The following is a 132,537-nucleotide window of genomic DNA, read 5'->3' as shown; positions in this document are numbered from 1 at the left end:
TGCGGGCGTACCACGTGACTGCTTCAGGAAGTGGTTCAGATTTTGCCGCGAGTATTGACGGATATAAACAGATATAAAATTGTATATGATATCAGGGTTTATATCATATATCAGTCTCCATTCACAATGTGTCAGTTCAGGTTTTGGATAGAGTTGTGATAGTTTGGATACTAAAACAAAATAGTAAAACATTTAAAGAACAATATAAACACTATCAACAATTAACAATATAGAATATAGAATGTATATACATACGTATATATACAGTGTATACATTGCACATTTTACACCATTGAACATTTGAGGATGGAGGATGGAGCCAGCTCGGAAGAGGAGGATTTCCTACTAAGGTAAACTAAATCTAACATATTTCAGATGCATTAGGTTTGCTTGTCAAGAACCGTAGTTTTCACTGTTTCTTAATTTATTCCTAGGTGAGGTGTTTATGTTTATGTTGGGGTACAAGAAAAAACACCACCTCATCCATGCTAAGGTATTACCGTGCCTTGCATGAGAATAAGGGGGAAGCTGGAGCTTCACCCAGCCAAGGTTAGTCATTACCATATTACACTATCACAATTTTTCCATGTTGACTTTTGTTCATGCTGCCTTCAGTACTTTGTGTTTTCAAGGGTGTTTTCAAAGGCCGGACAGGTGGTGTCAAAAAAAAAGAATCAATTAATTGTCGAAAAAACTGTTATTTCTGAATAAAAATGAATAAAATCTCTCCTGTTTTGTATATCCTTGTCCAAGTTACACGAGCATATCCCTTTCCCTTTTACAAGTTCTTTTTTTTTTAAATGTAATGTTTGTTTATTCAGTCACACAGGAAAGTGACTGAAAAAGCACAGGCTGAAGAATAATGCTTATATTTAAGCCTGTCCTACTTAACAAAATTAAGCTGCCCATCAATATGTTTTTCAAGTACAAAAGTAGAAAAAAATAAATAATAGTTAAAAAAAAAGAAAAAAGAATTGTATCCAGTAAAATGACTGTCAAAATAGAAGAATAATGAAGCAAAATCATCAATAAACACAAAATCCTTCACAAATTATGAATACTTCTAGCCCTCAAAAATGGCTTTAGAAGCCATCAATTTGAAAACCAAAAATGTACTACAATTTCTTAAATTTATATTACCATCATTCCATAATGAAACCACAACAGCAGTTATGCATCGCCTTTTAATTTATTTTTTGGCCTTTGGTACAGTAAATTTGCATAATATGTCTTTTAAATTATACTTTGTTTCTTGAAATGAGAAAAACCTTTGTATGCTGACTGGGAGTAACTTTGGTTCAGCTCTATACATTATTTGGAATATTTTGTAAGATATCAGATCGCCGAATTTCATGAGATGTGATTTCATAAACAGTGAGGGAGTGTGTGCATAGTAATTAACCGTATTAATAATCTGTATGACTCATTTTTGTAGGAGAACTATTGCGTTAACAGTTGTTTTATATGTCGAGCCCAGACTTCCACACAATATGTGTAAGGAAGTATAAGTGAGTAGTAAATAATATTTAAGGCCTTATAATTTAATATGTTTCTTGATTCCACAAGCACTTCCACTCTCCTCTGCCTGCTTAAGCCCATGCCATTTTACTAAAGTGACAGAAAAACATACAAAACCTGCCATATCATATGGCACTACCTTTCTGGGAGAATTTATACACAGAATACATTAAAAAAATATGTCATTATATACGTATGTGATCATTTATGTAGAGAAATGATTTGGTCTTACATTTTTGGTAATTTATAGTCATTTCCAAGAGCCCCAAAAGACAAAAATTCAATGCATCACAAATTATACAGCTGGCTGTGATTATACACTTGGCCAGTAGGTGGGTTCATGTGCACATGAAGCTTCGAGAAATTAACCCTTTGTCGAACCAATTGGCTCAAGTGGTTATGAAACACAGAAAGTCAGCCTAATTGCCACTAGTGAAGTGATACAATATGCCAAAAGCTGGTTGCTCCTGCAGCTCCTTAAGACAGCGTGTCTTGCTGAGGACAAATGAGTAACAGATGTGAAGGCAGGAGCAACCCAAACTCCGTCCCGGACTCCCCTTGAAACTCGCTCAGCCTCACCAACACAACACAGCTAAGGAACCACAACACAACACAGCACAGCTAAGCATGATCGTGACAGAATAAGGAAATGAATTACGGAAGTTTTATCTCTCCCTCTCTCCCTTCTCTTTGTCCCTCACACTCAAGCCTTAGCACGTGAAGCGAAAGTTCAGCACAACTGAGGAGATTCAGATGTGAGTTTGATCTACTTTGCTGTTTTTACTTTTCCTATTTCATAAGCTGAAAATATACATTATGCAACATATGCGTGTGTGATATTTTTAGTTGTGTATTGTGCAACACCTATCTCTCACGGGAGTTATGAACATCTGCATGTTTTCATACAGGTTTATAAGCTCTAACAGTTCCATGTCAACAGTTTTTCTTATTTTGTCCTCTGTTCGGTTAGAGTACCTTCTGAACGTTTGTTGCTCAAATCTAATGTCATTCTAAGAACATTCCTAATTCTCAGGATAAACTTATCTGTCTGTGCCTTAAGATTTAAGATCAGTAGTTCTAATACAGATGCATGTATTTCACTTACAGTGTGCAGAGTAAAGGCATGAGGACGAGCACATCTGTATAATGATTACAGCACATGTCTCTTGTTCACTCTGTAGGTCTCGCTCCGTGCACAGCTGTGAATAAAACTCTTACAGCAAATGTCATGAGGTTGGGACACATGCCACAAGGAAGTGTTTCACTGCTGCTTTGACGTCAGCTCCTCGCAGACTGGATACTCTAGTTTTGCACAAGCATATCTGGTAAAACTGTTCATTGACAAAAGACGTTATCAAAACATGCTTGAGACTTAGAGATTTTGTTTTAATTTCATGAGCACATGAGTCTATTGCTTTTTTAAGCTAGTGTTACTGAGGGGAACATATTTTATTGAATCAAATCTTTTGCAGAACTGTGAGACATTTGGTCAATGAGAAAATGGGTTCAGTTTTTATGTACTTAAATGCACTCTTTATTTTTTCAGTCCCCTTAACCGAGATAAAACTGAGCTGAGTAAAGTCATTTCTGCATAGGAAGACAGGTGTCAAACACACAAAGTATGCAGTCAAATAGTGCTTTAATTTCCTGAGAAAGGCTCTGTGTTCTACATTCACATGAGAGCTTACAGAGGGAACTCCCCCATGCAAATAAAGGGAAGATTCAGTGGAACAATGTAGTACTGTGTTTCAGGCTCACTGATCTTCCACATTTGTGTTCAGATTTCCAGGGATACTATAACAACAGCTAGCTGATTTTTGTGTTTTTTGTTCTGTCCCTGTTTCAGACTTCACTATTTCAGGATTTGAGGATGTTTTTGTCATCCGCTTCCATCGTCTCACTTTTGTCTGTCATTGTTCCAACTGCCCTCTGTGGGAAAGTTTTGGTTTTTCCAAATGATGGAAGCCACTGGGTGAACATGAGGGTGCTCATTGAGGAGCTGCATCTGAAGGGACACTCTGTGACTGTCATCCGCACCGTAGACAGTTGGTACATCAGTGAAATGTCTCCACACTACAATGTCATCACGGTGGATGTAGCTGTAGGTGGAAATGAGGATTTGTTCCGTCGCTTTGTCTCTGAGGTTATTAAAATCAAACAAAACAAGGGGTCTGTGTGGGCTCGTCTTGCTTTAGACATGGAGTTAAAAGACAAGTTCTTTGAGTTTCACAAAAAGATCTGTGAAGTGATCATGTACATTTTTGAAAATAAAGAGTTAATAAAGTCTCTCCAAGAAGCCAAATACGATGCAGTTTTGACGGACCCTGTCAATGGTGGCGGTGTATTCCTGGCTCACTACCTTGGCTTGCCATTGGTGTTCAATGCTCGTTGGACTGTTCATGGAGAGGCACATTTTGCTATTGCACCCTCTCCTCTTTCCTATGTGCCACTTCCACCCTCAGAGTTAACAGATCAAATGACTTTCCTTGACAGAGTAAGCAATGTGTGTTTTTACATCATGAGGATGCATCTGTACAAGCGTATTGTTGGACCACATTATTCCGCATTGACCAACCGCTACTTTGGCTCAGATGTGGACTACTTCTCTCTGTTTCAAGCTGCAGACCTATGGCTCATGAGAGTGGATTTTGTGTTTGAGTTCCCTCGTCCCACCATGCCTAATGTTGTCTACATGGGAGGGTTCCAGTGTAAGCCTGCAAAACCTTTGCCTCAGCACCTTGAGGAGTTTTTGCAGAGTTCTGGAGAGCACGGAGTTGTCATCATGTCTCTGGGGACTTTGATTGCAGAGCTTCCTAGAGACCTAGCAGAAGAAGCTGCTGCTGCTTTAGCAAATTTACCCCAGAAAGTCATCTGGAGGTATAAAGGAGACAGACCTGCCTCCCTCGGCAACAACACTTTACTGGTTGACTGGATGCCACAGAATGACCTTTTAGGTCATCCAAATATCAAACTCTTTGTAAGTCATGGTGGAACTAATGGGATTTATGAGGCTATATATCATGGGGTTCCAATTGTAGGCATTCCCTTTGTGTTCGATCAAGCTGACAACCTTTCCAGACTGAGAGCAAAAGGAGTTGCAAGGGTCCTGGATGTTTCTGATTTGGAAAGGAAAATATTTCAGACAGCCATGGAGGAAGTCATGAATGAGCCGTCCTACAGGATGAACATGCAGAGACTCTCCAGGCTGCACAGGGATCAGCCTATGAGGCCAATGGATACCGCCCTCTTCTGGATAGAGTTTGTCATGAGACACAAAGGTGCGGCTCACCTGAGAACGGAATCCTACAGACTGCCCTGGTATTCGTACTACTGTGTAGATGTCATAATATTTTTACTAGCAATTGCAGGACTTCTGATGTTTTTTTTCTCTTGGTTAGTGTGGTTATGCTTCAGACTGTGTTTTAAGAGAAAAGAGAAATCTGACTAAAAGGGACACATGGATAGGTCATTTTCACATTTGTCATTGTAGTATATAAATGTCGGTTACTAGTAATGCTGAAACAAGATATTTTGAATATGTTAACTTTTGGAGTTTTTTTGCAAATTTTCTATGTTAACATAAGAATAAGAGGAAAATAAAAAAAATACTTTTTTTATTCATTATTAGAGAGAATGTTACTGCCACATTTGACTGCCAGTTAAATAAGAAAAGATGCTCATTTTCATGCTTTTGTATTCTATTTTACTGTGTGCTACATTATGAAATGTGCTGCATCACATCACAGGTGCTTTTATCTGGCTTGCCCTCTCTGACACAATGCAATTAGTGTGTTCAATAAAGTTCAAAATTCAATACTATCATATGCTTCACTGTTTTACCTGCATACAGATCTGATTTACTGCATGACTACACCGTTTCAGCTCATTGTATCAATTAACCTGCTAACTGAGTGGAAAAACAGATCTAAACGGTAGGCTGATATCTTTACCAGCCAGTAATTATGGTGTTTGTGCATTCACAGTCATTTCCAGGGCTGTTCAATTGATGGGTATGGTTTTTGATAGATACTCCAGACCTTACACCCGAGAACTATAGGCCTCAGTGCCTGTTAGTCATACCATAAAGGTGTCTAGCTTGCTTTTTTTTAGCATGATACTACATGAGAGAATAGCAAACAAAACAATATTTTGTAATATTTTTTTTAACAACAATTTATTACAGTTATGTAACTACACATCTGTAAGACAGAACATCCATGCAGTTTTAATACATCCTTGTTTTCAAGCAAAAGAAATCTGTTACTTATCTTTATGACAGAGAGTGCTTTCGGTCAACTTTGCACTGCCTTATCACTTGTGAACTTAAGAGCATATAATTGCAGTGGCAGAGTCTAGCTCAAGTTTGAACCTGGTAGAACCAGCAGGTGTTGTGCTCCCTGGAAAAGAAGAATCTTTGCTAAAAGAAACTGCCCTGGCTGCCAAAAAAAAGGTAATATTAGCAATATTTAATCTTGTCTACATAAAACTCATTGATGGCTACCTTGGGTATTTCCATAATTTTAAGCGATCTGCATCTCTCTTTTCTGACAGTGCTTTAGTCATTTACAGTACAGGCTATAGTTTGCATGATAATGGTTTATAAACAAATGCACTTAGCATCTTACAGCAACAGTAAGATAAAATAAAATGTTTATTACCCTTTAATATCCTGCTCTACCAGTTGCTAGATCACATTTATCACTGGCTACATTCTGTATCTGTCTTATTGAAGGTGAACCCACCTAAACCAGTTCAACTTGGTTTAGGTATGTAAAGCTAAAAGAAAGTATGTGTTATGACGTTACTTTTTTTTTAAAAATGTCATACTTTTACCTTAAAGTGTCATCCCACCCATTGAAAAGCATAGATTCTGATTATTTCTTCAAGTAAATGAAAAAATGCAAAGGGACTTTACAGGGTTAACGATACAAACATAAAGAGTAAATAAACGATTTCCATGAACAAATAAGTTATCTATTGGAAATGTCTATTTATTACTATGCTTCTATTAGTGTGCTTTGATAAACACTTTTCTTACTTTTAGAATAAAAATGCTCTGGACCTGGACCTGGATTAGTTTCTGCTGGCTGTGTCCAACTGTGGCTTATGCTGGGAAAGTCCTTGTTTTCCCTGTTGATGGGAGCCACTGGGTGAACATGAAGGTCATTATTGAGGCGCTACATTCAAGGGGCCACCAGGTTTCTGTTGTGCGACAGACAAACAGCTGGTACATCAAGGAAACTTCTCCATTCTATACTTCAATTACAGTCGATGTTGAGTCTGCATTTGATGAAGACTTTATAGTTTCATTTGTGACCCAGCTGCTGGAAATCCAGCGAGAAGGGAATTCTGCCTGGACACGTTTTAAACTGGAAATGGAACAAACACAAAAGATCTCTGAGTTCCACATGAAATCATGCAAAATTATTGAGACGATTTTGGCGTCCAAAGAGCTGCTACAATCAATCCAAGAAGCCCAATATGACCTTGTTCTGACAGATCCTGCGATGTCAGAGGGTGTCATTATTGCCCACTATCTCAGGTTGCCTCTTGTTTTTAATGTCAGATGGACCAGTCATGGTGAGGGCCATTTTTCAATCGCACCTTCTCCTCTTTCCTATGTTCCATTGACAGGAACGGAGCTTTCTGATAAGATGAACTTCCTTGAGAGAGTCCTTAATGTAATCTTATTTATCTTCAACGAATACCAAATTGTCCAGTATATCTTGCCACATTACGCAGGCTTACTTGAAAAATATTTTGGTCCAGATGCAGACTACAGGTCCATGTTTCAAGCTGCAGACCTATGGCTCATGAGAGTAGACTTTGTGTTTGAGTTCCCTCGTCCCACCATGCCTAATGTTGTGTACATGGGAGGGTTCCAGTGTAAACCTGCAAAACCACTTCCTGAACACTTGGAGGAGTTTGTGCAGAGTTCTGGAGAGCATGGAGTCATCATCATGTCTCTGGGGACTTTGATCGGAGATCTTCCCCATGATTTAGCAGATGAGATCGCTGCAGCTTTTGCAAAACTACCTCAGAAAGTCATCTGGAGATATAAAGGTGTCAGACCAAGTACTCTGGGTAACAACACTTTACTGGTTGACTGGATGCCACAGAATGACCTTTTAGGGAATCCTAAAATAAAACTATTTGTGGCTCATGGAGGAACAAATGGAGTCCAAGAGGCCATTTATCACGGAGTTCCTATATTAGGACTTCCATTGATTTTTGACCAGCGTGATAATCTATTTAGAATTGAGGTAAGAGGAGCAGGGAAGAATATTGATATCTTTACTATGAATGAAGACATATTCTTGCAGGGTATTCAGGAAGTCCTAAATGAGCCCTCCTACAGGATGAAAATGCAGAGACTCTCCAGGCTGCACAGGGATCAGCCAATAAAGCCACTAGATAACGCCCTCTTCTGGATAGAGTTTGTCATGAGACACAAAGGTGCAGCTCATTTAAGAACGGAGTCCTACAGCCTGCCCTGGTATTCTTACCACTCTGTCGATGTGATGTTCTTCTTAGTTGGAATTGTTCTGGTTATTCTGGTTGCTTGTGCTGTCATAATGAAATGCCTTTGCTCTGCATGTTTCAGGAAAAAGAGGAAATGTGACTAAAAATGGCTGTAATTCAAATTACTGTTATTCTCAGTGTTGGCATATTCGGTCCATACACCGCAGGTTTCTGGCCGGTTGCTATCTGTATCCTCTAATCAAAGTCAACCGATTTAACATTAAACTCTAAGTGAAAGGGATACAAAAACAATACTGTCATTTTGCTACTATAAAAATGATCAAACTAAAATCGATAATCAAAACTGATTGTACAGATCGGGAATTTGTCATCCCTTGTGTGTTGTTGGTCTTCCACCTTGGTGCTGCCACTCTTCAGGACTTATAAAGTATACTCATATACTTCAGCATAAGATACTAAGGTTTTATATTTCTAAATGACTACCAGTGTCACACACAAAGATAACAGCAACGAGCCAGATCTTACATTAGGACCTATAGCTTGCTTTTTAAGCTTTAATATGTGTTCCTGTGCTTTGGGTTGTTTGTTTGGCAGTTTATTTTTATACAACACATTCATTGTAATATTGGGGAGTATCTGTTCTGATATTAGTCCAGTCATCTATATGGGCAATTTTATCTTGATGAGAAAATGTTCAGATTTTGATTTTTATCATAATACATTTATGTTAAGATGGTGTTTATGAATCATCACAAATCATGTTGTAATTTCCACCGGCTGTCTGGGAAAGGCATAGATACATTGCTCCTACCGAAAGAATAATCACATATGATCAGAGTTATTTAAGAGAATAAATAGCCTGTAGTCTATTACTTGATCAGTCTGATATAGAAACTGCTTGTGATGCATCTTTAACATATACTATTTAAGAAAGTAATTCATTTCATAAGAACATTCTTTTTTCATGCACTTTTACATTTGAGTATTCTTTGCATGCTGTTTGTGATGCACATTTTGGACCTGGAGCCTCTCTGAAATCACACATACATCTAGCTGGCCACAACATTTGCTAGTTTACCCCTGAAAATCACTAAGGTGACAGTTCAGACACTCTGGGGAAGAACAAAAGATTGCCAATAATAAAACAGTGATCAAAATAGTTAAGCATTCGGGTGAATTGCAGTGTTGGGTCTACATTGATTTGCTAATGACTGAGACACCCTGAAGGTGAGCAGACCAGACCAAAAACAAACAAAAAAACAACCCCCTCAGGACCAAACAGGAAGTCTTGACTAAGCTCTGCCAGAGGAGGAACATGCGGAAGCCTGCACCAGTTTCAACACTGAATGGGTTTAAGCTGAACTTGGTTTATCTTGCAAATACCAATAAATACAAGTGAAAGCTAAACAAATGCTTTGGAAATGCAACGGAAGATCTTTGCTTTGGTGGCCAATAGAAGCTCCCTTCATGGCTTGCCTGCCTTGGTGTTGTACTGTAGATATAATGCCATGTGTAGCATGCAGTAGACCAATTATACAACTGAATTTTGGAGGAAGATACTGTGATAGAAAATTGATACTATAACTGTATATAAAGTTCTCAATGAATGACATTTCATTTCAGTTCACTAATGATATTTCATTGTTTCCATTTTCATAATCAATTCCATCATTACTTGTAATTCAGATTACTGTTGTGCGTTGATATTTTTCCTGCTGAAAAGATGCAAAATTTGGCTTTACAACAAAGCTGATCACTCTTTAAGGGAAATTTAGATGCCCAAAAATGAAGTTTTTTTTCGCAATATTGTGTAACTAATATGTTTGACTGTATAAAACTCCTGAGGATTTTACACAAATAAATAAATGATTTTATTACAAAACTATTGTTTTTTAAAAATCACATACTGCAAATGCTGTTTAATGTTGTTGTAATACAAATGATCATAGTTATACATCTCTTCCTGTCAAACATGTAAAATGATTTTAAATCCATCCGGTCTAAATTAGAACTGTTTGTTGGGATTTGGGGAGGGTCTCATCATAATGCTATAATTTATAAGACATTAGAGACCCAGGAGGGAGATCAGAAAATTCATTCTGTTGGAACATTTTCAAACTTTGGCATGCACATATTAAACGGCAAAACATGTCAACTGATATTAGTCAAGTCAATATTAGCTGCCTGGTGGATTCCAGTTTAGTAAATACAACTAACACAGAAGGCACAAAAAATTACAGGAAAAAAATATAAGAAAAAGAACATGAAATAACTTTGTCACAGTTAACAAAAAAAGCAGAGCCACTCGCTGACACTTCAGAGAAGTGACATATCAAATTATCACGTTAAAGAAACAGTCTGACATTTTGGAATAATGGCTTATTTGCTTTCTTGCTGAAACTTAGATGAGAAAATTCCATTTTCATATCTGTAAAGTAAAGATGAAACCGGGGTCAGCAGGTAGTTCTCTTAACTTGTGACAAAGACTGTAAAGTAGAGGAAAACACATAAATTGTGGTTAAAAGTGAGTTGTGTGCTTAGTTGTACCCTGCAGTAACTCCCTGGACTTTTCACATTTTGAAGTTCCTAGTCAAGAAATAGTCTGCTAAAACAGGAAAATGGTCATCTGTAGATGTGCTGGCCGGCAGATATTTGCTAATTTCAGACCAAGTTGATTATTTCCCACAGTTTTCAATCTTTAGGTTTAACTAAATGTTGTTTGTAGTTTTTACTAGACAGACATTAATGTGGGCTTCTAAAAACATTTTCTGAAATAACAGTAAAAAGAAACTAAACAAACAGAATGAGCCAAATTCCCAAAATCTCAAGCCACACATTTAATAACTACTAAGTTACCGTATCAGATGAAAATAGGCACAATGCTGGATAGTCACAGGCTAATATCAATAACATCCATTTTCACTGTAGCTTCACATAGCAGCTTTCGTGACCATTGAAGAGGCACTGTATATCCAAATTTCTCAAGGGGGGGAACTTTCAAATGTCACAACAGTTACAAAAAGTCACAGTCGAGTCTGTTCATGTTATTTACAAAGTGTCCATGCCAGCAGGGCAGGTATGATGGGCGGTGTAGGTCCTCTCATGATGTCCTGGTCCGTAGAGAGCTCATCCTGAGCACCGTGAGCTCAGCTACATCTGCATCTTGCATCTCCACTTCTTGATGGCAGCTTTCTCTAATTACATATACTACGAGACCCATACAGATGAAAATAAGAAGGACTATGCCAATAACCTGGGTAAAAAAGAGTTAAAGTTTGTTCATAGCAACATAAAAGAGATATTTTTAACAATATATAAATATATAGATATTTTATTAACAGTATATATTGGCAGAGTTTTAAGAAGAGCCTTTAACAAGTAATGAGGGAGGTGTTTTCACACGACTCATCCTACACAATCTTCTGCAAACTAGCACATTTTCAACTCACCTGAGAAAACACAAACAGCCTCTGTGAGCGGAGCATTAGTTCTTGCGGTGTGACAGCCCCCTCACTAATTGGCTCACACCACTTCTGTGGAGCCGCCTTGTCAACTAGCACAAATCTGCCCTCCCAGTCTGTCATAGCACAAGCAAAGTATTGGCCATCGAGGAACAACAAAATGAGCCACACGATAGCAGGAACAAAACTGGAGAGGGAAACACTTTTCCTGCACCATTCATCACATCTGCATCCTTGAATGATCAGCATTAAGGTGAAAGCCATGACGGCAGGGATGATGAAGAAGGCTGATGAAAATATTCCGTTCCATGTAGGGTTGCAAGGACACTCAAACTCCAGCTCCACAAGCTTCTCTAGTCCCATCAGGATAAAGCCAAAAGCCACATTTGATACCAGAGGACTGTTGCTAAGTTCATTTTTCAGCCTGGTAAGCCATTGTTGTCTACTATCCATACTAGATTGACTAAAGACTGAAGACAATCGTTGTAAAAAGCCCAAAAGAGGGTCCACCGTTTTGTGAACACATTGGCAACAGCTAAGTGATGCGTAATGAGCGCATCCAGGGGTAAGTTTTCGCCTCAGGCAAAATGCCACACTTCCACTCTGATTGGTTTTGAACAAAGGAGGGTGTGCTGTCTGCTCTGACATTTCTCTAGCTGATTGGTCTGTGTGAGGTTTCAGGTGGGGTTACATTTTAAATGTGGACTTCCATGGACAAACTGGAGGGAGGGCTGTAAAGTGGAGGGAAGTTTGTTCTGCAGTTGAGCACAGACAGGCCCTTTGCACCAGCCCTGCAAAAAAACATGCATGGAAGTGCAGGCATATGTTAAAGGCAGGCCTTTACACAGAAGAATCAAATAACAGTCCCACATAGAGACTAATACTGAAAAAAGGCCAATACTACAATTAAATCTAGGTACAGAAAGAATTGTCTCAATACTACAAATATTTTTTATGAATAGGAGCGGTTTGGCTTATTCGTTGCAATTGCCTGCCATTATAAGAAAGAAACACTTTTTGGTTCAGTCAAACTGGCCACATGAGGTCGCCCGTGCAGCAGCACAGATTGAGGATGGAGGAGGATTACAGGAGGCCATGTTGAACTTTGAAGGGGATGTGGCATACACAGCATGAGAGCACCCAGGCCACTGATGTGATGACATAATTCATAAATGACCTCAGTGAGCTCAAGAGCATCATCACAATTTCCTCATAAAAACCCAACAAGTGAAACCGTGAAGACAGAGTGAAACCGAGCAGGAAAGACTCGACTCGTGACTGGTTGCTTTCAGGAGATCTGAGTAACCTTTGCATATATTTTTTGAAATGCAGCTACTAAAATTGTGCTTTCAAGTAGACTCTGGATAGATTGTGACAAATCTGATTTTGATACTGGGGAAAACTGGTATGACAATGGCAGCACACATGATGCCACAGGAAATCACATTGCAGCTGAAACAGTGTTTGAGCAGGACCCACATCCAAAATAAAATGGCAGATTATAAAAACAAAAAGTGCACCTGTCATCTCATGTGACACAAGTAGCAGTAGTTACAAATAAAAATGGACCAAGGGACATAACCTCCGGAGTTCACAAACATCATCTACACAATATTCTTGTATCTGCGCGTGTGTAAATTCATCCACGCTCATGAGCGCACTGGGCACGCGCGGCTTGTCGTTGCTGCCGTTGGTGTCCTACCAGCATCTGTTTCTCCTTTGCTATTAAAAATAGACCGGTGCTGATAACCGACTTATGTTCCGTCTCCATCACTCGCCGTCGGGAGACATTTGTGCGCTACTTTCATTTTAATCAAGGAACCGTGACCGTGTGAGCGCAAATGCGCATCAGTCTGCGCATCTTTGAATCTTTGGAATCTCACTCTGGACAATCTCCCTGACATCCAAAGACCTCTCCTCCGCAATCCGACGAGGCTTCTTCGCCGCCTATGGCCGTAAATCGGCTTCCCTGAGCCGCTGGCCTCGTCCCGGACCTTTCACCTACTGCTGTCCACAAAAAGGTCTTTGAATCTGGAAGACAGTTCTACAGGCTGTATATATATATATATATATATATATAAAATCATCCTCGGCTGACTGTTTTTAAACAACCCGGTGCTATGCTGGGCCCGTCTCTCTAGATCTTGTGATCAATAGCCGACACGATCTCTCCTCCCACATTCGTCCGACCGAGACCCCGGTACTCTTATCGAGCCCCGACGATGCATCCTTACGCAGTGATGCTGGCGGTGGTCCTTCTGGGGAACTTGATGCTGCCTTTCATCTCGGCTCAAAACGGTAAGCAGACAGAAGTGACCTCGGCATAAATGACTAAATTGCACTGAGGGAAAGTGACTTGACTTGTGTGAGGACGAGAAGAGGATTTTGAGAAGGACTGCGTTAAGCCTCCACTTTAATTTCACGGGTCTCGACAACAAGGCCAGAGCTACCAAATTCGATCTCAGCTCTGACAACAAACTGTAACAATGAAGAAAAGAAAAGAAAAACGAACGGTGTAGTCAAATTTGTATTAATTGGTTATTAATTGCTCGAGTTGTGTAGGCGTGTCTGCAAGATAATTTAACTGTCACTTTCTGGCAAGTTGGATATGCAGAGATACAGAGGTTGGTGCTGGGAGCTACTGTCAAGTTTCGTACCTTTATATGTTTAGTTGTAATATTTACATAGTTACCTTTAACACATGAAGCAGTAGCCTATTGGTAGCATATAGGGCTACTAGTGTTGTGTTTAGTCAAAAGCAAGAGCATATCAAGTTGGACCAAACAGCTCTGGATGAAATAAGCAAACAGAGGTTAAAGACTCACCCAGCCACATTGCTTTTTTGGCCAGCTTTCAGTGCCCCCCCCTCCAGTTGGTTTTGTCTGCAGCTATTTCCACACTACATTTACACACAGATATTATCTTTATTGTCTTACCTAAAAACACTAGATATTCCTTCTTCCCCAATGATCAGAAAATAAAATGAAGTGAAATGAAATGCTTGGTTGCCTGAGATTCAGAGTTGTAAACAATGTGCATTTGTGAATGTCAAAAGTTCACTGTGTAATGAAAACTGGCAGGTTTTGGTTTAAGAAAATGTCAGCAACATGCTGCTGGGTGTTCCAGGCTGTCCTCCAGCATGTCCTGCCATCAAATTGTGTTTAATCACATCAGCCGCCGGGCCACACAAATCAGCAGGCGTTCATCAAATGAAAGCGGAATCTTTGGAATTTTTGTGTTGTCAGTTTTTAAAGAATCTCATGAGTTAGTACTTTGTTGTGCTTCTGGAGTTTGAGCATTGGAGGTTTTTGCAACAGTTAATGATTGCCTTTCTTTAAAGGAGCTGCTGTGCCCACATGTCAAGGCCCACATTTTGACAAAATAGTGTCACTGACTCGGTCTAATCCCCTTTCACAGAAAAACAAGACAGAGAATTAACTGCACATACTTAATCATGTCAGTGCTTAATGCCCACATAGTTATTCTAAGGGGGGTAAATGGAAACCCACTATGCAAGACTTAATAAGATATGTATTTTGAAGACAGGTCGAAAAGGTTGTGGAAAATCACACTCCAGCACCTTGTGAGGATTTAGTTTTTCTCGCACCATTTCAGTCTAATGCCACTGCAACGTTGTACTGTTTTGATCTGCATCTGGTAGAACATGATATGCAGTAATGAAAGAGGCACAATAAGTAAAATCCAGATCATTTCCCAAAGAAAACTGAAGCAACCTTCATCTTCAGCTGATGAGGAGACAAACAAACTGAAATTCCACAGCTGTTACGTAACAACACATTGTCACTTGAAGTTCTTTCTGCCTCCGTTGTTAATTTCTTTGAAGTGCTTGAAGTGTGTGCATGCATAGTGAGGCGCTCTCTCATCTTGCTATCTGGAAAATTGAATACTCAATAAGCCCTCTTTTGTTTGACAAAGCTCAAGCAAAGGCATTCCAAACACTTCCTGTGGTCTTTGCCCAGAGTTGGTGCCCACTCACAGAGGCCCAGTTCACATAATCGGAACACACACACACACACGCGCACACACACACACATACACACACAAAGATATTGAGTGATCAGTGAGAGGCAGTCTGGTGCCCACCAAGTAAAAAAAAAATCTGTCAGTGTTTAATCTGTTATGGAGAGATGCATTTTATTCAGTAAATACACGCTTCATTTATTGCTTGTTTGATAAGAGGAGTAATAAGCTACAGTTAGTGTTTAGTGTCAAAGGAAATTTTCTGATATTTGTTCACATTGCATGCCAAAGCCATTTCATTTCTCTCTCACAGTTCAGATTAAGGGTAATCGGTGCATGGCTTCTTATGCAATGCTAGATTTTCCTGTGATACGACAGTGTTCAGGCAGTGATGTGGGGACAATAATAATTATAAGTGCATGAGATTTAATCACTGTGTCTGGGAAGCAGAGGGAAATCGTGTCATTACTTCATGGTGTCGAGGAAAAGTAGGTCTTCTGTAGGTGGCCAGGTTGTGCGACAGATATTTGGAAGACTGTGAATTGCATCCATCCGTTCTGCAGCGTTTCTATTTTTACCCCCGAGACGGAGCAGAGAACTGTGGCTTTAAGGTCCTTTTGTGAAAGTGAATCCATTAACTCTTAATGGACGGCCTCCTTGTGCACAGCTGCATGGCCCTCTGAAGACTCATTGGAACTGTTTAAGAGGAGATATGGTGCAATCTTTTTGCAAAGAAAAAAAACAGGCTGTTGGGAAAGTGGCTGTGGCTGACCAGAAGAAGTACCTCTGGGTCTTGCATAATTTCCCCCAACGAAGCATGGAACCAACTCCTGCTAGCTTTTGTGTTATCACTGCCTGTGAAACTAAACATTCAGGTCTTGCTAAAGGATTTTTTTCTCAGCCTGGGCCATGGTTCCCTTTGTATTTGGGTTTTTGTAATTTTGCAGTTGTATTCACATTGATCAAAAAAGCCATGACTGACTGCTGCAATACAATATTATGATGTAATTAAACTTGGCAAAGAAAAAAAAGCGTTTATTTTTTCAACTGAATAACTTACTGCTTGGCATTACTTTAGCAAAGATTTAAAGTATAAAGAGTGCTTGTGCTTTTCCAGGCTCTATTGTGGTTGGCATTTTTGGATTAAACCAGTAGACTTTTTTTGGCAGCTAATCAGGATATGGTGGGTAGCTACTGTGCATGCAGTGACATGGCACAACACTGAGGTTACTCTATTGAGTAAATAGTAACACAGTAAAAACAATTCTACATTAAATATATAGCGTTCTCTAAAACAACGTGAATTTTTTGAGGTTTGACTTGTTTTATGTGATGATAATCAGCTCTTCTGCTAGGTTAGCCACCTTTTCCTCCCTGATTCAAACTCTGACTGCTGTCTTTTGTAAATTAGACACTGACTGCTCATTAGTACTTAAATACAACCCCAGCAACAACACCAATTCACAACAAAATTCCATCTCAAGGCCTTTATCCATTCTAAGCAGACAGGATCATTTATGATAAGCCGACATAGTCTCTGATGTAGAAGAAATCTTAGCTTGTTTGTCAGACATATATTACTGTTCTGATGCAAATAGAAGCTTTTTTACTTTGCCATGGTCAAATGCCCTGTTAGATTACATTGCATCTAAAGTTTTGTGCATATTTTACTCCCAAAATACAAGGGAGATTGAGTGGAGATTTAAGTGGTTATAGAACCAAAAGATGCTTAAGATTAAGCATCTAGAAGACAACAGAAATGGTTTATTTTTGAGGTTTCACAATAGAAGTACAGAAGAATAGTTTAAAGACAATGTCTAAGTGTTCTGGCACTTATGTATTAGCATCTACAGAGGCCAACATTACAATGTAAGACAAGCATTTTACAGCCATGTACCATCCAATCAATAGACCTATACACTGCAGCAAAGTGTCCATTATCATGTTTCATGCAGGCTCTGGACAAAGGTTCATCTGTGAGTCTGGAAAATAAACTGTAGAACTCGAGCCAAATTCTTACACTGAGTCACGCTTGCCCACTGTGAAATCTGATATGGCCTGCACTGATTAGGAGAAGCATCATACTGCATAAAACTCACTGCAGGGAAGTTGTTTACTGAAACAAAACTGAACAATGATCTTTTTTTTTTAATAGTGATTTGTTTTTGGGAAGGTATTATTGTCTTTTGTTTTTTTTCAGCACCAAGCCTTTTCATATTTATAGAATTAAACACATTCATAGCCATAGCCATGCATTACTGAAGGTCCTGTAGAAACAACTTAGGCTAAGTGATCTGCACCAAGACTCAGGCTTGGAGAAAGAATTAAAGAGTCTACTTTTCACTTTTGTATTGCCATTTTTTTCATGGGGCCAGGTATTTAAGTATTTTAGAGGTATTGGGGCCACTTCCTAAAAGAAGATGCTATTCTTAAATCTGTAAATATATCTCTTCTAATTATAAGTGACATTGCAGATAATGGAATGCCTTGTTAACCTACGAGCTGATTTAAGCTGAACGTCATCTGACAAGGGCTTCGAGTCATTTAATTTGACCAGAAGATTTATGAAAAATGTTTGTCCCCCCTGGAGTAAGCTTGGCAAAACTGTCTTAGAGATGTGATTCTGCTAATTTTCTAAATATTGCACGATTGTGAATCCTATGGGATGGATGGGAATGAGTGTTCCATGACACAGCCATCTCATCTCTTTTGTTTATTTTTTTAGTAAATCGTGTTGAATTCCCTTGCTTTTACCTATGAAGGAGTAATAGGAAGTGTTTGCTGATTGTGATAAAATGGTAGAATTAGACACTTTCCCTACTGCACAAGGGGTTTGGGGGGCTTAAATCTCATTAAACTGTTGCTTCTCCTCTGTGATCTGAATGACATGCAAAAAATTATAGAAATTTTATATATGTAGGCTGTTTTACATATATTTCAGCTTACATGAATTTGGAATTTCCAACTCAAGATTGCTGTCATTGGGCAAGAGGCAGGGTACAACCTGGACAGGTCACCAGTCCATCACGGGGCCACATAGAGACAAACGACCATCCATGCTCACACTCTGAAGGACAAGTTAGAGTCAACAATTAACCTAACATGCATTTATTTGGGCAGTGGGAGGAAGCTGGAGCACCCGGAGGGAACCCACGCATACACAGGGAGAACATGCAAAGTCCACACAGAAATGCCTCAGCTGGGATTCTAACTAGGAACCCTCTTGCTGTGAGGCGGCAGCGCTAACCACGACACCACCGTGCAACCCCGTGCAATGACATGCATAACCATCACCATGACCCGTTTAAAATTCAACGATCTTTAACTTTTTGTTACACCATAGAGGAGAAAATGTGCATTCCCATTGAGGTAAAAAAAAAAAACTAGTTCTATCTCTGAGATAATAAGAATATAAAAAAATAAAGAGCCTTTGTTAGTTACAGTAGGTGACGCATCGTCTCTACACTCATATCAGCAGTCTGAAAGCTGGTTATCATTCACCGCCTTATTTTCTTTGCCACACAAAAATAGTAAATCTGTACGGATGTGCCCGCTGCGCCACACCCCAGCGGAGTTGAGGGAGGGGGAACAGGAGTGGATGCATGTGCTGTTTTAGTGGGTGTGGGTGTGTGTTTGTGTGTGATCTGATTCATGTCGTGACTGGGCCTGGGTCTGGGACTTGTTGTCCTCTGGCCTGCTTGTACTGTTCTCGATGGAGGGGGGGGGGGGGGGGGGGGGAGGCGTTGCCTCTCCCCGCTGCTGGGGCATGTGTTGGCCCACTGTGCTTGACTGTGTCTCGGGCACCTGGCCCTCTCAGGTATTGGGTGGGGGCTCTGGTAGTGGGTGGCCTGGCGGGGTCAGTGGGCTGTTGCCCCTGGTTCCCGGGGGGCCTCTGCCCTATGCTTTTGGGGGCTCTGTCCGGGGGTTTCCTCTGCAGTCTTCTGGGATGCGTGGTTGTCCCTGCGGTGGGCTTCCTGGGTTCTGTGCTCCATGGGGGCTGCTGGTGGCCTGGGTCCTGTGGCCTTCTCTGCCTGCTTCACCTGCTTGTGGCCCTATACACTTACACACTCATAACTAAGCACGGTTATCATGTGGGACGTGCCATGTGTATCGCAGGTTCATGCGCACACACACACACACATTCATTAGCCCAGTAGCATGCTCGCTAAGCAGTTATTGTGTCATCCTGTGGTTTCAGGTCATCCATATCCACAGTTGTGTTGTATGTGATTGCCGCTACTTGTGCTTTTTTTTCGTTTGTTTGTGTGTTTGTTTGTTTTTTCTCTGCTTGTCTGCTTTCAGGTGCTCCTGGTGGCTCTAAGACTGGATTCCCCACAGAGGCTGTGGATTGTCTTCTGTTTTGTTTTTACAGGTGTAGCAGCTGGTTGTCTGGTTTTTCATTGCTTGTATCTTTCTATTTCTGTTCCGTTTCTTTTCTCTTCTTCTTTCCCTGTCCCCCGGTCCGGTTCAGCACTATTTCATGTTAAATATTGTAACAAAAATAAATAAATAAGCAGATGATGGGCATCAAGGGGACCTTTACATTCAGATGGCTTCCCTTGGCAAAGCAAATCTGTTTGGCATAAACGGTATTCAGATTACAATTCTGCTGCCATAATGCTGGACCGGACATGGGAAAAAAAAAAAAAGGTAAATCTGTTTAAAATGCGTAGGTGTGTGTTGGTCAACGGTTCTCTGATAATACTGCTGGAGTTTGGTGCTCAGTTAATGTTAATAGGTAATGATGTATGTAGGACATACTTTATTTTTATTTCTAAATGTTAATTGGTAAGTCAGTAATTTCTGATAATGATTCTAGTGTGTGCTATCACTGCTGCACTCTCAACAAAGTCAGCATATCCTAATCAACAAGACGTTGTTTTATGAATGATCAAAATCTTCTTTTTTTTTTTAAACACATCCCTGTTGGACATCACTAAAGGAGTTTTTATTTTTATTAAAGTTATTTTCCTTACTTAATTGTTTTTTCCTCACCTGAGAGGTGGGCAGTCTCGCCGAGAGACTGTGGGAATCTTCCAGATGGGATATTTTAGGTCTTAACCTGTCACGAGTAGTAAAATACTAACTGGTTAATTAATAAATAAAAGCCCATTGACAGTGTTGGGAAAAGTCGTGAAAAAATGAGCTCGTCTGTGTTGTCAGATTACATTTCTTTAAAATGCACAATATAATGTGCAAGTCTTTAAAAACAGTTCCTTTGTTACTACATTTTCCCGCTTGCCACAAAAAGAAAACAAAAAAAAATTAAATTTGAAATACTGGTGGAAGGTAACCCCTCCTCCTTTGTGTTAGTGTGAATGCTTACTTTGTTAGTGAGTAAGCAGGGAGAACGGTCCTGTGTTGTGGAAATATTTGCATTTGTTTGGATGAGAACAAAGTCAGTGAAATGGAAATTATGGCTTTTTCATGATAAATGTGCACCGACTATGGAGACCTCCATACTTCAGATGTGAGGAGGCACAGACTAGCTTAGGTCCTCTATACAGCTAGCTGCTAGCCTTAACAAGCTTGTTTCTGGTTACATGGTGGTGAAAAAAGATGCGTTCAAAGATACTTGTACTGTTGGCTACTTCTGGAGAATGCAACCAAATTAATTCTAATTTTCTAGTTATTTATTTCAGTTTGTAATGCTGTAACCAACACCCTATCATTCCCAACTTGTCATATTAAGGGAATGGATGTATCATTGTGCACAGAGAAGGTCACTAATACATGATCCAACACAAAACCAACTGCCAACGTCGCCAGTTTTGGACGATGAGACGGATCATTGTCAATGTGTAGAGAACACAAATGTCTTGACGAAGCTGTTTTCACTCAGAAAGCTGTAATACTTGCTATATCTTTTTTTTTGGCTTTCAACTGGTAAACACTGCTGGCCAAAGTAATAATGTTAATGAAATTTCAACTGTCAAGCGTAGCCAGACAACGTCGACCCAGAATGCCAGAACACAGTGATATCTTATCTGTCAGAGCTCGTTTTCATATTTTGAGCATGTACCACCACACCAGAAATTAGGTCACCACAACAGGAATCAAGAATAGTTTAAAGAAAATGAAAAGATATTCTTCAAATTGGTTTGTTGGATTTTCCTTCGGGTGATTACTTTATATTCCAGGAAGCAGTTAATGATCTCTCTCCTTATATGGCAATTAGGAAGAGGGCAAAATCTAAGACAGTAAAGAGGATCAACTGGGCTCAACTTGATGTCGTACGTATAAATAGTTCAATTTTAGTAGGCATAAAAGGGGGGTATCTAAGTCATTGGTAGACACTATACCCTGTGTTGCAGTCATAGAATGGCAGATTTTGTGAAACAACACATTTTTAATCGGTCATCTAATCTCGTTATTATGGAGTAAACCTGCTTTTGAGTTGGTTTAACCCTTTGGACTTTCAGTGTAACAATCGGACGGCTGTTTAGAAAAGCCAAGAAACCCAGAGCCTCATCAAAACTGTCAAGAATTTAATCCAGATAAAACAATAAACCTATTTATGGAGAACAAGTCTAAGGTGGAGGAGGAAAATTTTGACAGCAATGTTAATGATTCATTGAATGACACAACAAGAGTTATAGAGATTGTGTCAGATGGAAAACTTGACTGGTGATTTATTAGAAAATGGAAACCAAAAACACGGCTGAGGAAAACAAAGCTAAACACACAAAAACTAAGCATAAGGTTATAAAAAGGCAAACAAGAATAGACTACTGGGTATTATTAGAAGGTTGTAATGGGAAGGATCTGACAAAGCCTGAGCTGTACAACGCAGTATATATACTTTGGGGTGGGGGATGAATGAAGTGGCTACAGCTGAGGTTGATTAAGTTGGAGACAGGTGTGGCAGTGGAACTGATAAGCAAAACAGGGAAACTGAGGATAACTAGGAGTCATGACCAGAACAAGAATCTAAAACACAATACAAAGTGTAAGCTCAAACAAAATACCAACTTCTGCAGAACATATAGTAGAGAGCAACCAAATGATTAAAATAAACAACTAACTAGAAGAGTAAAACAAAGAACTAAGAAATAATTCAACCATAGAAAAGACCAAAAACTCAAAAATCCACAGAGTAACTGTCAACAAAAAGACAATCAAGACTTGACTAATACAAACAGAATAAATCGTAATTTAAACAAATGACTCAAAACACCAAGAATCCAAACAAGAAAACAGAATGGAAACAGACAGACAAGAAAAAAACAAATCCAAAGTCCCAAAAATCCACAAACCCTAACAAAACCAAGCTAAGCAATATATGGCTTTTAAACAAAACTATATGTATATAAATATATTTAAAAAAATGTAAACAAAGCCTATTGCTTGAAATGAAAAAAAGAAAAAAAAAGTCAAGTATACAAACATTACTATACCTTAGAATTTTGCCTTCAGCTGTTTTAGTTAAATGGATATTTCAGGTTTTTTCAAAGTGGGTTTGTGTGAAATATTTATGAACAGTCAATCAGTACGGTTACTTGCACACTAGAATTAAGCTATGGTTACAGCTCGGCTGGGCTATTTAACCCGACCAATGTTCTTATAACAGTTTAAATTCACTGGAGCAGAATCGAGTTACTGACTTTAGTCTGGTGCCATGACACAGTGTGAGAAAATGTTCCAGATGTTCAAGTACTTCTATCATTGTAGATTTAAGCGTAGTCAAGTTAATTGCAAGTTAATCTGTGGCAATTTCATCAGATGACATGCATATAAAATCAAAATCTTGTTAGAGAGGAGCAATACTTTAAGCCTCCACAAGTTTACACATAGGCTTAATGGGCTGTATTTTCAGTCCAGAATTTCTGACTCTTTTAGCTGTCTGACAAAATGAACTGTTTTTACAAAAAGATGCAAAACGACGGAACTCTGAAGCATATACAGAGCGCTTAGACCCATTAGAGTTTAGATGAGTGTATACATGCATGAGTGATTTGAACCCAAACCGCATTATCTGGGGGTGCTAGTCCAGTTTAGCGAGGCACGATTTTGTAAGCTTTCACCTGGACTAACATGATTACATGTATTTCAAAAGTGCAAATTCTCTTGGACTAACACAATATTGTTTTCCTTTTTCTGGTATCATGTGCATGTGTGTGAGTGTCCCTATCACCGCGCCATGCAGGTATAGTAAAAATTGCACCTATGTCCACAACACACAGATGCACGTTTTCAGCACATAACCAGTTCATTGACCCTAGGGGGTTTCCTACCCTCTGCTTTCTCTGTCTGTGTTGGGGGAGTGCGGATGGGGATCTAGGTTGCACGCAGGCAGCACACTCACTTTATGGCTGCATGGTGATGGTGTGTGGCTTGTTGTCAGTCCTCTGGGGGGTTTCCTGTCTACCTGCATGAGTGGAATATGTAGTCTATAATGACTGTGCCTTTCATAAAGCTTCAGAGCGAGCTTATCACCAAAAACACTAGTGGTTATTTTTGTGTTAATATTGCAAATGTCAGATAAGGGTGCAGTGAGAGTATTAATTTGGACTTGGCATTATTCGAGAGACCTAATACTTTCATGTTATAAAAGTTAAACCTTTCATCTACAACTTTCTTGGTCAAATTAAATCATTCCATAATTGCAGCTCCACAGTGCACATCAAAGATTTGATGTTAGACTAATTGTGACTTAAAACCAAGAGAAGCATGTCTCTTTGTGCAGTGAAGTTCTCATTTGTTTCATTGGGTGAGGTTTAATGAAAAAGGAAACATGGGGGGTTGCTCTGTTACCATTAGCAATAAGCCACCTGTGACAACAAAGCAAAATGCAAGGAAAAATGAAATGAAAATGCATTTCTTGTCATGTAATAAACCGTCAGACAGCAAGTAGAAGTACAGTTGAGTGCTGATTTCTGCAGAGCCTGCATAGTCTCCAAGTCACTGAATGCCTTCAGTACCTGATGAACCACTTATGAGCACCATCTCCGCTAGCTTCCATGACACCCCCATATAGACAAATTGACCTATTTAGACTTTTAACCCACAATAGTCTTTTAACTTGTGTTTTTGTTGATCAGGTATATGTACATGGAATGTATTCCATTAACAGAAGAGACTTTCTGATGTGTTGCAAGTCACTTGCAGTTACCCTTGCTTTTAGTTGGAAGTTCCAACAAATCACCTCATGCATGTCTTCTCAAGAAGTTGGAGAAAGCATAATCAGTTCCAAATCATATCTTTTTCATTTGTTTAGAACAAACCAAGCATAACTTCAGTCCATACATCTGTTCCCAGTTTCTCCGTGACGGAGGAGCTCATTTCTCTTCTGTCACTAAGTTACTGAGATCTGTCCAAATGCTCCATTCCACTATTTTCTGTCATTTCTCATTTCCCAAAACGACTTTGAAATGAGTGAGTACCGGCTGGCTACTTTGAGTTTTGTTTTCTCTGTCTGCGTAAAGCTCCTTATTTAAACAAAACAGAAACTGGTCTGCTTATTGGCCTGTCGAGTGTCTGTAGTTTGCTCAGTGCCTATTTCTCCAGAGTCTCCCTGAACCCAAATGCGAATTAAGTCATCTGTTCATTTTCCTGATCTAATTTGCTTTCATCTTGGGGGACATTTCTGACCTCTTTCAAGTAGCTTCTGTACTGTGATTATGAGCCCTTTTGCATAGATGACACTAGCTTTATGTGTTAAGTGCCACTCCAGTTTTTAGTTGTAATCATAGTAGAGAGTACTATAGTAAATGCTCCATCATATTAGAATATGTCTCAACAGTGTAGGCAGGTAGGCTTGGATTCACCCTCAGGGATTGTGTGGTGGGCTTGGTAGGCCCAGATGTTCCCAGAGAAAAGAAACAAACGCTAATTACTCAGCATAGCTCCAGGCATCGCACATAGAAACACAAGTCATAAGCTTCTAATATCCTCTCAGATGTGTACCCTTGCAGGAAGACTGCTTTTTTTTTTTTAAAAAACGCCCTTCACATTTTTTTTCCTATTGCTGTGAGTCACAATGGGAGTCTCAATTTATTATAATTCCACTAACATCTGTAATTCCCGCATAGGCAAAATGATTTACCTTTATTATTTTAATTTCAGAATATCGCCAAGCATTGCAGACAGTGCATTACCGTTATGGGAAAGAACTCTTTAAATTTTCAACATGGCAATTAAACTTTGAATAAAATAATTTGAATGAAATAAACCTTTAAACATTACTGGCTTAATTTTTTTGATGAACTTAACACTAAAGCAGCACTCCTTGCTCACAAGTCTACAAGCTCATCTGTTTGTGTGCTTAATGCTTATGATACATTACTTTGAGTAGAGCTGACAGATCTAGGAGGGCCTGTAAGCTGTTGTATTTAGACTCAGCACACAGCCCAGCTCTCGGGAGACCACAGGCTCTTTGTTTCCATTTCCTCTACAACAATTCAGGGCACAGTTAGGGTGGTGCACTTTTCTGATTTACTTAAGCACGTGTGGTTAGAGCTGAGAGGCTGCAGAGCTGGCAGAGAACGGTGTCTGTGGTCCAGGTGATTTGTCATTAGATGAGGTTCATTTAGGCTGGCAGTGGACTGCTGGGCAAACTACTGATGTGGAACAGGGTCATGAATCAGGCACAGACACAGCATGGTTGTGGTAATAATGGTAATAATGCTTATGGATGCTATGGATGGGTTATGGATTTTATTATTAAACTCACAGCATTTCAGAATCAGTCCTCTTTTCTTATTTCAAAGAAGGTGAGTCAGACAATTAGATGGGAGATTAAGTGCCATTGATGTGAGTTGCATTGGGTACATTTTCAAGTTTTACGTGATGTTCATTAAATTAATTTTATAACAGAGTTAGAAGACAAACATGGTCATTTAGTGTTTATGTGGAACCTGGTTGAACTTATTTTACACCGCCGTGACCATATGTGAGTTTTTGAAAACCCACTCTTAAAGACCAGCTTATCCAAAATGTAAGCTGGTTGACCTAATTTCTGGTGTTACCAGCACAAGCTGATATGGATAAAAAGAGATTACAGTGCACACATACCGTTACATTTATCTGTGAATGGCTTTCAATAAACAAGCACTGAAAAAAATTGATTAGTCTTTAAAGATTTGTTTAACTATTCGTGTGTATTGACAACATAAAATGTAGACTTTTAAATGGTGTATTTTAGGGAGAAGAAAAAAAAAACAAGGTCATGTCACCTGGAAGAATCTTGTGCTACAGATATTAGGTAAACAGTGTTACAAGAAGGCCACGGGTATGAATTTCAGTGTGAAGGCAGTTTCTTTCAGCAACTCCAGTTTTCATCCACAGTCCAATGACATGCATGTTATGTGAATCGGTAACTCTCAACTGCCTGTAGGTGTGAATGGGGGTGTGAATGTGTTTGTACGTCTGTATGTATTAGCTCTGTGACAGACTGGCAACATGTCCAAACTGCACCTCACCTCTCACCCAGCATGTTTTGGGATAGACTCCAGCAACGCATGTTCCTGACCAACATGAGTGAGTGAATACAATCGGTTGATGATAATAGAAGACCAGCGTTGCACATGAAAAAAATGAAAGAAAAAAACATACAAGCTTGGATAAATGATCAAATTGACAGCATTTAGTAGAAATTTGGTTCAATTGTTATTTTATTAATTTGATATTAATGAAATGCTATTTTTACAAGTTAATGAAGTTCAACTTTTATTATATTATTGCTGAGATATTTCTGTAAGTTTACAAACTTATTTTTATTTGAGGTCATAACTTGATATAACTAGTATATTAAAAAGTAGGGCTATCAATTGATTAAAATATTCACACATTTTTATATATGTTCTAAATTAACCTTAAAGGGCTATTTATTGTTATCTGTTATCTGGCAGGGTTTTGAAGATGAACTTGCCATTCAAAAGACCATTTTCCATCCATCCATTCATTTTCTATACCCGCTTAATCCAACTGTTGGGTCATGGGGGGCTGGAGCCTATCCTAGCGGTCATCAGGCAAGAGGCAGGGGTACTCCCTGGACAGGTTGCCAGTCCATCACAGGGCCACACAGAGACAAACAACCACACACAGTCCTATGGACAATTTTAGAGACACCAATTAACTTAACAAGGCAAGTTTATTTGTAGAGCACAATTTGTACACAAGGCAATAACATGCATGTTTTTGGACAGTGGGAGGAAGCTGGAGTAGCCGGAGAGAACATGGGTAGATACATGGCCCCGGGTGGGGATTGAACCTGGAATCCTCTTGCTGTGAGGCGACAGTCAGTACGGTTACATGCAGGCAATCGGATCGGATTGATGGCTAAATTACAATAAGATTGAGTTATTCAGCTCATGTAGACAGCTTAATCTGACAAGAAATCGAATCGGATCGGGTTACTTGCGATCGAATTAAGACCCCAGGATAACTCGATCCGATTGCCCACTAAACATGCATCTTGCTCTTCATCTTCAGCTTGCTCTTCGTTTGCCATCTTTCTCGAATGCCTTAGTTTTGCTGTTGTTGGTGGTGAAGACGTCAACCGGAAGTGGCTCTATTAGCGATAGTTGAAATGGGTACAGCACCACCTATCGTACTGCGGTATTGCATGCTTTGTGCCAGTGGTTCAATTCATTCACCGCCATATAACAAAGGATAATTACCCTTGCTCTGATAAGGAGCATAACCCAACTATAGCTATAATCGAGTTAATCTCATCATGTAAACCCACTGAGTGCTAAGCACCATGCCACCGTGCAGCCCCCAAAAGACCATTTTCTTAAACTAATTTTAGCTTGCCTTCCACAAGATTTGACTACATCCCTCTTTGCTTTCCGGAACTACAGAGCAGACCAAAGTGTCACATTCATAGAATGTGCCTATGGTAATAAAAAATCAGTGGCACTGAGCAGAATCTTTGTGAATTTGTTAACTTCTTAATTTTGACAGCCCTAATGAAAAGGTATATGATTTATTCTTGTTTTGTTTTTAATTCAAAGTGGGGTTGTGTGAAGTACTGATGAGTTGCCAGTGTCTGATCTTCAGTATAATGTAGTCTGTGTTCTAAGTTTGCAGAATCTGTTGGTTACTTAATGCGTGGACCAGGAAAAAAGCTACTCTAAAACAATCCAAACCTAAAGAACTTCCTCCTAGTTTGAATGAGAGCTACAATATGGATTTTTACAACCTCTGTATATATCAGTCAAAGACTGAACATAGATCTCTGTATGCTCTGTTCGTGCCTCATAAGTGCATGTGACAGGTGTTTTGCTTCCACTTCCAGTCTCATAAATATGCGCAATAATTTCACCTGTGGCCTACTCTTAGTTGTATTAGTCCTGTTGTTATTTCTTTGACGTTGCTCTACTGCTGAGAAGAAAAAAAAGGAAAAGAAGACAAAGATCTGTTCTGTGATGGAGTAAAACTAAGTGTTACACTATGAACATTGTCCAGTGCAGCTGTTGTCTGAGCTTTTAAACTGTTTTAAACTGCTATTTATGGTTCCTTGCACTTCATCCTCTTTTTTTGTGAAACTGGTTGTTTTCAGTTCCTTCTAGGTCTGGCTGGTTTGAGCTAACTTTCAATCAATTAGTATAGTTTTGACACCCCGTGTCATCACAGAAACCTATGCCTTATTCTTTCGGAGGACTGAGCATCAGTCTGAGATTTCAAACACCCTTACAAGGACTCACAGTGTTGAAAACTGAACTGTGTTTCAACAGGCCACAGACATGCTGCTGTTGAGACAATTTAGCGACAAGGCAAACACAAATGTCTGACATTGAAGTGACATGTTCTGATCTGCCATATTTTCAGCTTTAGATGTAAAAACAATCTCTTCTCATCTCCCCCCATCAGAATTTGTTTGTGATTCTCCAAACTGAGGGAGCTGACTCGATGCTTACAATACTTACAAATCTACATTATGTGTCTCTGTTAATGTTAGCATTATTATTCTTTTATTTCAGTTAAATTAATTCCTCAGACCAGGCGGTGTCAGAGGAATTACTTCTAAACCACTGACTTTAACAGCTCAAATGATTGAATCGAGTGCTCTCATTCTGCACACGTGTACATAAGAAGGCAAGTGATGCCTTAATCAAGTGGTGCCAGAGGCTGATGCGACATAGTAAGTGTAGAAAATTGTTGGGTGATTGTTCAGCCACTTGATTAAGTGAATCATTTAGAAACAGTCTGAAAAAAAAGCAGTGAGAATGGTGAAATGCTGTTGTTTCCCCTCAGTGTGTAATGTGTTTACCTGCAGATATTTCATTTAGTGTTTCTGTTTGCTTAAGCAATAGTGAATGACAGATTTATTTTAAAATCTTATTGAACTCATCTTTCTAAGGTAATATGGGAGATACAAGGAAACAAGAAAAAAAGAATTACAAACACTAAAGCAGCACTACTTGCTGCTTTGGATTTGGGACTGGATGACTTCAAGTTTGTCTGACAGGTCGCTTTAAGCGGGCCAGGGAACCCTGACGTCAAATGGACTGGACTTGGACAGATAATAACCTTTTCTTTTTCCACCTATCAATGATTTTGAGCCTTGCTTCTTTTTGATTTGCCTTTAATCATCCTCTCTTTTGTTTGTATGTACTCTGACCCAATTTTTTTTCTTCTCTATCCCTTGGCCTTTCCATGCCTTCCTGCTGCTCTAACCCTCTTCAACCCTTTCCTTCCCTGCCATACAATTTTCCTTTCCAGCTGGGTTTGTGAAGTCGCCACTGTCTGAGACTAAGCTTACGGGGGACACCTTTGAGCTGTACTGCGAGGTGGTCGGTAACCCTGTTCCAGAGATCCAGTGGTGGTATGCTGAGATCAATCGAGCCGACTCCTTCAAGCAGCTGTGGGACGGAGCCCGCAAGCGCCGGGTATCCATCAACACGGCCTATGGCACCAATGGGGTCAGTGTGCTTGGCATCACGCGCCTTACATTGGAGGACTCTGGGACCTATGAGTGCCGGGCAAGCAACGACCCCAGGCGCAATGACCTCCGACAAAACCCTGCCATCACCTGGATCCGCGCCCAGGCCACCATTTCAGTGCTACAGAGTGAGTGGTCTATGTGCTGTAGTGCCTAGATGGTGAACAAACCTGTCCTTCAAGAGCCCACCAACACCACAGGGATCACTGGCCAGGCAAAAGAAAAAAAACAAAAAGAAAGCAAAACAAATTTATACATGATAACTTTGTAAAGTTTCCTTTTATAACTTAAGGAATTACACATTCAAATTGTCTAAATCCATTATGCCAGTGGATGCCTTTTGTGTTATTTATTTAATTTTTACATTCTCTCTAGTGAATTCAGAGAATTCCCTGTCTCTCCCAAAATCCCTGAGTAACATATTGTAAATGACCACAAAACCAGGAACTTTACCCAGTCTCTCTGTACATTTCCGTTCGCCCTCTCACACCAAACCTTTGCTCTTACTCTGTTGTGTGTCATTTTACAATATTCTCATCAATATCTTTTTATCTTTATCCTAATTTCATCCCATTGCCTATTCCAAGATTTATTTGTGATACTTATTCTTTCACTAACATGTTGTGTCTCTTGCATTTCATTGGTTGTTTTATTTACTTCAAAGCCCTGCCCGCCAGCTAAATGCAGTGGAAACCTAGTGGTGCTTTGAAGTAATGGTGCTTTTGATTTGACTTTCTCACTGTGGGCACAGTGTAAATGGGACTGTAAGAAGACACAAGGAGGAATCCTTTCAGGTGTAAAACCTGCTGTAAACTCCTTCCTGATAAAAGCAAACATTTGCTACTTTCAAATTTATGTGTGGTAATCCAATAAAGGATGAGACCACATGGGGGCCCAGAGTGTCTCATTTCTTGTTTAGATGAGATTTTCACTTCTACCCAACAGTCTCTCTGGACCTATCTGTGCAACTTTTTTACCTTGTGCCTTCTAACCCTCAACCATTAAGTGTGTGACTGTGAATCAGTAATGACATTATATCCTTTAACCCGCAACTCTGTGCACACAAACATTCAAACAAACTGAATTTCAACAGGACTCTTCTAATTTGTACATGCTTCAGTGATCTGCCCACTGGAGCACAGGGAGATGTGGAATGTTGTTAGTCATAGTGAAGCTTTGAGAAGTTTAAGGGAGTCTGGTCTTTGCTGACTCTTTTGATTGGACAGCAGTTCTTCACTTGTCTCATTTACATGTTATCTACTCTCCTTCTTTTGATAAATAATTTCAAACTATCTCAAACTATATTCTGTCATTACTGAGAAATAAATGTTTCTTCAATATACATGCAATATGCAAATTATTCCATGTATATTACAGGCTATACATAATAGCCCTTTGATACAGATGTAAAGTTTGAAGCTTAACAAACATGCTTAGAAGAAAGCCTGATTGTCTTGTTTTGGCCCTCTTGTTTCACTCAATTTAGTTTGTGAATGTTGAGCTCTCTATATAAAAAGTCAGTATGTGAATACAAACACAGTATTTTACTTTTAACATAAATATTTTTTCATGTTGGGCCTTTTGATTTTCAAGTAATTGCATTTTTAATGTTGAATATAAAAAATGCATGCATGGTTCAAATATATTGGAAATAAATATTTTCCATATGTATTTAAATACGTGCTTACAGAGATGTGGTGCCCATATATATGAAACTCAAAAAAAATGTGTAGATTTCAAGGTTTAGTTAGACATTTTGGGAAACACTGATACCACTCTCAGGCAAATGTTACAGCTAGCAGCCAGCTAGCTTAGCTTTTGCATTGAGACAGACAAAAGCAGAAACTGCTAGCAAGTTTCTGTCACGCTTCTGTTCTATTAAAAAACTCTGGTCCTCAAGGGCTGCTGTCCTGCAGGTTTTAGATATTTCTCTGCTCCAACACGCCTGATTCAGATCGATGCCTCATTAGCTGGTTTGTGCAGAATTTAATAATCTTTTAAAGAGATCCATTTAATCTGAATCAGATGTGTGGAAGTAGGGAAACATCTAAAATCTGCAGAACAGCAACCCTCCAGGATCGGACTTTGACATTCCTGCTCTAAAGCATCCTCAAATACCATGGCTGTTAAATCCATAAAAAGAAATGGAGAAAATGTGTATAATTGTGGTATAATGTGCGAGAAAACTAATTATTTGCCTGTAGCTGCAAGTGTAGGGTGTTCTACTATGGTATTTTGTCTTTTGATTCTCAACAAGAAATCAAATGAAAGTCTTTCCCAAAATGTTCCTCTATTTCTTCAACAAAGAATTGCAGCTGTGGTCAAGTTAAATCGTGGCATTTACAAGTGACTCAGATGTAGGTAAGTTTTCATGCTGAAAAAAAACAACCTAGAGAGACCACTCCTGCATTATTGCATGATTGTTACACCGTACTAAAGAAAAAAAAGCTTCAGTATATTTCTCACTCTGCCTGAACCTAAACACAAATGGCATGTACATGAAAGATAATTGTGATGCAGGAGTGGTTTTTGAGATATTTGTGGATATTTCCCTAATGTGCACATTAATTATGGCAGAACACAGCTTTTTTCTGTACAAAAAAAATTTACTATAGTCACTTGTCTAGTGATGAGTGTTATATTCTTAAATACATGCCCATGTATTTTGTGTTGTATGCCACTTAGAGGGATCTAAAAGCAAAGAAGCCCCAGTTACACAGATGGTATTGCAAAATCACACAAGTTTTTCTAAGATATTTTATAACCTGGAATTGGAAATAACTTACCCCTCGCAAAACTGTGAGGCTTTTAGATCAAATAGTTCAATCACATGCTCAGAAGGGCCTCTATTACCTAAATGCAAGGATAGTTACAAACTTTCAAGGTTGTTGGTATGATGCTTTTATTTATTTGAATAGATTTCATACAAACAAGTCTAACAGAATATGCGACAATCAAAAAATTGTCAATTCTTTGTCAGTTCACTGGATACAACATCCCTATCAGTGTAGCACTGCGGGAGTGCAAAACTAGAGGACACACAAGGTCAGGTTTTATAACATCTTGACTCATGTAGAGTAACATTTTACCTTCAACTACATTTTGATACGGTGATACACCTGCATCAGACACAACACATTTTAAGTGTGACAAGATGTCCGACAAACAACCTTCTGGTTAAATTGCCATTGCACTATTCTGCCGTTTTTGCTAAATGTTAATTTATGCATCCCATGTTGTGTGTGTGTACGCATGTCTCGAAGATACTATTAATAGTACGTGTGGCTCTGCTTTGTCAGGGAAAGAATTGTAAGAGGGGGAGGGGAGAGATATCCCCATAGCTATTCAGTATTCAGATCTACAGGAAGAAGGTGCTGTAAATGCTAAAAGAAGTCCCCTCCCAGTCTTAATATCCCCTCTTTCCCTATTGTTCCCCTCTGCCTTACTAGTGGCTCTGCAGCAGTAGCCAGCAGTAGGATTATGATGCTTCTCGTCTGTGCTCCTCCCCCCGGGGCTCTGTTGTTGCCATGGTTGGCCCGCCCTAAAGCAGGGGGAGGGGCAGTGAGGAGGAGGCTTCCTGCTCACTACTCAAGGCAGAGCAAAGGGCACCTTGCTTTCAGATGACATGCTGCTTCCGTGATCGTCCTTAGGAAATCGACCCTGATATTGTTTCATAACCACTGTGGTTAGTAATGTAGATGCTTAGACCATAGACATTTTTCATTACAAGTGTCTGTTAGTGTCTTACCAACATTTAGTCAAAGGGCCTTGATTATACAACTGAGAGTAAATCACAATCAGCTGAAAATGTGAGCCTCATAATTCACCCACAATACTCCCACCATTACCTAGAAATGATCAATAGAAACCATAATGATGCTGAAATCGTTGCATGAAAACAGCACAAGAAACACAACAAAGTTCGAGTCAGTCAGCTGCAGCAGCTGGTAATGCCAAAGACAGGACAATTAAAATGGGAGGAATCAGACACGGAGGTGAGCTTTGCGGCACAGGTTGGTTGAGGCATGGTGGTACTCACAGCAAGGTACATACATAGCCTATAAAGCTTATCACACACACTCAGTTATTTAAAATGAGCCTGTATTTAACTCCAATAATTAAGGCAAAGGTGTTTTTCCCCATTTTCATTGAGTGTAACTGCAGTGATTCTGGTAGTAACCTCGTAGATGGTGAAATATTTACATTATGAAAAGATAAGACAAATCCACAGAAGTTTTATTTTCCATCAAGGCCCCTATCCATTCAGAAATGTAATGCAATATCAGTTATTTTAAAAATGAATGTTTCTGAGCTGAAAAGAAATCAAGTCGTTTAGCGTTAGTACTGAGTGTAAGCAAGCACAAGTTTCATGACAGGTTCAAAATGAAGCACAACATGCAAAATAATAGTATTGGCCTAAAGCACATCTCTTTGTGGGTGTATGAGTAGCAGTTTTCTAAGATGAGGTCCAATAAATCTTTTTTTTTCTATGGTGAGTGGCATACACTACACAAGCTGAGTTGAGTATTTAGAGAGGTGTTATAAATGATGCACCTGATCTCTGTACTTGAATGGTTTTATGGGATAATTTAGGGTAGGGCATCTTAAAGAACCCTCCCAGTTTCCTGATTAAAACATTAACATTACTACAGACTGCAGATTACCAAGAGCATATCTCTCTTTCTGTCAACTATTTCCCTGGAGACCGTATGACACAACTTTAATTAAGGTTGGCCAATGTAGCATTAATATGCATTACTGCAGTTCATCAAACAAATGAAAAAATAACAAGTTGGAAACATACCCTTATCATGACTCTTGTTTATTTTATGTGTGAACTTCACTTCATACACTCCCTCCTACACAGATCATTTAAAAACAGCATACAGCCCACAGCTACCACAGCAAAGCAAAGGAGAAAGCATTAAAACAGCTCTTAGCCCTAGTTCAGGGATAAGGTTTGACTGTCTCTGTCTTCCAGAACCAAAGATCAATGCATCTGATCAGACCATCCTGTCATCGGACACCTCTGGCAAACCAGTTATCCTGAAGTGCACCCTCACCACTGCCCACACGCCACACAAGGACAGCTTCTGGATGAAGAATGGACGCGAGATCCCTAACACACGAACAGAGCAGAGAACCACAGAGTACAGGTGACAAAAAGCTTTGAGAGGACATTAAACCTTCTATTGCTTAAAGAGGTGGGAAATTGAAGAGAATTCATTAATAGTCAATGTAATTATTTTAGATAAAAATTAAGTTTTCATGTAAGCAATAATAGTGCAGAAGTAATCTTGTATAGGCATATCTTTCTCAGTGGGGTGTGGAGAAATTCTTACAGATCAGGATCGTGAATAGACAAAGGCATTATACTAATTGATTCTCAGCTGGACATTAGAGAGTTGCACTCAACTGCATGAGGTAACTCAGGTGTGTTTAGATGTTCTTAACAACAACTAGCTGTGCAGTCATTAAAAAAAAACAGTACACCAACCTTAAATTATAAGGTTTTAGATATCCGGACATTAACACAAAAATCATCTGGTTCCTGGCAGGTCATAAAATTAGGAAAAATGCAACATCAGATGAACAACACATGGCATGTTATATCATTTGTAATTTTTATTTCACAAAAACTAACCAAAATGCAGAAGCAATGCGGGAAAAACTAATTACACCCTGTTAGAATGACCATTTAGCGGCTGGATGATGCAGTAACAGAAGATGAATAGACGAGGAATCATGTAGCAGCCAATGAGTGGTTTATTGAAGTTTTTGATTTGACAGCCATGGCAGCAGCATGCCTAGACACACCATCAGCAGCCTGCACAGATTTGAAACTGGCACCTTATTTACATAGTCACTAATAGTCTACCTGGGCCCCTACTTTTGACAGGTCTTGTCCTTTTTGCTATTCAATAAAATAAACTTCATTAGTACAGGCACATGTATTATATATATATATATATATATATTTCACATTAAAATGCTGCATGCTACTCGCAGCCTCCAAATAAACCCACAAAACCATTGAAAATAATAATACAAATACACCCCAGAACTGAAAAATCCTCCTCTCCCATCCAACCACTTGGTCCCTCCTAGAATATTTATGAGCATGTTTGTTTGACTGGGGAATATTTTTGGCTGTACACCTGAGAGCAGACACAGAATCGGACAGGTGAGTTTTCCACTCAACAAGTTATACAATTTCTGTGACCTAGCGCTAGAATACACCAATTCCCCTCGACGCGATAGCACGTAGATGCTTGACAATGCACATTTCGTAATTAGCAATCACTTCTCTGAGTTTACAGTTTCCGCTCTCTTTCAAGAGGAACCATACATTTCTGTTGTAACCACAAGAAATAACTGCCGTAAATACTCAACAAAAAGCAATAAATAAACTAATAAATATTACTATCAATATGTGCAAATGTATAATAGATTTTGTTTTGTGCAAACATCGCGAATAAAGTGCAAAGTGCTATTATTCATGTACATTCTTGTTTCTTACAGTGCAATTTAGTAAAGTGCAACACATGCCCACAACTTGTACAATATTTACAAGAGAAAAAATGCTGTCAGGACTAGCAACAAAGTTCTCGTTGTTACACACCCCATGATTCAAAAGCTTGTAGAACCCACTTTAGCAGCAATAACTTGAAGTAGTCCAGTTATGTAGATATTATCAACCTCTCACATTAGTGTAGATTAATTCTGGCCCACTCTTCTTCCTGTTGTGGTTTCGGTTCATGGAGGGTTTGGTGAATCTTTAAGATGCTTGCTTAAGGTCTTGGCACAGCATTTCACTCTGGTTATGTCTCAACTTTCACTGGGCTATTGTAATACTATGATTCTGGACATTATGTTGTAGATTTTCTGGTGTGCTTGAGATCATTGTCCTGTTGCATGATCCAATTTTGGCCAAGCATTAGCTGTTGAACAAATGACCGCAAATTAGATTCACATCTGATTACTTCATAGTCGACTCAATTACTGCAAGACATACAGGTTCTGTAGCTGCAAAACAAGCCTGAATCATCACCCACCAACATGCTTGACAGTTGGTATGAGGTGTTTGTGCTAGTATGGTCCGTTTTCACCACTTTCGGCTTGATATAAACGTCAAACATCTCTACTTTGGTCTTGTCTGTCCAAAGGAGATTGTTTCAGAAGTCTGGTGGTTTGTTCAGGTGCAACTTTACAACCCAAAGTCATGCTGCCATGTTGTTTTTAGAGAGATGGGAATTTCTTCTGGTAACCCCTGCAAACAAGACTTGTTTGTTACCATCATGAACTTTAACATTAAACATGCTGAGGCATTTAGTGTCTGAGATGTAACTCTTTTGGGTTTGTTGCAATTTTTCTGTACATTGCACAGTCTGACCTTGCTTGGACATCCTCTCAATTGGCAACTGTCTTGAATGTTTTCCAGTTGTGAATGATCTGTCTCATTGTACCATCATGGACTCCAAACAATTGCTTCTGGAAGATAATTTCTGATGTCTTTCCTTGGAACTGAGTTTAAAACATCTGAATGCTCCAGACCAGCTAAGTACGAAAGCTTCTGCTTCAATAGAGGTGGTCACACTTGCTAATGATCAACTAATCGAGTACATTCAATTAGCAGTTCTTAGCTGTCACTTACCCCCTTAATTCCTACATTACCACATTAATTTGTCCTAATATTTAAAGCATTGAAATAAAAGGTATATGTGCATTTTCACATGACTGTACAAGTAGTCATCTTTGAGCAATTATTTAGTGTCTTACTCTGTTCTAAATATTGATGGAAAAGGCCAAAGGGCTGCGATTTTTACAGAGAAAACCAATCTGTTGTACTTTGTTCTTATGGCTTATAGCATTTCACATTTCAACCTGCTCGTTTACAATCAGGCAGCTGTAAATAACAATACACGGTAATTTTGAAGCAGAAGTGGTAGCAAGGCTGAACAACAGTGTGGTAGTTAGGGTTTCTGTGTAGTTTGTATGCTTTCCCCCATGCGTGGGTCTACTCTGGGTCCTCCGCAGACCAAAGACATGTATGTTAGGTTGGAGTGGAAAATGGATGATTGGGGGTGGTTCAGAGCTAATTTGTTTTTCTTTTTTTTTTTTTTTAAATAGACTAACGTAATCGTTTGTTACAACCACTGCTATGTTTGATACCCTAGTTTCTTGAATTACCCTTACAGACCACCATAGATTGAAAATAGTGCTGAAGTAGTCCCTGACTTTGTCACAAAATTTAACTTCAATGAAATGATTTAAACCATCATGGCCTCAATTTGATCTTTATCTATACCTCTCCATCTATCTTGATATTTAAAGAAAAAAAGTCTATTGCAGCCTAAAGTACCCACCAGTTGTAAGTTCCTGCTGTCACACAGTATAATCTTTGGAGCACAAAGCTACTGTCGCCCACATAGACACACCACAGACTCTGTCTAGCCAAAAGATAAGACCAATTGGTCACTTCCTTGTCACTTTATATCAGTGGTAGTTTGAATGTTTCAGCTAAAATGCCTGTGGTGCTCTTCCCTGCAGACTCCAGTGCTGCTGTTTTGTAAGAAAAGAGCTTAATACCAACATTTTGTCTCTCATAGCTTTGTAGGACCTTCAGGCTGTCTCTGCTTTAGTCAAAACTAATTACTAGTGTTAAACTGAAATTAGATGTCTTAATTTACTTGACTCCTTGCAGCACGAGCGACTGAGAAATTAAAGGTCTGAAATAATTTTGTATTTTGTCTTTTTGTTGCAGAATCATTAAACCACGAGCAGACGTTTCTGGGGAATACATGTGTGTTTACACATTTAACATGGCACCGAACGCAAATGCAACAATTGAAGTAAAAGGTAAGTAAGCTCTGTGACATGATAACCATACATTATGTTAATCTACCTGAATGATACAAACATACCTTGTAGGGAAAAAAAACTGAATCTGACATTTGATTTAGTCTATGGTTTTCGTCCATGGTGTATTCAAATCCTAAGAAAACCCTTTCACTTAGAATTCACCACATGATGACATGCTAATGTCATCTGCGGTTTTCTGCTGAGAGATGGAAAGAGAAAAATGTAAGAGGAAAGTCGATCACCTAAAGCTGTGTGAAGAGTCCTTGTTGACAAAGATGTTTAAAGCCATGCAGTGCAGTGGTGATGACAGGGAGCATTCCTGAGGCCTTTGTCACTCGTAGCTTTCACTGAGATGACAGTCAAGCAAAATGGACAGGCACTGCACATGCTCTCCATAACATGCAAAGCACAAGTCCTACAAGGAGGCATCCTTAAGAGCAGTTAGTCATAAAAAAAATTAGTTGGAATGGTGGTTTAATGTTTGTAAGATATAGCTTTTTTATTGCATAGAATAATTGGTGAAAGTAGTGACTGGGACAGTCAATGCAATGGCAGGAAAAGCTAACCAGAGAACTGCTGTTGGTTTTCCTTCAAGCTGACAGTGAAGCCATTGACTTGAACAAGGAGTCTTCTTTGAGAAAAGGCAAGTCAAACCCTCTTCAAGAGAAACTTGCCTGTGTATGGTGCTTAAGCCAATTTGCTGTGGCATGGTGATGGTGCATACTGAGCATGCCTCTGCCTCTAACTCTAACGAAGCGGCTGTCTTTAAGCACTGCCTTATTGCGTAACATGGGTGATGACCGTGCGTGCTCTGCTTTCACTGGATATGTGAGATGACGGCTCCCGTTGCCATTCAAACTGAAGTGCCTGAGCCATCATTAGGTTGCAGGACTCTTGACTGTTGAGGCTTGCTATCTGTCCGCTGAAGCAAAAATCAGTAGCTGCACTGATGATACATGATTTTCACAATGACACTCATGATAAAAAAGAAAAAGGAAAATCTAAATAACAGCATTTTGATGTTCAGAGCTGGTATATTACTAGATCCAAACAAAGAATTCTCTTCAGTCTTAAAAGCTGTTGTGATTTTTCAAGAGGTGTTTGAGATCTTTTGTGACCCAGGTAGCAAGCCCACTGTTAAGCAAGCCAGTTTTGCACTGCGCTTCTGGCAGCAGTTCACTGAGATCCCTCGCCTACAGTGTCCTTGGCACACTCATCCTTGCAGGACTCGGCTCAGAGGCAACAGATGGAGGGTTCTGTGATGTTGTAGGATTAAGGCTCTGAATTCAGTCCCAGCCATCTCTGTGGCAGAAGAGGAGTTTATTGTCTCTAATACAAAGCTTACTACAGATATATAGTTGGTACCTAATGTCTATCAAATTTTAATAAAAGCTAAGCCCATTTTGCTATGAAAAGGTTTTAACATGCATCCTATAATTGCCCGTTTTACACAAAAACAAATGTCTTTGGCCAAGCTGTTTACAAAAAAAAATAGATAAAATAAAATTGTGCAGAAATGACTTGATTTAGCAACTTTTTAACATCTGACGTGATCTTAATCAACTTTTTTCCCCTTCTGACAGCTATGACCTTGCTTCCTCTCACTCATCCATCTCACAATCATATGTCACTTTACCACTGTCTAGCACACAGAGATTAATAATCAGAGTCAGGAGTGTGAAATGGAAGTTTCTGCCCGTTTTAGCACCACTCCTCAGGCTGTCTGTGAGCTGTCATTCAGAGATATAATACAGTCAGGATAAAGCACAAACCAGCGTGGACACTCCCCTGCTCAGGGAGCACATGTGCACCATAATTAGAGAGGAATGATGTCACAGGAAAGCTCAGACCCCTCCTCCTCTGTTATCCATGTGCAGCTGAAAAATGCTCACTCCAGGCCTTTCCCTTATCCTTCTCTTGCATGAAAGGAATTATTGTAATGCTGGGGATTATTGAAAAAGCAGAAATAGTTTTCTTTATAGCACTGTTCAGAGTTAAATGGAGAGTGTGAGTCTCGTTTTTGACAAAGACTGTTTTATTGATATATAATTATGACGAGGCGCTGATTTCAGATTAATGCATGAATTCATTAATTCCACAACCTCTGTGTTGCATTTCCATTATCAGTTCATTCATTAATCAGAGCCATTTTACACCATTATTCTTTCGCTCAAAATCTCTTTTAAGGAATTCACAGTGGCTTTATTCTGAATGGGAACATCTGGAGGCTCTTATATTATAGTGATACCCCCACACATCCTGTGATATTCCCCACTCCATGTGTTGCATGGGGGATGTAGTCCACAATACATGAAATAACTATGCAGCCAAAATCATCGAAGTAAACATCTGTCCAACAAAATTAAACTTTACATGCAGGGTTTATTTGGTTTCTGTTTTTGAAAGTTGACAAGATAATCTGAGCCAAATGAGTGAGAAATTATCAGATTTTGAGAGTAAACAATACACTGTAAATAACTATTAACCAATGAAAGAACACCTGTGTAGTCAGAGGGAAAATAGAAGCCTAAAAGTGTACCTGATACATGGAAAATGTTCAAACCACAAGTTTGGATTTTTGCAACAAAAACTTCAATCTTCTTCTCTTTTTTGTTTGTTTGCATGCATTATTTAACATACACAGACATGAAGGAAATCCTTTTTGGTGTGTGTATTTAGAAAATACAAACAAATCTAAAATTACTGTTACTGATTTTTAAATTACACTTGAGGACGCCAGTTGTTTTTCAGGAGGAATTTGTGTCCATTCTTACTAAATACAAGATTTCAGATGCTCAACTGGCTGGGGTCTCCTTGTCCGATTCTCCTAATCAGGATTTGCCATATATTTACATAAGACATAAGACAGATCTGGACTGCAGGCAGGCCAGTCAAACACACATACACTTCGTTCAGAATGAGGTTGAGCATTGTCCTGCTGAAATAGCAAAGGTGATGTCCCCTAGATGGTAGCATATGTCTTCATATCAAAGTTTCCTTCATGCATAAAGAAGTAATCCATGCCATGGATACTGATGCACCCACATACCATCGCAAAAGCTACTTTTGCACCTTTTGCTTTCAACTGCCTGGGATGGTCTTTTTTTAATCTTTGACATGTTGAATCTTCCCAAAAGTAACCTGAATGTGGCCTCAACTGATGACAGATCACACAAACACCGTCTGTCACAGAGTTGATATTTGGCTTCTTCCGAGTAATATTAATTTTCTGGTAACATTTCTGGAAGCAGCAGCAGACTGTGTTGAGTTAAAATGGTTTCCCAAGGTACTCCCGAGCCCATGTGGCTATATTGATCATGGTGACATTACATTTCTAGTGCCCTGAGGGCTAGAAGGTGCCATGCATCCAACTGTGGTTTCCTTCCTTGACCTTTAGGCACTCAAATTTCCCCAGACTCCCTGAATCTTTTCACAGTATTATGTACCGTAAATGTTGAAAGGCCAGATTTACTAAACAGGGCAAATAAGTGTGTGGTCACAAATCATAAACAGTAGAGATAGTGTCCAGTTCTCCATGTGCGGTTCTAAAAATAGAGCTGATTTACAAACAAAGGCACAATAAGCTAATTTAAATAATGAACAAAGTGATCTACCAGAAACAGGACAAACTTGAGATACAAACAAGCAGACTGGTTGATAATCCGGCCCAAAAATTGACTAATAACGCAGGTGCAGCATGTGTCTTGCACATCACTTACTGCACAGCACATCACATACTGTATACTGTGAGTAATGATGACAATTTATCTACATAACATATTGTTTTATTGAAGTAAACATAAAAAAAAATCATATAAATTCAACATAAATAATGAAAAAAATTAAATAAAATGTACTAAACGTGGCAGCTTAGAAGCTAATGCAATTTTGCATTGAAAACTGATGAAAGAGTCTTTGATGAAACCATGACCTATTCTTGCTTGAAAAGACTAAGGCTGTGGTGAATGTTGCTTTGATACCCAATGCTGACATCCTCACTAACTTTGCTTACTGTTGAATGTTCCAAAACGGTGTTGTGTGTTCTTCAAAATTTCGCTACTTCTCTATTAACTTTTTTGAAAATGAACTTTTTACTTGTGACAGCAAATTAAAAGTTCAGGCAAATGAATGAATTACAGATTTTTCTTGCATTTTAGAAAGCTCCACTGTGTTTCTGGAAATATAATTTGTAGTAGTCTCTGAGAGATTATTCAGAAAATAACAGCATCACAATATCTGCAGAGCCGACCAGAATAATTACCTGCAGCAGCTCTGAAAATTCAAAAAGCAACTGAACAACCTCACTGAACCAGTGCTACTACAGTTACCCTTGATTACACTTTTTTTCTTATTCAAACCAAATAAGAAAGACATTCATATGACACAAATTCTTATCATAACTTAACAGTTGTTGGGTTTTTTTCCTCCCCTTTCTTCTTGTCATCTGGCTGGAGTTTAAATGCTCCTTTGTCTTACTTCTGCCAGCTGAGCTAATGATGGATTTTATTGATCTATTTTACCATTGCAGCAAAGCCTGACATCACTGGCCACAAGCGAAGTGAAAATAAGAATGAGGGGGAAAACGCAATGCTTTACTGCAAGTCTGTTGGTTACCCTCATCCTACTTGGACATGGCGAAAAGTGGTTGGATCATCCTACAAGGTAAGTTTGCATATGTGTAAAGAATAAAAAAAAAAAGATATAAGAATATAAGAAAAAAAACATCCATGGGGACAATAGATACTCTAAATAAAAGATGTTAACAAGTTTTCAGAGACATTTACTTACTTTCATTTACTTAAAATGGTCATTGTGTTTCAGGAAATTGACAATTCCACTGGACGTTTCTTCATCACTAACAGAGACAACTACACAGAGCTCAACATACTAAATCTGGACATAAACACAGATCCTGGAATATACGAATGCAATGCCACTAACGTGATTGGAAACACTACTGAGACCACCATACTACGAGTGCGAAGCTATCTTGCACCGCTTTGGCCTTTCCTGGGAGTGCTGGCCGAAATTATTATCCTAGTAGTAATTATCGTCGTGTATGAAAAACGCAAGAGGCCAGACGACATCATTGATGGTAAGACAACTTTTGAAAACAGTAGCAGTTTGCAGACAATAAACTGAAGGAAGATTTTTTTGTTCAAAATACAACACGACAAATTGAAACACTTGAGACAGTCAAATGTTATTGTGAGGCGTTTTATCTTTGCTTCAGGAAAATTGAAATACTCTAAAAGATCAGTAAAGGTGTTCTATTTTCTGTCAGGTACAACAACAAAAAGTGTGCACAGGGATAGCTACAGCCGAGCTATAGGAATGCTTTGAGATACAAGTTAACTTTGGGCCAGAAGGCTGAATCTACTGTCAGGGGAGATCTTGAGTGGCTCACTGACTATCAAAGATTGTCTTCCTGCTCACAGGTTCAACAGAAGGAGAAAGGAGAGATATGATCACATATAAGCCACATATTAGATGCATGCAAATATGACCTTTACAGATGCGCATTAGCTAATCGGGGGAGGGGCACACCTCACCCTTCAAAAAGTTGTCTATTTATGTCTGAACTGGCATTGAAAACAGTTTTTTTATAGCAGACTTAGAGTGTTAATAAACACATTGGTTTATCAGCCTGTATTAAAGCTTTCAGAACATTTCAGTCCCAATATGTAACTTAATTGGTTACTATTCTTTTCCCTCCCCCCCTTTCCAAATGGCAACATAATCTAAATGGGTGGTAAGTGAGAGATCCTGCATGGTTATGAAGATTTTTTTTTTCTTTCTGTCATTTTCTGTGTTTACAAGCCTACAGCCCATCCAAAACCCTGAAAATCTTCCAGATGTTGCTCAGATATTATAACAGGAAAATAAAATGATTTTAAACAGTGGCTTGAAAACCTGACTGACCCGTTTTCATATTCAAATAATTGAATTTGACATGTTTCCACAGGAGATGCTCATATTTTAATCAATTTTCCTATTTCCCCTCATATATATATATATAGCTGTTATCTCTTTAACCTTAACATTTACTACTGTTGTATGTAGAGCTATATAACCAAGTTTGAGTTGTGTATGGAATAAAACAAATCATCTTGTGTGTTTCCAAAATAATCAAAATAAAATAAAAATGTAGGCCTGGACCAACTCCAAATGGATCAAATGAGAGGTATATGTGAGCAAAACATTACTTGTTTGTTCGCAATTTCTTGGGTATTTATTGGAAAATGTGGTCTGTTCCTTAACATATTATAGCACCAGGTTTGCATAGACTTACTGCGCTAAAGAAACAAATGAACTGATTTAGCTTTGCAATATTAAGCCCATAAAAAAGGGCTGGATGGTTTATCAACTTTCATTTCTATTACTATTTTAAAACGAGATGAGAAGTGAGGCAATATGTTCATACTGATCCAGTTCAATGTTGCGATAGATAATCTGCCTCCTCTGTAAAGCTCTGCTTGTGTTGGCACCTTTCCTCTAGCACTCACAGCACAGCCCCACCTACTGAAGCTGCAAACAAGCCTCACACTCACTCACGATGCCACCTCATCATTGCTGACTTAGCAGCTTAGATTTGATTTTTTTCCAAAAAGCCTATAACAATAAATCTTAGACTGTCTTCAGACAAACCTAAGGAGGAGAGTCCTGTAAACAATCTCTCTGGCACGATGACTTAATTTCCAGCAACACCCCTCTTTGTCTTTCCTGCTCAGTCGGTGGCAGCGGCACATTCACAGGACAGCATGATGGATGTAGAAATGTACATACATATTGTGTCCTGCTATTTAGGTATTCCCTATGTAAACTTTAGATTGTACTATAGATTATAGAGCCAAACAGGTCAACATCCATACTGCTTTGTCCCTGTGGTGGAAAATAATTAGTAATAAAATAAATTCCAATAAATGCTGCAGCTAATTTTTTCCTTCTTACTTCTCATTCACAATAAAATGAGCATGTGTGCATTCAGTCAATTATATTTCCTATTCAAATTCCATGACATAATCTTTCAGCACGTTTGTGATCTGTTCTGTTAATTGATAATAAAAAAAAAAGAAGGCAAGCTAAACATGTATCCCTGTATTTGCTTAAAATTCACACATACACAGACAGAAGCACCAATGAGGCTGGAGCAGGCTCTGTGCTTGGCCTCTAGTTTGGTTTCATCTACCAAAAAAATGAAGCGATTAAGGTAGATTATATTTTCCGTGTTTATGCCATTCAAATCAGGATTGAGGACTCCCAGCTCACGATGCACAGCCTTTCTGAAATCTCCTTTTAGCATCGCCTGTTCCCAGAGGTCTTGGCCCCTGTCTGCGTGTGTTATAAATTCTGCTCTCATGATGGCTTAACTGTGTTGGAACACTTTCTAACGCCACAGACAAAGGCTCTGATGCAGAGGCTGACATTTCTGTCCTGTGTTTCAAATCAAATTGCGAAAATGACAGACTTTGCTGTGTGATGCCTGGTTGAAAAAAAACAGTGAACTTGATGTAAAAAATGTAAAGCATTCAAACTTACCTAACCATACAATGTTTTGGGTTTTTTTAAGCTATAACATCAATTCATAACTGATGCAGTCACTTTATGTGCTACAATCATCATGTTAAACTGTCTCACACAGTAAACATCTGCTATGTTATTGTGCTTCAAATCAGTGGTATATGTCAACGGATGTTTGACCTCTTTGCAGAACCATATTTTTTTGTCTTTTAACTGCCATGATCTCATTTTAATGCCATGGAATGCTGCTAATGCTGCTTATCCCAGACTAATAACTGCATGGAAAATATCTCACTGTGACTGGTAACTTACCTGTTGACACATTTCATTTGTTTTGCAACACCAACCACCCTATTAACCCTTCCAAGGCTGAGGAGTTTTACACTAACTTCTCATGATTACAACAATATCCACCAGTTAGTCCTAAATGTTTTAAGTGCTTTGTTGCAATTGTGACTTTTATTGCTCTACCGTTTTGTGAAAAAGACTGACAACTTTATGCGTTTGTCCCACTGAGATAATGAGTATTTATTATAGTACTGTGGGAAAAAGTAAGCCGAGACAGCTTTCATGAGATATGCAGTTTAATTCTAATGCAGTCACTTCCTCATATCAATCAGTATGAAAATGCAGATTGTAATTAAGAGATGACTGTAAGAGAGCCATCTGTAACCCTCCTACACATATGCTCAGTTTCAAATATATAAGAACCCTGTGAGATTCAGATGGCATATGAGGTTAAGTTTACAACTTTTCGGTTTAAGTCTGCTCTGCTGGTGACAATTAGATTTTTTTCATGTTTCAGCCCTAAGCCAACACTGTAAGTGTCCACGCACTTCACCCCCGTGTTTGCCAGTGCTCTGAAAGTTGATTGTCACGTAAGAAATAAATCATACCTTGGTGGGGGGGGGGACTGAAAGTGGTGAAAACAGCCATGTACATGCTATTCGCGGTAGATGTGCTGGAACAGTATTTTCCTGTTATTTATTTATTTTATTTCCAACATTTGACCTCTATGTTCTATTTTTGTCTCGTTTCTCCCCATGGCAAAGACGATGAGCCAGTTGGACCCATGTAAGTAACTACATACTGATATTGCATATGTTAATAGTTACAGGGAAATATTGGTTACTGTGAAGTGAATTGTCCATCACCTTTCACTTACTATCATGACTGCTTCCCTCCTAGGAAGACAAATTCAACAAATAACCACAAGGACAAAAATATTCGTCAGAGGAATACAAAATAAGCAATTTTCTCAAGTAAGACACTGTTGTAGGGGATGGGGGGGGTTGCTAAATATAGAATTCACTGTGAGGATAATCCATAGTCACGCCTTCTCTTGATTTTCTCTCCACAGATGAGCTGGCTAAACTGCATTTTTTGACTACATGAAAGTATCAGAGGTTGATAAAGATCCAGGCAGTTTTGAAAAAAAAAAAAAAAAGCATATCTCGTCTCATTTTATGAGAAACAATATCAGCATAACACTGGCAACAAAAAGAACATAATGGCTGTCTTAAGCATGCCTTATTCAGTCTTACGTGGAGATTTCAGGATGACGAATAATGACTAAACCTCCTCAAAGGTGTACACATTTTCAATGTGTTGTTGATGTCTCCTTTAATAATTTTATCATGTCCTCACAATTGAGGTGATCCCTTTTGTATTACATATCATGTACAATGCATGCAAGATAATTACGCAATAGGATACTCAGAATAGACATTTTCTGTTGTTATCCCTCGTGTGGCTTTTTTTTTTTTTTTGGCATCTAAAATGACCTATTGTTTATTATTATGGAGTCATCCTTCACATATATATATATATATATATATAAATATATATATATATATTGTTTTTATTGTTGAAAATTTGTACAGCATATCATTGTCATTTAACTATTTGATTTGTGACAAGGAGTCTACTTTTAACAGAACATTTATTGTGAAGCAAGGGCTTCAGTGACTGGCAGTATTCAAATTCAATTGCGAGTGCTTACAGAAAATGACTACAGTGTGTTTAACTATCTGAACAAAAAGGATATGTGTATTATTTATATTTTATTTCCAGAGTATCTTAGGTGTCTTGTATATGTTGAAGTATGAGTGTCTAAATGATAGGAAATCTGTAAAGAAAAAAAAAATATTTTTTTTATATTCCCCCAATTTCATTAATTGATTTTTACTTTCAATTTGTTTTCTCTTTAACTGTATAGCATGGCTATAATCCTATGCAATATGTATTCTTAAATAGATATATGGAGGGCAGTTTGTTTTACTCAGTGAAGCTTTAATATTGTGGGATCACTTGGAAGCTGACATAGCAAAATTCACTGCTGTAGCTGCATGACTCCTCTTTCAATACGATGTATCCATGTGTGTTGCGGTGGAAATGGACCTGCGTTAAGGTGGGGAACAGAGGGACCAGAGTATATAGCCACGATCAAACATATGAGTGAGACCAATATTTTTTTTTCTGAATAAAAAAATGTTAAAAATCCAAATGTCATTGCTATTTTCCTTTTTATTTTGGGCAACTTCCCCAAGATTCGATACCAGTGAAAAATTTTTCTTTGAGCCATATACCATAACAACTAATGTGCAATAACATTCCAGAGAACACTGCGAGCACAGCCAGAACGACCTCACCACCAACAAGGACTGCCTACACGAAATGTAAAACAGAAAATACAAGCAATACGTTGCACCGACTTGACCTTTCTGCCTTCGGCTATTGTTACAAAATTCTTTACTCTCCGAGCAGTTTCCTCAGCTCCCCTTCTATCTTCTCTACAAATGCATGGAAGCTGGGATCCAGCAGACAAACACGTAGGATAGTCTCAAAATCACCTTGTGCCAAAGAGCTGTCATCATATATTGGAGGGAGAATCACAGTAGTTTCTCCCAAGAAGTGCTGTGGGACGTCAAGAGAATATTTGTTCAAAAGGTGATACAGTATTGGCTTCTTTATGTTCGCATGTATAGTTTAAGTAAATTCAAATGGGCGCTGTGTGCCTCTTAGAAAATAAAAACAATGCTTCTTCGATAACATTGACACAAAAATGCATGGTACATGTACAGTGGTACGGTTAATTGTATAACTGGTAATCTCTGAATGATTTTCTGCTTAATGCATCTGAATTTTAACAGTCAGTACCTGAGTAAGACGCCTGATGGACACAGATCCCTGAACAACCTCAGGCTCAGTCCCCGCAGTCTTTTCCTGTTACAAGATGACACACAAAATGAGAGGGGAAAAAAAAAACAGATATATGACAGACACGGCATGAAACCACAGTGTTGAGAGACCAATCAATGGCTTCATTACTAATTGAAAATTTTCCACACCTCAAAGTCCTTTCATCCTTACTGTGAACTTCTTCAGTGTGCAAGTCCCTAAAGGTCAAATTCAGCCCCATGAGTCCATTCCTTTCTCAGTCTTACCTGTTTAATGCTGTGAAGCCCACAGGAGCTGGGTGTAAGTTTAGCCCAGAATCCAATCTGTAATCAATCTTTTGCTCTGAGTGTTGTCATGAATTGTGACGGTTGCCATGAATCACAACTGATTTATAGATTGATTGACATCATCTGGCTCACAAATTTCAGCAGATGAAAAGCTTTCATTTTGTTTCTCTGTTTAGGTTTTACAGTTTTGGGACATCAATGTTTTCATAATCAACAGTTTGATAATAATTGTAATATTCGGAGCAGAGAATTCGGAGCAGTTTAACTGGTTACATTTTCATGTGTACAGTGATTATATTACTGTTCAGCGCTCCTGTCTGAGAATGAGTAGTTTTTGGGGATGGGACATACAGTATTCCAGCCAAATCTTCTGTTGGGATTGGCTAATGATTTATGTCCATTATATAGTCAATCTCACTCCACCTACTGTTGGTGTAATGTCACCTCTAAGAATAAGACGTTGTTGTAAACAGCACCATCTAGTGAACACACACGGCCACTGTTGCTAAGGCTGTCCACTGCACCGAGACAACAGTCAGTAAAAACTGAAGTCAACTTAATTTGTAATAGTTTACACAAAGCTGATTAATTTCGGTTTATAAAACACCTTTCCATAAACTGTTTAGAAAGGAGATACTTTTACAATTCAAATCAACAAAAAAAACAAGCCGAAGAAGAAATAAAGTGACTATGATACTGTATATAATATTTGCTTTATACATATATTTAGAAATATTTAACCCACTCTCACCTTTAAATCACCACCTTTGCCACATGCCTATTTTGGTCAATACTATATGCTGTAGAAATTGTATTTACTAGCCGAGATTGTCGACCCTGAATAGGATAGAGTGGATATGGAGAGTTTTTTTTACAATTTACTGACACATAAACCAGGCAACCTGTGTGACTGGTGCGGGGAACTCAGAGGGGGGCTGATTTGGATGTGTTGAGGCATCATCCAGAGTGGTGACAGGAACGAACTCCCTCAGTTTCTCAGCAGCACTCAAACACTCATTTATGGCCTCTGCCCTGCTACTTCCATCAAACTGCATCCTTATCATGCGGATTTCTCCCTGCAGAATTCCACAAAAAAAACAACACATAGTCTGTATCTGTCAATCAAGCGTGCAAATGAAAACACAGCGTGTGGTTTTCTTTTATGTTTGCTTTCTGTAATCAGCATCTTTGCAAAGAAAAGAAAAAAAGATTGTGCATACAAGGAGACTTAAATGTCATTTTCAGGTAGGTAATGTATAAGACAGGTTTATAAAAAAAGTCACATCATCATCATTATTATAGTTTGGTGTATTTTAAGTTTTAAATTGGCTATAGCATAAACAATGTAATGGTCACAGTCTTACAGGGAACGGAACATACTAAGATGGACTAAGATAGACAGATACAACCCAGTACAGGATCAAAATGCATCTCATGGCTCACCTTCATTGTAAATCGGAGCATGAGGTTATCAGATGTCTGTCGCACTTTCAGAGAATCTAACACCAAAGGAACTGCATCCTGTAACAGTGGAAACAATAATAAACGTCTTGCGAAACCAGGTCTGTAAATGTTTTTTTTATAAAAATGACATTATTGTAATTAAGATCATTCAGGCCAATAAGAAAATTCTTCTTTTTGACAATGCTAAATCAAGGAGGCTATGTATCCACTCGTTTATTTGTGAAAATGTCTTAGAGTATAACAGTTTTATGACCCATAAAGAATCTATTTTAAAGAAAAAAAGTTACCCAAAACTGTCTGCAGGGGTCTCTATTTACTTAGTATAGTCAGAGCTTCGGCTTTAAGTCTCATGAAATTATTTTCTTCAAAAGCAGGTAAACAAGCAAACAACAACCTTACAGAGTTGTTTTTGTTAAATGCACCTTACATGAACATTCATTTTGACTTTCAAAACAATGAGTCGGCTCTCATTTGCAATAGTAATTAAGGGAACACGCATCTCACTGAAATGCTACACATGCAGTTCAAAGTATTTTGCCTGAAAATTTATACTGCATGCATTTTGAAAACACATTCTCGGATTTGATATTTCATTATACTGCTAACCCAGGTGACCAGCTGCACGGTTTGCAACTATTTGAACTAAAGGAATTGAATAAATAAGACCCCTTCCTAAAGGGCATGAGGGAACGCTAAACAGTTTGATGAGTATGACAAAGACATGGTTAGTTTTATGTATATAGGTCTGAAAATGAGGTATAAACAACCTCAAATGAACAGCAACAAATGAAACATTACATCAAGTCATTATCTCAGAAAAAACAAGTCGAAATGCTGAAGTGCATACATCCTTATTAAGTAAGCTTACTCTTACTGCTTCTACGGGAATTAAGAGGGTGACGATCAGCGAGATGCTGCTGATCAATAACACAGGTTTTGACATTTTGCTTGTCTGGAGCATTCAGGTGTGTTGACACAATGCCAAGGAGGAACGACATCGACATCAGCAAGATCTTAGAGAAGTACTTGCTGCTGCCAATCAATCTGGGAAGAGTTAGAAGGTAATTTGTAAACCATGTGGAGTCCACCATTCTACAATGAGAAAGGCTATTCATCAGTGGAAAACATTTAAGAGAGTCACCAGTCTTTTCAGGAGAGGACGCCCCAGCCAGTTCACCCCAAGGTAAGAGCGATCAACGCTCAGAGTCACTGCAAAAGGCTCAAGTGCTACATCTCAAACTCTACAAGCCTGAGTTACCGTGTTCAATTCTAAAGTTCAAGACAGTAGGATTAGAAAAAGACTGAATAAGTAGGGCTTGTGTCGAAGGGTTGCCAGGAGCAAGTCTCTTCTTGCTAAAATGAAAATGGCTGCATGGCAAAGGTTTGCAAAGTTGCCTCTGGAAAAAAACCTTCTGGCACAACTCGTGAACAAATGAGACCTAAGTCAGGATGTCTGACCATAATGCAACACTTTGGCAAAAACACAGCATATAAACACAAGTACCTCGTACAAACTGTCAAACTACAGTGGAGGGAGGATGATTGGAGCCTGTTTTTTCGTCAGTGGGAGCTGGGCATCTTGCAGTCATTGAGTCGAACATTAACTCCTCTGTGTAGGTTCTGTGAGTTACTGAATCATAGGGTGACATAGTTTTTTTTGTTAAATAATGACGCAGTGATATGCGATGTGTCACTTGTTGTGCTTAATCTAAGGTTGTATTTGACTATTTTTCAGATTTGTAAGGACCAGGTGCATCTTTTTTGATTTTGATCGTAAGCTGAAAATAATATTTTCTTCTGTCCAATAGTGTTCGGAAAAAAGAAGATTTGGTGCAAAGGGTTCCTGGTTCAGCTCAGACAACTGGTTTCATTCCACTGTTTGCTCCTTTAATTTTTAAATCAATCTGTTCCATGTTCAATATGAATATCCTAATCAGTAGGATTACTAACATTTTGATGCAAGTGTTAAAATTCTTCTGTAATCCGTTTGATCTTTCTAAATCATCACACTATGTTCAGGAAATGTTTCCTTCAGACTTTATCAAAACCAATAGGTTTAACAAATTTAGGCTTAAAAATCCCTGAGCATTCACTGCACCAGTATATAATAGATCAGTCAGTCATCCTCAGAGAAAGCTCTCTTCAGTCCAACCTGAATATAGACTGACTTGTCAACCTGGCACAGCATGATACCCGATTAATCATAAAGATACACTATTAATCTCACATTTCTGTTGTCTGCAGGTGTGAGGAAACTTTTCAATGGAATTAGCCCAGCTGTGGATTTACATGTTACTCTGCTGTTCAATTGCTTTCAAGCAACCCACGCAATGGATAGAATAACAAATGTCAAGTCTATGCTGATGAGTCATATAAAATTGAAAGAATTATAAAAAGGGAAATCAAAGAAGCCTGGTTTTTGTTTTCCCTGAAACTGATTTTAAACCCAAGCAAGCCTGAGGAATATTTGGCTTGACCCATCCAAAAACAATGCTGTCAGATCCCACCAGATATGAACAGAAATGTCCGTTTCCTGAGCAGAATATTTCACACGGCAGATTTTGATTAAACATCCAGTAACAAAGAAATTACAGAGAAATCTCATTTTTTGTCTTTGTGTTTTGTATTAAGAACAAAATTAGACATGGCGACTTATACTATTTACATCAACATTGAGATGAAAGTTATTTAAAGAAATTCACCAAAGACCGCAGGTGTGAAAGCCATAAAAAGCCTAAAGCTGCAATAATTTGGTGTGTGTACATGTCCCATCAAAAATATCCGTTTGAACCGGCAGCGTTAATCAACAGTACTCAGATTCAATGTTCCCTCTGTAGCTGGAGGGACAGCAAATAACCTTGCTAGAATGCAAATTGCCAGTGTCAGAGCATGACACTCAGAACTGCAGCCTCAGATGACTTTCAACAACATGCCCCCCCTGCAGTAGTCTTTATCTATTTTCTTAGATATACACAGTTTCAAACATTTGTAAGTCTAAACTTGAAAGGTCAGGTGCTGGTGAACATAACATGGGTTGATACTAACAGATATTAACAGATAGTCCCAACTGAAACCATTAAATTCAAAAATAAAATGTGCGGTGGCTCTGTTATTTATTTGGATATGAAACTTGTAAATGTCCTTTAAATGACTAACAATCTATACCAATAAGGATGCATTAAACATTGTTCCGTGTTCTTAAAAAGTCTTCATCTTGATTTGTTGCATACCATAAGGGACAGTGCAACACAAAGAAAGAAACAAACACCAAGGAAATACAGATCAATCCAGTCACATAGTCTCTTTACCAAGCTTTCTTGTCCTTGCAGTACCAGTAAGTATCCAGATTCCAATATTGTGAGGACAACTTCAGGTTTATCACCCTTTGCCTCAAAAACCTGGAGAAGAAAAAAATATTAGTATTGAGTTTTTTTTGACAATCACTCATTATACACATTTTTTTAAATAGTGTGGGTGTGATAAGGATGCAGTTCAAAATTAATATGGGTACCCTTGTACATTAAGATCAATTCTGCATTTTAAGGTCTTTCTATTTTCTGAGCTTAAGAGCACCTGGCTGGAGAGGATAGTTAATAAGGTATTGTGGATAGAATTTTCTGGTTTAAAATGTCCTTTAGAAAGGTGCATTCGCATTCAAAGTAACCGATGAATATCTAGGATGATACTTCTTTTTTCTTTTAATTAAAAATAACTCTGATAACATCTTGTAATTCCACACACAAAATTGCAATGAACTCTACATTTCACCCTGGAATGTTTGTGGGTTGACTGTAATTTCCTCTAGATCCATTTCAAATAAATGATTAGTTTATGTCGATGTTTCTCAGAATAGCAATGCTGGTTTTAGACGTTTCCTTGTTCTCCCACTAAATATACAGCTCTGCCTTGCCATCTAGAGACTGGTGCAGCTCATAAAATTCAAAGCCACGATGATTAGATTTTATGACTTGTTGCAAAAATAAATACACAATTTAAATTTAAATCTCTTAGCTATAATATGAAAGTCACCTGTCCAATAAAATGTTGACCTAAATCGACTATTTGTACAACCAAAACAGATTTGCCCCTTTGGAGATGGGGTTTCCTTAATCTGCATCTAATTTTGAGTGTGTGGTGCAAATCAGAATAACAGCTACAAGAATGCCAGAACCCAAGGTTTCCCAGCAGAACAAGCCATTGTAATAAGATGATCAATGTTACTGACTTCAACTATCAGGAGTTTTAATGGTATGGCAAGAATTTCACACACCATTATTGTTCACCAGATATAATATGACATTAGAATATCACATTATCATAAACAAATTTTAAATAACAGTCAATGCCTGTTTTTTTTAAACATTAAAACATGTTTTTGACACATTTTCATTGTTTTTGTGTTGTTTTGATGTTCTTATATACTTCATATTGTGCTTTTCCCCTTTTCTTTTTATCTTGTTATGTGAAGCACTTTACAACAATGGTTTAATTAGTATGACTGAATTGTGGTACTGACATTGGAAGTATTTAATCAATAAAATCTATATATAAGTAGAGTCTGGTGTACATCTTTTTGTTTGAATTGGGTGGCTGAATACAGGAATATTTCCAAGGAAAGTCTTAAATCTATTACCTCAATTGGCTTCAGTTTAAATCTTACTGCAATGGGGATTGCAATGCATTGAAACAAAAAAAAACGATACAAACAATATTCTAATCATACTCTATTATATTCTTGAAAATAGCTGTTGCAATTAAACAATATAAATGTATAGTATAATTGGAATATGTTTAAGAAAGCATGTAAAGGGAATTTCACTTCTTAAATTAGTTTCAATCCTACTTATCGAGGATTGCACAATAACTGAAACTACGAGCTTTCACGACTAACATCGTTAACACGCATAAATCCGAAAAACATACAAATGAAATGATATGCCCATTGTTTGAACAGATGTTTGCGCCAACAACAATGGTTTGATGACCTGCCAGGCGCCAACTACATTTTGCTAGCTAAAAAAATGCCGTTAACTAGCTAACTAGCATACTGTTGTTCTAACAATGAAGTAATCCCCAGTTACCTTCCAAGGCTTTCCTTCCGTCTGTGTAGAGCGTGGAAACAAACGCCCATAGCGTCTTAACTTCCAACCTTTCCTGGAAGCCATTTCCAGAGAACAGACTTCGTGGATAGTTCCTGACAGCCAAGAGTTATCTTGTCTATCTTCTCACAGGAGCTCGCCTGCGTGTTTTCGCGCGAGGCGAACTCATAAGAACGATAAGAAGGCCATAAGAACGAATAGCCATTGTTCTTTATTCAGCAACTCAGATTTAACTTTAGAGCACCTGCGGTCAATTTTGTATGATTTTGGTTGGACTAACATGTTTAGAAGCACTTTTGGAAGTCTGGTTTTGTTTTTCTTAAATCAATGATTCGTTTTTAGCTAGTGTCATTTAAATGGGTTACTGGCTCTGAAGCTGCTGTTCTAACAGATATTTGCAAAGCAGATAGCACTCTCCTCCATAGAGTTAGAGGATATGCAACATCTTGCTGCAAACACTGTAGACAGCCAATGTTGTACACTTCCAGTTTTGCCTGTTATCCAGTCATGTATACATGTATATTATATCTGTAGTCCTCCACCACCTCGAGCTTTTCTCCTAGGATGGAACTGATGGTTGACTTATTCCTGGTCTCCTTTGTCTTGTTTACACTTAAAGCTGATTATTCTCACTCTACGCCTCAAAGTGATCGGCCAGCTCCCTGTACTCGGCCTCTTTTCCATCACTAACACACCCAACAACTGCAGAGTCATCTGAGTATGTTGTGAGGTGACGGGGCTGAGTTGTGCTGGAAGTCTGATGTGTACCGAGTGAAAAGAAACCGTGAGGGTACAGGCCCCTGTGGTGCTTCCTGTGCCGATGACAACTTTCTTGGGCACACCACTTCTTAGTCTGACAGCCTGTGGATTGTTTGTCAGATAGACAATAATGCAGGCAATTGTGGTGGCATCCAACTGTATTTACTGGAGCGTCTTACAAAACAGTGCAAGCTGAATTGTATTCAAAGCACTGGAGAAATCAAGCAGATGCATGAGATTGGTAGATACCAGAACAAAACAGGATGTCCTCCATGGAACACAAACTTTCTCCTGACTCAGACTAAGGTTAAAGAGGCCCTGTACAATCCCACATAGCTGTCTTGGGAACATTCAGGCTGAAACCATATGGACCTTCAACGTTGATCCCGTTCAGTCTCTCCAGCTGTCTGTTCACCTGACTACAGGTGATAGAAAAGCTGGAAGGGGAGATAGAAGAGGACACAGAGTGTTCTGATGTAGTGGGAGATGTCGGTGAGGCTTTGTTAAGATCCATGACTGAGGTGCAGGGTGACACTCTGGAGGTGAGACAGGGAAACAGTGGGTCACCAGTAGGAGAATAATGAGTGCTGCTGTCTGTCTAGTGAGTAAGTGTGTTGGCATTGCATGTTTCGGTAGCAAGAGTCACAAAGTGCTTTATAGTGAACACCCAAAAGCACAGACATGACAGTTCAACAAAAAATAAATGTAGACAAAAGCGAAGGCAAGACCAAAACAAAATGTAAACAAGACAATTCAGCAACAGCAGTTCCTAAGTAAGGGGTCATAAGCTGCTTTTTGAAATGGCCACAGAGCTCACAAATCTTAAATCAAATGATAAAAAGTTCCAAAGCTATGGCATTTGTTTAGCCATTTGGTTCTAACTAAAGCTAAGGTTTGGTGTGTTTAGAGCAGAATTGTGTGTCATTGACAGTGTGCTACATTGTTGTCCACGGGTTTTCTATCAGATCAAGCTTCTGATCTCAAAAAATGCAGATGATGAAAAGGAACAATGCTAAATTCAAGCCTTTTAAATGGTCTGGCAAAATTTTTTTTTTCTTTTGTCTTCTATTTTTTTGTGTGTCAGATTTTTGTCTCTGTAAAGTAGTTGGTTAATTGGTTTGAATATGAACACAATATAGAATATGATTACATTCATTCAGGAGGTAAGCTGAGTAGACCAACTGTTAATAGACTGATTTATTGAATCACCTTTCTTTTACTACGTCTTCCATAGGCGAGAGACAGAGAATTTACAACTGCAGTGCGAGTCAAACAAAACTTGGAGCCAATCAAAAACAGTGCCTAAAATGTGAGTGCGTTTTGTTTTTATGAATGAAGCCTGATAGATGTTGGGACATGATGCTGTTGGATGCAACATTGCCACCTTGTTGACCTGCTTGGTTTTGAAACATTTCAGGCACTCCTAGACGGCTAAAAGAACCAAAGCAATAGGATTCATTCTATATTCCACAAATATGCTTTTCACTTAAAAGACCACATCCAGATGTGACCCACTGTAATCATTTCAGTAGTTGCTGCAGTTTAATGAGTTTTGTCCCGACTTCTACAAATATTTACCTAGTTGGAAATCATTGCCCTCTGGTGGGCTGTCCCGGGATCGCATTTTTTACGTCGACATGGAGACATGTTTGGCATTTCAAGTTACCAGAACAAACTGTATCAAACGGATTCTGCGGTTTTTAATTGAATTGTGTTTGGTAGCCCCATCACGTTCCACTTTTTATCTCCTAAAAAAGGCAGCTATCAGGTTTGTTACTAATCCTCTGGGAAGGGGCTACTGAAAATATATGTACAGGACTTCCACAGAGTGCAGTAGCCTATGTGTTTTTGTGGCTGCCATCCCAATTTTATTTGTCATTTTAGAGTTAAAGTGAGCAAGCAAATTAATCAAACGATTCAAGCAAATCCAGACCAGTAAGAAAATACCTCCTATATCATTATTAATAGTCATTTGCAAATTACTTCCATGATTATTTTCGTCCTCTCTGCGTCAGACAACGCCTTCTTATTGTACTTCATGCTGCAGTAGTCAGTGTAATCGATTAAAAAAGGTATTTTTCTTTATTAAAAATTCAGACCTGCCACATGAGAACCGGCTGGCAAATATCATCCTTTATTGGTTTAATCTTTATCCCAGTATTTCATGTAAGCTTATTTTTCATATCTAGTACGAATGCAATTAATTAATTTGTTTCCTTCAGTGATGTTGTTGCAGTTCTTTCTTTTCTTCATGGCACATTTATATGGGACAGTTATCGACTATATGGGCTTTAAGCGAAGATAAATGCATATATATTCCAGGTTTATTTAGGAACAATTAGTAAGTCGCGAACTGAAACTAAAGCAAACGTAAAGGTAAAGTACTGTCTGCTGTTAAACTTTAACGCTCCTGTATCCGTGGATGACGTAAAGGCTCAGAATTCAGGCCACACTGTCATTCGCAAAGAATGCACACACGGAGATCACATTGAATGTATGTATTTGACAATACATTCAACTGTATAGGAAAATGACAAAGTAAATATGTTCAGGATATTTGCAAAAAATACTCAAATCTTTAATTCACTGACACCTCGACTTTATGTTTATCATGAAAATTCCTCACATTCGTTCGCATGGTGGGCAGATAGCTTTGGCAACATATGAAAAATATTTAGTTAATCCGTAAACGTATAAATAGGCTAACATAACAACTGGAAGGTATGGAAGGTATGTTAACCGTTTTTGAAGTCCCTGATATGACAACAAATTCACAACATCCAAGCGATCCCTGTAGCTTCAGCCTGAATTGTGCGCGCAAATTACGCAAGAGATAGACCGATAGGGAGGATAGAAAACGAGCCACTTGGTTTGTCCATGTGGAGCCCACTTCAGGGTTTAACAATGGGTTTGGGTTGCTACCTGTAGCCTTAACCTAAGGGAACGGGATAGCGTTTTAAGAATGAGAAGAGCATTCCCCTTTAAACAACGTGGGCTGAGCTTATTTGCACTTCTCGCTCCTATGGCAACGCAATAGATCAGCAGCATGAATATTCACAATTCACCTAATCGCACCCGGACTATGGATCAGTGATGTCAGCGGTCCCTGGAATGCTCTACTGTATTTTGCGTGATTGTGTCGCTTTGTTTGAAGGCAGGTGGCAGGAGAGCTGGTGAGAGGAGCATCCCTCGTCGCGCATGACCTTTCCCTGGTCTCCATATCACCGTCGGTCGGCACGTCTCTCACATGTCACGCTAAGGTGACTTTGAAGCAGTTTTTTCCACTTTGCGCACAATGTCGGAGCGGCACAAAGATGCACATCGAGGACGCAGTGGCCAAGCGGGCCGCCCAGGCTGTTTCTGAGGACATATGCAAACTGTCAGGTAGTCTAATTATGAGAGCGAGTGTCCCTCATCTGTTTAAGCGGAGCCGCGGCGGTTCATGTCATGTGCAGCAGGGTTTCAGGGATTCATATTAGCTCCAGACTGATCGCTCGAGATACGGAGCGCGGGGCTGCCTGCAATAGTCGTTACAATACAGGTTAACAATCTGGATTTATTTAATTGTCTCTTCTGTGTCTCAATGTCATAATGGACAGGTTGCACTCCTCCATGCGTAAAAGGCTCTACAGTTTGCCACAGCACATTGGACAGAAAACATCTATAATGGGCGAAGGAGAAGACGCAGACAAGGACACCCGGAGGAAGAGTATTAGGATGAAGCCTCTGCCGTCACCGACCTCTGGAGGAAGCTGCAAAGGCATCGGCGAGACCAAAAGTGGGGAGTCTCTGATCATGGAGACGGACATAGGGAGACCTACGAAGACAAGCTCAAATGGAGATTGCCGGAGATTTAGAGGCAGCTTCTCGTCCATCACAAGTCGGCATGTGCATGACTCGGACTCGGCTGAGGAGAGGCGCCTCATCACCGAAGGGGATGTCACCCCGAGCGAAGAGAGCCCCCCTGGAGCTATAGGGGATGAGCAGCCAGATCAAGGTGCGCAAGGTGCCAGCGGTGGCGCCCAAAACGAATCTCCAGAGCAGCAGTCAGGGTTTATAAAGTTAGATGGCATTGATCAAATTCTGCCGGACGACGAGAGATTATATCAAGCGGGGTTCATACACAGACAGTTGGGAGCAATGCTTCAACCGGGGGTCAACAAGTTCTCCCTGAGGATGTTTGGAAGTGAGAAGGCTGTTGAGCGGGAGCAAGAGCGAGTTAAATCTGCCGGGTTTTGGATAATTCACCCCTACAGTGATTTCAGGTAAATTTAACAAACCTCCTTTGCTCCTCTGTAGAATGGAGCTCCACCTTTACATGGTTGGCGTGCACAGGCCCAGATGTTTGTTTCTCTTTCAGGCCACTGTGGTATTCATCAGCAGGAGTTGCCCTTTCATTCTTAAATTCGGTTTTGCACCACCTTCACCATTTTAGCCACCTTACTTACCTGCAGAAAGATGACATTTTACAAAGTTGAACATAAAAAAAAGTGGATTTGTTGCAATGTTTTTGATTTTTCAATTATGTATTTGTAATTGCAATAACTAATATGTCATAGCTTCTCCCTTTACACATATTAATAAGGAGGCTTTTAAACGCACTATGTACATGTACCAGTAATAAGATGTAGTTGTGGCGCCCTCAGTTCACAGGCTTTACAGACTTACATATTGTTTTTCTCATTACTCTCTTCTCATGGTTTAAAAAGCAACATAAGTGCAATATTTTGAGTATAAACTGATAGAACAGACACCATATTTCATGTCTGCGTTACACAGTGTTGTCTAATCTAATGACAAACTGTGCAGCAAACCTGAATAGAGAAGTCAGAGAAAAGCTCTGCAGATTTCTCAGTCTCTGTTGTTCGTGCCCTTGAGTTTGTTATTGGCTTTATGCTCCTCATTTATAGCCATATGGAAGCTCATAAATGACAAGCAAGACTAGCTTTAAGATTCTTCCTTTTTTCCTTTGCATTTTACATTGGTTGTTGTTAAACTGCATACAGTATGCTGCTGTATTTACTGTATGTTCTCATGTTTACTGGATAGGCTTCCTAAAATTATTTGCCTTTGACTGAACAATGCTCCCACAATCTGCTTCCCTCAACGTATCCAGTTAAGTTCATTTTCGAAAAAAAAAAAGGATAAAAAAGATCCATCTATTCTGAGTATCTGGCTTTTATTGTAAGTTAATGAACCTTAGCTATTTTAATTGAATTGTCGAGCTTAATAATTCAAGAAATACTACGGCATAACAGGCTGCGTCGGCCTTGGCATTTACCTCACCAGTGTTTACTCCACATCATTTAAATCACGAAGACATCATGGAATTGCTGCAAGAGGATATAGATCTAAATTGTCATTTTTTCGCATCCTACAGTATTTCTTCTTTTCTGTGACACTGGATGTGGTCTAGACTGCAGTGTGTTTGATTGGCTATGATAGCGTAATGACATGCAATACGGAAACTTGACAACAAAACCTTGTTTGTTTGGTTTCAGAACAAGCTGTCTGACTTCTAAAGGGACTCAAGTTGTAGTTTGAGTTGCTCATAGGCATGTGGTGTGTGGAAAAGGCTAGATAAGCTTCTGCAGAGTATAGTAAACAGACTAATATATCTGACATCACTGGTTGATGTGTTTAGTTTAGTTTTATATATATGTATGTATGTATGTTTGAGAATAACTTTGCTTACTGAACAATATTTGCAAATCAGCCCATAGTTTGGACATACCAGATGTATAGTACACATTATACAAATGCCTTTTTTATTATGCTTCTCCCAGCTGGTTGTGTTTCCTCTGACCCTATTTGTTCTCTTACTCACTCTGTTAAATGTCATGAGAAAGGGTGATTTGGGGCTCAGGGAGACTGTCCTGATACTGAAAGGTCAGAGATTTGGCACTGCCCATTGGAGGGTACTATTGAGCACTATTCTAAAAAGGAGACTCTGGTCAACCCAGTTTTTAGCAAAACAGATGTTTGTGAGTCTTTCTCAGAGAAGTTTGCTTCAAAATAGGTTGGCCACCCACTTGTGTGGGTTCTGAGGCTAATAATAATAATAATAATAACAATAATAATAATACTGTATATTACCATAATTAACATTTTGGCAATCTGAGAGTAGTTTGCTTGTGGAGCGAGCTCTCAACACTATATTTTGTTGTCACACAACTCTACAATTATAACCACAGATGTGACAATCAGTAAAAGGGTAGAAATTAAGCAGTTAACTTTTTGGCCCTGTGAGTAAAATGAAAACACAAAGCATGCATAAGCAATTATTTGTTATATATGTATATATATAAAACAAATCTATGTATATATATATATTTGCAGTTATTTAAGCAAATGAAAATAGTGCATCATATCAGTATGCAATAGCTTGTATTATATTTTTGACAAAGTATAGGAGAAACGTGACAGTCGGCCGGTTACATATCCCAAAATCAGGATCAGAGACAAGAAAAGAGGAATGTAATTAAAGTAAGAAGATGAGTGGGACTTTTAAATGGACCCGGAGAGGAGAAGGGTCTCCAAGAATAAGTTTTATTCCCATGTCTGCATTAAAACTCTGCCACTATAAGCTCAAATTAAGAGTGTCACAGGGAATCGCAGACTCATCGCTGTGCCGGAATTCAGCAAAATCTCCTCTTGTCAAGTTTTGTACCATGCTAAGAAGAAGGAGAGGGGCAATATCTTGCAAGGGAAAAAGGCAAATTAAAAATTACATCATAATTCAATCTACAGCCTCGTTTCCAGATCCAAGGCTGAGCAGCCTCCTTTGACAGCACTCTGTTAGCAGATATGGTTCGTTTATGTAGAGCATCACATCTACAACATCCCTTAAAAAGAAAACTAGCACAACATAACTGTCTGACTGATATGTGTTTGGATTATTTTAAATCAGTAGAATTATTAGCCCCCGCAATCACCAGATGAGGAGGGGATTGTTGAACAACACATATGATTGGTGCTGAGATTACTGCCCCCGCTACCCTTTTTAACGTTGTATGCTTTGTTAGATATCTGCTCTGTGACTTTACTTGTCTCAGACATGAAAATGTGACTGCTTGTTATTTAAAAGCTTTTGTGTGATAAGCCATGCTGAGACCCATTAATGCTGCATGTGCTTCGTCCTTTTAGACCGATAATGCCTTTGGATAGACTATTTCACTGCTTGATTGGCAGAATGATACCCCTCTCACAGAATGGATTCAACATCTTCACATGATGAAAACCAGGTGATTATTATTTTCCCTACCTGTTTGCGCAAAGCCCTTTGAGTGGATTATGTCAAACACAGCATTGTGTGGAGTCCCAGACAAATGATGAGGCGCAATATTAGGATGCAGCCCTCTGATCGTGAAGAGCCTTTTAATTATCTTGTGATTCAGAGCTGGAGGACACATCTGTTGGAAAGTCCTCCAAATTTCCCTGGATAGATAGAAGAGAAGCTGTTGCACATTAAACTCTCTTTTTTCTTTCTTTCCAGTAAAGGTTCTATTAAGCTTTACAACTGTGTTGCAAGAACTATCAGAGAGGGGGTCAGCTGTTCTACAATCTGTCAATCAGTTAAATCCCTTCACAGCAGTCAGACAAATCCTTCCATTCCTTCTGCAAAGTCAACTTTTGCAACATGCTCTTATTGCTCTCACACATCCACGTCGGTTTCCCAAATGATGCTTACCTAGACAGTGGCAAGATTAAATTCTCTGAATGGACATCTTTTAATTTTGCCTCAGATATCTATGTTTTTATTTATCGATGATGCATATAATAAAGTCAAGAAGATGTAGTTGTAGTTACCAATGTGCATCCTGAAGACTTTATGTGATGAGTTTACGGCACAAGATGGACTACACGAAAATGTTTTCACTGTTCTTGACGTTTGTTTTTTTTTCATTAATTTAACCACCTTCCAATATGGTGTATTCATACTCTTGTTAAGGCAAGTTGCAGCATTTTGATATCCACTATAAGCCCACACAGAAAGACGTTTTTTAAACAATTTCTCACATTATTAGAGAAGGTTTGTCGAGAGTTTTCTTTTATGGAAAAAATTAGAGTGCTTAAGAATAACATATGTGCAACCTGTAGTGAGACAGTACTTATATTTCATGAGACACTGGGGGAACATAATTTCCATTGTTGCTACTCTCTTATTTAAACCTTAACTTTAGCTCTAGTTGGAGTCCTTGTTGAGTATTAGCAGCAACTAAAAGCTCCAAGTTTTTCTTGAGGAAAGAGTACTCTTACTGTACGAGAATGTGTGCATGCATGTGCATCAGTTTGTATTATGTTTGTCAATGAGTGGGATCAGCATTCTCTATTTCAGTCAGGTTGTTTACAGTTGATTTGAGAATACATCTTGCTATTGATTTGTTTGGTCCTCAAAGGGTATCCAGCTCTCCATTGATGGAACAACATACACAGCCACAACAAGAATGATTCCTCTTCTTATGATGGGATAGATTGACTCAAAGTCTGAGTGAATTAGACAAAGGTCAACAAGAGGTTATGGCGAGCAAGGCTCTACATTTGGGGTCCTTTTTTTAAATGACTTTTTTCTTTTGATGCCTCAGCTAAATAGTTTTGATCGTATAATCCATATGAGTTCAGAATATATATATCAAATCCAGAATGTAGATTCTTGGCATTTGCCATAATTTAGTCTAAATCTACGCAGGAAAGTGAAGAAAAAGATTTCTTGAGACAATACAGGATAAATAACACTCTTTCCTTTCTAGCTTCCATTAAGTAATTCTTTCCTTAATGGAGAGAGGGTAAAACACAAGGATTACAGATGATTCTGACTGGGTCTGAAAGTGCGGTAGTCAAAATAGGCTTCTGTGCTCATCCACCAATATCAGGAGTCAAGAGATTATTACAGCACAATTTATTTAATGAGGGAGCCCAGGGAGAATGTGCACGACTGAAGGGCGGAAGGTTGCCCATCACTGGAGCATTTTGATTGAACGACAACAAGTGACCACGCCTGGCACACTCATATGGGAGTGTGAAATTAGCAAACCTGATCTTAATTTATTTTCTTGTCTTTCATTGCCCCCCGCCTGATGTTTAATTTAATTTTGTTTTATTTACTGGGCAGTGAGCTGAGTTTAACCTTGGCAAAGTAATGGTAATCTCCAGGTAAGATTGATTTGATTGATTAGACATCATTTCCATTTTGAAAACAGGAAAACCTACTCTTGAACATTTTTTGTGATGTAAGTTATCCAGCCTGTATTCTTTTTATAGTTTTTGGTCACCTGACAAATGTGATGTTCTCTGTCCTTCCTGCTTCTCAACCCTCTGCAATGCAACATCAAGTTCTAATCTCTGGAGGTTGATACACCAGCCATGACCCAGAATTACACACTTTAGTGTCAAACTTATTATTTGACTTATTGGACAGGTAAGATTACAGTCCCACTGACCTGAGGTGAATATGTCAGTTTTACTTATATCAGCATCTCATGGGGGTTGAAAGTTGAAACAGAATACATGTATTTACCTATGAATTTTTTCTTTTTTTTTTCTCTAATTCATCATCCAATATCAGGCCACATCTGCCTTTTGTGTGAGCACATTTCTGAAGACCCGTCTATTTTCTATCAGAAGCTTTGTGCCTGACGGCTCTATCAAGGATCTTAGCTGTGGTCTTAGCTGTTCCTTGGACTGCACTGTTCTGGACAGGGATGTCTGATCTTCTTCCTGGAATCTGCTGGAACCACTCTCTCAGTTTGTCACTAACTCAGCTGCTCCGGTCACCACTGGCACAACTGTTGCCTTTACTTTACACATTATCTAAACTTCTTCTCTCAACCCATGGTATTTTTTTTTTACTTCTTGTGTTGCTTCTTCTTGCTGTTGCTGTTACTTGGGAATGCTACATCTATCATTACTGCCTTCTGTAGTTTACAGTCTAGTATCCAGTTGGTTAGCCAATACCAGTTAAACAGTCTGAATCTTCAAGTGGAACGGGAACTTAGCTCTTTCACTCTACATTACCTTTGGAGATATCTCACATTTTAACTTTGGGACTTTCAACCCATCCATCCATCTATTCAATTCCTATACCCACTTAATCCGTCGGTCGGGTCGCGGGGGGCCTGGAGCCTATCCCAGCGGTCATCGGGCGAGAGGCAGGGTACGCCCTGGACAGGTTGGCAGTCCATCACAGGGCGACTTTCAACCCATACTTGACAAATACTCTTGTACACTATTCACGAGGTTCCATGTTGTACAGAGAGAGACTGCTGGCCAGTAGCTGGATGGAATTGCCCCCTTCAGGGGATTTTCATGATCAGAAATGTGTTGCATCCTTTAGCAGCTGAATAACTTGTGTTTGCTAGGTGTTCATGGAGTTCAGTTAGTTCAGACATAGATTATGGATCATGTTAGGGCCATGTGCAGTCAAACTTTTCATACTTAAGACATTTTCTTGGATGTCAGCCATTGTGATGGTCATTGGTTCTTGTTCCAAGAGATATCTGTGGTCAGCTTTAATCAGACTCTTTCACCCATACGCTTTTCCAGTATTGTTCCATCTTGGACCTCTGTGGGTTTAGTCTTATCTAGTTACCTTGTCTTAGACATTACACTTATTACATACACATGTTGTTAATTCTATTGGCTTCTGCTTCTCTGGTGTACCTTCTCAGGCCGTGCCAAAGGACATTGGATGCTCTAGGTATGCAGCTTACTTATGATTGTCTACTTGTCAAAATGCTGCTAAACCCATAATCAAAACTGAAACATCTGCAAGTTTTCTTTTGCTATTTTCACTCAAATTTGCACACTTTTCTGAGGTCTTAATGACCCTCCCATCACCACCACACATACACACACAATCCTTTTTGTGTGTCTTAATTGAGATTTGCACTACAGCTTTGACCTACCATGCAAATATAAGTTGCACTCAATAACTCAGGCTGTTAACATTGCAGAGAGCATACCATACCTAGCCCGAGAGTTAATACTAGCACAAACAGCAAACTTATCTCAGACCACCACACTCCAAAGGTGATAATATGGATATAAGAAATCTCAATTTTTTACATTACCCTTATCTGCAGTTCGACCAAGAACAGTTGGTACTGATCTCTCTTTTAGGCACAGTCTCGTCCCAAGTCATGTGTTTCACTGGCCTGGGTTATTAAAACACTGCACTGCACCACAGATAATACTCCATCCAAAACTCATGTCGTAATTCCTCTATTATATGTAAACTCCATCAACCCTCTGCTTAGCTTTTGGTTGGTTCATTCCTCTGTGTTTTAAGATTTTGAATGACTAATGTTAAGAACTGTTACTTTAAAGGACTACTTTTAACAAAAGTTTTGCTTCTAATAGCGGAGGGTGGCACATTAAGTAACAAATGTAAAATCAGGATTTGCAACCTCCAACTGGGAAAAAATTACAAGAACATCAATCAAAGTAATACTTTATGGAATTCCTGGGACAGCAAAGTTACCTCATGTTTTTCTTAAGTAAAGTCAACTATACAACTGATTATAAGAACTTACCGTTAATAACAAAGCAAGAGCAAATGTTTTGAAATTCATAATTTTGCGGTACAACAGACACGACATGATTGGATTTTGAAGTTGGGAGGAGATGAAGATGAGGAAATTTGACATTTGTATTGCTCCAACTGATGTTGCTGCTACATCAGTCACTATTGTCTTTTTTTGTAGTTTGTCGACCACAACAATGTCCAGTTGGTTAGCTATCATCAGTTTAACTTTTGTAGGTTTGTAGATCTTCCACTTTGAGTTTGGGACTATCAACCCACATCTGGACAGGTCTTCCTGTACACTTTTCCTGCAACTACACCTTCCTGCATCTTACACCCTCCTACTATGTGCTGGATAGTTGCAGAGGCCTCTTTGCACAGCCTGCACCTGAGGGCTGTTGTTGTAGACCCTGGCCTCTATTACGCTTGTGCTCACAGTTCTTGTGCTGCCATGATTAGTGCCTCCATGCTATCACGCCAACCTTTTATAGCCACTGATAGAAGTTCTCGATATCAGCCAATCCTTCAATCTTTCAGTGGTACATACTGTGCAGAGGTTTATCTTTCTAAGATGGTTGTTCCTCTTCCTCCTCCCATTCACTTGGTTTCAGCTGCCTGAGGCATTTACTTAGCAGTTCGTCAATGGGAGCCATCTAATCAGACTCTTTCACCCATACGCTTTTCTAGTATTGTTCCATCTTGGACCTCTGTGGGTTTAGTCTTATCTAGTTACCTTGTCTTAGACATTACACTTATTACATACACATGTTGTTAATTACATGTTGTTTCAGCTGCCTGAGGCATTTACTTAGCAGTTCGTCAATGGGAGCCATCTTCCTGATGTGTTCCTGGACTTTTGTTGTTTCATCCTGGATCGCGGCTCTGATGCTCACTAGCCCCCGGCCTTCCTCCTTTCGCTTCTTGTACAGTCTCAAGGTGCTGGACTTGGGGTGAAAGCCCCCATGCATTGTGCAGACATACTGATGAGAAGTGGGCTACTGGAACAATCTAGACACAGACACACACATAACTACTGCGTCCACTAAAAGGTGCTTCTCGATCCTATTTTACAGAGTCAATTTTAACATCAATACAACATTTCAAATGTAATCATTGCTTGAAAAAGCAATTAACAGCAGCACACACTATATGGTTGTATTCATCCGGTCATACCCAAGAGGGCATTCTTTACTCGATAATGGATACTGGAATGATTCAGCTTTCTGCGTCATATGTAGTCATTAATATGACTAAATAAGACACCTGGAGATTTTACTGATTTTACTACTTAGACATTATCCATGTCTGATGAATGATGAATAAGTCTCCATCAATCAATGAAACACAGCACAGTGTGTTTGAAAGTATTCATCAGCATTGATGCAATGAATGATTAAGACTTTTTGGGTTTGAATACCTCCTGTAGGCTGTGGTTTCCCTCTGATGTTTCTAAGTCATGGTCCAGGCACACTATTCACAAAGGCTTTGGAGAAATACTGCAGTGAAAATTAAATTTCTTGTTTGTTTTTACGTGTTTTGAAGCCTCATGACGGTAAATTGATAGTTTGAAGAAATAAATAAACAAAAGAGCTCAGAACAAAACAGCCCATTCTTTTGAGCCCTATGAAGGTTTAATCCAGTATCAACTGTAAATTGTATTTCAACCCTGATTTGTCCTTCAGCTAGAAAAAAAGATTGGCATGCTTTGAGACTTCATGTTTCACTTTCCAAAATAAAAATATTTGATGCATCATTTGATAAAAAATGTAACCAAAGCATAACTTTTTTCTGGTCTGCATGTATGCTAAAGCCCTAACTATGCCATTCCTTCACAGATACTCTGCTCCATCTATTACATGCAAGTTGACCTTTTCAGTCCTGCCTGTGTCTCAGGTGGATTCTCACATCGCCTGTCCTTTTGAAATTGGATTGTACTTTTTCTTATCAGTCTCTATAGGAAATGGCCAAGATGTGAACCTGGCACCAGTAAGCTGCTTCAGGGCATGATCACAGTATGAGAAACATGATAATAAAAGAAGAAGATTTTAGCTTAAGACACTGACAAATACAAAGACAGCTACACAGACAATTTCTATCAAGTTCACAGCCAATTACAAGAGTGTGCCGTGGCAATATGTGTATGTAAATCATTTTGATGTCCATGTGTCATTTCATACTGGCGGTTACATTGGACTGTCAACATATTTCATTCTCCCACACCTTCACCGTCTTTCTGTCTCTCTACCCTTTAGACTTTTTACTTTTTCAGCAATGTGTTCAAAGCAGAATTGTAAATAATAAAAAAAACAGCCTCTGTTTACTTTTAGCTTGACAACAAGCATTGGTGCACTTCTACAAAAACATTTTTTATATTAGTGAAATATGTATGCCACTGGTCAGCCAGCCTAAGGTTTTGGACTTTTGCCTGTGGTTCTTTCAAAGCATCCTGGCCTCTCGCTTGGAGTGTGGCTAACGGGCATGTCTCTATTGGCACACTCATAGTCCCCATTGATGATGATAATGAAGATAACTAAACCTTATATATGCCAGCAGCTTAGACAAAAATCAGAGTTGTCCATTCTGTATGGAGACTGTAAGACAAAATAAACCACAAAGACAATTTTATAGTAGTTTTGAGCAGCAACAGAGACCTGAGCTTGTGTTTGTGCCAGTGAGAAACAAGGCACCCCTTTCTTCTTTATGTTTTCCCCTGTAGATTACTCTGTCCCAATCAGGTTAACATGGATTAAATTTACCATGTTGATTGACCCCAACCTTCTTGGGAAGGTTAGCAACACACACTGTGGAGGCAGAAGGGTGGAAGTGTTGGAAGTAATACTCATTAATATCCTGGTTGTGTGAAAGTTGCTGTGTCATCGTTCGCTCTGCATCATGGTGTTTGTCTGTACAGGGTTTAGGAAGAGTCTGTCTTGTCATGAAGACCTAACAACAGTATATTTTCATCACTGTGCGACAGTTCAGATTGGTGCATAAGGGTAATGTTACTAGTCTTGTTACTGTTCTAAACAACTAACTCTCACTAGTTTCCTGTTTGTGTATCAGATGTTGTGTTTGAGTTACTGCATGCTCTTTTGGATCTGTTCTTTGTAGTAGGGTTTGCGTTACTATGGTTATGAGAAAAAGGCATCCACTTTCACACAGTATGAGGCAGGAAACAATAAAACGATATAATGTTTATATTGTGTATAAAGTACAATGTATATAATGTTTTTTTTTTTTTTAAAAACTCCTAATAAAAGTAATATATATAATTTTTTTTTTTTAAAAATGAAAAAATAATTGCTTTCAAGAGTGACTAAGAGAGTAGTAGTACCATTCTCTCAAAATAAAATATAAAAAAAAGTAGGTTTAGAATGTCCAAAATTCACATTTTAGACACTGGCTATTTCTGTAAGAAAATTGCTTTTGGAAACATTGGCCATATGCTGTCCAGAAACATACTTCATAGTTGGTCTCCACCCTGTCTTGTTTGTCTTGTGGGAGGTTCATGTAACACAGTGTTTTGTTTTCACAAAGGAGTTATCAATGTTAATGAATTATCCCATTGCTTACATCATTTTCTCCAATATTCTTTGCAAAGCACACGATGCATTCCCTTTAGGAGACCTGTTCACAGTTTACGTTTATTTCACAAATATATCTTGTAAGCTGAAGAGGCTTGGAAGGAATGGGGTCTACTGAGAAACCATTGCGCTGAGTATACAAGTATGCGTGTGTGTGTGTGTGTGTGTGTGCGTGTGTGTGTGTGTGTGTGTGGGGGGGGGGGGTTATGTGTGTGAGGCTGTTGCAATTCACAGGAAATACTTTAACAGATCAATGTGTTTGGCCTGGCCCTACCACACGCTGGGTGTCTAGAAGACTCAGACAGATAGGTGGTTTATGAGACATGCAGTAGTGAGAGACAGATTGTTCACTCTCCTCTGCTCTCCTCTGTGTGGTGGCACTCCTGATTTATCTGCTCCATCTCCATAGTCGATAGCATGTCCTCTTTTATTTTTTTGTCCACACAGGTTTTTGTCCAAAGAAGTTACCCAGGTTTTGGTTCTGTGGGAAGAAGACTAAGTTGACTGACGTAAACAATCTAGAAAATTTAAGCTGGACTTAATTTTTAAAAAAGAAAAAAAAAAGATAATTTCGTCACTGTTTATTTGTGACCAAAGCCTCCATTTATTCTTACTTGCATAGTATAAGAAAAATCTAATTAATCACAGCTCCTCTCAGATTGTATTTTTTTCTTTAATCTAAATAAAAGTGTCTTTGTTTTGAATGTTTTTTTCCCATTACCATTAAAACAATATAAAAAATTATCTTATTGCAGTATTACTTTAAATTTGCAACCTCATAAATTTCCACATCTCTGCATGATAATGACCTAAAATATCCTCACATATTTGAACAAATCATATGAGTAAATAAAATAACCCCAATTAAACAAATAAGCTGAAAATCTTTCCCTTTGTTATATTTTATTAACAAAAATCATCCACTGTTACTTAACTTTGAGCTCCAAAGCTATGTAAACATCTAGCATTAGCAGTTAATTTGTAGGTATTATTAGAGTTGGGTGTTTTCAGTCGACTGGATGACAGTTAGGTGTGCCCTGTTAGAAATCAGAGATCTTAACAAAACAAAAGCATCCAGAGTCAGCTAAAACTGAAGAAATTGAAGATACCCTCTCCAGGACTGGTCCAACAACAATAATAAAGTAATCCATTTTTGACTGATCTGTTCCACAGGATACTGTTTATTGCTTAAAAAGACTTAAAACAAACTAGATATCTGATGGCGATACTCATGCAGAAATACAGAAGATTCGAAAGGCTTCACTAGCTTTCAGTGACTACCAGTGTTTGGAGGTAACTCGTTACAGCATAACAGAAAGTCACACTTTAGATCACTCGGATTATTTATTCTAGTAACAATTTGTATTAGCTGCAAATTCCATGTAATCAGTTAATTTTTAAATTGATCAAATAAACAATCCATTACAGCTGATATTTCACTGCATCCCTCTGTGTTTTGTTGCTTGACAGGAGGAAGGAAAAATGAAAAACAGTGTGTCTCTTTTGCTCCTCAGCTGGCAGCCAGCCATACACATGTCAGTGCTCACGTGCAGCTCACTCATCTAACGAAATGGCAGAAAGGACGGGATTTATTTTGTGGATGTTCTCTCACTATTTTGAATTTGTTGGTGGAAAAGGGCAGGAACAACATCACGGTGAAACAAATATTGTGCCTGGACTATAATAAGTGTCTGTCAGTAACAAAGGACTGTAGGCTACTTTTGCATTTAAGGAGGCTCCTGCAGGGTAGGCACAGCTGCACAACACTGGTGATGTTTCAGCCCCAACAGCTAATTTTTGACTCAGCTGACACTGCCACTTGGAGGGAAATTCATGAACACGTTGCTGTTTTTATCACGGTTAACATGCTACCAATATCAACTGTAGAGCTACCCATTCATAGGATCTTCAGTAAAATACTTCCACCTTGTTTGGCTATATTCATTGACTCCCGCATACTTGATGTTTATTTTAGAACATAGCCGTGAATAAAGCTCTTAAATCAGGTTATAATTTGGGTCATTCATGTTATAAGCCAGCAGACTTTCAGATTATAAACCATAGAACATTGACTACGCAATGATGTTTTAGTATATTCTTTATTCTGATAATATAGAAAAGGGGGTAAGGACCTGTAAAGGGGTGTTCATATTTGGTAATGCAAAACTCGATAGGTGTTTTTGTAACATAACTAGTTACCTTTTTAAGGCAGTAATCCTGTGATCTAAATACTTTAAAAAACACTGTTAATCCAGCACTGGTCACCTCTGTAACTGAGCTTTTTTCCTCACATTTCTATTAAATATAATTAATATAATAGTAGAACAGAAACATGGAAATGCGATGACTCTCTGACAGTCAGAAGACCATACATACCTGGATTTCTCTCAATATTCTCCCATTCTTATTTGCCCCTGCTCTTTGGTTGTAATATGTTGTGTGGAGCTTCATTTTCTCTCTGTTTCCACATTTTCTGTTTCACTTTCATTTTGTTTTCGTGCCCATTCTCTCTCTCTCAGTCTTTGACCACAAATCACTGTTTCAGAGATAAAAAGGCTTCTATAGTAACTGCTCCAAGTGCTGATATGCAGCACCTGAAGTGGTGAACATAATGACCCAACATTGGTACAGCCTACAGCAAGGGCATGTGGAAATGGTGTGTACTGTGACCAGTACCAGGTATTATATACAGTGCATTATCTTAGCACTTCATCTGTGGTGAAAGAGGCCCATTGCTCCATCTCTACCAACATGAGCTGCATACAGGTGGGGGCTGAGTTTTTTAATTCACTAGGAGACTTCTGGTCAGCATTTCATCTGCTACACTCAGTGTCTTATTGTCAGGGGACCCCTTTTACATGACCATAACGACCTTGAAGGAGATAACAAGGCCTTGTAATAAAGCAGAAATGCAATTAGTGGCAAGATGATAGGCCACAAAGCAGATACTGACACATGCTTGTTGGATAAGTGCATGCTTATGGCACCAGCTGATTTTCTACAGTCCGGTCACTCACTGTATCTCTGTTTTTATTCCATAAAGCTGAAAGATAGCAGGTTGTGCCCCGTGAAGCTGTGAAGGACTCTCTCAAGCTTTATAGCCTCTCCTTAAGCAGCCGTAAAACAAATCCCAGTGGTATGAAAAGAGGCCAGGAAACACGGGCTTGGCTTCTTCAGAGCATTCTTCTCAGGTGGTTCCCTGATTACATCTGGTCACTTTACAAAGTGACTGTGGTGATTTCATGATTCAGTCAGAGCTTTCAAGTGCACACTTCCGGGCTGTTCAAACATCAGAGGAAATTTAGGCTGAACTCAGTTCAGTGAGTAGATCAGGGGGAATATTCTAGAATGTCTCAGTCAGACATTTGAGTATAAGAGGTTATGGACTTTATCTCTGAAGATGAATAAAAATGAAGTAAAGATAAAGTCATATTAGTGATTATTACACTACTGGATTAATACATTCACTTTCAGGCATTGATTTTCAGTGTCCCCTCCCTGTCCAGAAGAACTGGTCACTTTTTTTTCTTTTCGTTTGTCTGATCAGACGTACAAACAAAGGTGAGACCCATTGAAAGATGTTTAAGTGAAATACCCACATTTTGACCAATAAATAAAAAAGTTTGGCAAATGGTATTATGTGTTTAAAAAAAACTGCCCCAGGCCAGGCAGCTTTTATGCGTCATCAGTACTTACTTGTGAAGAGGCAGAATTATCTTTTACCAACATTTTTCCACTGTGGCAGCCTTTTGCGTTATTCTTTCGACTGTCCTGAAAAAATGTCCCAGACAAAGTTTAATGATGAATGAAATATCATACCTTCGACTCTTAACCTATGATACAGTGTAATTTTGTTGTCTCCATGAGGAATAAAAGGAGAGAGAGAATCTTGCATAATGACAAGTCGCACAAACAGTGTTAAATCACAACCCCAAATTACACAAACATATTGCAATGGTACATTTATTGCACATATTACACAATCGCAACTCTTTTACCTTGATGTCCCACCACCAGAGCTATTTGTAATCTTATTGATGGATCTTTTTAGCAGTATGAGGTAAGGTTGACTCCTTTCAGTTGATTTAGTTTCTCCTCTCTAGGTATTTAGTAAATCCCTCTGTTTTCTAACCCTAAGGTTGGAGAGATTTTCCTCAACCTCTGATGAAATCTTCTTAGTCTATGTTTGATAAAACAGAGAGCGCCTTGCCTAAATATAGCCACCTGCAACTGCACAGCCCCAGTGTCACTGATGTGCTCGCAGTGTGCCTGTTGGCTGTGTCTCACAAAGACAGCGCTGTTATGACAGTTCATTGGAGCGGGTGACAACAAAAATAGGATTAACCCTTTTAACCTGATTTTTTTATTTTTTTTCCTAGACACTTAAATCTTGCTGTGTTTGCCATATGGCTTTGTTTAAAATCAGCGCTGCTTTTTTTTTTTTAACAGATGCTGCTCTCATGTAATGTGTCACAGTCTTTTATCACAGATTACCTCTCTCTAAAGTTAAGTGTAGTTTATGTAAAGTGAAGTGTTTTTCTCACAAGAGCCTTTCATGATTAACTTTCATTCAGTCGTCCATCTTTGCTCATTGGTAAGTGGCAGTGGGCTTAAGGAAGCTGTTACTATGACCATTACTGTTATTTCTGTTAAAGATAATGTCAATAATTCAGTGCTGAAGTACAGCTACACTAGGACCCTCAATTAAAGCAGTGTTTTTTGGTAAGTATTTGTCATATCTAAACTAGCCTTTTGAACAACATTACTGCTTGAAAAGTTGTCTGACAAGCAGGCACTTTTCCTCAAGAAGATTTAATCTTTGAACACTAGTGAAAGGGGTAGTATACTTTCTTTGAAGTTGGGTTATACTGAATGATGAGAAAGACATCTCCAGTTTGTGGAATCAGACAAGAGTACGGGCACAAACTTACATTTACTTAAGTGTCTGTTGACGGTGTCTACAACACTTAATTTAAAAATAAGATGCAGTTAAAACAAATATCATATGACTTCAAGTGTACACTATATTCTTAACATTTTAACCTTTTTACTGCACCACCAGGATGGCCTTTTCAATTGTGAATTAAAACAGTGGGATGATCTTCTTCCAGTCCACCAGACTCTTGACAAAAACAGTTATTGGTTTTCAGATTTTGTTTGAAAGGTTATACCGGATGAGAACAAAAAAAGCACCAGCTACTCTGTAACACAAACATTAACATCAAACAGAAACAGCGGTATCCTGTAGAAGATTAGACTACTCTCTGTAAATTAGACAGCCACACTGTTTTGAGCTTCTATCTTCAGTGGGACTGACTGGTTTTTAACTGGCAATTAATTTAATGAAATAGAAGAGCTCCAGGGAAATAAAGCTGATATAAACAGATAACAGCTGACATTGGCACACTGAAAGGAACCCCTCATGTCCCTTTACACCCCTGCAGTTTGGGCACTAAAAGTGATTTACTACAACTTAATTTGGAGTTTGTCCTGTTAAAATGTAATACAGCTACAACAGTTTTGATAAAATAACAGTTCAATTGCAATCATTGAATAAGCCCAAATCACTTTTACAGTACTCACATGGTCGACTGGTGATCTCAATTAATGCAAACTGTAGCATTCTCTTTTCTGTTCCCATTTTGACAGTGTGGTGTAGAATAGAATTATACATATTGTTAAATGCTGTCTCCCATTTAGTATCTGACAGGATAAATGGTCTGCACGCAGACTATTTAATCAGTTTCCCAATTTGGACAAATACAAACAGACCATATGCACCCTGTGTATACCCTTTATAGGCAGACTTGCATAGACCCTATTCTTTCTCTCCCTGCATCTCCTCAATTTTAATATAGGCTTCTCTGAAAAGCAAGTGTGTGTCCATACTGGGATGTTTTTGTAGGCTCTTACAAGTGCTTTCATGTAGCCTGACTAGCAGGGTGAGGAGAATAAGAGAGGCTTATCGTGTAGTCAGATGCACTCTGAGGGTGACAACATGTTCCTGCTGTCCCTGGTCACCCCACAGGAGAGCAGAGTGGGCCGTGGCTCCATCTCTCCAGACAGCAAAATGTCAGGGCTCCCTTCATCTGTACAGTGAACTGCATCATAGCAAGTATTGGTGTGAGCTGTCCTGTTACCTGTCTTTCTCAATGCTTCTCTGTTTTTCTGCTTCCCTGGGTCTCTTTTTCTAAAAGTTTGTTGTTTCACGAATATTTGTCATACTCATATTACGTATTTCTATCTGGCATTTTCTAATTTCTATTATTTAATGGGTTATTCTTACATAGAGTAAATATCATGAATACATATATATGTATAAATATATGTATAGACAGTATATATGTATGAACACCAGCAATTGATAAACAGAACGGTCACTCAAGACTGTAAGATCAGTCATATAAAACCAAAAACACCACAACATCAACGGGACACTAAGAGCCCTCATGAAGAACTCAATGGAACTGTGGAAAACAACCCAGGAGGCCGATTCCAAGTCATTTGCAAAAGCTAATATCAAGTGCGGTATCTACAAAGGAGAAGCTCTGTTGTTCTGCACAGCCCTGAACCCCCTCAGCCCCATCATCACAAAGAGTGGCTTTGGATACCGGTTCCGTATCCCATCAGCCACCTCTTCTACATGGACAACATCAAGTTATATGCCAGGACTGAGTGAGACATCAACTCACTGATACACCTCATCACAATACACGGAAGCGACACTGGGATGTCATTTGGACTAGATAAATGTGACAAAATGATATCAAAGAGAAGCAAAGTGATCACAACTGAAGGGGTTTAACTACCAGTAGGCACCACAGCAGACGTTCAGGACAGATACAAATGCAATAGAGGCCAGGGTCTACCACACCAGACAGGACCTAGGAGCTAAGATCCTATGGGACTTTCAGATTCAGACTGATAAACTGGTGATTGCTCACCAAGCGGACATTGTGGTGATCAACAAACTACAAAGGTAAGCAATAGTGATAGATGTGGGAGTTCTAAGTGACAGCAACATCAAGAAGAAGGGACATGAGAATCTGGAAAAATACCAAGGACTGGAGGAGGAAGTTAAAAAGATGTGGGAATTGAAGGCAGCAGTTGTACCAGTGGTATTCGGAGCACTCAGGACCCCCAAACTGGGAGAATGGCTCCAGCAGATCCTGGGAACAACATCAGAAATCTCTGTCCAGAAGAGTGCAGTTCTAGGAACAGCTAAGATACTGTGTAGAACCCTCAAGCTCCTAGGCCTCTGGTAGAGAACCCAAGTTTGAAAGAGGAGTTACTGTCCACAAGAAGGGCGAGTGTGGTGTTTTATTTTTATTTTGTATGTGTATATGTAACTGTGGATAAGAGTGAGTGAAAGTTAGGGATGCCTATGACATACATAAACAGACAGGTAATATATTATTCATTCCAGTGTCGCTATTCTTTCCCTACATTCAGAAATATGATTTCAGGGATCACACCACACTGCCTGATTTGGGATGCACATATAGGATTGTTTAATGCCTTTAAAATATCCAGCTAACATCCTACACTCATTCAGCTGTATTTATAGAACAATATTCTTATATGTCAGACTTTTGCTGACTAATAAAACACAGTAAATTGATCCCTGCTATATTTAGGTGGCCTGACTTCCATTATGAGGCACCCGCAAGAGTGAAAAGAAGAAATCATGAGCATTTATTCCACACCTGCTTGCACATCTACATGCACATAAACACTCACACAGGCACAGACATGTGGATGTATATGAGCAGGTGCATAAAACTACAACTCTTAATAGACTGTTTTTATTTTACTGGTCCTTAAAACGCTGAACTAGGTTCTACATTTACGGTTTCCCAATACATTGATTTGATGATTTTGATGGGTGATGACGTTTTACTTTGGTAAATCTTGTAGTGCCAATTCATGAAGTGAAAAGAGAAAACAAACGAGTTCAACACAAGTTCAACCACATTAAGTCCAGTTCAATTCAGTGTAATTTAATAACAATGCAGTTCCGTATAAATGTTTCTAATTAAAATCAGCCCAATCCACCATAAACCAATTATAACCAGCTCAATTACTTTTCAATTCACCAGTAATTTATTTATATGATGCCTTTTTTTAGCCAAGCTAAGAAAACCTGCAGACCACATAAAACCGTCAGTTGTTTCAAACTGGTAAAAAAAAAACTCACTAACATCTGCTTACATAATGACTTTTCTGTGCAGTCTCAAAAAGTTCAATCGTTATTCAGTCGCATACAGTAGTTGTAGAATTTTGTCAGCTCTGGCATGTCACGGTATTAATGCTAATGCTACACCCAGGTACACACGGCACTTGTCATTGAATTTGCTTTACAAACAGTTGCAGTTGGCTTTACAAGAGTGGACACAGCAAATCTTCTTTGTTTGTGTAATAGGTGAGTAGACCTGGAATAACTTGTCCCAGCTTTTATCTCGAGTAGACTAGACTACAGCAATGGGGTTTATACCGGCCTTCCAAAGGAAACCATCCAAAAATTGCAGCATGTTCAAAATGCAGCTGCACGGGTGCTCACATAAACCAAAAAATACGACCACATCACAGATCTTTGCACTGGCATCCTCTGTGTGAGAGAGTTGAATTTAAAATTAATTTGCTGGTCTACAAATCCCTAAATGGTTTTGGCCCAAAATACCTACTAAATCTTTTTATTCCCTATCAACCACGAAGAACCCTTAGGTCATCTGGAAAGGGACTGCTAACGGTTTATAGTCCTAAGACAAAACATGGTAAAGCATCATTCAGATATTGTGCTGCTTATTTCTGGAACTAACTCCCTGAAATACTTAGATGTGCCCCAAATGTTGCTACTTTTAAATCAAGGCTAAAAACTTACTTGTTTTGTCAGGCCTATGACATATGATGATGGGTGCCAATGGTTAGAGTTACAGATACTCTTGAGATCCTTTTTTACCAAAACATTTTAATAATTCTATCTTGCACAACTTCTGGTTCTGGCTGAGTAGATTTTACAGAAGGTTTTATTGTTTTTTTTTTATTGTTTTGCTTTGTTTTTATTGTTTTTATCTTTTTATCCTTTCATCCTTTTATTCTGTTCTTTATTTTCCTGCTATGTAAAGCACATTGAGTTGCACTTGTGAATGAAATGCGCTATACAAATAAAATTGCCTTGCCTTGCCTAGTGTCGGGGGGGGGGGGGGGGGGGGGGGGTGTTATGTGAGTGTATACATCTCTGTTTTTCCAGATGATATCTGAACAACTGAAGAGAAAATTAAATGAAATACCATACATAAATTAATAATAGTGATGATAACAATAATTATGATAAAACAATAGAAATAATAATGACAATAATACAAATAAACATAATAATGATAATTGTTATGACAATAGAGAAACCTTCACCAATACTACCACAATCGACAACACCAATAGTAATAGATAATAAAGAATAAAAATAAGAAAATACAAATGAGAATATGGAGTCTGGCCGGAGCCACCAGAGCACCAGAGCAGATATGGGATCAGGCCCAGATCAGAAGGGCTGCACGGGGACCAACCAGGGTGGGGTTTCATTTATTTATCTATTTCTTTTCCAGATATTAAAAAAATTTTGGTGTAAAAATGGTATCAGAGTATTACATTATTGATTGTTAATCTAAGCCTTCGTCTTACTTTTAGATTAATGCATGCATAGACACATTCATTGCTCATTTGATAACGTTTGTAATCAACTCAGCCACCATTATTTTCACTTGAGCCATTTCTCATCTGCTTCGCTGTTTGTTTGTTTTTTCTCATGTTGAGTAATGTTCCTGAATCTATGATCACTATTGCTTGCTTCATTTTTGTCAAGTACTTTGTTATGTTAACATAAGGATGATCCATTCATATTGTTTGGTAATATTGTTGACGTTCACGTACAGTTACATTGCTTCATAGTAGACTTAATACCAATACAAGCAGATATCATATTCACAGGAATGCATTTGTCAATTAAGCAAATTTTAGGCCACTCTAGACATTTTTTTCCCTGTAAGTAAATTATAAAGTGTATGCCTGTTAAAGTAGAAACTTCTGACTAACTGAATCACTGTGCTGCTTTTGTTTTCCCTTTGTAATATTAATGAACTTTAATACTTTTTTTTTTAAAGGCTGGCTTTATTCTTTAACAGTGACGAATTTTGAGTCTTCTTTGTGCCTGAGGCATAATAACTGATAAGAGGAAAAAGATGGTGTAAAGCAGGCAAACTTTCTGTTCAGGGTTCAGTTCTGGACCCTGTGAGAGCTGCACAAATCAACTAGAATTTATAGTATTTGGGAAGCACATCAGTGTGAAGAACAAATGTCTTGACATGCGTTTGTATTTCTTCCTTTGAAGTTTAACTTGTCCTCCTGACTTTTCAGTCTCACTGTGAGCAAGCACAGTGGTGGCAAGGCCGGTCTAAATATAACTACACTTGACAACATGTTGGAACAGAAGATACCCTTTTACTTTGAAGAATTCCAATTACTGTCACTATTTCCTCTGTGTATGTATATCTGTATGTGTGGGATATAAATGAGATGACTGTCAGTGTATTATGTATGTTTATATTTGCATGAGTAAGTGTGAGGCGTCCTTGTAAACTTTAATACAAGCATATTAAAATTCTAGTTTATTCTAGATTGTCTGTGTCTGTGTAGCATTGACAGAAGCATTTGAAAAAATTTTTTATGTAAAGTCTGCTAAAGGCAATGCATTCAGAAGTTACAATGACAGAATGGTGGAGACTAAAATGGACAGCCTTTATACTTTGCCTCTATTCTGCATCTGTAACAGAGTTTAATCATGCACACAGCTAAAAAAGCCTCAATTTGTCAACTCTAATGTGGAACATTAGTGACTATAGTAGCATAAATTCTATATTATATACTGGTGTAAGTATATTCTTTGACCAATGTTCAATATTATGATTAAGTACACATCAGGAATGAAACAAGGCAAAAAATATGAAAACAATACTGATATGCATAAAAACTGTACCAAATAAAGAAAAAATGAGAAAAAACAGCAGTTAAACTTTTGCTTGATTTGTCTTAGACCAGAGTACAGGCTTTATGATTCTGTAGAGCATCAGTTAAATGTAAACCGATGAGTTATTTACTTCCCCACACCATGAACGAACCATAAAATCAATACACCAAGGAAGTGGAACAGAAGTAATTACTTGCTGTAGTCTTGTGACATTGCCATAGAAATGTATCTGCTCCCTTTTGTGTATGCAGTATCAGTTCTTTGTTTTTCATGGCCCACTCTTGAGAGGAGTTTTGCACAGGGACAGATGTTTATGGTCCTTTTAAAGGTGGGTGGCTAAATCACTGAGAATCACTGGACCAGTGCACAATCTGTGTGGTAGCCAAGATATATCACCAAAAAAAGCCAATCCGGATTCAATTACCAAGCCAGCAGAGAGTAAAATTTATATTCAGACTCTCTGGCTTGGAAGATAGACGAGGTCACAGTGTAGTTTTTAATTAACAGTAAACCCTCACTGACCTGTGAGTTGTGAATTTCGATTCCAAACTGTAATAGTTTTCATGTCAACCCATGTTGTTGCACAGGGGGAAGATACACAAAGGGTGTATAAGTTATATACTGTAATTGCATTGATCATTTTTCCTGATATTACACTAGTAAACAGTGTGATAGCTTCCACTACACTTACACTAAAATGCATTGCGTGTGGGTGGTTGGTAATAGTTTATAGGTGGATTTTGTGTATTAAATCCCCACAAGTGGCACGGAGTCTATTGTTTTTATAGCCAACCGAGTGACAGTGAGAGAAAAAGGAAAAAATAACGTTTTCATTGGCACGGTTGCATTTTGATTTACCAGTAGGTCTTTTAATTTTAACTGAAAGCATAATTTTAACTGAAAGTATAACGTTTTTAGTACAAACATGATAGCAAACAGCAAAAAGACTCTACCTTTTTTCATATATGGACTATGCCTCAGCGGTGAAAGAAATTATCCTCATTAGCCTGCCATTGTTCCTCTTTGGTAATTCACACATAGCAAACAGAGGTGGCTCAGCACCATACCATGTGAACAACAAGCTCGCATTGCAGGATCAGCTGAAAGAGTTACAGCTAAAATACATTGATCTTTGCTTTCCAGTCCAGAAGAAATGTTCCAAGCTCTGCATCAGATTTTTTTTTTCTCCTGCCCAAAAGATGTCACCAGCAAAGAAAAGCCACAACATTTATGCTTGCTTTAAATCTGTCATTTCTAATCTTTGCTGCAGACCACAGTGTCTTTGTGGAGGGGATGTTGGCAAAGGTATTGTTCACTTGCCTGGAGCTTCTGAGGACTTCGAGGATTCACCTCAAAGCCACATTGTGGCTTTGTAAATTCTGGCAATATTTCACCAATGTTTGGTTTTGAAACAGCTGTTGTTATTGTATCATATGGTACTGATAGTGCATTCAATCAAAAATGTGAAATTTGAAAAAAAAAAACTTGAAATACATAACTAATACTGAGATAGATGGTAATATTAAAGTAAAAAACAAGAGCAAAAGATTTTTAACTTTCAACTTCTTAGGTACAGCAAATGCAGCATCATTTGAAGTTGGACCTACATTGTAGAGGCTAGATAACATTGTAACGTGACATAAGTTTCCCCTGACTGTTTGAACAGCTCACAAAATGTCACATTTTCAGATATACTGAACCTGAAAAAAGGTAATTAAATTAATGCATGCTTGTCTCAAGAACTTGATCTTATATAATATTCGTACCTACAATAACTCATAAAAAACATGAAATACCTAACCATAATAAGCATGCTCTACTTATAAAAATGATTAACTCTTAAATGTATATCACATACTTTTTTCTGTGGTTTGATAGTTTCAGTCGCTTTCGATAAAAAGCGTCTGCCAAATGCATGAAAAAAAAACAAAAACAAAACAAAACAAAAAATCTATTCTGCCTGCATTCATTTCAGTTTGTAAATGGGCATGATGCATATAGACGACAAAGTAGATGCAGTTGTTGCAAATTGTGGTTCTTGATTACATACATTACATGTATACCATTTCTAAAAAGATATGTTTATTGTCTATATTTTATATGTCTATATCTATGCATTACACACGATAGAATGATTTCTGTAAATGTACACAAAAAATGAAAATCATCAAAAAATAATACTCGTCATGATCTGTTGAATTCTCCTGTTTAGACTGTAGTAGTCATCCCATCGTTGTCTTTCTTATGTCTCTCTGAATCAAGGTTTTACTGGGATTTGACCATGCTGCTGCTGATGGTTGGCAACCTCATCATCATCCCTGTGGGCATCACATTCTTCAAGGATGAGCACACACCTCCTTGGATTGTGTTCAACGTGGTCTCTGATACATTCTTCCTCATGGACCTGGTCCTCAACTTCAGGACGGGTATCGTCAAAGAGGACAACACAGAGATCATTCTGGATCCACAGCAGATCAAGATCAAGTACTTGCGCAGCTGGTTTGTGGTGGACTTCATATCTTCCATCCCTGTGGACTACATCTTCCTCATCGTGGAGACGCGCATTGACTCAGATTTCTACAAGACGGCCCGTGCTTTGCGGATTGTCCGCTTCACGAAGATCCTCAGCTTGCTGCGACTCCTCCGCCTCTCTAGACTAATTCGCTATATCCACCAGTGGGAAGAGGTAAGACAGATTATCTTTGTGTGTTAAACTTCACAGCTGTATTGACTATTGTCCGGTTAGATGTGTATGTTGAGTACTGTGTTGAGAAGTCCCTCAGTGTGGTTACATGTGGGCAATCGGATCGGATTAATGACTAAATTACAATAAAATTGAGTTATTCAGCTCATGTAACAAACTTAATCCGACAAGAAATCAAATCGGATCGGGTTACTTGCGATCGAATTAAGACCCTGGGATAACTCAATCCGATTGCCCATTTACGTGCCTGGAGATGACAGTGGATAGGACTGAGCGTTCTGCGCATGCTCGAGATTTTTTCACGCAATCGTCACCCGGAGGTCCAAGGAGATGATATTACTGTTGTTGTCGCCGCCGTCAGAAAGAAACAAACAACGCGATGGAGAATGCGCCGTTGTGCATCGCATTTGTGCCATAACAATGCTCATCACAAATGTAAAGGGACGTAGCTTCATCTTGCTCTTCGTTCGCCATCTTTCTTGAATGCCATGTTTTGTTTGATGGTGAAGACGTCAACCGGAAGTGGCTCTATTAGCGATCGTTGAAATGGGTACAGCGCCACTTATCTACTGTGGTATTGCATGCTGTGTGCCAGTGATTTGATTCATTCACCGCCATGTAACAAAGGATAATTACCCTTGCTCAGATAAGGAGCATAAGCCAACTATAGTTATAATCGAGTTAATCTCATCATGTAAACCCACTGATAAACTGGATTTGCTGGTTGTCTATTGGTGGATTTACACAGTGAGAAAAAGATCACCAATCACAAAGGCCTATTAGATGAAGCCAGTCAACGCAAAGGGTTTTACTTGATAAATTGAATTACAGTCCAAATGGTATTCCCATCCTGTGGTGACTCTGCAAGTATGTTTATTGTGTACCTTCACCTTTAGCCACAGGAGGGAGAAATAGTTAGATGCTGCTTCTGATTGCATCAACCCTTGAAATGAGTGAAGAGGCTCTATTGCTCTACACGAGTCACCAATAAGTTGATGAAGCTTGGTTGTTGATTAGCATTTTATCTGCGTGTGTGTCCCCATCAATGGAGCAGTGGGACCACAGAGCCCAGAGAGGCAAAGCTGCAGTACAAGCATGATTATAATTGCAGCAATAATTAGAAAAGTTCCCATTGCTCTCGCTGAATGGATCCTGTTTTGTACTCTCAGAGGTAAAAGGTGCAAAGTGAGGCAACATATTTGTAGCTTGGAGTCAACAAGAAGACTCTCCACTCGAGGATTATATGCGACAGAGAGGGCAGCACTATGATGTCATGCAAAGCAATGTTTTGAGGCTGAGGGAAGCAACTAATTATAGAGTTGAGAAATTTGTCATGCATGGTGAGTAAAAAAAACCAAAGGAAAATAAAATACTAGATAACAAGAAGTGAGACAACCTCTTGAATTACTTTGATTTCAAGACAACCTCCCTTAAAGCACAGGCTAAGGATTTAGCTTTTTGATGAAGGATACTTTCACACAATCAGCATGAATGGCCGTGATACAAAGCGTGTTCTGGCAGTTTGACATCACTGCAGTACATCCTGTGCAAAGCAATAATTTCAGTTTCTGGTCAGATTTAATACCTCCAAGGCCAAAATCCATTTACTTGATCATTCATGTCCTTAATGTAAGCAGTATATCTAATGAAATATGTAAGAATAACTTGTCTCCATGGGATTGATTATTGTGCGTCTGCATTTTTTTCCCCAGACAGAGATTAGGATAGGGCTTAACATTTTTCACTTACATCTTTTTTTATTCATTGAAACAAGCCACAGGGAGCAAAACAATCATTTCAGCTCGAGTCAGTAGTTTTGCAACTTGATTTTCAGCATCACTAATTTGATTGTATTTATTTTATAGACAAAATCAAAAACCTGTGTGAAAAACTATACTAACTGCTTCCAAAAAAACCATGGTTACTTCTATAGAAAGCAAAAATTTTTGCATTTTTCTGACCTTCGGTATATAAATATGTGTCAATGCCAATGAGGAAATACATCATCAGTGATCTTAGAGAAGCAATTGTTACTGTCCATCAAACCAGGAAGTGTGATAAGGCCAATTTTGAGAATGATTATTTATAAGTCATTCAAAACATTTAAGGAGTGGACATTCCAGTAGTTCATTCCAATGCTCAGAGAAACCTCAAAAATCCTCTTTTGTGACAGGAGCTGAACATCTTCCAGTCATTGAGTCGACCATGAACTCCTCTGTATACCAAAGTATTGGAAACTAAATTGTGAGGCCATCTATCTGGCAGCTAAAGTTTGAACAAAAGTTTGATTCCAAGCGCAGCAGCAAATCTACAACAAACTGTTTTGCAATTACCCCGAAGTCTAGAGCTGAACCTGATTGAAATACTTTGGTAGGATCTTAAGAGAACTATGCATAAATTAATGCCAGCAAAACTGTATTAACTGAAGCAACTTTGCAAAGAAAAGTGGGCCAAAATTACTCCACATTGGTGTGTGAGGATAATAACCTCATACAGAAAACTATTATTGTAAGTTGTTGCTGCTGAAGGTGTCTCTAAAAACTGTCAGTTCATGGGGTGCACTTAGTTTTCCTCACACTGTCTTTGTATTTTGGCTTAGTCTGTGTTAAATAAATAATGAGACAGTTTAACATGTCATGTACTATTGTTCATCCTTTGTTGTACTTACCCAAGTTTGTGATGTGGTAAGAACCAAAGGATTTTATTATTATTTCCTGATATGTAAATCCTTAGAAATAAAAGAGGGTGTACTTTAGCATGTTAAATGTAACAGTTCATGACAGTGCAACGAGAAAAGACGGAACAAGAGTGGATTGCTTGGATGAGTTGCCAAGTATAAGCCTATTCTCTCTAAAAAGAACATGGCAGCGCGGCACCCAGCTGTCTGTCACAGTAAATGTGCAATGGACAGTACAGATGAAAGGTACATACAAATTCTATTTAAGTTAGAGATTTTGCTCCTTTGTACCACATTGAACTGATCACAAGCACAACAGTATATACAAACACTGCTGTGTTGCTTTCCATAAATGAGTCTGTTTTGATAATATGAATATAACTATTTTTTTCATGCAGTGCTACTCTTGGTTAGTGGGTGTGTTCATGAACATTAGAATGACAGCTGAAAAAAATTGAATAGCTAACTGATTGCCAATCAAATCACATATATATGCAGACCTGCCCACTGAAACTCCTTAAAGTTGCAGGTTTTCAAAGATTCAGCTCGCATTCTGGATAGAGCAGTGGATAGAAGTGTGGTGACATTAATCATGCAGGTTCTCTGTGTTGCCATTTCAAAGAGAGGAAAAGTTCAAATGAATCACTGGGGAGACACCCCTTGTCGCTCTGTGTCTCCGCTCATACCTACTGTTGTGCCCATGAACCCAAAATGAAGGCAGGAATTTAGGCCAAACCAGAATTTGAATACAACAGACTCACTGACAGTGCGCTGTCACATGTTCACTCTGCACTAAGGCGACAACGGAGGTTGGGGGTGGAGAAATCAAGGAAATGAAAAAAAAAAAAATAGGAAAAAGGAGGAAACCATGAAAAAAAGCTTGCTTTAGCTTATAGCAATGCCTCTTTGCTTTGGTGTAATTGATCATCACTCAAGACTAGTGCTCTGCTTTAGAAACCACACACAAACTAATGATTGGGGGAAAATAATCATGATTTATATATGTATATAAAGAAAACAAACTATCAGGACATCGTAGGAAAGTGATGACAGTGGCTTCTAAAACTGAAACGATACTACAAAGAGGGGGTATTTTACTCTCACAGACCCAGTGCCATTTGCATGGTTTATGCTTGTGTGGATGCTGTATGTACGTGCAACTTTGAGTGTCAAGGTTTTCTGATGAATGCTAGTTAGGCAGTGAGAGTGAAAGGCCAGCTTTGCCTTAGCGCCACATTACTCCAGATCCAACCTCGCAGAAATGTCATCTGTCACTGCGGAGTAACTTGTCGCTAAGATCTCACCACCTGACTTGGCTTTTTGACTTTTCCTATTGACACCACACAGCACACACCAACATGCATGCATCTGATTATCATTTGAATGATTTGGCTCAGTTCACACTTCCTTCTGTTCATCAACAAACTGAACTTTTAGGAGAAAATAATTGTGAGATTCTCATTCTCTATTAATGTATTATTGTGTTCCTACTTTTCCATGAATAAAAGCACAGAGTGATCCTCTAAGAGGAAACTAAATGATTATTAATTCTATTAGTTTTCACAGAATCGAGGCGGTGTCATTGTAATCTATGACACTGTGCAATTTATCAACCTTGGTATCATGACTGAATGCCATGCAGCATTGCTTGCCTTTCTAAATATGGTGCTGCAGGGAGACGTGTACTAGTCTGACATTGCAGAAATCTCAGACCTGTGATGACAGATTTATTTTACTCACAATTCACAAGCATCTGCAAGGTAATAACGATCCTGCACAAATGCTTTTTTTGTTATCATAGTATGATTCTTTTTTTTTTCTCCTGTAAGAAGTCACACAGAGGACACTTCTTCTGGGAAATGTTCACAATAGCTAACTCACCAGGGGAGCAAATTCTTGAAATTATAAATGTTTTTCATGCACTGAGGTAATAAAATGCAATGAATAAAGCTTCTAAGAAATTTAGAACGAGACAAAGAAGCATGATAATAGCCAGTGCACGGAACAGACGGGACTGTATCTCATAGGAAAGCGTTTTCAGGGTTGAGCACTGTGGTGTGTTTTGGAAACACTGAAATTACATTGATAAGTATATATTCACATATATGTCCTAATCAAATTGCTTTTTGACAAATATCACAAAAAATCTTCCAACGATGACTAAGCTAATCATTTTTTTGCCTCATATCCTCACTCTGGAACAAATTGGGACAGCCTGACCTGCTCTCTCACAGCAGTAGTTTGGTCTAACACGTCATAAATCTGTTTTATAATCCTTTGGGGACAGTTAGCTAACTCACACATTTGTACTGCCCGGTCAGAGTCAGTATGATTGAAATAACATTAATGAGAGACAGAAAGAAATAAATGTTTAAAGATAATAAAGAATAAATGTTTTGGGAGGTCAAATTGAATTTAATTTCATAAGATACCTCGACAGATCAGGACAGACTCTATGACTTGCAATAGCAAATAGATACTGTGGGTTGTAATCACTCTGTGTGTGAGAGTAGCTGTAATCCATGTATGCGTGTAGGTTGTGTTTTTTTTTTTTTGTCAGTGAGTGTGTGTGTTTACATGTTTTAGCCAGCTTTGTTGACACGGACTGTAATTGCATGTCCTCTGGGGAATATATGGCGCTAGTACCCACAGGCTCAGACATGTTGGCACGTAACCACAAAATGTTCTAGTGTCCTTGAGCATGAGTCTTGACCCCTAAACTGCTCCTCTGAGTCTTCCCAGAAAAGAGCAAAAGGGAAAGCAATTCAAAACACGGGTGCATAATTTTGATCACACATGCTGCAGCTCAACAAAAGATAAGGATGACAAGTTTGTGTTTTTCTCCATATTTCAATGTTTAGGGTGGAACAACTAGAGATCAAGTCAAGCCAATTCTTGCCAAGGTATCTTACAATCTGAGAAGGATGTTATTTTGTTATTAAACCTTCCATTTAAATAGACTTATTGAAATAAAAGACCGATTCAAACTGTTACCCGACAGATAAGGCTTTGGCGTAAATTCATGTCCTCATGACCATCTTCAGGGAATTAACAAGCTCATATTTTATCATACAGTGGTTCTTAAATCAGAATGTTTTAATTGGTCTACTTTCCTTGTCCCAGTATACAAGCACAAGAGGAGAAAACATTTTCAATAGGTAAACATATGCCTTCTTTCAACTTGTCTGTAAAGACTTTTCTTGTTGACTTGTTACCTCACAGACCAAAACAACTGAAAAATAATTTATCTGGTAGGATATTGGTACCATATCCAGCTGTGAATTGGACAGCTCTGTACACTTTTTAATTCAAATATACTTTACTTTTTTTTACTAATTAGATACATGCCATCAATCTTAATTATTATGTTGTCGACTTCTTCTTCCTTGGTGTAACAGCTTTCTCGGTTTGTTCTGGGTGAAAGCCTGAGACGAGAATTTTGGCACATATGCAGAACGTTTGGAAGAGTAAAGAGTTTGGATTTCATGAATCCACTGAGACACACAATGAAAATTTGGGACCATTGTTACTCTCCCCAAGAGAGGTCAATCAATAAAAATTACTCAAAGAGGAAATAGTGTGTTTCTGCGATAGTGAGTGAACCACTTGGGATTTTGCAGATGCGTACATGGTTTCATTCATACAAAATTTTAGGTTAGCTGTAACCCAGTTTCCCATGCATGAGTATGTAATCAGTCTGCAGCTCATTTTAGAGGCGCGTATGACAACAAATCTCTGCAAAGTCTCTCCATCAGAAAAGTATCCATACGCAGGTTTCAATTGCTGTTTTAGATGCATATTTAGAAAATGTGCATGAGATAATATGAATGGAAGTGGTAAGAATCAAAAAAATTCCATTTAGGTGCAAAACAATGCTTGCTTGAAATGTTTTTTGCCAGCTTTGAAGAGGACTAGATATGTAGTAGGAGAATATAAATAGATAAGTCTGAATTGGAAAATATTAAAAACCAATATGACTCACCATCTGTTAAGGTTCTGAGCTGGCAACCACACTCACGTGACAGCATCTTCTAAAAAAAAATGTTGTCTTTCCCAGATATAAAAGTAAATCTTGAAAACGAGGAGTCTCTATTTTCCTCTTGTAGATGTCCACCACAGGATTTGTTGTCTTTATAATTTGTTTGTGATTTATCTTTTCTCTTCTCAGGTTTTCGGTTAGGACAGCTTCTTCTTTTATTGAATTACAACCACTAGCAATGTAGTCTATACTGCCACCTCTGGCACTACTAAGTAACCAAGTTTATTTACCTTAAACCAATCTGGAAACTTGTTTGCTTTGCTAGTGAATGGAAGCCAGCTCATGTTATGTGTGTTTTATCCAGGCGCTTTTGTAATTTTCATGTTCAGTCTGTGTGGTTATAAATATTTGGAAATATTTCATCAAGTTTCATCAAGTTTTTAATTATACCAAAAAAATCTAACATGTGTCCACAAGCTAGACAAGCACATAAGTTGTTTTATCAAATAATCCTTAAAAAAATACTAAAATGTATGTTTTGTATCGGCCAAGTTAAACAACCTTAATCCAAGATAAATTAAAATCACCCAAAGGTGCATTTCATGAGAAGAAATCTAGTTCAATTTGGTTTGTATGGAGGAATGGGCTGAAACTCCACAGAGCTGATGTGCAGGTGTAAGCAGTATGATCAATAATTACTAAACACATTTTGTTTCAGTCACTGAGGTACACCCACATGTGGTCACCTATCATACTGAAAAGATTCAGATACTTTGCATATTACATGTTAATCTTCTTGGAATGACCAACTATTGTATGTATTTACTCCATATTTACTTCAAAGCACCCCTGTACAAGGCAGAACCTGAAACAGAGGTGAAAATAGAAACTGGAAAAGTACATCTTGCTATTTCTCATGAATCGTTTTAAAGACTTATCTACACATTTTATTGTTGCTTAATCAAATTATGTGACACTTGCTCTTCACATATGATTAGCAAGTTCAAAATGTGGAATAGGAAAATACTCCTAGGATGTTTGAGCAGAAAAAGTGCCGTGTGAAACTGCAGTCATATAAAATCAATCATCATCTTTACCCCCTCAAAGACTCTAATCCGATCACCACTAACACCATCAGTATAATTTTTGCATAAGTAAAGCAATGCCCTGATTCCCCGCCAGCTCATGAAATCTTCTTATATGTCCTTTTTTTTGTCGCAGGCATCATAAATTAGCTCTGATTACTTCCATTCCCTTCCAAACAGATGTAAGAGTGTTTTAGCGCCCGGCATGTTGACAGAATGTTGTTTACAAACAAGGAGGTTTTAGTGGGAGTGGCTTCATGCCAGTATTAACACTGTCACGCATAATGGCGTTCAACATGGTGGGCAGATATTATCAGACTCTTACGCAAACACACACACACATACATGCAGACCAGATTGTCATAATGTGTCTCACCGTCTCCCTCTTGTCAGTTTCCTCTTGTCAGTCTTCATCGGGATAAAAATAATACTGTGACCGGATATTCGCCTCATTGGAGTTGTCTCTTGTTGATGAAACAGTGAATCGGTTGAGATTAGTCATCCTGTTAAAGTGGACTCAAGGCAGTGCACTAATGACTAAGCGCTCAGGGGCTTCCTCTCATCATCCCTGATGTACAAGGCATAACTTTCTCAACTGGCCAACTAAATGTTGTTTTTCGCATGGATGGAGATAAGTTTGTGAGACAAGAGCTGAGGTCTTTTTAATTTGCACATATGACAAATAGAAAAAAAAAAGAGATAATTAAGCAATGATAACGGACATGAACAGAAACGGTCTCTGACCAACAACCGGTGTTGTTACGGTGAAGCTGTGGGAGTTTATCAATTTTATCAGAAGCAGAATCAACTGCTGATGCTTTATCATTGAGCTAATATTGTATCAGTGTGTGAGTAAAATGGAGATTACTAACACACCACACAAAGAAAAGAAAAAAAAAACACTTTTTATGAATGTTGGACTTTTATTGAGGGTTAGGACATTTAAAAGACAACGAATAACATAGTTTACGGTAAACTGAAATGACTTAAGGTGCCACACCTGTGTTTATTATATAACAAAATGGCAGAATGTCTGTCTATGGCATCTTGAATTATAGAGATTTATGGTCCTGCCTGTCCCAAGTGGTTTTGTGCTTCAGTTATGGAGAAACAAAACAATATGTCAAGTGCTGTGATAGAAGCCAGTCACATGACTGCACCACATGTCCAAAGAAGGATGATGCGCCTTTCTTTTCCGCACAGTAAATCCATACAAAAATATTTAAATAAGGTAAATCAGCTAATCAGCTCCCCACTCAATGACCCATTACCCGAACCAAGGACTGGTCTTTTAGAGATAAGAAAAGCAGGAATAATAGACTTAATGGGCTATTATTGAGCTCACAATGAGGCTTGCCAGCAACAGTGACAGGTCCTCAACACTCTGAATGAGCCATGTGTGAAAACCCACAATAGACTTGCTTAAAAACTTTTACATCCAAATGTGTAATCCTGCACAAATCCGATGGTGCATCCTGGTTGGGAGCAGAGTCAGAGTGGCTTTTGTGATTTGAGCCCTCCGGGTCTGTTTAGACGGATGATGGAAGGGTGTTCCCTGTGGTCCACTCCCAGGCCTACTTCTCATTCTTCACATGCGCTTCGTCCACCATGACAGCATGCATGAGCATGACATTTTGGTCGAGGCATTTGGAGTGAGAAATCTAACCCCTGCCTAAAGCCTGCTCTGCAAATCTGCCATCATGTTGGATTAATAATAACAATGAGGTATACAGCCCATGTGTTGATATAGTTGATGAACATCGTTACTCATCAAAGAGTAATCATGCTTACATCAGACAGTAGATGCAGCATGTTGCAATTGACAGAATAAACATATTCAAAAAACTTTCTGAAGTAAATCAGCCAAGTGTTTGTAGATTTACACTATAAGACTGTTTTCTTTTAATCATGCTAAAGCTCAGCAATTGCTCAAAACCAAGTAATTTATTGTTGTCCATTTTAAACGGATTTTCATCTGCCATCAAATTTAGTTTTACTTCTGAAGGTATCACAATATTAGAAATTTGGTAATACCATGGATTTTCCATAATTCCTGATACCAAATCTGATGCAACAATACAAAGTAATATTTTTTGAGTGAAGACCTCTTGCACTTGTCATCTTCTTTAGCCCCTCTCTCTGCGACCTTAGGTTGGGATCCAATGATTTCTAGCACCCATTGAACATTCGGCTTCATAGAAGAGCAAATATGTCACATTTTCAGAACTGGGAAAATAAACAATATAACTGTTGTACGAAAAAATAAAGAATCACAATTTTCCTCAAAATCAAATCATGCATGAATGCAATTGTTATATATATATATATATGTAAGTGTAATGAAATTATTAAAAATTAATCAAACATTAGTAAATATGGCCTGACCATGCATTATACCCAAAGCAATCCATATGGTTCATAATTATTTGATAACTGCTGCAATAATGTGAAGGGCTGCAGTGTAGTAAAGATCCTATGAAGGGCCAGTGTTTGGTTTGTCCCTTTGGGGCCATTATAATAGCATGGCAGTGCAACATGATTGAGGGTTTGGGAGAGCATTCCAAGGTAATGAAAATATGACAATTAATATTTTCAATTATCTGCACTCTACAAAACATCATTACGAACAGCACCTTGCTTTTGGATTGCCTTAAATGTTGTGCTGAACATAAAACTTAAAAGTGACACAGCAGATCACATTGTGCAGAGCAGGGAGGTCTGCTGCAGACTGGACATGTTTCCAAGTTCAGTCTGCAAAACATCATCGGAAGAACAATATGCGTGAAGAATTTTGTTTCCTCTTGTGTGTCAAGATAAAATCAAGTCAACATTCATCATCATTAGCAAAATGAGCAGCAAATAGCAGATGCCGTGGTATCGTGCTATATCAACTGCGTCCGGGCGGCCACCATCAGCACCACGGGACATATGCAACTATTCTCTCACCTGGGTCCCCCTCTTTTCATTCCATCTGTTTGAGAAGACTCGGCAGCTGCCTTCATCCATTCTCGGCCTGTCTGAGCCTGGGTGCTGGTTGACAAAGATACAGATTAGTTCAATTTGAGTGTAATCCCATTTTTTGTCATGTTCTCTTTATTTATTTATTCCACTTTAAAAAATATTGCTAAAACACAATAAAAGTGGTGGTGGAGTAAAAGTTAGTTAGTGGTAAAATTCTGCTTCCTTGCTTTTTCTTAAAAATCTTTTGTTAGCAATGTGGTAACAATTTCTGTGGCAAAACCACCCCAAAGTGCTTTCAACCATGTTGTTGCTGTTCTTTTTTCAAAATTGCTACACAGAAGTTGATTTACATTAGGTTACGTAATCTAAACCAGGTTTTTGATTTAAAAAAAAAATTGACAAAGACAAAAAACAATAGATAAGCAAATATCCTCACAGTCACTCAGATACAATGAGAAGCCTAAGAAGTGTAGTGATAGAGTGACAAGCCCCCCCTGTAAGAAACTGTTGAGTTGTTTCCCTGCGCCCTCATCAATCAAAGCTGTCCTGTTTATGCTGATGCTAATACTGCCAGGCGCTCTCTGTGTTCCTATCAATTAAAAGAAAGTAGTCAGTAATCCATCATCCTGCATGTAACACCATGTTGGGCATTGCTGTGTGTGCAGTCTGTTTTTGCACCGCATGCTGTTCATGTGGTTGTGTTCATATACACTACATGTTTGTGTTTGTTACTGTTGTGACTAACTTACACAGAACAACAAAGTTCTGCTCTGAGTAGCTTTAGTTTTTTTTTAATCTACAACAGCCTGTAGGTGTGAAAAGCAAACGAGAAAGGATACCCAGACCTCATTCATATCCCTCAAAGAGTTAAACCTGGGCAAATTCTGTACAAAGTCTCTTCTGTATGGCAGTATTTGAATTGATTACAGCTGTGAAGGGAGATAGGGGAATCACCTTTCCACAGCGACGGTACAGTCAGGGTTACAAACTGGAGATTTGCATGGCATTACCTGTCGCAGTTCTCATAGGCTTTATTCTCCACATTGTGGTTAAGTGCTAGAGGTCTTTTGGGGGCAAAGCTGCAATAGAAGTGTAGCAGCAGTGATTGTTAAACAGAAAAGAGTCATCCAGGCTCTGTCACTGGATACAAAAAGGAATTTGTTCTGCTTCAAAAATGCTGACACTGGATAATTTAGCATGTTCAAGGCCAACTGACAAGATACAAAGTGACATGCCCTAACATTAATTATTTTTAATGGTGGGGACACTTGCTGTTAAAGAAGCTGTTTTGTACTCCTAAAAGTTTGGGATGACAAAGTTTTGATAGCCTGATGATATGATCATATTAGCATCCAGTAAATGTCTAGGACCTTCAAACTCCACAGCCTCATTTTGTATGACAGGTTTCAGTGAATAGTGTGTAGGATTTAGAGACATCAAGCAAAAAAAATGCAATCACCTGAATATCTGCCATATCATCCTTTCCTTCCATGCTTAAAGGGGAAACTCCTGTGGTTGCAAAAATGCAAAAGGCCTGAGCAGCACCAAGTGTTTAGTCTGTCTCTTGGATCTGGGATGTCTGGGCTGTATTTATTACAGGTTTGTTTCGTGGCTACTTTAGGAATTGCGAAAATAGGATTCCTAATTTCACACAATACTACATTAAGGGCAAGATAGTTATGATTTTATATTGCATACCTCATGATAGATCCCTGACATATTACACACGAGAACTTTACCAGTGGCTGCACGATGATGTGGTGGTTAGCACTGTCACCTCATAGTAAGAGGGTTCCTGGTTCAAATCCCTGCTGAGGCCTTTGTGTGGAGTTTGCATGTTCTTCCTGTGCATGGGTGGGTTCTCTCCAGGTACTCCGGCTTCCTCCCACTGGCCAAAAACATGCATGTCGGGTTAATAGGTGGCTCTAAATTGACCCTAGGAGTGAGTGTGAGTGTGGATGCTTGGTTGTCTCGTTGTCTCTGGGTGGTGCTGTGATAGACTGGCTACCTGTCCAGGGTGTACCCCGCCTCTCGCCTAGACAGTTGGGATAGGCTCCAGTTAGTAAGCTCCGTTAGTAAGCTGCTAGGACGTGATTCACTGATGCCAAAGTATGTACTGCGGAGAGTGAAGGTCACATTTGTTTTATCCAGTGGGTATGAAAAAACATAGCACTGTAATATCATATTATGTACTGATCATCTGGCCAGTACCCCAAACACACCAAACTACATAGCTGCTATTTTTTTGTTTAAAGTAAACCAATGAGCAACTACTATGTTTCACTGTGGTATCTCCAAGTCAAGGAATAACAGCCTGAACTACAAACAAGGAGTTTTTGGCAGTTCAGGAACTACATTTTCTGTCAGAAAGAATATCTCTCTTTGGTGTGGACCTTTACATTCACAAGAGCGCTACAGAACATGTTGAAGGAAAAGAAACAAACCAACCATAACATGGCCTATCTATGACTTTTCACATCACATGAGTTCCTGCCTTAGACCTGAATATTTTTATTCACTTTAGATTTTTTCAGAAATAGGTATTGGCAAAAAATAGGCTTTTTCTTTTGCAGTTATTCTGATTTGTGATAAAATTACTGAAAACAAGGCACTGTTTTAAGTCTCTGTCAATCCTTAATTCCCTAGGAATACCTGTCTTTGAATTTGCATATCACTTTATCGCTTTTTTATTGCTGTAAATGCAGCTTGTGTTTCATGAAGTTTCCTCCTTATGTCAGGAAATATGATCTGACAAATGAAAAATCTATCAGACTCTGTACATGAGATGAAGAGGGGTACCTTATAATTGATTTATTTGCCACAGAGGGAATTCAACCCTTCGGTGTTATGGAATGCCATGACAGCTTAATCGGGAATTTCAACATCACAGAACACTGTATATTAGCAAACATATTAATTGGTATCTTTATAGAAAAGGCTTTTAAATTATTCAAAAAAAGAATAATAGCTAGCATTTTATGTGCACGTGTGCACAGAAAAATGTGGAAAACGAGGGGTTTTGTTACATGTGAAAAAAATGTTCAGCTGGATGAGTGATTCCAGCTGACTTGATGAATACACGTGCCCATGGCACACACTTAGTCATGTGTGTATATGTGTGAGTGGATGCACATATAAAGAGTGTGTGAGGATGTGTCCATCCATTCTGAGATTTTCCTGTGCATAACTCCGGCTTTATGCTAGCTTGTTGACAGAACTTAATCTGATGTGATTTGATGGTGCAGCAGCCCCCTTACTTCCAAACTGCCCATCAGTCCCTACCAGCCCTCTTTGTTCACACAGGCTCAGAGTAAATACAAAGATTCAAAATCTCATTTGAAGACATTCAGTTGGAAACTGGAAAAATAATGACACCAAGTGATTTTGTTACAAGAACTAAGAAAAATCTTTGGTGACAAGGATGTCTTCACCTTCCTTCTTCATCATCACCTACAGCTGAGCAACAAAGTGAAGATGGAATATCCCCTCTCACTCACAAGCCTTTTAATGGCACAGAGTGGATTTTAATAAGAAGCAGAGTGGTTAGTAGTACACACCGTGGTCTTCAATGGGATTAAAAGCCTTTGAATGGTTAAGGCCATTAAAGTCTACACCAGCCTAGCAGTCCTGCAGCGCCTTATGAGGATGTTTATCATAAGGATTAACAAACCCAGTGAACAAACACACCCCAGGAGCACAGCCACCTCTACTCGAACCATTATTGTATTTGGCTGAGTGGCTAATAAGAGTGATTTAGCAGCACTGGAAAGTAAAGCTCTGATCCCAGTATGCTAACCATCCCCAGTGGATGTACAACAGCAACATCTGCATCCACCAGCTCATCTCAGAGCAAAATAACACTTCTTTTTTTCTGTAGAAGTACACTGCTGTATGATTTATGTACCAGATGCATTATAGGGGAAGAACATAGACCAGTGGGTCGTTGCACTGCTTGTAGAGAAAGAAAAATCTTCCCTGAGGATGTCTGTGTATGCCTTTTGCAGTTGAGGAGATTTCAGGGATTTGATAGTCAGCATGTTGAGTCATCACTGTAACCCGTTTCTTGCTTTCTTTCCTCTCCCACCCTTCAGATCTTCCACATGACCTATGACCTAGCCAGCGCCATGGTGCGGATAGTCAATCTGATCGGCATGATGCTGTTGCTGTGTCACTGGGATGGCTGCCTGCAGTTCCTGGTGCCCATGCTGCAGGACTTCCCTGCCGACTGTTGGGTGTCCAAAAATAAGATGGTGGTAAGTACTTTTCCTGCACAGAGTTGTGCTCGAATCAGATTATGCTCTGTCTTATCTCATCCGTCAGCATCAGTAATTACTGTACTAAACCCCTTAAGCTTCCTGGGAAAGATTGCATTGCTTATCTGTCATTTTTAAACCCTAAATCAAATATATTTATCTACTGCATTTGTCCACATTAATTCAATTTGGTGATGATTGTATTTATTAGGAGCTCCCGACAGCTGCCCTTTTTTGTAAGAAAGTAGTGCTTGGAGCATTGATTTTCAGAGGAGGACAGACAGCCCTTGTCTGTTATTGGTTGAATATTATATAACAATTGTCAGTGAGCTCTCATGCTGAGCTTTAATTTTGTTGCATTGTTAAAACAGCTGCTGGAGCAGAGCCCTTGTTAAAACCTAATTTATTACAGATTACAACTTGCATTAGTTTACGGAAGTGGACTGAGTCACCAACAACTGATGGCCTCATGTGAGTGCTACATGCTCTCGAACTGTTTTTGCTCCAAAGGTTTTTGTTAGCGTTCTGTGGTGGAAATTGATCAAGCACCAGTGATCACTCATCTCCTCAGTATAACATTCCAATAAATCAGCGTATATTTAACTCAAACAATAAAGCTGAGAAGAGTGGTTCCCCAACAGATGATTTGTCAATATAAATGTCAATATGTGTCTTGAGAGAAATTAATAGGGTTTGTGTAATGAAATAAAAGCTTGTCAAAGTGTTCAGGTTGCTTGGTGACATTTCGACAGAACTCATGTTTCTCTCTACTTAACTTGTTGCTCTCAGCTGTTTGTTATATTGTCCAGATAATGATTAGAGCTGTTATTTATTTACAATTATTTCATTTTCAGAAGTAAACACATGAATGTTTTCACTTTAATGTACTGCTTATCTATATATTCAAACTGCTTGTTTGAGCATTCATGTAAGTTCAGGGAGAATAATAATGGAAGTTTAGATCCAGAGTAAACATATAATTAGACCAAAAAAAAAAATCACAGTCAAGTAAGCTGATTTTCAGATATATACGTGGAGCAGAATCTTGTAAGTTAAACGCTCTGTTGCAGAACAGATGTCACATGGTTAGTTACATCTTTCAAGGTATGATGTTCTTGGTTCATCATGCCTCACTGCCTTGCTGACAGGCTCACTTGTATCGCTGAAACTGCCTCTTTTATTTTTAAGCGTAACAAAAGGGAGATGTTGCAAACCCCCATCCCATGAGATGCTTCTCTCTTTCGCTAATTTTAGCGTTATTCCTACACCTTTGTGTAGACACACAAACTCAGGTGAGGGGTACTCCTCTGGGACAGTGTCAGTGCTTCAGATCCAAGTAGGAACCACTAGACAGTGTCTTCATCAAACTTTTAATTTAACCAAAGGAAATATGAAGATATATACTCTGACCTAACTGAAAATGTTGTCATTTTTGTGTTTAGGTTTCTTCTCCATTTACCACCATGAAACATGCATTTCTAGCCACAGTTTGAGTACCTACATCACCTTGTAAGAAGATTATCTATAGGTCACGTAGAACTGAGTTGTCAACAATTTAAAAGGAAAATGGTCAGTGATTAAGGCACAATATCATACAAGAACAGTATAAACCTTTTCAGGATGTTTATTAAAATGTACAATGTTTGAATAATATTTTAAAATAAATAAATCTAGCAATTGAAGCATAATAATTGTTAGATTGCAAGATTGTTAGGCCTATAACAAACTTTATTGTCTCTTCACTAAGATTAATTCATCAAATCAAGATATGTCTAACAAAGACACACTAGGTTTTCAATCTGTATTAGTGATGCTATCAAACAAAAAAATAAGAGCTTTTCTGTAAATCAGTTATGAGCTACAGTGTTCAGAGTCACCATTAATTTGTATTCCTTTGTGTGATATTTTATGAAAAGTTATTGGATTACATTAGTGTATTTTTATGTTTCAGAAGGGAAAAATTCTATATGATTATCCTAAGAGCTTGAATAAGACTTCTCGGATCCAAGAAGTCTTAATCAAGCTCTTAGGATTACCATGACCTGGATGATTGAGAATCTACATCAACATATTGCTTCAATATGATTACTTTTCATGCTTGCCCCTTGTACTATTCTGGAAAACATACATAACCTTACATTGATTGAAAAATATCTAAAATAATACTGTGTGATGCATACTGTAAAGCCACAACAAAGTTAGGCAGCTTTATCCTGCAGAAATATTTCTTATAATATATTTTCCTCAAATTTAATTTCAGCAGTGCTAAAGAAATGTTAGCCATAAACTAATTTGTTTTGTATCAAACACATTCCTTTTAACAAATTGAACTATTTTGATACCTCTAACTCCAAGAGCATGGCTTCACTTGCCAAGTGCCTTTTAACAAGTTGTTTTCTTGCAGTTCTAATTAGATGATGCTGTGTTTCTTCTTGTCATATTGCTTCAGTGCAGTGCATGTTTCCGCAATTTCCACTGGCCATTTCCTCAGAAGGCAGCAACCAACAAGCCTTTGTGTTGTGGGCTGTAAAGAGGCCCTGAGATATGATGAAATATAATGTAGTCACTTAAAAATTTCCATGTGAGGGATGTAGCCTCTCATTAACATCAGAAAGGGGAGTTTGTTTTGTTTCACACAGTAAACACTGACTAATTAATTGCATTATGTAGAAGAATAGTTCTCACTGTGACAGAATAACAAATATATCAGTCTGAATTTATTCAGGCCTCCGGGGCAGGCACCTCTCTGTTGTAAAGCTCCTCATATTTTGCTCTCATTACCTGGTTGACAAAGAGGTTGTTAGTATTGACAGACTCACTAACACTCGAATTTAATAGAATTAAAATGATTAAAGGTAGTTTTTTCTCACCTTTTTGTTTTTAGCAGTAACTGTCAGGCTTTCTCGTTTGGTCACTGTCCCTTACCTTCTCAAGAATGCACAAATCCAATTTCTGCCTGTTTCAGCTTTTGGTGAATGGCCCACACTTAAAAAGTAAATTTTTACCTCGTCGCCTTCAAAGCACTTCACATGTGTTTCTCACATTTTGTAATATATTGGGGTTAATGTGGGGCTCAGTATCTTGCTCAAGGACACACTGACACATGGGCGCACTGGGGATTGCCCAGCTGACCTTCTGGTTTGAAGATGACCACTCTGCCAGCTGAGCCATGACTGCTCAAGCTTTTCTGTGGCGGAAATGAGTTTGAAAGCAATCTGGGCATGTCACCCTCAGGAGAGAGTTGATATTGATTTGCCATGAACCACCACCAGGATCTAAAGGAAAAGGGGCAATTTATCTACAAATGAGAAAACTCACAGAGAAATCCCACTTTCCTAAATAGCTGACCTACTTTCTCTCATGCAAGCCTCCAGTGTCTCACGCTCTCTCTGCCCATTCTTAAGGGCTCTGTTTTAGGCTGCTGCCCAAATGTCTGCTTGCTCCAAATGTTTGCATATTGAAAAGTATGTTTTACCCTGCCAGCTTATCTGCCCTTAACTAAGACCATCTGAAATGTGTATCTGTCATTAGTTTTGTCCAAGGTAATTGGATGTGTATGTGTGTGTGTGAGCTGTCAGACTGCTCCTTGACCTTTAAGGGGCAATCAACACCCTTATTTGAGAAAGCGCAAGCCAGAGTGTTCCATTGTGCTTACCCTAACTGCCCATGTCCTTTCTGTTTCATCCAGAATGACACATGGGGACAGCAGTACTCCTACGCACTTTTCAAAGCTATGAGCCACATGTTATGTATTGGATATGGCATGTACCCCCCTGTGGGTATGACTGACGTGTGGCTGACCATCCTCAGCATGATTGTGGGCGCTACCTGCTACGCCATGTTTGTGGGCCACGCCACTGCGCTAATCCAATCTTTGGACTCATCTCGACGGCAGTACCAGGAGAAGGTGAGTCAAGAGTACTGACTTTACTGATGGCTGTGTTGTCTTACTTTATTTTGAAGAGGACACAGTGGGAAGTGAGGAAGACTGCAAGAAAAATGCAATCCCCTGGATAAAGCTTGGTTTTGCTTGGTCACTTCAAAATTCAATTTCATTGATCTTTGCACAGGCAATGAACTCAAACAGACATCAAGTTAGGACAGGTCCTTAATACCTCTTCTAAAAAGAGAAAATAAGCGCCATCAAAGTCTTCAAAATTCCCAATCTATCAGCCATGCCTTTGAGAAAATTGAGACAACTACAATCCTAGTCCCACATGGAGATAAAGATATCCTTGGAAAATGCAAAGTTGCAGTGATTCTAAATATATAGCTTATTATATTTAACTGAGTTATGAGTCAGAACGAGATTATGAATTGTACACCCCAGTTTTTCTCTCAAATGCAAAAGAAGTGTATGAAAAACTAAGTTCAGCATTATTGATTTCATATGACAGAGGAGACCAAAATGGAGATGTTTGGCCGCAATGCACTGCACCATCTTAGAAGAAAAACCAAACACAGCATATGAGCACAAACAACCCAAACAACAATGAAATACACCAGTGGAGGGGTGGTGATTTAGGCTTGTTTTGGAGCCACAGGGCCTTGGCACCTTGCAGCCACTGAGTTGACCGTGAACTGTATATCAAATTATTCCAAAGTCAATCTAAAACAGAAAATGTTTCAATGGACCAGTCCAGCTCAGACCTTTACCAGGTTTAATTGCATAAAAAAAATGCCCTCAAACCTCAGAGAACTTACACAACATTGTAAAGAGGAGTGGACTTGTAGAGACCAGAACTCCAACCTTACCAGTGTGGGGAAAGGAAAGTCCTGATGGCTAACTGTGAGGGCTTAGTTGTAGTTTATGCTTCAACGTGATGTCGACGACGTCGGTACCTAGTTTAGTCAACTTGGCCTCGACGCGGGCCGTAAGGGCTGTGATTGCTCGGAACATAATTTCCGGCAGTTGCCTTTTCCGGTCTTTCTTCTATTTTTTTTCTTTCTACACCGTCATTTTAAAAGTTGTTTTTGATCAGTAAACAATGGACCAAGTCGAAGAGCGATTATATGATGAGAATATTGATGAGCTCCAACTGCAAATACAGCTCGGTTGTAATTGTTTACTGCCGTTAACTGTGACCGGAAGACAAAGCAAGGATATGGCTATAACCCCTACAACCACACAAACACACAGAAACACACCCCTAGTGGCATGGCGGTGAATTGCAGAGCAACATATTCCCTTGACGCAGAACTTCAAATGCTCAATGGAAGACGTCACGTCGATGCTGGCAACGTTCCGGACAACTATAAATCTAGCTTTAGACATGTCCCACACTGCCTTGACCTCTGTGGGCCCAGCATGGGTGATAATGAGCTGAGCTGCTAGGCTTCCACAGTGCTCGCCGTCTGTACTGAAGTGGAGACAAGCGAGGATGACCTCCGGAGAATGGAGGCAGAGGCTCGAGACATCACACCTAAATGAAGGAGAGAAAGTTGGAGTGAAAAAGAGCCGGACAGGCAGGGGAACAGATTAGCTGATGTAATGGGTATGTGGTGGTTCAATAGGAGAGAAAGTTGACCTGATAAAATTATAACCTCACAAATGTTAAGAATGAGCAAAAACAAAAAAGGATGATGATTCTCCCCGTGTATGCAAGGGTTTTCTCCGGGTACTCCGGCTTCCTCCCACCATCCAAAAACATGCATGTCAGGTTAATTGGTGACTCTAACATTGTCCTTAGGAGTGAGTGTGAGCGTGCATGGTTGTATGTCTCGTTTGTCTCTGTGTGATTCTGTGATGGACTGGCGACCTGTCCAGGGTGTACCCCGTCTCTCGCCCAATGACTGCTGGGATAGGCTCCAGCCCCCCCGCCACCTGACCGACGGATTAAGTGGGTATAGAAAATGGATGGAGCCCTAATGATATAGGACATAAATACTGTAAGTTTTTTAACTAATCCCCCTGATCTTAATAGTTATTAAATGAGAGAGGAGCACATCTGTCTGCTACTCTGTTTAAAGATGCCTTGCTGCCAAGCTATCTGAACAGCTGGCCTGTCTCAGCACCAGTCAGCATGTGCTACTGAAACCATTGGCTGCCATTTCTAGGATTACTCCCTAAGGCGTCTTTAAGAATCTCCCTGCCAGCTGAAAGGTGCCCCTATGCTCCATTCTTTCCCACAGTGTCTCTCTGCAGAAAGGTTATTACTACAGATTGCAATTAATTTTAAAGAGTGTGGATTCTCTCATTTATCCTTCCACAAGGTTCTACGATAAAACACACTCGGTCACAGTTAGACGTCTTATCTAATGTACTGTACCCTACACCCTCCCTTTTTCTGCTCAAAGTCAGTTCCGTCTCAAACACAAATGTGTTGTTTCATTGGCAATTTCATAGTTTATGTGACAATGGCACCTGGTTCCAGGAGTTTTTCCCCTTTCTTTTTCCCATATTAGACTAATGCCAGTAATCCACATGATCAAGAAATCAACGATCCCCGGAGTTCTTCGAAAACTGGTGGCTGTTTTAAATGGGCATTGGTCTGCCATGACAGAGACATCTGCTACTGTGTGCAGCGACTCAGGCAGCAGATAAATCTGCCAAATGAGTCCCCACTACCAAGTCCAATAGCCAGCCTACCACCACATACCAGGTTGTCATATTCACCTGTTTGTTAGATTGACTCAGTCCACATTGATTCATTATCATGAACAAAAATCAAGCTGTGACTGGATATGGTGTGTATCTTGCACCTGGTCATTTAATTATTTGACCTTTGGCAAACCATGCACGATGCAGCCATATTAAGATGCCAGAAAAATAAGATCGGTATTTTCTCCAGCAGAATTAAATTACAGACATTCTGTACTTTATATGTTAATAAACATCATTGAGGGAGCAAACAAATTACGGTTCTGTATCTGTCATTATGAAAAACCCAATTTAAGTGACTGTAATTTGCACTCTTTTTTTTCTATTCAATAGCTGACCTAAATTTCTCTTTGCATCTATATCCGAGCCTGTTACAGTTTGGACGGTAGAAGTCTTTATATTTTCATCGAAGATGTTTGATGTAACATTCTAAACAACTTTGTAATTTTTTACTCTAATCGTGTCTTTTTAAGAACTCATGTTCAAATATGTTGTTGCCTGTTGACTCAGCATGTTCATTGTGGAGATTGCAGATTACAAAGAGAATTAGACATTTTTAAACCACTCTTTTTGCCAGTTTTCCTCTGTTGGTTGTTTGTGAGCTGAAGGGGATCTCTGTGGGTTGCAGTTTCAAGTTTTTGTTCAGGAGCCAAATATTCCCATGCTGATACTTCAAAGATGGTAGCAAGACTTCAAAACTGCATCATCTGCATTAACCAACAGTTTGTGAAGTAGCATGAAATGTGACTTTCTGATCACCATTATAGACTTCAAGCTATAAAATGCTGTTTTGAAAGTTCTTGTTTTTATAAAGTGGTTACAGCATGAAGCTGGATACATGCCGTAGCATGCAGATGTATTGGACTGTCTGTATTACAGTTATGCTGTGCACAATATTGGACCTAAGCCCTTCAGATGATAACACAAAGTAACACTTACAATACTCTCACAGTGGGATATAGGGTAGATAATGACCAATGTTTAGCTCGGGAAAGAAGTGAGATAGTGAATCACTGCTGAGCCAAGCAGCACCATTGCCAAATTTATCTGCTTCCTGCTGGTTTTGATGTGACACGGGCCCTGCATTCGTCCACTGTAAATGAGGTGTAAAAAATAGAGTGCATAGCTCTCATGGCTATATGGCCAAGATGAGAGACCATCTGTCCAGTTGGCATGCTGAGGTGATACCCAGGTAACTTTTTTTATTTTTAGCTGGGAATCAAATCATTGAAACCCCTCTGAGGGACTTTCATGAGGAAAACCACCCTGTGATGGATTCTCAGAAGTGTAGAGATTGGGATGAGGAAAGGAAAAGTAACAAAGGTTATTTTTTAGAGGCAGTTGAAAGTATCACCCGAAAGCCCAGGTATAATCTTTTGAATAAAATAAAATTCTATTACAATGTGACACAGTGTGATAAATGCCTGAGCTGTCAGAAGCAAGCAAGCAGACTTAAATTAGCTCTTTGGAATCAGGCGGCATGTTCACTGTTAAACAAAGTAGAGAGCCAAGCAATCACATATTAGAGGGAGGAGGTTGAAGCGTGGCCCCCACTGAGATGAAAAATAGCTTTATTAGATCCACTTTCATTCAGCTAAACACATATTACTGTCACCAGTACTTTGTGGTGTGTAAACAGACCTTGTTGATAAGGATTTATAAAAGCATGCACATTTTCTACCTGTTTGCAGCTCAGTTCGTTCCTCACGTGTGTGAAGCCACAGATTAAACTGAGCTGGAGTCTAAGCTAAAAGAGCCTGCTTTCACCCATAACTTGTCACATAATGCTTTGTGAGGGCTGTATTTAAAATCAAACCTAATTTTTTCCTCTAACACTTACCACATAATTCTGTGTCCTAAATCTAACCAAATTTGGAAAGAGAGAGATTATACTGCTGCCACAGATCCATGTTTGGCATGTGTTCACAAATGCAAAATTGACTGAATGCTAATTTCAGCATCATATAATCTGAGTCAGCTGTTACCACACTGATATGGCAGTGAGTGACTTACTTTATTTAAACTTTTTTTCTTCTAAATTTGATCTAAGCAACTGTCAATATATAAGTAGAAGGTCACTCGTGTAAAATGCAACTGAAGCACTGACAACAGTATTTTATTCATACGGCAGTTCTGCTGGTGCACACTTAACAACAGTGTGTGTCGTAGTGACTTAAACATCTGGCAAATTCCCCAAATAACTCTTTCATCTTGTCTCGGGCATGTTGAGAACCATTATCACACAATGAGCATTACATCTCTCCAGAATGGGGGCACAAGATGTCAGCACACGTGACTGTGCATACAGGGTATTCTTGCCACTCCAGCTCTCTGTAATCTGCTACTTATCTGTCACTGTGGCTCTACAGCAGTAATTTATACAGTGCTCAGAGGTGGAGATGGGGACACCAAAACAAAAGAGATAATCCCATTCATTTCCAGGTGACTCGTTGTCTCACTCACTGCACACAATCTTTTTGATTTTCTAATGTTTCTGACCATTTAAAAAATACTAGTCAGCATATGATAACAAAGTGATGCTCTGTTTGTTGTTGGCAGTTGGTAATGCAATCAAGGATGCCCATGAGATAGCATGTTGTGGCATGTTATTCCCGAATGAGTACACAGCAATGGGATGCTGCAGGCCCACCCCTTTAAGTCTTTAATTAACACTTGGCAATTAAGCATAGCTCTTTAGAGAATAATAAGAGGCCCAAAGCTGATTTTTGGGGGGTGAAGAGACTCTAGAGACCATTTGTCCCCTTTCTTCACTCCTATAGTCAAGCCTTTAGAAACACAATAAACAGTCATCAGTGAGAGAAAATGTTTTGGTTCTTACTGTCCCTTAGAGTTGTCCAAGGGAGGGAATGAAGATTGATGCGGTTAGAGAGGTAGTTAAAGCATGCTGTTTAACCGTGTTCCTTATTTAGGCTTGTGTGACATATACCTGGTCATCTCTGTTTTAGGTAATCTGAAGGCTTTAAGTATCCCTCACATGAAAATGTAGATTTCACACATGAGTGTGACTTGGTGGTACCCTGTGGAGGTTTTTCCATATGGTCAGCCCAAGGACTCAGCTGTCAACAACTTAAGGCTGATTCTGCTGTACAGCAATAGCAGTTACTTTGCTGAGACCTGACTGAAGGAATTAATCTAAACCCTGTTACAATACATTTTCTTCTCTGTCTGTCACACACCTTTTGCTGCTGAGTTAAGGACTGTTGACACACCTCAGAAGTCCTCTATAGAACACTATTTGAGTGTATATAAAAAATCAGAAGTAATAAAGTCCAATGGAATGCCACAGAAAATGGAGCCACTGTTTAGTGATTCCAATGTTTACAAAGAGTCTGCTATGTTGCCCTAATATTATGTTTGTGGAGAGTAGAGAAAATATCTTTGCTTAAGTTGGCTAACCCCTAGTTTCGACCAGCTATGATGGTGTAGTTTTGTTCCATCAATCTCGTGCATTAGTTTGATACTGAGAGCATTTCTGAAGTAGGGCATAACGTCTGCCTGTCTGCTTTAAGTTGGGAAATATCCAGTGGATTCTTTACGGTTTTACTATGTCTGACTCATCAATCTGTGCTAGTTGACGTGGTCAAAAACAGGCCAGCTGCATGTTTTTAGAAAAGCGGAGGGCTGATCTGCTTCTGGGTGGCTTGCGGGCGACAGAAATGCTAGAATAGGTCATAACCATGTCTGGTGGAAAGAAAGCGTAAGATGAACCACATTGATTAACTACAACTTTGTTACCTAAATCTAGGTTACTTCTGACTTGGCATTTATCACATGTAGAGCAGAGACATGGAAGAGGATGTGGTAATTCCTATACAATGACACACTGCAGCCTTCGTGTTAAGAATGAGTCGGTCTTGTTGCCTACAGGTCAGAGCTGGTCAGTTATTCTGTAAAAAATGGTCAAATTATTTATTGAGGGCATATCAATGTTTCACCAAAATCCCACAAATACTTTTTTTTCTTATTTTTTTAGACACTTGATAACTTAGACAAAAAAGTATTATTCTGATTCTGATTGACTTACTAGTTCTATAATCCACAACTGTTAGTAGATTATAGTTCCATCTCAAAGCTGCATGTATCTTTTCCTTTCGTAGTGTCTAAGACCTGTATTGTACTCACTTCAGGTACATCTGCTTGGAAGATGTGTTTCATACATGCACCGTGGGTTGATGTCTTCAGAAAGAGAAGTTCCACGCAAGCATACTAAGAATAATGACCATGATGAGTCATAACATATTTACTGGTGCACTGAAAACGCAAATGGTTTAATAAAAATCAAAGGTATTTTAAATGTACTTTTCTTTTTTATAAATAATGACTAGGAATTATATTTCCTAACCATTCTTTTACTCTGTTAATCCAAAACACAGACTCATTCCATTTTCTTTTTTAACAGAAGTGTTGCTTAAACCGAAAAGGTACTCGTGGCTTCAGCACCTTCAAATTGAATTAACATCTAAATTTAACCTAAAAGAGACAAAGCTGCTCCTGACAATCCTGTACATTTGAAGTGCTATAGGAATATCAAAGTTTTCTAAGCCCCGGCCAGCAATAAGCTTTCTCTGAGACAATCCAGAACTGCTGAAGCATTCTCTGCAAAGTGACAACAGGTTTCTACTTTTCATGTTTACATTTTTAAGGTAAACCATTTGAATATTCAGTTTGCCTTGTTGTATGGCCCATATCTTTTGACCATGCATCAGAAGTGAATAGGAAAGAGAACAGTGGAGAAAAATAAATGTTTAGAAAGTATAATTAAGTGGCTGACATCTCTCTCGGGAAATGAATTATTAATGATTTTTTTGGTAAAAATTTGCATCTGTTTGAAAGGAAAGGGAATTGGAAAAATGGTATGTATTATAAAGGAGTTATAGGATAGAGAACAAAAAGACAAGTATGAATGGGAGCAAATTTATAAATGGCCATGTGAAGAAATAGTAAATTAAAGATAGAAAAGGATTTGTATAAAAAAAGAACGAAGATGCAATTCTGTCAGCTCAGGGCAAAGCATGCTACCACTGTAGAAGATGGTATTTACTGTTTATAAAGAGATGTGGTTATAGCTTGGGAGTTTATCAAACAGTGCAAGCATCATTAGCAGGGATGCTCTGCACTAAGATACAAGTTTTTTCAGCAGTATTTGCAAACTATCCAAAGCCCTCATTAAAAATATGTACAGGTATTAGATAATGTTTTCTTTATTTTATTTTCTATCTGCACTAAACCATTTTTTTCCAAATATTCAAAATTCAAATATCTTCAATGTCAGTATCAAAATTCAACATAGCTGACAAAACCACTAAAGCTCAACAACAGGCTTTTTGATTAAAGAAGTAGTTTGACATAAAGAAATAGTCTGTTAGCTTTCTTATTAAGATCATTTCTTATTAGTGATTTCTAGTAAGATTTGATTTATAACATGGATGCTACTTTTGTCCAGTCAGGTTAGCTTTCCACAGAGACCAGAATAAGGAGAACACATCTTTGCTGGCTCAGTTAAATAATTACATATTCCAACCAGCAGCACCATAAATTAATTTCATGTTCCATTTTAGCACCTTTTCATCACTTTTCATGTTAATTTCACGTTCTCTTAATTAGCACATTCTACTTGTGCCTGTGTCAAAATGACTGTTACATGTGACTGTGGGAAAATGTAGGTAGATGTGCAGATGAGTGGCTTCTGTTACCCCTGAACTAAATTAACTGGCAAAAAAACGTTCAAACATCCTTTCATTCTCATATTTTACTTAATGTCAAATTAAAGAAGAAAGAAAGAATTATTTTTCATTGGTTACCCTTTAGAGCCTCTCTGCAGCTTGAAAGTAGTGAGGAAATCTGATGATAAAATGATTACTGACTTAATGCTGACTGTGATTTGATTTGGCCAAGTAGAGCAGGGGAGCAGGGATCTTCCTGGTGGCAGCATGATGGTGGCTGTGCAGCAATAAGATCATTTCCTGTCACAGGGAGTTTTATCAGCTCATCACAGCCCTACCCCCTATGGATGGACTCCTTACATGCCCATCAGCTCTTCATCTTAGACACAGCAGTGGTTAGTGTATGTGAAATGATTTGGAGTGCAAGGCTTAGCTTTTTGTATAGTCCTCATCAACGTGGCAATAGGATAGTATCTTGCATTTGTTCACTTGAGTGATATCTTTTCATGCTTGGATAATCAAACCATAATTTGCTGCAAAGCTGTGGATAAATTGATGCATTTACATTTTATGAATGTCAAAAAAGGGAGATATTCTGGAGGAGATGATAATCCAAGGCTTTAAAACACAGCACCATGCTGTGGCATGTCTAGTGCAGGAGGCATAAAGACATGAAATGACTTTCAAAATGCTGGTGACACCTGTCATATTTACCCTGGTGTCACTTGCAAACAAGTCATCTTCACTTGTCATGTCTACATTTGTTTTGTAAAGCATTTCAACTCATGGCGTTGGGGGGGTTGTAAAAGGTTGTCCTCTTTGGGGGATTATATTTCATCATCAGATGAGAAAATGCTCCATGTTATGTTGAGGGGATTGTGAGGATAAAACCCCAAATACATACCCCATGACAGAATTCATTCATCTTCCCCCCCCAGAATCATATCATATAGATATAAGATGTGATCGGATATCTTGAATCTTCTTTTCACATCTTGTTCCTGTTTATGTAAATGTTTAATTGTCCAGGTCACTTTACACAACAATGACAGATAGAATTGTTTATAGCACCAACCAGCTGACCAGAAGCTTGCTCGAGATTTTGTTCGGCTGACTCCCAGTTGACCCAGCACTCCTGGAGCTAGTGGTCAGAGAGCTTCCGGTTGGCTTGCAGCCCAGCAGAGGTCAGCTGCTGGCAAGGGGAGATATGGGTAGAGCCATGTTAGCATAGTTATATATCCCCATTCAATATGAGTTCTTAGAGGATTTAAAACAGAATTGGAATTTAAGTGTATAATATTTGCTATTAATTTATTAAAAATACATTGTAACAAGTCTGCCTAAAATGTGTGCAGAGTGACTCTGCATTGTTTTTTCTGTCCGTTAGGGACTCAAAAGACTCTGGACGAACACAGACCCACTACATTTCAACTAAATTTGGCAGCCAGGGGAAGAGAGATCATGCGAGTGTTGCATAAAGGGAAAGAAACAATGGCAAAAGGGACATTACAAGTTCAGGAATGTGTTATTAGGTCTGTACATGGGTAGAGGATATCCTGCAACCTAAGACTGATTCTATAAGTTTAACATGATTTTTTTTGTCCAAGTTTCAGAAAGCTTGAAACATTCACTGCTTTTAGCTGTCATTTATTTTGTGTTACGTCTCAATAAGGGCAGCCTTTTGATGATTTTTCCTCCAAGACCAGTGGTGGCTAGGGTAGTAGCATTACCAAGACAGAGGGAAACATCTAAGGTCAGCCGCACCATTCAGTGATAAGACTGTTGGCAGTGTAGAAATTGTATCAAAGAGCACCTCTAGCATGGCCCCATGAATGGTTAATGTCTTTTTTCCTTTTTTTTCTTTTTTCTCCTTTTTTTTAAAAAGAAGGATTTCACCTGTTATTATTCCCAAGATGCTCTTATTGTGCTTTGATCTAGCTGCTTTGCTGCTTTTAATACTGCAGAATCAATGAAAAACCACCTGACACACATTTGAATAGTTTTACTTCACAAAATAACGAAATGTCTGAATGACACAGGCCCACACAGTCTCCACTGTAAACAGAAACACTGTGGTGAGTTTTGATGCTCGTGTTGCTTTGTGGTTGTAACCTTACATGAGTGTTTTTTTTTCGTAATTTGTAGTAAATAGCCTATGATCAAAAGTGAGAAAAGTACTTTTTTGTTGGGACTTGCAAGAGCTCCAGTTCTTGTGTGAGCCTGTTTTTCCTTTTTCTGTCCTACATCACCATGGCATTTGAGTAATCAGATTGGTGTGTGTCTCTGTGTCCCTGCAGTACAAACAGGTTGAGCAGTACATGTCCTTCCACAAGCTGCCTGCAGATATGAGGCAGCGAATCCATGACTACTATGAGCACCGTTATCAGGGCAAGATGTTTGACGAGGAAAGCATCCTGGGAGAGCTGAATGAGCCCCTCCGAGAGGTAAGACAAATGTTTCTGTCGTGTTTTTGAATTGCTGTATTTACAATGTGTTACTGTCAGAAGCGTGTGTGATGTTCTCCTAAGTACTGTTCAATAAAAGTATTTTCAATTTTTTTTAGGCCAAATCCAAACAATAGTAAACAGAGAGTAGCTCCTAACAGAAAAAAATAATGAATAATTCAAATGTGTGCACAGCTGAAATTTTTCCTGCACTAATATTCCAATTGTAAGAAAGTGAGACAAGCCAACGCATTTTGCAAACCTCCAACCTTCAGCCTTTTTTCACTGTTCTCACTAAGTGTTGTTTTCAATCTACTTCTTTCTTCTCATATAGGAAATCATCAACTTTAACTGTCGAAAGCTGGTGGCTTCAATGCCTCTGTTTGCCAACGCTGACCCCAACTTTGTCACCTCCATGCTCACCAAGTTAAAGTTTGAGGTGTTCCAGCCTGGGGATTATATCATCAGGGAGGGCACAATCGGCAAGAAGATGTACTTCATACAACATGGAGTTGTCAGTGTATTAACCAAAGGAAATAAAGAAACCAAGCTCTCTGACGGCTCCTACTTTGGGGGTAAGTTGAGCTGGTACTGGCACCGGAAGCACAACCTCAAAGTTTGCATATGCTCACACCTCTTGCTGTGGAGCTTAAAGGCATACTCAGCTATTTTGTTACAGTTTTAACTTTTTGAACTTACCCCTCCTCCCCACCTGATAAAGTGAGAATGACAATTCTATAGTAACAAAGGTGCCAGAGTGGAGAAAGTGAAAGTAAAAAAAACAGGATGCCTGTCACGGAACAGATCAGTAAATCGTAAAATTAAAATCCTATTTACAAGCTGTTTCCAAGCGGTTTCCAAAGGCTCCGAAATCTCCACACATCTCCATACACCTCCACACACATTCCCGTAATTAACATCTTGTAAATGTAGAGCAAATTTAAAAGACCAAAACAGCACTTGCTGTACTGCAGTCTAAGACGTAGGCATCAAATTTTAAGAGGTCAGGAAGCTGTGAAATTACACACTATTTGAGTGCTGAAGATTGTTGCGATAACACAGAGTTGTTACGTACTTAGCTGCTGCTATGTTCTTAATCAGGGTCAGATAATGTATAGCCCTCTCATGGTCCCACTGAGCCTATGACACATGTAGGAGACAACGTTGCTATACTGCCCACACCAAAAGCCAATTAATTTGCCCAGTGACAGCATATCATTTAGACTGTACTATTGGATAATTAGAAGTGGTAGCAAAGCATTTAACAGCACATGACCTGCCAGTGGAAGTTTAATTACGCTTTGCCTGCTGAAGTCCATCTCCATGCCCTCTCTTTGAGTGGGCATGGAGATGGGTGAGAGTGTGTCTGTGTGTGTGTGTGTGTGTGTGTGTGGGGGGGGGGGGGGGGGGGGGGGGGGGGGGCAGACAATCTATCCCTAAACATGCCATCTCTAATCAACACTTTAGAAAACATGGCCATGACTCTCTCGGGGGCCATTTCAAATGTTGTCCAAAATGCTCCCTCCTTTAGTCCCTCTTCAGCTGGGCAGTCTTCATATTTAGAGAGAAACTCACTGTGCTTACAGGCTTGTCTCTTACGCATGTATTCTTGCAGTGGCCCAGATTGTGTGAGGGCATATGTTCATACTGAACTGTTCTGATATAATGAGGAGAATGTACTCGAATGGACAATATAATCAAAATGCACAAAACTGAATGCATCTGCTTTTACCTTTTCTGTCCATGAGTAAACATAGGCAAAGTTAACCCTCAGAAGTGCAAAGACAATGATTATGGAACGAAAACTGTCCCAGTTGCTTTAATCTTTAGCCCCGGATACGTAATTATTTTCGCATTTGCTCAATGTAAGCATGAGGCTTTTGACTCCATTATCTGGTGATTTTTCTGGCAGTGCCACTCCTCTGAGGGTGTAAGGTGGGGGATTGTGAGGAAAGCCTTGAGCCACTGGGAGTTTGTTACCAAACACAAGTTAGTCATTCATGAAATTAATTGGTGCAGGATCAGCAAAGGGGGTGTGTGGCACATGTAGTTTTCAGTGTGGCTGTCAGTATAAGAATGCAGGAGGTTAAAGTTTTTAAAATTTCTTTTTTTTTTTTGTTCTGCACTGATTACAGTATTTTGTGACTGTGTGAGCCTGTTGACATGGAACAGAAGCCCTCCTGTCATCAAGGGGCTTCTCCTATTGTCAGCTATATTTTACAGTACAGATTGCAGATCTTCTCATCAACATCTCGGCAAACTCATATACCTTTCTGCACATTTAAAGACAACCTGAATTATTTACAAAATTATATACTCTGCAGTCTGCTCCAGTTTGTTAGCTGTTGGATTAGCTCGAGCCTGAGAGCCTAAAGTCTAAAGTGGACACGACATGCCCTGGATGGGAACGTCGGCTGGGCAAGCAGCGATCCAGTGGAAAGGGGGAAATGTAATGTGACTGTGGTACTCACGCCAAGGGACACATGGATCACAGCCAAGGCTGCTTTCTGGAGGCAGCTCTGGGCTCCAAAAGAAAACATGCACACTCCACCCCCGCCATCTCCTTGCCTCTTTCTCTCCTCATTGTTCAGTATTGAAACACTTATTTTAACAGCATCTCTTCTACTCTGTCTGTGCCCAGACTGAGGAGGTTATTATGCTGTTACAGTTCATCCTTTGTTACCCACAGTAATTGATGTGTTGCCAGCGCAGACTGTGGCTCTCTCTTGGTTGAAGCAGGAGCTTAGTGACCTTGTGGTGGCCTTGCATGCCATTCAGAGGTGCTTATCAAATGCTGTGTTTGATTGAACCTCTAAGATGCTTCACTTTGGGTCAGAGTGAGTGGCTTCTAGTAGCACTGTGAGTGGGGTGAAAAAAGAAGAGAACCATGACAGAGGCAGACAGAGGGAGGAGGTTGAGGAGTGGTCTTGAGTTGAAGGCACAGTTTGCAATCTCCTGTGTCATCATTTTGATTCTACTCACTCTGACTCTCTGTGAATGGAGCTCACTAAATCACTAGTCTTTGGAAATCCTAGCGGATGGCCTCACAATTGATTTAATTTAGCATTTAAATTAACTTTATTATGACATTTATTAAAAACTATAAATTACTCGTCAAATCAGCTTTCCTAAAGATACAAAACTTTTGGGACATACAATCTTACTCTTTTAGATGTTTTAAATGAAAATTAGTTAGCTACTTTTATGTGTTCTTTTTCTCTCACCAACACACAAATCACACAGCCTCCGTTGAGTGAATGAAAACCAGTGAGATGTGATTGTGCCTCAGCGTCAGTTTTGATGTTGAAGTACACCAAATATGTCCACTCTATCTGTGCAAGCCATCTAAATGGACGGTGTTTTTATGCAGCTATGCTAATGCTGCCAGGAAGCGAACATGACATGTCACGGGTAATCAGCAGCCCACTGCGGATGTTTCAAAGGTTAGAGAGTTTCCACTCTGTGGGCTAGGGGCACTGTCGGAGAGGGAGATGGGAGCTGACAGCAGGATTCAGGGTCCAGGTGAGCTCTGCCAAACTAGGCTACAGGACGCAAATACTTCATCACAGTCCAAGAAGCCCTGCACATATTCAGTTGTTCATGTAGACTTCCTGGCATGAAAGAAGATACATCCATACATGAACACATAAAATCACATTTAGGTAGAAGTGTACTTGAACTTACCTATAGCACATTCGCATTCCAGCCTTTGTTTCATCAGGGGCCACACAATGTGAAGGTGCATGGCACATTTTTCTTCAAAGCTATGAAGGCTGTAGAGAAGCCGTTCTGAATAAATGCTTTTAGTGTTACAAAAAAGATATAGACATCACTCTTTGCTCAGCTGTGTTAACTGGCTATGTGGCTGAAGATGTTCTTTCCTATAAATGAATTACTGAAGACACACGTGTGATTGTTTTAGTGTTAAGTGTCTTCTGTTTCCCCCATTTTCATTGCTAAATAAAGTCATTAAGTTCATTCCTTTGACCTTTAATGCTAGTGACTAGTCGATTGCTCACTTTCCAGCACATTGTGTGATATAGACTGGGGAAAATAAAAACCTCATAGAGAGCAATATATTGTCACCCATCACTTATCTGTACATCATGGAATTTTTAAAGAAAACAAGTATACTGTATTCAATAAGGGGACTACAGTGGTTCATTTAGTTTAAATTGTAATGTTTTTAGGTTGTGGAAAACAATTCAGTAGAATTTGTAAATATTTAAAAATATTTAATATTTAATAATATTTCACAGAGGAGCTTCTTCAGCTGTATTATTCCACAGGAGAATCAGAGTCCTGTTCTCGTAAATTTGCTTGCACACATTGTTCACCTGTTGTAAACGTAGCAGTGTGTTAAGTTTCTAGCCAAGCATTGCTGACTAAGACATACTGTAATGATGATAAACCTCTAAGCCAAGAGGAGCTTTCTCTGAATATTCTTTTTTTGCTATAGACTGAAAATTTCTAACAAGACTCAATTGTATCCAAAGTAAAATCACAGACCAAAAGTACCACAACATCAGATCCAAGTTTGAGATTTGTGCCAGTGAGGAAAGGAACAGTGGAGAGAATCATATAACACAGTTTACATATCCTTCATCAAACATGATAGTGACCATATTCAAATCTATGGCTGTTTTTCTGCTATGGATTTGGACACTTGCACGGAATCAATCCTACCATGACTGAGGAGAAGTGGCTCTCCATTCATAAGGGACTTGCAACACCCTCTGGAGTGTATCTTCGTGGACAAGAATTTAGAATAGTGCTGCAGAAAATGGGGCCTTAACACAGCTCAAGGACTTCAAGAACTACTTGAAAACCCAAGAAGACCAAGGAGTATGGACTGTCATAGTCTTTCCTCCACAGTCACATGACCTTAAACTCTTACGCACACTTATGAAACACTTGAAGACATAGAAATTGAAGCATTATTGACAGGAGAAACATTGTCACATGGAGTGATGACATAGGTTTGAACTGACATGTGGAGTTGATGAAGCTCAAGCAGCATTTGGCATGAGGACCACAAAACTTATATTGAATTTCAAGTGCAATTTCATAGATTCAGCTTCTCACTCATTAAACTGGTGTTAATGTGAAAATGTGTGTATGAAATTTAAAACAAGTACAGAAATCTTCACACTCACTGATCTCATATCTTTGAGAGAAGCATGTAAAGACAGTAATGCACACAAGATGTTTCAGTTTTTCTCCTTTTCTTGCTCTTTCTCACAGCCACACACACAAACTCTTGCAATCTACTCTCGTCTTTGAGAGCTGGTGCAGGGACTCAAGGGAAGCATTTTTCCAGTAAGAGCCCAGGATTGCACCGTCCAGCAGGAAACCAGTCATGTGTGCTCTTACCAAGGTCACAGAGCATGATGTCTTAGTCCTCCTTTCCCAGAGCAACATCCAATTTTAATTGGTGTCATTCAATTTTAATGAATGCATTGTCCCTTAAGTGTGAAAATGAAATACATTAAAGCTGATAGTTGAAACATCTTGTCTGCAGGACAACTTCCCTTTTGATATCAAATACAACTGCAGGGCCTGATCAGAGCAGAACAGGGAGGTAGGGAAACAGAAAAAGCTTACTTTATATTTTAGAATAGTTATTTCTCTGTCATGCCCACATATAATAGGTGTGAAAAATAAAATATCCAAAAATACAGTTAATTCCCAGTCATTCCCTCTCATAATGATATATGTATACCCTTTGAGCTAACACAGATCACAGGTTTTGATTGTTAATCACCTTGTCATTAGTTAGGAACAAAGAGAAATGGATAACTGTGGAAGCAGCAGTCAGTTCGAAGTGAAAAACACACGCCCCTTACAGGATTTAGGCCGAGCAACTAAGCCTGTTCTATAATTTCATGCAGGATTTGGGGGGTATGGCGATGAGTCACAGGAGATGTGAATAAGCAGTGAAAGTAGAGCATTCATAACGGAGAAGTGCAATTAGAGAGGTCCACTTTTCGCTAAGCAGTAAAACTTATGATTCTTATTTTAGAATAGGTTCTTGAAGAGCCCCAAAGTGTTGATTGTGGCATGCATGACAATAAAGTTTTCGCTTTGGATGTTGAAACTCAAGCTTAAAATGCAACCTGTTTTTGGGTGAGTGGATTAAATGCTACTTTGATATAAATGAGTCTGACAAAATGAGAGGATTAATTACTACGTCCATATAATGCATTTCCACTTGCTAGTACTTGCTGTTGAATTCTATTACAATCAATATTCAGAATATTTTTGTAGGCACACTTTTGAGTTGGTAATTGATTTATACTGTCTTTTCATCAGATGTGAGGGAAAGTTGACTGAGAAAAGTTCCATGTTTACAGATGTTTTCAAGCATCTCAGCCATTAAACAATTCAAGGTAGCACCTGCCAGTGTTCTTGTGCTTCCTAATTTGAGTCATTCCTGAAGATTCCAGAAATCCAAGTCTAAAAGCAGTAACAAAATAAGATAGAAACCAATTTTTTTTTTTTTTTTTGACATCTTAAAATGCAGACAGCGTTCTGAGTTGAAAATGTAGTACTTTTTTTAATATTGGCACTTATGTACTCATGACATTCAGAAAAAAATCAAGTTCAAAGTTGACATCTTTGGGTGCTAATTACAGTACCTCAGATATGACGTAAACACATCATGGTAGCCGCAAACATCATGGGTTTAATGCAAGAACTGTAAATGTAAAATGTTTTTTTACGAGTAATAGAGAAGCTAGAAACATTTGGTTTATTGAATTCATTCATCCAAAAATATGTAATCTGAAGTGGATGATGTGACTTTTTGTCATACTAGTCTTGGATGCAGTTGACATTTACAATAGTTGTAAATCTTCAGCAATATATCAAGCAATAGATGCTGTAATTACCAGAGTTGTTTCTAACATATGGTTAGAAAAAGTCTTCAGTATCAATGTCTTTATCTTGTGTGTTGTTGTTCTTGCCTTCCTGTGTTCTCTTTTCTTCAGGGATGTAAAGGGACATACGATAAGATGAGGATTCTGATCAGTCATGTGACTGATGTACTTAATCTATCCTCTACAGGCTTTTGTCCAATGTTCCTTCTTACAGAATTAAACTGATTCCCAGACATAACATTTGATGGTGCCTTGTAAACTATGTTAGAGTTCGCTGACAGACATGTTTTTCATTTACCTGACATGCAACGACAGGTTCATAAACACCGCTTTCACTGCTAGATCCGAGGGGAGCCTTCAACCAGACAATACACTGTTTAAATGGTATGCACATTGCACGTCCAACACACGTCATTTATTTTAACTGTGATGCAAAAGTGACCCAGTATAAAAAATTCATAATACATCCTTGCTGTCGCCTGCTAACTACCGTACTCAGAAGTAATGCACACAGCCCAATATAGGGAAATATTCAGGACAGTGTTGAATTTTAAGACTTGCACCTACATTTATCTTCTTTGCTCTCAAAGACTTCTGCTAATCTTTTTGTGTTTACCACAAAAATACATTTTTAAATGTATTTATTTTGTTCTGTTTTCCACATAAAGTTCAAATGGCACAGCAAAACGCCATGGCTTCACTTGCTTTCTGCAAAAACCATTAGATGAGGCCAGAGGGCTCACTGCAGCTCAGTACCTCGTCCTGGCAGTGGTGGCTTCATCCAGAAAGCCACGGGACAAGAGGATTTAATACAGAGCTGCAATGCTTCTTTCCAGAGGGGATTACTGGAGCAGTGCTGAGGGAAATGGACCCCCAACACAGCTATAACCAGAGCTGCCCCTCCAACACACACTTACAGTACACTTTCATGACATTTGTACAAACACACATGAGTGTGCATACTAAAGTTACATTTCATATTTGGACTGCTCTCTGGTTAACTGAGCCATTGTCCATTCACCCATACTCTCTCTCACGCACAAATAGCACATTGCACATGAGGTTGTGTTTTTATGCTGTATATATAGTGCATATTCCTCACTCTGTCCTATGAAATCATGCACTTTCCCATTATCTGTTCCCCTGTTACAGTTTTCAAACCATTGCACACAAGCATAACCACTTTACACTCAGAGACTAGAAGAAGTCAAAACCCTGTTCAGTCTTAAGCAGTCCAGCTGCTGCTGTGAGGTTAATGCTATGTATGTGAAATGTTGACACCTTTTGTTGGGTTTTATTGGCTTTTGAAGGAAGTGTTTACAGTCTTTCTGCAGATATCAGGGACATGCTTGCAGTTTTCACACATGAACACCATGAAACATGCTCAGAGAGTATGTTTTGCAGTTGGCTGTTCATACATGCACTAGACAGAAGGAGATTCTCAGCATGAGATACATTCTCAAGACCAGAAACACACAGGAGATTTGTCTGTGTAGATTTCACAGGAGGCAGGACATGATGTAAAAGGTGTGTTGTGGAAAACTGAGTTTTTTGTTTACTGCAAATCAGCAATGTCAGATTAGGCTCCCTACTTATCCTTATTGAAAACTATTCGGCTGACTGGGAGCTCAATGTACATTTGTTTATTCTCACGTATAACTCTATGAAATACTTTGAAAATATCAGGGCAATAGTGCGTGAGGTAAACCTGCTTCTGTCTACACATGTGGCAGTTATAGATTTAAATCAAATTTCCTCTTTTAATGGGAGGAAGTTGAGTCACAACATTGAGATTTCAAATCTGAATTTATTGGACTCAGACCTGTGAAATGCAAGTGGGAGAGTACAAACGTCCTTGTTGATATTTCATCTTGGTATTTTATTTGGCCTATCTAGTTTATGCTGTAAAAATGAACTAAATGTGATGACCTTGGGACATGATAGAGGTCATCCTATGACTGATGCAAATGTATTGTGGTGGCACTTATGATGCATGTCTTGGAAAAATGTTAATATGGGCACAGCGTTTAAAAAAGTAAGGGACTAATCAGACTACACGTTTGTTATTAGCTCCTAACTAACCAAGGAAAGTATTGTTTATGATTTACCATTCACAAACACTTTACTGTCAACATACCGACAAGGCATGACGTAAGTTAGATTTTTGTTTTTAAGGACAGACCAAGCAAATCTTTCTGCTTAATGTTGTTAATGTCTGCAAAAACAGCATTTCAATTCTGTCTTATTTGGTCCATGATTTAAGACAAGTTATGTGTGGGTCTATTCATTTATTTATGTTTTGATTATCTGGTTGATTTATCTTCAAGAATTTGATTTCAGATTTGCCACAGGAAATGATGGGTAGGAAAAGTATAGTAAGAAAGTACATTGCGTTAGGGAATTTAGAGTGTGTGGGAGTGTGTTTGTGTGTATGTGTGTGTGTCTATGTGTGTGAACAGCTATTGCAATAACAAACAGGAAGGAGGGACGGAAGATGAGATGAAAACTGTGTGGACAGATATGGCACAAAAACAACATAACAAACATCAAAGACAGTTAGTACATGCAATATCTAGAATTTTTATAGATGTAAACACTATGTGTTGTCTATTAACTGCTGTCTTTAACATTTGTCTGCAAAAAACCTATACCATAATGAATAAATCCCTGCACACATATGGTACATTCATCCACATATAAACGCGTGTAATGAGCGGACACAGGCTTTCACACAGACATATCCCCATATGCATGCAATAAAGGTACAAATGCTCCCATGCTCACCATATGTGTGACACGGTTCAAGAGCAAGGCAGAGCCATGTGCTTTGAGCGATTGATAGATTTCGTTATTGTTAAATAATTAAACTAAACTAAATACATACATATTTCAATAAGAAATGGTGATTGTGCTTTATTTTTATAAAAAAGTAAAAGATAGTATCACCTAAAGTAATAATATGCTTCAGGTAATACCTAGAGAAATTTTCTAAGTGTTCTGCTTCTGATTCTGAGAAAAAGAAAAATTACAGGTGTATGATAATCAATGAATGACTTGCTAAAACTGATTAACTTGCATTTGTTCTTCCATTGTATTGTGCTGTAAACAAGCTTATATAATGGGCTTATAAGACATCATATCAGAAAATCCGCCCCATCACAGCTGTACCATTCTTGTGCGAGAAACTGGCTGCAGTTGGGGCACTGCTGTAAATAATATGTGTTCACTGGCCTGGAATTTGTGCCCCTCTCCCTCTCATAATTGCTCAAATTGTAGAGTAAATTATCATAACAAAAAAGAGATATTGACCAGATAAATGTAACTAGAATAAACAGATAATAAACAGTTGATATGATCCAGAAGAAAAGGGCTCCCGTCCCAAAAGGGCACCCTTTCTTTTTTGATTTGCAAAACCATATTTGTCATATGTACATTTTTTGTTGGATGTTTCAGTTTATGCAGCGGCTGGAGTTTATATGTGAAATCATTACTAAATTATTACATCTGAATTGAAAAACTTGGTCACAGAAGTGCTGTGACTGTAATGAAAATGATCATTTAATGCTTTTTGCTGTGGTCATGCTTATAGAAAATGTATAACTCTTGCAATGGTACGGATTTTTAAAAAATACAGGCTCCAGGGTTTATGTCTGCCATATAACCATGTCTTACCTGTTTTGTTTCAGAGATTTGTTTGCTGACACGGGGTAGGAGGACAGCCAGTGTCCGAGCCGACACGTACTGTCGTCTGTACTCGCTGTCGGTCGACAACTTCAATGAGGTCCTGGAGGAGTATCCAATGATGAGAAGGGCCTTTGAAACTGTTGCCGTGGACAGGCTTGACCGTATTGGTGAGAAAAATAACATTTTAAGACTTAGATCAGAAGCATTCAGGCTGATTTATAAATCTACAGAAAATATTCCAAATTCTTGAAATTAAGTTATCGCAAATGTGTCATTCATGTTGCTTTAACATCTGCTGTTGGCATATGTGAAAGATAGTTTCAAATCAGGGCTATACTTCTGAGAGAAAACGTAGGAGCTATAAAAATGTTCTCACGGATACTGAATGACTGATGTTACTTTCAAAGTCATCTGCATATAAACATGCAGATAGGGCTCTAGTTTTGAAATCCCTGTGTGACTTCTCTTACGCATACAATTGATATTCTTTTTGTATCCATTACTGTTCCCAGGCTCAGGCTGGGCAGATGAAAAATTCCCAATGAAAGACATGCCTGTATCATCACTCAGCCATCGCTGCATGCTCTGTTTTATCCTCAGCTATGTTTAGAATGGAAAATAAAGAAACTGCTTTAGGGGGTTTCTTTGTAGAAAATGGCTGCTTCAAAAAGATGTGGTGGGCCGATAGTGGTGTTTCTGTGGAATGGTCTCCTGTGTACGTCGTTTCTGCTGGGCTTAGTGCTCATGTACACTTGTCTTCCCTAATAAAACAACTCACACAGCAATGAGCCACAAATGAATTGCTGTGACTTTGCTTTTTGATTCAATGCCAGGACAGACTGGAAGTTGTTACAATACCTCTGAAACATTGTAATTAATGAGCTAATTGCAATGATAGAAAAATTTAGTTGATCTGGGTTTAACTGCATTTATGATATTCTGATATTTTGAAGCCTTTTGGTAATACAAAATTTAATGAATGATAGATTTGCAAATGATTTGCAAATGAATGACAGAGCACACAGTTTGGACCCAACACATATATTATATTTTTACAATTGAATAATAATTGAAATTAGTCTAAGGCTTTGTTGTCAGTTTCTTCTGCATTAAGATATTTTTTATCCCATATAAAGGCCATTTTAGACCAATATTTGGAAGTTTTTGAAAATGTTTTTATCTTTATTTTTAACCACTAATTATATTATTAAAAATGTGATATCAAAGAGATAGCTGTAAGTTGAATATCTCTGATGCTGAACTTACTTTCTTTGTTTTTTTCATCTCCTTATTCATATCTCTTCCTTTGCTTATGTCGACTATTGGACTGGCTGTTGTCAAGTATACCTAAATGTCAAACCCTTTTCACACTGCCTATTATACTTGCTGTCATTTTCATTTTGACTCGGACTTCTCTCACTTGTCATCTTCTGTGTCTGTTTTTGTGCACATGCTTTTAAAGGCAAGAAAAACTCCATCCTGCAGCACAAGGTACAACACGACCTCAGTTCTGGTGTACTTAACTACCAGGAGAATGAAATCATCCAGCAGATTGTGCAACACGACAGAGACATGGCCCACTGCGCCCATCTCATGCAGAACGCCCCACCGCAGACGCCTCCCTCGCCTACTCCCGTCATCTGGGCTCCCCTCATCCAGGCCCCTCTCCAGGCTGCAGCTGCCACCACCTCAGTTGCTATTGCCCTGACACACCATCCCCACTTACCACCAACACTCTTTAGACCTCCAGTGTCTGTTCTGGGTTCCCTAAAGGACCCACCCAGCCGACTAAGGAAGCTCCACTCATTTGTTCCTTCATCCACAGCATCTGGTTCTGCCGAGGACTCTTCTTGTAGCACACCATCAAAGCTGCGCACTGGGGTAGACATGCAATTGCTGGCCTCTTTTCGGGCTCAGCATATTACATCAGGTTCTGGGACAACTGGTTCTTCCCAACATGCCACAGGTGGTGGAGGCCAGCGTGGACCTAATGGCACTGCATCTGGATCCATTGAGGGTGGGACCTTTGTCTTCCCCTTTGGTCCACACTCATCCTCTGGTTCACCCTCATCTAGTATGGCCCAGCTACACCCACAACCACAACATCAGCAACCCTTTCGATCCAACACTCCACCTCTTTCAAACCTCTTCCACCAAGGATCTATTGGTGGAAGCACAGGGTCAGGACTAAGTGGAGGGGCAACTGGAGCCTGTGGTGGTGCTACAGGGTGGTCTTTAGGTGGAGCAGTTGGAGGTTCTGTTGAAGTAGCCAGTGGAGGGGACACTGCTTGGGCTGGGGAAGACTTTACCACTGGGGGGGCAGACTTGAGTGGGGGTAACTTTGGCTTAAAGGGGGCTACTGATCGCTTAGTACATGCAATCTCAGGGGAAACAGTTGGAGGACTAGCTGAAGGATCAGTAGCTGCTCCTTGTGGTAGGCTCACAGGTGGGACATCAGGTGGACCAGTAGTGGGTGTTACTTGTGGCTCAATGCAAGATAAAGCCTGGAGCTCAATAGTGGGAACTTCCAGAGGATCAATGAGAGGAGCTTCTCGCGGATCAGTTGGCGGGATTTCTGGAGAGTCACTGGTGGTAGCAACTGCTGGAGACTCACTAGGGAGAACAAATGATGGACCTTTAAGAGTTGTCACTGGTGGAGCACAAGGGGGAACATATGGAGGAATTTCTGGCGATTCGATAGTAGGGAATACTGGGGGATTGTTAAGAAGAGCTTCCGGTGGGTCAGCAGCTAGCCATATAGGAGGTGTCTCAAGTGAGCCAGGGGTAGGAGTTATTGGCAGAGGTAAAGGAGGTGCAGTCGGGAGCCAAATAGCTGGATCTACAGCCTGCCTTGGTGGGGCCTCTGATGGAATTACAGCTGGACTTATTAGTTTCTCCCGTTGTCAGAGTCCTTTATCTACCGATTCATCGAGCCCTATGTCGGGTCAGATTTCCCACAACCAGCCGCCTCCCAAGCCTCCTCAATTGGCTCCTCTGCAACAGTTTGCCGGAGGAGGTAGGACTACCAGTGGGATAAACCTCTTCCAGTCCCCCACACCAGGTTCCCCATCCTGTAGTAGAAGACAGCATACTCAACAGCCTGCTGAGGGCTCCCCTTCTTCCCTCAGCCATTTTAGCCTAGCAGGCCTCCAGTCTGGCTGTTTACCTCACCAGATGTCATTGGAGAGGTCTGCGTTGGCTTCCCTGGCCCAATATGGTTCAGCAAATGCCTCTCCCTGCCTTACTCCTGTGGCACCCAGTCCCACTGTTCAAAGTCCAGTGACAGGCAGGACTTTCCACTACAGTGACCCCTCAAGTGCCACAGGATCCCACAGTTCCTTGCTCATGCCTCGGTCTCCTTTCCTTTCACAGCTTCCCAGCCAGCCACATGCAACAGGGAGAGATTCTCCTCTGGGACGCTTTTCTGAGGACCTAAAGCTTTTATCAGGCTCACAACCATCTCTTCCCCAGGAGGTGGCCCAGGCCTTAGGCCACCAAACTCCTTGTTCCTCCATGGAATATTACCCCTCACCATTTTCCTCACCGACTCTTGTGCCCAAGCCCTGTAGCTCAGTACCGGGGCACATGACTCCTCCAATGCAAGTGTCTCCGGGACACCATCAACAGACTCAGTCCCCTGGGGCCTCACCGGCCTTCCCTGCACGGCAGGGCTCTCCTGCCCACTCATCAGATCTAGAACCTCAGATTGTTCGTTCTAAACTTCCTTCCAATTTGTGAGGATTAATCACACCCTCCTGTGTTCCCCTGAAATGAAACACACAAACTATCTCTTTTTGTGACATTCTTTTCTGTCCTCAGATTTCACTGTGTTCCACCTATCATTTTACCTAGATTTTAAATGAACTGTGATTTAGAAAACATATTACCAGGTAACTCAAAGTTTTAGAATACTCGTTATTTGTTTAATACATTGTTCCTGTACTTTTTTATTCACACATACTGTATATAGATAGAAGTATATTTAAATGATAAGTTAATCAAGGGACTAGGAGGGTGTGAAAGTGATATCATTCTGAAGGACAGTCTTTCTCCTTATTTCTATGACTATGCCAAATTCATCTGGGGATGTTTGAGAAGTTAATCAATGGACTACACAATAATACTCTTTTTCTGCAGGAACCTATGCACTAATACCTGCATGTAAACATTTTTGTGTGTGTGTGTGTTTCAGAATAATTATATACATTTTTAGCTAAAATAACATGCTTCAAAACAGGCTGACTCTTGTACCATCTCATTTCGGATCACATATTGTTGATCCTTAAATGTATCTATTAGATTGTACTTATCTATTCTCTGTATAAACTTTTCAAAACCTTAAGAGATGGAGACAAGATTTTAGGAAACCAAAAAGACTTTTCCTGTGGAATAGCAATTCACCTCTCTGTGGCCCGTTGATCATTATTTTATACCACTTTATTGTATGATTACTGTTTTTTGAAGCAGGGGAAGAGGGGTTTTGGCGAGCTACCCTCCATTTCAATATTTAAACACAGCAGTATATGATGGGCTTTATTTCTGCAGAGTCCACAACCATTTCCTAACAAGCTCACTTGTCTTCCAAGCTCATGCCGCTAATGTATGTAGTATGTTTTGTTTTTTCTTCCAGACAGTGTGTAGCTGTTAATGTGTGAATGTTACAACAAGTGTGAATAAGTGGAACAGCCGGATGCAAGGCAAGAGTTGTCGCTGGATTGATCAAAAGTAAACTGCTTTTTACACAAAGCCTAAGACTTCCATTAAGCACAGCTTATGTAACGCATTGCGTAGTGCTCTGACCATTCAGAGTCAAAAATGGTCATATATGTAATCATATCAAAGCCCATAGGGGAATTCATTCAAATTTACTAAAAATAAATTCTCCCCACAGACTTCCATGCAAACTCTCAAAACAAGCAGTACACAAGCTGAATTATCTGAAAAGTTTTGGACACTAAAATATGCCTCTTGAAATTTAATTTGTTCATAACTTCTTCTATTGTAGCTGCTTTATGGTCGGCATAGACATGTCTTCTCATTTAAGGCTAATGCTGAGTTTGAAATGTTGAATGTATGTACATTTATTGATGCTTAAAGCAAATACTGTAGCTGTGGTAGATATACCGAGGGCACTTTGCTCCAGTGGGTTAAGGGATGGTTCAGTAACTGAAAAGGTCATTGATTCCATGTCTTTGACAGATGTTGTCATCAGCAGCCATTTCTGTTGCCAAAGTGTCCTTTAACAAGACACAGAAGCACTGACTAAATTGTTCAAGAGGCAATCTGGATATTTTACTCAGTAAGCTGCTGACAACAGCCTATTCTTTACTCCTTATGCTGCATTGAGTAATGCTATATAACTGCACTGCCGCTTTAACCTGAGAGGAATTGGTTGTTACTCTTAATGTGTCAATTGAAAATAAGTAGTTTTGTTTTTTCTTCAGGCAAGTGAATATTTGACTTAATATTTGATATAAGGAGGACAGTCTACATCTGCCCCTGTGTGCACTCAGCCATGAAATTTAAATAAAAAGCATTAAGAGATGCAATGTTCTTCTGTGGAAAAAGTAAGTATACCCATGTCCTAAGCTGGTTTTGCAAAATTTCCTCAGTTGGACCCCTTCCCCTCAAATATTACAAATTGGCTTTAAGCTTTTGGTTCTGGTCCCCTTCACTTCTTATTTTTTAATCATTCCTTCCTAGATTTGCTCATTTTCTCATGATGACTAAGCCGTTTAAAGATCCACCTTCTGTTAAGGGGAACTTCAGATCTGAAGAAGATGATCTCACTTCATCTTCATGCACTATGATTTGATGCAGAATTTATAGTACAATTAATAGCTGGAATCTGCCTGGTCCCTAAGGCAGCAAAATTTCCCCAAACAATAAGATTCCCACTACCATACCTTATAGCTGATATGGATCTTCTCCTGAAAAAATTATTTTTGGTCAGTGCC

At 39.0% G+C, this 132,537-nt stretch overlaps 4 protein-coding genes and 1 pseudogene across 6 annotated transcripts; 4 read left to right on the top strand and 1 right to left on the bottom strand.

The window, feature by feature from the left end:
* The first annotated feature begins 2,080 nt into the window (after positions 1 to 2,080).
* Positions 2,081 to 5,267, top strand: LOC140301655 (UDP-glucuronosyltransferase 2A2-like). The gene is made up of 3 exons (XM_072380229.1): positions 2,081 to 2,273; positions 2,700 to 2,843; positions 3,365 to 5,267. Exon 3 carries the CDS (start codon positions 3,389 to 3,391, stop codon positions 4,964 to 4,966), a length of 1,578 nt encoding a protein of 525 aa, XP_072236330.1. The 5' UTR covers positions 2,081 to 2,273; positions 2,700 to 2,843; positions 3,365 to 3,388; the 3' UTR covers positions 4,967 to 5,267.
* Positions 5,268 to 6,546: 1,279 nt separating this feature from the next.
* LOC140301656 (UDP-glucuronosyltransferase 2B17 pseudogene) lies at positions 6,547 to 8,147 on the top strand (annotated as a pseudogene).
* A 4,971-nt stretch (positions 8,148 to 13,118) lies between these two features.
* Positions 13,119 to 49,219, top strand: nptnb (neuroplastin b). Of its 3 annotated transcripts, XM_072380226.1 has the most exons (9): positions 13,120 to 13,760; positions 30,111 to 30,458; positions 35,312 to 35,486; positions 39,095 to 39,189; positions 43,721 to 43,854; positions 44,014 to 44,287; positions 47,766 to 47,787; positions 47,902 to 47,975; positions 48,074 to 49,219. In XM_072380226.1, the coding sequence occupies exons 1-8, from the start codon at positions 13,685 to 13,687 to the stop codon at positions 47,960 to 47,962; spliced, it is 1,185 nt and encodes a 394-aa protein (XP_072236327.1). In that variant the 5' UTR covers positions 13,120 to 13,684; the 3' UTR covers positions 47,963 to 47,975; positions 48,074 to 49,219. The 3 variants fall into 3 exon arrangements, 2 of the variants coding, with proteins under 2 accessions (XP_072236327.1, XP_072236328.1); XR_011914925.1 differs by lacking the exon at positions 48,074 to 49,219 and having other exon boundaries at positions 13,119 to 13,760; positions 44,950 to 47,787; XM_072380227.1 differs by lacking the exon at positions 30,111 to 30,458 and having other exon boundaries at positions 13,122 to 13,760.
* Positions 49,220 to 49,464: 245 nt separating this feature from the next.
* rec114 (REC114 meiotic recombination protein) lies at positions 49,465 to 56,809 on the bottom strand. Its single transcript, XM_072380228.1, has 6 exons — positions 56,726 to 56,809; positions 54,953 to 55,042; positions 51,624 to 51,701; positions 51,083 to 51,256; positions 49,873 to 49,932; positions 49,465 to 49,629 (listed from the first exon to the last, which is right to left on the bottom strand). The coding sequence occupies exons 1-6, from the start codon at positions 56,807 to 56,809 to the stop codon at positions 49,465 to 49,467; spliced, it is 651 nt and encodes a 216-aa protein (XP_072236329.1).
* A 4,238-nt stretch (positions 56,810 to 61,047) lies between these two features.
* Positions 61,048 to 130,355, top strand: hcn4 (hyperpolarization activated cyclic nucleotide-gated potassium channel 4). The gene is made up of 8 exons (XM_072381213.1): positions 61,048 to 61,767; positions 85,893 to 86,316; positions 101,128 to 101,289; positions 104,978 to 105,196; positions 115,872 to 116,018; positions 116,353 to 116,593; positions 126,583 to 126,747; positions 128,043 to 130,355. Exons 1-8 carry the CDS (start codon positions 61,094 to 61,096, stop codon positions 130,316 to 130,318), a joined length of 4,308 nt encoding a protein of 1,435 aa, XP_072237314.1. The 5' UTR covers positions 61,048 to 61,093; the 3' UTR covers positions 130,319 to 130,355.
* Positions 130,356 to 132,537: the final 2,182 nt, after the last annotated feature.

This window comes from Leuresthes tenuis, unplaced genomic scaffold, assembly GCF_036924035.1.
Source record: "Leuresthes tenuis unplaced genomic scaffold, fLeuTen1.0.hap1 SCAF_2, whole genome shotgun sequence".
In the NCBI taxonomy this organism is placed as follows: domain Eukaryota; kingdom Metazoa; phylum Chordata; class Actinopteri; order Atheriniformes; family Atherinopsidae; genus Leuresthes; species Leuresthes tenuis.
This window is presented reverse-complemented; position numbering and strand designations above follow the sequence as displayed.

Excerpts from the sequence above, each read along its gene's own strand:
- hcn4 (XM_072381213.1), top strand. The coding sequence starts at position 61,094 with ATGGACAGGTTGCACTCCTCCATGCGTAAAAGGCTCTACAGTTTGCCA. Across the intron at positions 61,768-85,892 it reads CACCCCTACAGTGATTTCAG|GTTTTACTGGGATTTGACCA; the intron begins GTAAATTTAACA and ends CTCTGAATCAAG. Across the intron at positions 126,748-128,042 it reads GGACAGGCTTGACCGTATTG|GCAAGAAAAACTCCATCCTG; the intron begins GTGAGAAAAATA and ends ATGCTTTTAAAG.
- nptnb (XM_072380226.1), top strand. The coding sequence starts at position 13,685 with ATGCATCCTTACGCAGTGATGCTGGCGGTGGTCCTTCTGGGGAACTTG. Across the intron at positions 13,761-30,110 it reads TTTCATCTCGGCTCAAAACG|CTGGGTTTGTGAAGTCGCCA; the intron begins GTAAGCAGACAG and ends TTTCCTTTCCAG. Across the intron at positions 30,459-35,311 it reads CACCATTTCAGTGCTACAGA|AACCAAAGATCAATGCATCT; the intron begins GTGAGTGGTCTA and ends TCTGTCTTCCAG.
- LOC140301655 (XM_072380229.1), top strand. The coding sequence starts at position 3,389 with ATGTTTTTGTCATCCGCTTCCATCGTCTCACTTTTGTCTGTCATTGTT.
- rec114 (XM_072380228.1), bottom strand. The coding sequence starts at position 56,809 with ATGGCTTCCAGGAAAGGTTGGAAGTTAAGACGCTATGGGCGTTTGTTT. Across the intron at positions 51,702-54,952 it reads TGCAAGGACAAGAAAGCTTG|GATGCAGTTCCTTTGGTGTT; the intron begins GTAAAGAGACTA and ends CCACTGTTACAG. Across the intron at positions 49,630-49,872 it reads CCATCAGGCGTCTTACTCAG|CACTTCTTGGGAGAAACTAC; the intron begins GTACTGACTGTT and ends GACGTCCCACAG.